Below are 121,896 nucleotides of genomic sequence, written 5' to 3' on the forward strand. Positions count from 1 at the left end.
TCTCTGCCTCTTTTGATATTTCGCCTTCTGTACTCCACGTACCAAAAACCTCAGACCCGATGGTTGTGGTGGATATGTGGAGAATGGGCATACAAGAAACTCCCTTCCAAATGGAGTGGGACTTGTTTCCTGGGATGGGTATTACCACCAATGTGGATATGCCCACTAGTTCAGCTAAGCGAACACGAAGGAATGCTGATATTTCTCGTATAGCAGGAGGAAGTACCCAAAGTTGGAGCGGTACTAATGATTGGCCACCAGAGCGCATTATAGCCTATTATGATCCTGCCTCCTGGAATCCTGGTGAGCTTATACAAGGGGCACGGGATCCTATTTATAATCTAAACAGAATAATTCAATTACAAGCAGTAGTGGAACTTGTAACCAATGCAACGGCCCAGAGTTTGAGACTTATTGCATAACAGCTGGATGAAAGTAGAGCCGCTATTTTGCAGCTGAAAATGGGAATGGATTATGTACTTGCCAAGCAGGGAGGTCTATGTGGAGTCTTGAACTTGACAGGGAATGCCTGTTGCTTTAACATTTCTGATAATGGTGAGGCAATCCGTGTGTTGGCTACAAAGATGGAGAATATAGCACATGTCCCAGTATAAACATGGGAAGGATGGGATATGGGATGGCTCACCAATTGGTTACTTAATGTCACAGGACTCAAAGGGATACTATTGTCTTGCTTGTTTTTCTTGACAGTAGTGGTAATGGTTTTATGTATGATGCCATGTATCATCTCATGTTTTAAGATCAAGCTATCAAGGACGCTTTGTAGCAAGGTCCTTGAGCTTGAAAGGGGGGAATGTGGCATCTGAATATAGACTGCATTTTTAATCAAGGCATATATTGGCTTATATTTGATCAGGTTCCTAAATTAAATGGGCTTAGATTTTCAAATGTTTCATGCCAGGCAAGAAGGCCAGCTGTTTATAGAGAAAACCTTGGCCATTCTCCTAAGACAAGGGGCCCCCCTTTGATTTATAGCAGAAAACAATTCTCAAAGTCATAAAAGCTGGAATTACAGGTTAAAGAGCAAGGTTACGGACCCAACATAATTAAGAGTTAGTAAACAGTAAAATAAAACCATGTGCCTTAAACTTGAGCCAGATCTTCTTTCTAAGGTTAAAAGGCCAAGACCAAATGGAGAAGCATCCAGCTGGCAGAAAGAGAGGCTTTTTGGGAAGTCTTTTTAAAGCATTTTTGGGAAGTCTTTTAAAACTGTTTCTTTCTTAAACTGAGAGAGTTTGAGGAAGAGCTAATGGAAAACGAAACAACTAGCTGGAGTATGAACAGAGGAAGAGGCTTTTTATTTCCTATTTTACTTTGAGGCTGTAAACTGTTCCTTCCTTGTTACTTTTAGGAAGTTTATCCTTCTAAAAAGCTATCTATGATAATGTATGAAATATGCTGGCTTAAATGTAATTATGCAAAGGATCTAGAAAGAAAGAAATGTTAAATTCTTATTTCATAGAGTCATATTGCTGTAGGAGACCAGGGGGGCAGATGAGCCTAGCCCCCCTGCCAGAAATGAGACGCCATCCGAGCAGTTCTGATATATATGGTTGTCAGACATTTGTTTAGAAACCTTCATATGAAGTAGATCTTTCAATGTTGATGTGAAACTCAAGATCCTTGACATATGTTTAAGATAAAAATTTAAGATTAACCATTTGTTTTAGAAGGCAGTAGGGCAAGGAGGGCAGGAGGTGAGCTGGTAATTAAGATTCCTTGTTGAGACACATGTAAAGATATATTAATACTTGTTTGTCAATTATAAATGGAAGGAAATATAGCTCTTTGTCTCCCATAAAAGGCAATAGGAAATGAGTGTATTTTTGTGATTGGTCATACCAATCAGCCAATAGGAATTTCAACCAGGCTGATGGGACAGATGCAGCCACAGGAGGAGCATAGGGGGCTGGATTAAGGAAATATAAGTGCTGGCCATAATGGCAGGAGGCCAGGCCAGAGCTTGGTAACCATATACCACTGTGCCTCACATTTATTTGTCTGACAAATAAATTATTTTAATTTCTCTGTTGCTGCGTTGAATATTTCATTCCAGCTAAGCGTTAACCACAAGCAGGGTGCTACACTTTTTGGGGGGCTGTGATCAACCAGGATCACGTGGTCGACAGGGATCGACCAGGGACACCACGCGATTGACCAGTAGATCATGATCAACCGGTTGGACATGGCTGATATATATCCTAACACCTATTAAAAAACATGCAGATAATTACAATAAAAACAGTGTGGCACCAGGGAGTAGGCCTTACTCCTATGTTAGTGTGCATAGGATTGTACTGTCCACTCAAGTGCTATAGGCACACTCACCAGGAAGTGAGTACTGTGATCAATACTTGATGGCAGCAGGGATGGGGGATAAGATCAAGAGTTCCAAATAAGTGCAGTGCTTCCACTCCTCATGAGCAGTCACAGGTTCAGGACCAGGAAAGCATTCCCACCCAGTTGCACTTTAACCCATATGTGTTCCTATACAACTTGCCACTGAAATAATTTGTTCTATTTTAGTACTGCAAATTTTGTAACATATTAAAAGTCAGTTTAAAACTGTACAATTCTTACTACAAGTTATCTCAAAATTGCTGCGAAACAGTTTCGATTTTTTGCTGTTATTTTACATTTCTCCCCGATACCAAAACTTGTTCTTTAAAAAAAGTTACATTACCTAATAAGTTGTCTTATCACTCTTCCTTCATATAGTTACAAGAATTGTTCACAACCTCTGAATTCTCACTTCAGTAATTTAATTTATTCTGTCTGCACCTGCTGTAGGCATATCTTAGGGTATTTTTCATACACATTTTACTGTTCTACAGATCTCTGTCATTTCTCTAGACCAGTGGTTCCCAATTAGGGGCCCAGGGACAAATGCAATTACACTGGGGCGGCTTCTATCCCCAGGATAACAGGTCTTTTCGCTGCACAATATAGAGGAGAGGAGCAAGGTGTATGTACACTTTTTATCAGCTGTGGTTGTAACAATGGTACTGAGATACATGGTCTGCTTCTTAAACATTTCCCCATTAAAAGTTGTGTTTTATCACCACCCTGGCCACCCACCAATACAGTGCCTTCATGAGACGCTACAATTGAACATTTTCAAAATAATGCACTGTGCAGCTGCACCACAGCACAGGGTGGAGGGTAGTGGGATAAAAATATTAAAAGTACTGTACTCTGTGGTACTTAACAATTGCATGGCAACACAACTAAACATCTTTGCTTCTGCATTTATGCATTTTGCAGTGGGTCATGCTATAAATGCTTGCCTTTTCCACTGCTTGCTGATGGCCACAAAATGGAGAATCAGGAATGAGACTGATGGATCCAAGAAGTCACTTCTATTGGTGAAAGGTTACAGTAAAGGATAGCAAACTTGCCAAAATTTGGACGTTTTATGACAGTGAAGCTACAAGTGAAGCTACAAAATAGTGAATACAGTGAAGCTACAAAATAGTACAAGCAGTAGTACATAGCACAATAACAAAATGTGTATCATCACCTTTTTAAAAAAACATATGAAAAAACACAGAACAAACAGGTACAAAATATGGGGCTGGTGTGGTATGTGGAACATGTGGAACAAATGCTTTCTAGTAATGGCTGCAACATCTCAAGTAGATTTATTCAGACTCCTCTTTACAGTATAACATATTATGAACTGAGAAAAGAATGCACCTGATACAGCGCGAGCAAAGTCCATTTCTTTGCAACTATTCTGAAATTTAATGAGCAGATGAAAGGGTGCGGTTACTTGCTCTCTTGTAAAAACCCCATATAAATATAGTTTTGCTGTGCTGTGTTCAGTTACTGATTTATTTGTGACGACCTGAGACAAAAGCATTCGCATATATCATTTATCATAACCAACCACAAGAAGAATATTTCTCTTTAAACTCAGACAAAACCATTCCCAGTTTCTGTGACAATCTTTTGTATCATGAGGCATGTGTTTTTGTTTCTTTGATTGACTGTTTGTTTGTTTCAAATGTTTGACAACCAATACATGGCAGCACAAAAAGCTGATCATACATTTCTGGCAAATCAAGAAGTTTCCAAGCTTTCTTTTATATTGCTCTGTGTTGACTCTTGGGCAGGGTGCTAAGTGGGCTGAATGCAACCAAGACATTGCGCAAGGAGGACAATTTCTGCTTGCATAATAGAAACTCCCCAGTCGCTGGGCATCACCCACACCCACCAAATCTGCCACAAAGTGGGGATGACCCCAGAGCTGATTTTGGGCGTGATGCACAGGTGGGATAAATACCCTTGCACTAGTGGAAGTTGTTACACTTGCACAGTTACATTGTTGGATACAGCCGAGTCATTATTCCCTTCTTACTTTCCACTAGGGACGCGGGTGGCGCTGTAGGGACGCGGGTGGCGCTGTGGGTAAAAGCCTCAGCGCCTAGGGCTTGCCGATCGAAAGGTCGGCGGTTCGAATCCCCGCGGCGGGGTGCGCTCCTGTTGTTCGGTCCCAGCGCCTGCCAACCTAGCAGTTCGAAAGCACCCCCGGGTGCAAGTAGATAAATAGGGACCGCTTACTGGCGGGAAGGTAAACGGCGTTTCCGTGTGCGGCTCTGGCTCGCCAGATCAGTGATGTCACGCTGGCCACGTGACCCGGAAGTGTCTGCGGACAGCGCTGGCCCCCGGCCTCTTGAGTGAGATGGGCGCACAACCCTAGAGTCTGTCAAGACTGGCCCGTACGGGCAGGGGTACCTTTACCTTTACCTTTTACTTTCCACTACGTACACTTACCAAGCAGTCCTATATGCCAATTATAATGGGAGTGGAGATACATAGCTGCTATGCAGATGGAACAGCTACCATATGTATTTCCCACTCGGCCAAGGTGGGTGGGAGAGAGAGAAGAGAAACACACGACGACAGAAGTAGTAATACTGAAAAACAAACAAGCAAAAAACACAGAATAGTCACAGAGAAAGGGGGAAAGTGTTAATGTTCAAAGATCCCAGGGCCGTTCACAACAACAACAACAACAAAATAGGAGACAAAATACATAATAAAACAACGAAACAAACCAATAACCCCCCCCCCAACACCATTCCAAGTTTTTGGAAACCAATGCTGTATTACCACAACATCTGCACAACATTTGACGTACTTTTGTGCACTTTACTAAAAATTAAAGGTAAAGGTACCCCTGCCCGTACGGGCCAGTCTTGACAGACTCTAGGGTTGTGCGCCCATCTCACTCAAGAGGCCGGGGGCCAGCGCTGTCCGGAGACACTTCCGGGTCACGTGGCCAGCGTGACATCGCTGCTCTGGCGAGCCAGAGCCGCACACGGAAACGCCGTTTACCTTCCCGCTAGTAAGCGGTCCCTGTTTATCTACCGTACTTGCACCCGGAGGTGCTTTTGAACTGCTAGGTTGGCAGGCGCTGGGACCGAGCAACGGGAGCGCACCCCGCCACGGGGATTCGAACTGCCGACCTTTCGATCGGCAAGCCCTAGGCGCTGAGGCTTTTACCCACAGCGCCACCCGCGTCCCTCGCTAAAAATTAACCCTCTCCAAAACATTAGGTGAAATCGGTGTTCTTATGTTAAAGCAGCAACGAAATGGATAGCAGAGCAGTTCACTTTCTGTGAAATGGATGTTATGTTATTTGGGCTTAGCCAGCCTCTGATATTCCGTTTCATGGGGAAATGACTCACCTGTCTCCCTTGTGTGGAATAAAGGCTCTGTCACAGGAATAAATTTTGTGATTGGCCACAGCCCCACAGCAGCCATTTTGTGACTACTGTTGCCTGCATAGAAGCAATGTTGTGGTGCTGCCTGCAATACTTTCTCAAGATTTTAGATGTTTCCACTGTTCAGAAAAGTTTGGGGGGGCCCTATTCTACATGTCACTTTCACAAGGTCACTCAGGTGGTTGGATTCATATAAATCAGGGGTGGTGACCTAAGGGCTGGTGAGTGGGGAATGTGGCCCTTCATGCCTCTACTTGGCCCTCGGGACTCTTCCCAGGCACACCTCTCACCAGTCCTGCTTTACACTCTTCTCAAGTGATTTTCCTCCTGTCTGAAATGGAACTCTTGCTTGCCTAGATGAAAAACTGTGCATACAGAACATGGTAATAAAAAACAAATAAAATTAATATTATGAGGGGCACACTCTTAGTTGGATGGCTTGTGTGCTCTATTTTCCAGTTCTCTCTTTGAAGAACAATTCTCTGTTTGAAGAGCTGTTTAGTTTAAGTTTGGTTTAAAGGTTGTTGTTGTTGTTGTTGTTGTTGTTGTTTAGTCGTTTAGTCGTGTCCGACTCTTCGTGACCCCCTGGACCAGAGCACGCCAGGCACCTCTGTCTTCCACTGCCTCCCGCAGTTAGGTCAAACTCATGCTGGTAACCTCGAAAACACTATCCAACCATCTCGTCCTCTGTCGTCCCCTTCTCCTTGTGCCCTCCATCTTTCCCAGCATCAGTGTCTTCTCCAGGGAGTCTTCTCTTCTCATGAGGTGGCCAAAGTATTAGAGCCTCAGCTTCAGGATCTGTCCTTCCAGGGAGCACTCAGGGCTGATTTCCTTAAGAATGGATGCGTTTGATCTTCTTGCAGTCCATGGGACTCTCAAGAGTCTCCTCCAGCACCAGAATTAAAAAGCATCAATTCTTCGGCAATCAGCCTTCTTTATGGTCCAGCTCTCACTTCCATACATCACTACTGGGAAAACCATGGCTTTAACTATACGGACCTTTGTTGGCAAGGTGACGTCTCTACTTCTCAAAAGGTAAAGAAAAGGTAAAGGTAAAGAAGCTTAAACAAGGAGAGTGGAGGCCTTGAAATTGCTTATCACCAGCAGCTAGATGGCAGACTGAGCAGGCATTTATGTTTGCCATACGTCCTCTTTTTCCAGGACACATCCTCTTTTCATGGGTACATAAAATGAGAGTTGTCATAGCGATCCATAGTTAAAAGTAGAAGTCGACAAATGTGTCCTCTTTCTTGCTGTTCAAAATACAAATCAACTGTTCACATCTCCCTCCCCGTTAGTAAGATGTAGGGTATTTCCATGTAATGCATCAATATGCGTAAATAAGCAAATTTTATTCAAATTGATTGATTGATTCTATTTCTGTGCCGCTTTTCGTGCAAATGAATCACAAATCTGCTTACAAATTTGCATCCTCTTTTGTCACCTTTGAAAGGGCTGGGGCCGTTGTGTTTTCATTGTAATTCTTTGTATGGTTTGTGTAGAAATGGGCAGTGTATAAATAGTAAAATTATTACTACTATTATTATTGATTACGCATATATTTTTAAATATTTAATATAATTGATAAAAATCAATTAACTAACAATATAATTTAATAGATTATATATTATATTGTATGTTTTAAGCGATTATTATTATTATAACAATAAGACACACACACACACATATACTGTACATTCTATTTTTTAGCGGTTCTTATTTTTGTTCCTCTTATTTATATGTTTATATACCACAAATCTTTGCCAATCTAAAGATATCAATCGGGCCTGTTCGTTGTTGTTGTTTGCTGCCACAGGTTCCTACAGACTCGCCTCCGTAGTTATCCACCTCTACCCTCCGAGTTTTCGTATCTCTAGGGGCATTAATGCAGGCGCAGCCAATAACGCTCCGGCGTCAAGGGGCGGGCGCTGCGACGAGTCCAATGAACAGCGTCGGGTCTCTCAGAAACCGAGAACCTTTGTATCTCTATAGGTGGACGTCGGGGTACGTAGAAGGGTTTTTAAAAAACCCCATCCTTTAGCCCCGCCCCTCACAACGCCGCGTCACGTGACAGGCCGCGTTGGCGCGGGGAGAGAGCGGCTCGGTTGCTATGGCGGCGGCGCCGGCCTTGTCTCTGCGCGTGGTGGCGGAATGCGGGCGAAGCAAGGCCCGCGCCTGCGAGCTGCGGCTGCCGCACGGCTCCGTCAACTGCCCGGTCTTCATGCCAGTCGGTACTCAGGGAACCATGAAGGGCCTCACCGCTACGCAGCTGGACGCGCTCGGGTGCCGCCTGTGCTTGGGCAACACCTACCATCTGGGCATGCGCCCCGTGAGTAAGACGACCCCCCCCCCAACATCCCCCTCCCCAAACCTTGACTTGCCATTTATTTCTACTAGAGACGGCGAGGACGTTTCCTACTCTCAGTGGAATTCTCTCCCCCCCCCCAATCCTATTTTCAGGGGGGAAGAAACCCAATATTCAGTTCAATTACAGTGATTGCAATATTTGGGGGTTTTTTTAATTTAAAAAATAGATACTTTTTATTAATATTATTATTAATTATTATTATTTATTGAATTTAGATACCGCCTTATACAGTGGTACCTCGGGTTACAGACGCTTCAGGTTACAGACTCCGCTAACCCAGAAATAGTACCTCGGGTTAAGAACTTTGCTTCAGGATGAGAACAGAAATCGTGCTCTGGCGGCGCGGCGGCAGCAGGAGGCTCCGTTAGCTAAAGTGCTGCTTCAGGTTAAGAACAGTTTCAGGTTAAGAACGGATCTCCGGAACGAATTAAGTACTTAACCCGAAGTACCACTGTACCCAGAGGTCTCAGGGTGGCTCACAGAAAAGATCACAATACATTATACAAAATAAAAATAAAAACAATAACCCAATAACAACCCCCCCCCAAAAAAAGAGCCACATTTTAAAAGGATATAGGATGTCCCATCAGGTCAACCAAAGGCTAGGTTAAAAAGGAACGTTTTTGCCTGGTGCCTAAAGGTGTATAATGAAAGCGTTAGATGAACTTCCCTGGGGAGAGCATCCACAGGCAGGGAGCCACTGCAGAAAAGGCCCCGTTCTCGTGTTGCCACCCTCTGGACCTCTTGAGAAGGAGGCATATGAAGGAGGGCCTCAGAAGATGATCTCAGGTTCTGGGTAGGTTCATATGGAAAGAGGCGGTCCTTGAGATATTGTGGTCCTGAGCCGTTTATTAGAATTAAGAGTTTCAAAACAAATATTTTGTAAGTGCAAAACACAAGGCCGTAACAGTTGCTGATAACAGAGAATCGTGGAATTGTAGAGTTGGAAGAGACCCCAAGGGTCCTCTATTTCAACCCCCTGCAATGCAGGAATCTGAGCTTAATCATACAAGACAGGTGCCAATCCAGTCTCTGCTTAAAAACCTCCAAAGAATGAGAGTCCACTACCCCCTGCAGGAGTCCAATCCACTGTCAAGCAGCTCTTGACTGTCAGAAAGTTCTTTCTGATGTTCATTCAGAATCTCCTTTCTTATAATTTGAAACCATTGGTTTGGATTCTAGCCTCCAGAGCAGAAGAAAATAAGCTTACTCTATCTTCCATAGGACAGCCCTTTAGGCGGTTGAAGGTGATTTTCATAACTCCACTCTGTCTCCGCTAGACATAACCAGCTCCTTCAACCGATGCCCATAAGGCTTGTTTTCCACACCCTATTTATCATCTTGGTTGCCCTCCTTTGCATACATTCCAGCTTGTCAATATCCTTCTTAAACTGTGGCACCCAGAACTGGACTCAGTACTCCAGATGTAGTCTGGCAAAGGCAGAATAGAAAGGTACTATTACTTCCCTTGATCGTGACACTATACTTCTGTTGATGAAACCTTACAATATAGCATTAGCGTTTTTTCTGCGGCGTCACACTGTTGACTCATGTTAAGCTTGTGTTCTACTAAGAGCCCTAGGTCCTTTCAGTACTGGCAAGCCAGGTGTCCCCCATCTTCTATTTGTGCAGCAGCTGGTTCTTGTTGCCTAAGTATAGAACCTTACATTTGTCACCACTGAAATTCATTTTATTAGTTGCTATTCTATGCTGTTATAGAAATGATTGGAATGTTTTAAGTTGAGGGTCAAATGAGGAGGAGGATTTTGGTTGTGTTTCTTTCTGGACCGAGATGAATATTTAAAAAGTTACTTGTCCCAGAGATTCACAGCTGCCAGAGGAAAAGGTGGATGTTTTTAAATCTGCAAATGTTTTTAAGTCTACAAATTCCCACCAGACTGAACAGAGAAGCCTGGAAGTTTTAAGTAGGTTGGCTGTTCCTAAAGCCTGAGAGGTGTTTTTTGTTTGGGAAGTTTTTGGCTTCAAAATCCAAACCAGCCTTGTACATGCCCAGCTTTGATTTGCAATGTTGATATAAACATGGGACCATATTGCAGGGTTGTTGTGAACCATTGAACTTCAGCTCCCCACAGCCTTGCAATAATGCATGAGCATTGGAAATCTGCATAGGTAGGGTTGTTTTTTAGATGTTTAAATTAAAAAGCTTCACACAGAAGAATATTTGGATTAAAAAGAGCATGAATTTCTCTACTGCTGCCTTTTATATGGGGACAGACGTGCTGGTGTCTAGCCACAGCTTTATTGAAGTCTTTTATTTCTATGAGTAGTTATCATTTCTAAGCTATTCCAAATTCAAAAATGGTTTTTATCTGAACCAATAAATCTGGTGAATAGAATCCAACAGGACTGTGAGATACCCTCTCATTTTTTCTTATTTCTTTGACACTCTCTGTTAATCAGCGGACACAATGCTTCGTTCAATACAGGAATAGCTCTGAGCACGTCTTTCTCTTAGTATTAAGCAATCAAGAGCCCTAAAGGACAAGCCTTTTGAGTAAGCTTGGCCACAGTACCGGTTTTTAAGAAATCTAGTACAGAGTACAGGCCTATACTGAGGGATGTTTGCTGAGGTGATTCCTGCTCTCCTTGGAAGCCAGGCAAGTGAGATTCCAGGGTTGGAACAAGCCAAAGGATACCCTTTTCTCAGCTCTCTTTTCAGATACTCCTTTTTCACGCTCCAGCCAAAAGCAAAACGGAGAAGAAGGTCTCGCAGAACAAATGAGAAGGAAGATAATTAATATTTACATGGTATTTTAGGTTTTAAAAATACTTCACACACGTGGTCTTATTGTATTCCTTCGACAGCCACGTTAGGTGATATCTACACATTGCAGATGGGTAGCTACAAAGAGAGAAAGAAAAGCAGGTGTGAGATTCCACCAAGCACTTTCTGATTCATGGTGTAGTCTGATAGCCAATTTATTGCAGCATCTCTCCTGTATTTTGGTTTGTTCTCCCCTATGTGCCCTTTTGTTGGGAGCATCCTGCTCTGAATATTGCTGCAGGCACAGTGTCTGAATGTTAAGGGTCTGACCTTGTGCTGTTGCTGTTTTTAGCTTGGTCATATGCCAGATTATGAGAGGAAAGTTTTGATGCCTGGCATCAGTGGTGGGGGTCTTTGGCACTAGCTATGTTAGGCACTGATTATAACCTTTTATCCTTCTCTAGGGACCAGAGCTTATCCAAAAAGCCAATGGGCTCCATGGCTTTATGAACTGGTCACGAAACCTGCTCACAGTGAGTATTGAAGGGACTAATTAAAGCACTTGCCACTGGAAAATCAACCATCGACTGCTGGCAAAAATAAGAAGCCATGGCTTATGAGAGATGGCAGGAATCTAGGCATTGTGGCAGCTGGGGCACATGTGTTACAGAAACACTTGAAACACATGGGAAATTCTAGCTGCTCAGTTGAATGTTAGTTTAGAACACGCAAAGCAGATACACTTTCATTTTGAATATTTTCCATAGCTGGAGAGATTGAGAGAAAAGGAATGTTCTTCACTTATTCATTCTTCTAGTGAGCAATATATGCTGCTGCCTGAGCTTCTTGTTGGGAGAAAGCAGTGACTCTCTTTCTGCCACAGATTCTCTGTGTGATTTTGCACAAATTGTTTTGAACTGTTCACCTCACCAGGAATAGAAGTGAGTGTACCAGTTGCTGCTGGAGTGTTGAAAGGATGTGTTCAAACCCAGAAGTTCAGAACACTAAATAACTATAGCTGAAGCACAAATGGTTTTTTCTTTAATTCATCCCAGTTCTTCTCAGGCCTTTGTAGTCAAATGAATGCTTCGCTCTTCTGGCAATTATGGGAGCAGAGCACCAGAACAGAATAATTTTGCTTATTTCAGGTCTGTTCATAGTGTCACTGTTTTCCTGCAGGACAGCGGTGGGTTCCAGATGGTCTCTCTGGTGGAGCTGTCTAAGGTGACAGAGGAGGGAGTGTGCTTCCGTTCTCCTTATGATGGCAAGGAGATTCTGCTGACTCCAGAGAAATCCATTGAAATACAAAATGCTCTTGGTAACTATTCTGTCTTGCATAATGCCAACTGCTGAATTGACTGGTGCTTCATACCACGGACATTCTTCTCCTGCCACAGCTGTTTCCCTGCTTTGAAATTCCACATAGACATAGAACTTCAGAGGGAGGCAACCAGTTACTCTGGTGGTGACCCTTCTATTTGAGTTAATGGTGACTCTTCACTGAAGATCTCAAATGAGGCACCAATGAGATGAAAGCATTTTGTGACCTGAGTAACTTTGGGTAATAATCCACAATGGGCTATTAAAATTCACCTAAAGAGCCCAGAAATCAGAAATCCATAAGTAGTAAATAATGAGATGACTCTGAGCGCCTTCTTTAGCTCCATCCTGGCATTTACTACTGGGTGGAGGTCAGAAAGTGGAGCAGGGATCTCAAAAAAACTATTATGGTTAACTTCATCCCAGTTCTATAGAACTGCACCATACCATATAGAGGGTTTTTAAAAATCCTGGTGGGAGAGAGAGAGAGGAAGGCAGGCTTTTCAGTTAGCAAAATGTAGAGCCGCTTGCATTGATTTTCAGAATTTTAACATCTACTTAAGACTTTTCTGAAATAGAAGTAGATGAAAAAAGACCCTAAATTCCTGAATTATTTTTAAATTCATTGAAATTAAAAAAACCAATTTGTATGCAATTGGCTTTCCTAAAAGAAAAGTACCTTAGTTTCTTTGAGTATTAAGAAGTGTTTGAGTTTACAGTATTATGAAATTTTCACTAATATCTTAGAGATGCCTGCCTCTGCCAGTGTTAACTGAGGTGAGCTTGCTTATTATTAGTAAAAGTACAGTGGGACAGCCGGTTGGACAATTGGCTCTATGCTACTTCTGTGTTAAATATTTTAATTGGCCTTTAGGACAAAAATTAGGGATGCGGGTGGCGCTGTGGGTAAAAGCCTCAGCGCCTAGGGCTTGCCGATCGAAAGGTCGGCGGTTCGAATCCCCGCGGCGGGGTGCGCTCCCGTTGTTCAGTCCCAGCGCCTGCCAACCTAGCAGTTCGAAAGCACTCCCGGGTGCAAGTAGATAAATAGGTACCGCTTACTAGCGGGAAGGTAAACGGCGTTTCCGTGTGCGGCTCTGGCTCGCCAGAGCAGCGATGTCACGCTGGCCACGTGACCCGGAAGTGTCTCCGGACAGCGCTGGCCCCCGGCCTCTTGAGTGAGATGGGCGCACAACCCTAGAGTCTGTCAAGACTGGCCCGTACGGGCAGGGGTACCTTTACCTTTACCTTAGGACAAAAATTGCGAGAATATCTTGTTTTAAATAAATAAATTTGAAATTTGTGGTGTGGACTGATCTCATCTGCTTTTGCTGACATACATTGCATTTTTCTTTCTTAGGCTCTGACATCATGATGCAGTTAGATGATGTGGTCAGCAGCACAGTTAGCGGCCCCCGGGTGGAAGAAGCCATGTTCAGGTTTGCTTTGTGTGTTGTGTCGATCTGCCTGTTCATCCCAACTCAGCTTCTCTGCGCCACTGACTTCTGTGGTGCTTACTCACACAGTCTTTTGGCCTGCCTTGCTTGTCTAGGCATGGAATCTTTGTTTACTACCAGTGAAGCATCTCAATTCTGTATGTTAAGCATGAGCAGATGAAATTATACAAATGTCATATGACTGTAAAAGCTCCTTTGATTTGTTTTAAACACAGACTTCATTCTGCGCAGGTAGAAGTCATCTGAGTTAATGTCAAATTTGTGCTAGGTTAAGCCCTGTATCCCCCCCAACCCCCCCCCCCAAATCAGCTACTGCACTTATCCAAGGATAAGACTACAAGTCCAGATTGTGGGATTTCAAGTCAGCATGGCTCATTGCCTCTCTGCTGAGCTGCCAACTTGGAGTGCATGCTTGAGGGGTAGTAAGAAACAATGAGCTGTGGTGCCTCCTCTGGAATGACTAATGCTGGACATTTGATGCACCTACATTTGCAACTCCCTGAGTAACGTAATGTCTGACTGCGGAATGATATGACAAATGCTACCTTTTCTTAACTGACCAGGAGATCTGTCTGTTGCAGGTCCATTCGCTGGCTGGACAGATGTATTGCAGCACATACCAAGCCTGGCCAGCAGAATTTATTTGCTATTATCCAGGGTGGACTGGATCCTTCCCTCCGATCTAAGTGTCTGGAAGGTAAATTCATTTTTTTTTTTTTAATGGGCTTTGTCCACAAACAACTTCTGGTCCCAGTTTGAAGCTATTCATATTTGAGGGCAAGACCAAAGAGAGTTTTGCTGAAATTCATATCCGCAGGGAGTCACATGAGGGCAGTCACCTTCTGTTGATCTCAGTTTCCCAGCCCTGAGGAGTTTCAGTTTCTGGCCACAAGTCTACCAATGCAAGAAAAGCTTCAGTCACTGATTGCTAAAGTTGCAAGCCAGAGTTGCAGACATTAATTGATCGGCTAATTAGGTAAAGTTTCACTCGGTGAAATTTTTACCCAGAGAGATTGTAAATTCATGACAAAATTGCTCTCATTCTTGTTTAAGCTATTTTGGTTCTGGTGTGGGGTTAACAGTAGGAAATGGAAGAGGAAATATTAAAGATGGCTTTTCCTCCTAAGAATGACCAGTTGCTTTGTTTATAAAAGCCTAAAAAGACACTAGGGGCATTGCAGAAGGGTTCTTATGTAGTATTCCTTATTCCTATTATAACTTACGTAGTGTTCTAGGAGCCTTGGGCTAGGATAATTTTCTACAAATACAACAATTCCAAGAACTGCTTGGCAGGGGGTTGGACTCCATGGCCCTTGTGGTCTCTTCCAACTCTATGATTCTATGATTCTATGAACTGCTTTTATACTTTCATCATGCATTTGGAAAAGGAAGAAGATAGTGGATTTGTGGCTTATTTCCTAAGCCAAGAATCTACTATATATTTTGGAAAGTTGTTTGTCTGTCCGCTGTACAATTGGTTACCTCCTCAGACATTGTAACTTTATTTTGCATCATGGTCTTGAGACCAAGGAACAGGTTTTTGTCTATGTTTCGATACAATATGAGACCATTTTGAATCAAGATGGTGGATTGAACTTTTAAAAATGGTACAGAATTCCTGAGCAGCACTGGGTTCGAGGTTGCTAGTAAATAAATAGTACTTCAAACATTCACAGCAACAACTGTGGAGGGGGTGGCCTGTTGGCATTCTTGTCTGAGTTTCCTTAGGATGATGCTTCCCTAGAAGTAGAAGTTCACAGTTCTTACAGCTATCTCCCTTTCCCCTCTCTCTGTCTCTCTGTTTCTCTCTTCCCCTCCCTCTCGGCTAGAAATGACTAAACGAGACGTGCCGGGCTTTGCCATTGGGGGCCTGAGTGGTGGTGAGGCCAAAGATCACTTCTGGAGGATGGTAGATCTCAGTACGAATCATCTCCCCAGGAACAAGCCTCGCTATCTCATGGGAGTGGGGTAGGAGCAAGTCCCACAATTCAGGCAAAGCATATTGGTGCCTGGAACATCATTGTCCTTTAGACTCCAGCAGGAACATGTCAAAATGGATTGCTGTTGGTAATGTCACCAGCTAGAGGAAACGACCAATTAACATGCACCTGAATGATGCACAATTGCATTCATGGCTCCAAACCTGAAAGTGATTCGTAAACATCACTAAACACGTCACTAAAAGGGTGGAACGGGGGTGGGGGCGCTTATATGAGCCAGTGTGGTGTAGTGGTTAAGAGCGGTAGACTCCTAATCTGGGGAACCGGGTTCGCGTCTCCGCTCCTCCACATGCAGCTGCTGGGTGACCTTGGGCCAGTCACACTTCTTTGAAGTCTCTCAGCCTCACTCACCTCACAGAGTGTTTGTTGTGGGGGAGGAAGGGAAAGGAGAATGTTAGCCGCTTTGAGACTCCTTAAAGGGAGTGAAAGGCGGGATATCAAATCCAAACTCTTCTTCTTCTTCTTATATATGCTCTGCCAACACGCTGGGAACTGATCCCCTTTGCAAAATGGTTGTTGCCTGTACTATATTCTCAAACCATTACAACCATTCCTCTTTCTCCTTCAACCAGAATGACTTGACCGTTTCAAGTCAGTCCCCTTGGCAGTTGTGCTCACCCTGACAATTTCTGGGCACAAGCTTACCACGAAAATGTTCCCATCTCTGCCATTAGAAGGCTGCGCATTCTTGATTGGGCCAGGCTGTGTCATAGACGGTGGGTGGGTACACTTGCAGCATCTTCATCACCTGATGTGTCTCTCTCCATTTCTCATGAAGTTATGCTACTGACCTGGTGGTGTGTGTGGCTCTGGGCTGCGATATGTTTGACTGTGTCTTCCCTACGAGGACTGCAGTAAGTAGCTGTGTTGGCTGCAGGGGAAACTGGTAGTGGGCCCACTGGTGAGGGGGTGGGGGAGGAGGAGGGCCACTTCACTACACGGTGGAAGAACATATAACCTGGGATGGGAGCACTATTCAAATCAGTGAAGTGTTTTGAAACCCCCACTAAACCTGGAAAGACTGATGAGTGCTGTTTGTGTTCCCCTGAATCTCCTGACTGCATCTTTGCACTTTCAACTTCCAGCGCTTTGGTTCAGCCTTGGTCCCCTGGGGCTCCCTGCAGCTGAAGAACAAGCAATATGCCAAGGATTTTCGGCCCATTGATAAGAACTGTGATTGTCCCACATGCCAGAGGTTGGTGAGCTTCAGGGATAGTGGCTGTTCTTTAAAAAAACCTCAGATTTGTCCTTTGCAAAGACAGATTCCTTTGTTGGAAGGCAGACCATTTTTCATCTATTGCTGAGGGCCTGAGGTATACTTTTAAAGGTGGAGTCAGGGAAGCAGAGTTGTAGAAAATAGATCTGTGCTGCAGCTGTCTTGCTGAGTTTTGTCAGGGCAACTCTGAGCAGAGCAGTCATCCTCAGGCATTGGGTTGACAGGGATGGGAGGAATGGGTGCGGGAATCACAATATATTGGCCCATGACCAGTTATGTAAGTAAACCAGTACAGCCAATATAAGATTATATCATTTGGGAAGACAGGCGAACTAATGCCAGTGTATTGGAAGAAGCAAAGATCACCAGCGTCAAAACAATGATTCTTCAACATCAACTTCATTGGACTGATTATGTTGTGTGGATGCCTGATTATCATCTTCCAAAGCAACTACTCTATTCCAAACTTAACAGTGGAAAGCGTAATGCTAGTGGTCAGCAAAAGAGGTTTAAAGGTACATCAAGGCACATCTTTAAAAATGTAGTATAAAAACAGACAACTGGGAAACACTGGCCTGTGAGTGCTCCAATTAGAGAACAGCCTTTACCAAAGATGTCATGGGCTTTGAAGACGTTTGAACTCAGGACAAAATGGAGGAAAATGCTAAGAGGAAGGCATGCTTGGCAAACCCTCATTATGATCAACTCCCACCCGGAAACCTATGTCCCCACTGTGGAAGGATGTGTGGATCCAGAATTGACCTCCACGGACTCACTGTTAAAACCCTGCTTATGGAAGACAATCTTGCTCGGCTACAAGTGATCACCAAAGAATAAGAAGATACCTCCTCTGATACATTTTAAGAAGTTTGTGTCAGATCCCTTTCATAGCATATACCCAAGATAATAGCATGGATCAATGACCTCTGGGCACACCTTAACCACCTTTTAGTGCTTTCAAAGAAGAAAATATTTGAGTATGGTATCTTCATCTACTTCAGTGTTACTTAACTATGGAAAGAAAGAGAAGCAGTAGTTTTACTCCATGCTCATTCCTGAACACTTCCTGTATCATAGTACAGTGGTGCCTCGCAAGACGAAATTAATTCGTTCCGCAAGTTTTTTCTTCTTGCGAGTTTTTCGTCTTGCGATGCACGGTTTCCCATAGGAATGCATTGAAAATCAATTAATGCGTTCCTATGGAAACCGACATCAGACCAGGTCCGGGGACAATCTGTCCCCCGACCTCTTCTGAAGGCTGGGGGGGGGGGCGAAAGTCTTTGCCCCCCCCCCACGGCAGCATTTTAAAATCGCCCCGGACAGCGGAGGACTTCTCCGCTGTCCGGGGCGATTTAAAAGCCCTCCCGGGAAGGCAGCCAGGGGGGACAAAGATTTTCGCCCCCCGCCAGCCTTCCCCTCTTTTGAAGCAAGGGGCGGAGGGGAGAAGATCGCTTCTCCCCGTTGCCGCCCCTTGCTTCAAAAGGGGTCCGGGGAGAGAGGGGAAGGCGCGCACCTTTCCCTCTGTCCCCTCTTTTGAAGCAAGGGGCGGCAACGGGGAGAAGATTGCTTCTCCCCGTTGCCTGCCCCGCAATCTCCGGGGACAGAGGGGAAGGCGCGCCTTCCCCTCTGTCCCCTCTTTTGAAGCAAGGGGCGGCAACGGGGAGAAGATCGCTTCTCCCCTTTGCCGCCCCTTGCTTCAAAAGGGGTCCGGGGAGAGAGAGGAAGGCGCGCGCCTTTCCCTCTGTCCCCTCTTTTGAAGCAAGGGGCGGCAACGGGGAGAAGATCGCTTCTCCCCTTTGCCGCCCCTTGCTTCAAAAGGGGTCCGGGGAGAGAGAGGAAGGCGCGCGCCTTTCCCTCTGTCCCCTCTTTTGAAGCAAGGGGCGGCAACGGGGAGAAGATCGCTTCTCCGCGTTGCCGCCCCTTGCTTCAAAAGAGGTCCGGGGAGAAAGGGGAAGACGCCAGGATTTTAAAAAACCTCGGGACAGCGGGGGACTTCTCCGCTGTCCGGGGCGAATTTAAAATGCTGGCGGGCGGCAGCGAAGCCTTCGCTGCCGCCCGCCAGCATTTTAAAAAACCTCGGGACAAAGGAGAAGTCCTCCGCTGTCCCGGGGTTTTTAAAAAACCTCTCCGCCCCCCGCCAGGCTTCGGAGCAGCCTTCCGAAGCCTGGCGGCGGGAGGAGGTCCGAGGACAGTGGGCAAGACGCCCTGTCCAGGAGATTTCCCTATGGGCTTTCGTCTTGCGAAGGAAGCCCATAGGGAAATTTGTTTTGCGAAGCGTCTCCAAAACGGAAAACCCTTTCGTCTAGCGGGTTTTCCGTCTTGCGAGGCGTTCGTCTTGCGGGGTACCACTGTAGTCGGGGGATCAGATTAGATCCAGGGCAACTTAAGTTCAGATCCTCACTCAGCTCGGATACATTAATTGTGTTTCTTAGGCCACCCCACAGGGAGGATAAAATGGCCTGGAGAAAATTGGGTAGACCATTCCTGAAGGAGACTGAATAGATAATTGGGCATAATTTGTCTGTACCGTAGAATGCAGAGGCAGCCTAATTTCTATTAGTTGCTATGTTAGAATTATTGCAGAAGTCTCATGAAGCTCATGAGCTAGATACACTTTCAGGAGACAGGGAGGCTCTGATTGTTCTCAGGGAGGTGAAGGTTGTCGGGAAGTGTGAACTGCTCCCTTACCTCTTAGCAAGGCTGAACTAACATTGTCCTGGAGGTTTCTCACATCAAGGCGCTTGCCCATGAACTTCATGCTGCACGTATTTGTCTGTCTTTAAAGTACTGTAGGACTTTCATGTTCTCTACCTGAGTGTTTCTTTGATTTCTCCCTGGCCTACTCCAATATTTACATGCCCCTACTTCTGATGAACTGCTGAATCCAGAAGCACTGCTCAACAATCTCCTTTGTAGACATCAAGGCTTTTATAGAACAAGGGATTGTGGGACCTAGGAAAACTATCTCCCTAGCACAACAATGCTGGCAGCTATTTCCAAAAGATTGGTGTTCAGAGAGAAATTCCCAGTGCTGCTTTTGTTGTCCTGTGGCAAAGTGGGTAGCTGTTAGCTTTTACTTTGGTAGGAAAGATTTGGTGATTTCCTCTTATTCTTCCTAGCATTGGTGTGTAGATTACCTTCCTTAGGCCTTGGCTCACAAGAGCATTCTCTTGTTCCCTATTTTGTCTCTTGACAGGTACAGCCGAGCGTTCTTGAATGCTCTCTTCCGGAGTGACACAGCTGCCATGCACCATGTTACTGTGCATAATATTGCATACCAGGTTGGTCCATCTTGTGCACCTTTTGTAGCCTCAAGGCTTTCTTCTATTAGGTAGTAAAGCCTGGCACCATTTGTAGGTGGTGGGAAAGATTCTCTAAGACGCTGGGAAAACTAGGCTGTTCGGTAGCTCTTCAGTCTTCAGTCTCGTGAGTTTACAATGTCATCTTTGTTGTATGTTTTCCCCTGTTGATTGTGGTTGGGCCTTCCATGGGACTAGTTGCGCCCACATTTACATGCATGGTGTTTGAAGCGCATCTGCTAAAGAGATGGCGGCTCTGTCTTTCCCCCTCTTTTCAGCTCAACCTGATGCATTCAATCCGGGAGAGTATCATTGAACAGAGGTTCCCACAGTTTGTTCAGGACTTCATGAAGACCATGTATGGCAACATCAGCAGCTACCCACAGTGGGCCATAGATGCCCTGGCCTCTGTTGGAATTATCCTGGAGTGAGAGGGATTCAGTTGTGCTGCCAGCGTCACTGAGCAAGCAAAATCCAACTTGGAGCCCAGCACCTGTGAACCAGCATGTGTCTCCTGGATCCAGGTCTCAATGATTGGTTGCCTTACTTGCATAGCTGTTCCAGTTTTCTTTCCAGAACAGTACTCTAGGTATTTGCAGCACCGAATACCTCTTTCTATTCAATGAGTGCTTGGGAAGAATCAGAGGAGCTGACGGTTTTTATTGCAATGGTCATTCTTGTCTTCATGGTTAAACTGGAGCTACCTTGAAAGTTTCTTATTTTTATATTTTTAGTATGTGAAAAATCCTATTTTTTATTTGCATTTTTACATGATTTCTCTGAACCGAGAAAATATGTTTGTGGAGCTGGCAGACTGAGCAGAGCTGTCCACATTATGCAGATTCTTGGAGAAGCAATTCCTATTCTGTGCCCAAATAAAAGTCTACAACTGAAAACTGTGTGCATCCTTAAAGTTTTTATTCTCTGTAGGTGCTTGTTTGTTTGTTTGACAATGAACAGTACAGAATCAGAGGAAAGGATATGTGGGGCAAAAGAGGAGGAGCATAATTAAGTCAGTATGGTGTAGTGGTTTGAAAGTCAGGCTGGGCCTGGGATACCAGGGTTTATATCCTCACTCAGCCATGAAGATCACTGGGTGACCTTGGGCCAGTCACAATCAAGTCATCGGGGCTGGGATTTCTCATTAGTTCTTCAGATCCAGGTATTATCTCCTCTTCCTAGACTGATGGAGCTGGAACTTGGCAAGGTTGACTAGCCTTGCTTGTGCAGGCACTTCTGAAAGTCCAAGTGTGGCGGTATTAATACCTTGCCCCCAGTGTTTCAAATTTTAATCACAGGTGATTTAGGCCATGCTATTATTTAAAACTGCTTTACCTGGAGACATTCTCTGCCATCAGCTGTGCTTTGGGGCCTTAATTGTGCCAGAAGCTTGATCATTCTTCGTTTGTTTCCTCCATGTTTTTGTACAACCCCAAAATCTGGGTCTCCCTGTTTTGAAAATTGAAGGCAGCTGGATGATTGTGTTAATTTTGTTGTTGTTGTGAGCATCGTGGCCATTTCAACCATAACTAAAAAAAGAAATATACATACTATCCATACTATACAGAGAGGGCATAGATACACCTTTAAAAGACAGTGTTAACCAATTTATACATACACCATAATTTTCCATGTATAAGACAACCTTTATTTCTGAACTTTTCGTGATAAATTCAGGGTCGTCTTATACACGGGTTAATATGCTAAGTAAGTATGAAGGCACATTCTTTCACCTTTGGTGGACATGCCCAAGGATTAAGAATTTCTGGGAGATGATTTATAATGAAATGAAAAAGGTATTTAAATATACCTTCCTGAAGAAACCAGAGGCCTTTTTCCTGGGCATGGTCGGCCAATTGGTGTTAAAGAAGGATAGAACTTTCTTTATGTATGCCACAACAGCAGCAAGAATACTTACTGCAAAGCACTGGAAGACACAAGATCTACCCACCTGGGAAGAATGGCAGATGAAGCTGATGGACTACATGGAATTGGCGGAAATGACTGGCAGAATCCGAGACCAGGGAGAAGAGTCGGTGGAAGAAGACTGGAAAAAATTCAAAGTATATTTACAGAAATATTGCAAAATTAATGAATGTTAGAAGGATGCTGGAATGAAGTTATATGGCTTTAGCAGAAATGTTATAAAGAATTAAGTAAAAATAGATTGTTAATGGGCCAAAGTGGGAAATTTAAGGTTAGATTGTGTTAAGATAAATTATAGAACATAAATTGAGAAAGATGGAAAGGATTTGCTGAAATAGCTAATTGAACTAGAATACAAAAAAGGGAGGTGTGAGGAGGTCGATGAAACAAGTAAATGAAAGGTAAAGATACGGAAATATTGGATGTGTTTTTAAATGTTTTTGTTTTTCTTGTTTTGCTGTATTGTTTTTTGTTTTTGTTTTTTAATTTCTGATGTATTGTAAGGTACTGTTTTGTTTAACTTTTTATTGTTTCTTCTTTCTTTTTTCTGTAACTATTAAACATCTAATAAATATCATCTTAAAAAAATAAAAAAAATGCTAAGTAAGTGGTGCCGGTGCTGCGGTGGAAGCAGGGAAATGTCGGAGAGGAGGCTGCTTGCTCCTCACGGCTTAGGAAGAGTATTTGGTGAGTGCCAGTATGCGGTGTATTATGGCACCAGTTCCGTCAGCCACAGTGGGGGATCCTCAAAAATCTGCTCAACAGCTCAGCGAACTTACAAAAGAAGCTCAATAGCTGTTGACTCCCAAAAATAGGGGTCTTCTTATAAATGGGGTCTTGTTATACATGGAAAAATCTGCTATATCTTAAAAGACAAATGTCGCCGACCATCTCATTACAGTCCACCATATTATCTTTAATGAACATTCTTCTCAGTTTGGGGGCAGCCACCCCAAATCTTGCAATGTTATTTGCCACAAATATATCAAAGTCAAACAGCAGGGCGACTTATGTTCAAATGAGACATTAACAATCAGGTTATCCCCCATTTAATTGTAATGATTAACATCTTGTCTATACCAGGAGGTTGATGCAGTCCCATGACAGCCTGCGTAGTGAAACAGCCTGCATTGGGCAGTATATTTTTGGGGTGCTCTTCTATGATAGGAAATAGCTAATTATTGTCAAGGGGCTAGTATTGGCTTATCACAGGGGTGGGAAGTGAAACACTATTTGCATTTCCTGCTTAGCCACCAAATACTCCTGGATCATCCAGCCAAGCCACCTTTTGGAGCAGCTCTATTGCTTGGCTTGTGGCTCGGCTTATAAGTGAGTGTGGAGATGATCCCAGGGGAAGTGACGGAGTTTATCCTTGGGAGTGCTGCTGGGCATTTGATTCTGGATCCTAAATGTTAGATGAATAGGAATGTCCAAATTGCAATGGAGACGATTCCATGGTCACTGGACTTGGCTGATGCTTTCCTTTGCTTGCCAGCAGAGGTCAGTAGGTGCTGAATTGTGTGTTCACTGAAGCCAAGGGTGGCTATGACATGGTCTGCAACAAATGTTAGATAGGAGGTATCTTAAGGGTTAGAAGAAGAAGAAGAAGAAGAGGAGGAGGAGGAGGAGGAGTTTGGATTTGATATCCTGCCTTTCACTCCCCTTCAGGAGTCTCAAAGCAGCTAACATTCTCCTTTCCCTTCCTCCCCCACCACAAACACTCTGTGAGGTGAGTGGGGCTGAGAGACTTCAAAGAAGTGTGACTGGCCCAAGGTCACCCAGCAGCTGCATGTGGAGGAGCGGAAACGTGAACCCGGTTCCCCAGATTACGAGACTACCGCTCTTAACCACTACACCACACTGGCTCTCATAGTAGTAGTAGCTTTGGTCTGCAGAGTTCATAACAAAAGGGTATATAATCTGAAGCTAGTTTTAAAAAAGAATTGGGTTTATTTATAATAGTATGGGGAGATGTGAAAGGAATCCAAGCTTGGGTAATTCTAATCCTATAAAACATTTAATAGTAACTTTATTTCAACATAAAAGAGTCTTCTTGTGCAACCTTAAAAACCAAAATAACAAGAAACCTACAATTAATAAAAGAAGACAGTATAAACCCCAGAAAACAGGTGGACCAGCAAATTCCCAGTAAATTTGAAAAAGGAAATTGAAAAAGAAGCGAAAAAGAAGAAAATACTTAAAATAAAGGATTGGGTGGAGATAATGAGAAGCCAAGAACAAATAAGGGAAGCTCTAACAGGAAGTGAAATAACTTGGTTTAACTGTACAGTGGTACCTCGGGTTACATATGCTTCAGGTTACATACACTCCACTAACCCAGAAATAGTCCTTCAGGTTAAGAACTTTGCTTCAGGAGAAGAACAGAAATCAGGCTCCGGCGGCACGATGGCAGCAGGAGTTCCCATTAGCTAAAGTGGTGCTTCAGGTTAAGAACAGTTTCAGGTTAAGAACGGACCTCCGGAACGAATTAAGTACTTAACCCGAGGTACCACTGTATACAACTGGAGCAATGGACAAAGAAGTGGTTAAAGGGAAACAAGAACTGCAAAGAATATACAAAATTTGAAAAAAAATGATTATAAAAGGGGGAGATAATGAAAAAAAATAGTTATAAAAGTGGAAACCAGTGAAATTTATAAAATAGTAGAAATGGAGGATCAAGAAGATCAATTAAAAGAGGTGTGGGAAAAGGAGACAATAAGACAGATAGTCAAAGCTGGGGGGAAATATGGGAGTATCATACACTGAAAATGTCTATAAGAAAAAAATAAAATTATTATAAATTAGTTTGGAGATAGTATTTAAAACCAGTCAGATTAAATCAAATGAACAGGAAATATTCCGTGTTACGTTGGAGTGGATGCCAGGAAACCGGGAATTACATTCACGTGGTGGGGTTGTAAATATGTACAATTTTACTGGCAAAGGGTGTTTAAGGAGATAATGGAAATAACTGGATTAAACCTGACTGAAAGTCCCAAGGTAGCATTATTATCAATTTACAATGGGGTGGAAGGTTATGAAGGACTCGCTCGCAAATTTATTGACAGCTGCAGGAGTTCTAGCTAGGAAGTGGAAGTGGCACGGTGAATAAAAAATGGGAGAATGGTATAAAGAGGTGTGAGATATAGCTATTAATGATAAATTGACATGTGCCATTAAAGTAAGATGGGGAATACGCAGGAGAAGTGATTTTGAGGAGATATGGAAGGTGTTTGTACAATTTGTACTTTTAAGACAATGGAATGGTCTCAGTGGGTGGGATGCACATTTTTATTCTTATTTATTTTTGTTACTTGTCAAAACAAAAAATGGAGGGGGGACGACGAAAACAATCATTATGGCATAAGTTTTTGTGACCTTGGCTGGAGTCCAGAACCCCTGCTGTTGTCTGGTGAGGCTTAACAGAGCAGTGGGGCCATTCCTGCATCTGCAGCACTCGTGCGCATGGCACGGAGGCAAATCGCTATGCCAGCCTGAAGCTGCCACAGTGTCCAAATGGTGTCAGTCTGCTGCCCTGCCTTAGGAATCCTCATGCCACGTCTGGTGACGATAACATGCGAGGTGGTCCTGTTTGGATGCTGGGTGCCGTTTTGAATCAAGGCGGCAGACCAAAAGGTCACTTTGGCGTGATGTTGGACGTTTTTTGAGAGATCCGTCCCACACTTTGGATATCACCAAATTTGGCCTGAGGGTGGACGGGGGTGCGGCAGTCTTCATCGCTGCTTGGTCTTCAGACCCCATTTTGAAACAAGATGTCGGACCAAAACGTGACTTTAGTGTGACTTCACCCAGTATTTGGCATGGTGGGTCCAAACTTCCAAATTACATCATCCATTTAAAGAACATGCAATATGCTTTGGTTTCTCTGTTCAGATTGTCAGGAGCCTTTTCCTTTTTGTTTTCAGGACTATGGATAACCAGGCATTTGTTTTATTTCCAATATGGGATGCAGATTGTTGCAAGCCACCCCTAACTCCAAGCGGTGCAAGATACCAGGGGTACAGGCACTTTTCTAGGGTTCGTGTTTCCTTTTGGAAATGAGGCACAGTGGATATTGTGGTGTCTTTATGCTATATGGTTTATATATACCACCTGAACCTACGATAGAGGGCTTCACAGCATTAATACCTCACAAGGGTCTTGCTTCTCCCCTAGCTGCAGCCTTGGATTCCAACAGAAATCGGGCATGGCTCTCTGTCTCTGGCTTCTGAAAAAGTGTGCAAGCACACGAAAGCTTATACCCAGAACAAACTTAGTTGATCTCTAAGGTGCTACTGGACAATTTTTAAATTTATTTTGACTGCGTCAGACCAACACGGCTACCTCCCTGAATCTGGCTTCCCAGACTGCAGCTTTGCTTCCAGCTTCTTGCTCACAGACACACAACTCTCAACTCTATCTTTTGTCTTCCTAAAGGTAAAGGTAAAGGTACCCCTGCCCGTACGGGCCAGTCTTGACAGACTCTGGGGTTGTGCGCCCATCTCACTCAAGAGGCCGGGGGCCAGCGCTGTCCGCAGACACTTCCAGGTCATGTGGCCAGTGTGACGAAGCTACTCTGGCAAGCCAGAGCCACACACGGAAACGCCGTTTACCTTCCCACTGGTAAGCGGTCCCTATTTATCTACTTGCACCCGAGGGTGCTTTCGAACTGCTAGGTTGGCAGGCGCTGGGACCGAACAACGGGAGCGCACCCCGCCGCGGGGATTCGAACCGCCGACCATGCGATCGGCAAGCCCTAGGCACTGAGGCTTTTACCCACAGCGCCACCCGCGTCCCTAACTACCAACAAATTGAGGTGGGGGGGGCACCCATCTGCCTTCTGGCACCAATCCACTTCCTTTATTTACCTTATTTACCTTAACAGCCCATATTTAGATAGCCACTATCACACCAGGAAGCTAGCTTGGTTATTCCAGGAATTTGGATCCTTCCTTAGATTTTCACCCTTGCTGAACCCAAGAGTTATAAGGGTCTTGGCATATAGCCCACTCTCCCCCCCCCCAACTGGTAGAACTATAGTAAGGACTGAAAGTAAGGGGACGGGGAGAGATTTGATGTAAAGTTAACTCAGGGGTCAGCAAACTTTTTCAGGAGGGGGCCTGTCCACTGTCTCTCAGACCTTGTGGGGGGTGGACTATATTGGGGGGGGGGGTGAACAAATTCCTATGCCCCACAAATAACCCAGAGATGCATTTTAAATAAAAGGACACATTCTACTCATGTAAAAACACACTGATTCCTGGACCATCCATGGGCTGGATTGAGAAGGCGATAGGGACGCGGGTGGCGCTGTGGTTTAACTTTAAACCACAGAGCCTAGGACTTGCCGATCAGAAGGTCGGTGGTTCGAATCCCCGCGATGGGGTGAGCTCCCGTTGCTCGGTCCCTGCTCCTGCCAACCTAGCAGTTCAAAAGCACGCCAAAAAGTGCAAGTAGATAAATAGGTACTGCTCCGGCGCGAAGGTAAACGGCGTTACTGTGCGCTGCTCTGGTTCGCCAGAAGTGGCTTAGTCATGCTGGCCACATGACCTTAAAGCTGTACGCCGGCTCCCTTGGCCAATATAGCAAGATGAGCGCCGCAACCCCAGAGTCGGCCACGACTGGACCTAATGGTCAGGGTCCCTTTATCTTTACCTAGGGCTGCATCCGGCCTCCAGGCCTTAGGTTGCCTACCCATGAGTTAACTGTTCTACTGTGGCAGTGTCCCAACTGAGGCAGTGAGTCAAGCTGCTGTGCCAAACTTACTTTTTACAAGAAATCTGTTCCTTGGTTAAGCAATCATTTTGGCCTGGCTTCGTCTCTGAAATAACCTGGCATAGGTTCAGGTTTATTTTAAATCAAACACGGATTTCAGGAACGTCACTCACTTTCCCAACTCTTTCAGCCTGTTCTGTTTCCTTATTAATATCATTGAAGAATATCAGTGGTTTTGAGATACGGGTAAAGTCTACAAAATGATGTTAGCAAATGACGTAGCACTGCTACTACTGGGCAAATATTTGGAATGCTGCAGTACTCATATAAAATACTTTTGTTCAGCAGCACTTCAATTCAAATAAAGTTCAATTAAAGTTCAGCATTTATAAGGTGGGGGACACCTGGCTTACTAGCAGTAAGTAAATATGAAAAGTATCTAGGGGTCTTAGTGGGCTACAAGCTTAGCATGAGTAAACAGTGTGATGCAACAGCAAAAAAAAATAAAACTGAAGCTGCTTCAACAGATGTATAGGGTCCCAATCAAATAAAGTAATAATAGCACTCTATTCTGCCTTGTTCAAACCATGCCTGGAATATTGTGCTCAATTCTGAGCATTACAATTTAAGAAGGATGTTGACAAGCTGGAATGTGTGCAGAGGAGGGTCTAGAAACCAAGCCTTATGTGGGACAGATATAAAAATATATTGGAACAAAAAGTCCCACATTGGTTGTCCCCGCTAGAGGTAATGAGTGTTAAGACGACTAATATGAGAGAAAAATGGGGTACATATGGAGAACTGGTAACCAATGAAGGAGGGAAATGGAAACAAGCCAGTTATGAGGAATGGTTGAAGGAGCTGGGTATGTTTAGTCTGAAAAACAGGAGACTGAGAGGATAGATTATAGGCACCTTCAAATATCTAAAAGGCTGTCACATGGAGGGTGGAACAAGCTTGTTTTCTCCTGCTCTGGAGGGCAGGACCCGAACCCATGGCTTCAAGGTACAAGAAAGGAGATTACACCGGAACATCAGAAATAGCTTTCTGACAGTGAGAGCTGTTTGACAGTGGGAAGGTTGTAGACTCTCTTTCGTTGGAGGTTTTCAAGCAGTGGTTGGCTATCCATCTGTTGAGATCAGTTGAGATTCCAGCATTGCAGGGAGTTAGACTAGAAGACCCTTGGGGTCCCTTTCAACTCTATATTGTTGCATGCCACCCCAGTCTCTGAGCAGTGTGAGAGTCCAGGGATTCCAGGCATGCTTACCTAAGGTTCGTCTTTCCTTGTGGAAAAGAGGCACAGAGGAGACTGTGGTTTCTTTGGGATATATTATTTATTTATACATATATACAACCTCAGCCTGCGATGTTCACAGTATTAATACCGCCAAAAGGTCTTGTTTCTCCCATGGCAGCAGCCTTGCATTCAAACAGAAATCAAACATTGCTCTCACCCTCTCTCTCTAGCTTGCCCAGTCACAGACCCCTCACCCCCTGGAGCCAGGCCCATATAAAACAAGACAAAAACCCAGTAGTTATGGAATTAAAAGTAGGCCACAACTTTATTAAATTTCAGAGGTAGGAAACTTTGGCTTAGGCATTGGGCGTGTATTCCTCCCAGCCCCCAGCTGGGTACTGAGGCTGAGCAGGGGCAGGGGCAGGTAGGCAATATGGGGGACACTGCAAAATGGATGTTTACGCAGCTGCCCCCCTCCCCACTCCTCCAGTTCTGGGAGTTTAGTTGCAGGTAAACACCTGCTCTTCCTGGATCTTGCCAATGAGACACAGGAGACTGAGAGGAGAGTCCATCATTTATTAGTTTGTGCAAACTAACTGATTTAGGGCTTCTCTCTTCACCACAATCACCACGGGAGCCTCTTGACGTTTTTATAGTCTATTTACAGTTTTTACAGTGGGTCATTAGCACATCGTATCATCCATCAGAGTCCCTCAGTTCAGATCTCTGCTGAGGCCTGTGTTTGCCCTTCCAACAACTCATAAAATGATGAATCCCGGCTCACTAGCCCTTTCTGCCTCCTGCTCTTGGCTTATTCCAACTGCTCTCTCCTTACTCTCTCTCTCTCTCCCCCTCAGGCAGCTCATCCACTTCTTGCCCGGGGGACTTGAAACCTCTGGTTCATCCCTGACACTGAACCCCAGTTGTTGTCCATTAAGACTTTTTATAGGGTTTACAAAACAAAGGATACACACACAGTCCAATTGGAAGCCCCAAAACATCTGCAGAGGGTTGTTGGTGAACGCCCATTGGACACAGTCCTTCCGTAGTCCTTCCTAACTGAATCTTACTACAGTGGTACCTCGGGTTACATACGCTTCAGGTTACATACGCTTCAGGTTACAGACTCCGCTAACCCAGAAATAGTACCTCGGGTTAAGAACTTTGCTTCAGGATGAGAACAGAAATCGGGCTCCGGCAGTGCAGCAGCAGCGGGAGGCCCCATTAGCTAAAGTGGTGCTTCAGGTTAAGAACAGTTTCAGGTTAAGTACGGACCTCCGGAACGAATTAAGTACTTAACCTGAGGTACCACTGTATCTTATCTTCGATGTCTCCAGCAACAAAGCAGCAACTTGGCTGTTTGTGTCTTTTATGAACAAAAGGGAGCTTTTGTGAGCCAAGGGTTTTAACAGAACCCCAGTGTCTCATTCAAAGGGGCTCTTACACACACCCAGATCTCCCCAGCGCCTCAGTTTGACCATACGCCGAGCACTCATGGCCAGTGTCTCACAGCAAAACTTCTCTAACGGGGCTATGCTAACATGGCTGCGCGATGGGTGCTTAACCACACTACCCCTCCATTCTGTTGATGGACTAAAGCAGTGTTTCCCAACCTTGGGCCTCCAGCTGTTTTTGAACTACAATTCCCATCATCCCTGACCAATGGTCTGGCTAGCTAGGGATGATGGGAGTTGTAGTCCAAAAACAGCTGGAGGCCCAAGGTTGGGAAACACTGGACTAAAGAATACAGCCCCAGGCCTAAAACCGCCAAAGCTGTGCCAATTGCTGTGGGGAAGGCAAAACCTGCAGAGCAGGGGAATTTCTTCCCGGCTCTAGGAAACAGCAACCATCGTGCGACCGCAGCAACGCCCGCAGACCTGAAAAGCAAAAGATTAACCTGCAACAACCATAAACAATTAGAGCAAGGGTTGGGTGGGTGATGCTCCAAAAATGACTGCAAGGGCTTTGTCGGCAGGAGCATCCTTACCTGGCCTCTGGCTCCACCCCCAGGCTGCCGCCGGTTGGCTGATTCAAACCAGGGCCGGCCGGGAGCCCTGTAGCCTCAGCGGCCATCCCAGGGGACGGAGCAATGGCCAGCCAGTCAAGGCTTGTCTCTGGGCCCGGGAAGCCATTTTTACCATAGTTTTTCATACATCACAAGCATTATTCAAATCCTGCCAAAGTTTTTAGTTGTTTACAGTGTTCTCTTAAATACATTTTAAAAATTTCCCATTATTTCTTAAAGTTCTTCTCTTCCTGGTTTCTGATTTCCCTGGTCATTTTTGCCATTTCGGCGTAGTCCATCATCTTCATCAGCCATTCATCTCTGGTCACCTTTGTCTTTTTCTAACTACCACCCAGTCCCATAAGCCAGCTGAGAGGAGGTGCCCCACTCATTTCTTGTCTCACACGGATCAACTTTCCTTTGTTTCCCTTAATGGTTCATCAACCTCAACACAGAAAGCGAGCCTGGCTTAGATTTTAACACTTGCTGGATCCAGGAGTCAGGAGGGCCTTGCCATGGAGCCGACTTCCCCACCCCAAGCTCACAACAGTTTGAATGCTCTGGAAAGAAGCCACTCAGGGATGTTGCTCTTTAAGAATACAGCAAGAGCAGCAGTCCTATAGAGACTTATGCTGTAACAGGGCAGAGCTGAATGTGTAAAGGCTTTGGTAGTAAAACATAATACGTATTGGTAGGTGGTTTATTGACACAGTTTTTCATCAGGTTTTTTTTTTTTTTTTTTTTGCTAAAGTATGAATGAAAAGGGTGACTAGGAATGAAGCAAGGTTATCCACTGTTATTTGCCCTTTCCATTGAACCCTTAACAGCATAAATAAAACACAATGTAAAGTTTTGGAGTGTTGATATACAGGGTTAAAGTCCACACGATCACTTTGTTCTCACATGAAATTGTGCTTTTATTGTCTAACCCAGAGGAAATGATGCCTGAAGTTTGGGGAGAATTAGACTAATGAAGCAAAATCTGATTGGCAACTTAGCTAGCTTCAACGTTTCCCCTTGATAACTAAAATATTTAGGCATGTGTATCTGTAAAGAAAATAAATTTTGCTCTGTTGCTCTGGGGGAGCAAAAATAATGTCCCATTCCATAACGATAATTTTACTATTTATACCCCACACATCTTACTGGGTTGCACCAGCCACTATGGGCAGCTTCCAATGTATATAAAAACATTTGTTGTTTAGTCGTTTAGTCGTGTCCGACTCTTCTGACCCCATGGACCAGAGCACGCCAGGCACTCCTGTCTTCCACTGCCTCCCGCAGTTTGGTCAGACTCATGTTTGTAGCTTCGAGAACACTGTCCAACCATCTCGTCCTCTGTCGTCCCCTTCTCCTTCTCTTTCCCAACATCAGGGTCTTTTCCAGGGAGTCTTCTCTTCTCATGAGGTGGCCAAAGTATTGGAGCCTCAGCTTCACGATCTGTCCTTCCAGTGAACACTCAGGGCTGATTTCCTTAAGAATGGATACGTTTGATCTTCTTGCAGTCCATGGGACTCTCAAGAGTCTCCTCCAGCACCATAGTTCAAAAGCATCAATTCTTCGGCGATCAGCCTTCTTTATGATCTAGCTCTCACTTCCATACTTCACTACTGGGAAAACCATGGCTTTAACTATACGGACTTTTGTTGGTAAGGTGATGTCTCTACTTTTTAAGATGCTGTCTAGGTTTGCCATTGCCTTTCTCCCAAGGAGCAAGCGTCTTTTAATTTCGTGACTGCTGTCACCATCTGCAGTGATCATGGAGCCCAAGAAAGTAAAATCTCTCACTGCCTCCATTTCTTCCCCTTCTATTTGCCAGGAGGTGATGGGACCAGTGGCCATGATCTTCGTTTTTTTGATGTTGAGCTTCAAACCATATTTTGCGCTCTCCTCTTTCACCCTTATTAAAAGGTTCTTTAATTCCTCCTCACTTTCTGCCATCAATGTTGTGTCATCTGCATATCTGAGGTTGTTGATATTTCTTCCGGCAATCTTAATTCTGGCTTGGGATTCATCCAGCCCAGCCTTTCGCATGATGAATTCAGCATATAAGTTAAATAAGCAGGGGGACAATATACAGCCTTGTCTTACTCCTTTCCCAATTTTGAACCAATCAGTTGTTCCATATCCAGTTCTAACTGTAGCTTCTTGTCCCACATAGAGATTTCTCAGGAGACAGATGAGGTGATCAGGCACTCCCATTTCTTTAAGAACTTGCCATAGTTTGCTGTGGTTGACACAGTCAAAGGCTTTTGCATAGTCAATGAAGCAGAAGTAGATGTCTTTCTGGAACTCTCTAGCTTTCTCCATAATCCAGCGCATGTTTGCAATTTGGTCTCTGGTTCCTCTGCCTCTTCTAAATCCAGCTTGCACTTCTGGGAGTTCTCGGTCCACATACTGTTTAAGCCTTCCTTGTAGAATTTTAAGCATAACCTTGCTAGCGTGTGAAATGAGTGCAATTGTGCGGTAGTTGGAGCATTCTTTATTATAAGTAATGTATTATTATAAAAACATAATAATACATTAAACATTTTTTTAAAAAACCTTCCCTTTACAGGCTTGCCTTCAGGTGGCTTGGGGGTCGGATAACTCCATACCCTCCAACTAGGAACATCCTAAAGAAAAGTTGGACATTCCAGGATGAAATCAGAAACTGGGATGGCTTCTCTAAATCAGGGACGTCCCTGGAAAATAGGGATACTTGGAGGATCTGAGAAACTCTGGGGTTGCACCAGTTTCTCCACTTGATACAGTCTCTCAATATTTAAAAGCTGGGCAGCTCTATGTTACAAAAAGTGGTGGCAAATTGATTTTTAGTGTGCTTCAAGGTAGGATTGGTTCTAGCTGAATCCTCATCCAACCCATTTTTACCAAGTGACCTCTGAGGTGTCAGAGCACTTAGAGGTATAACCTCCAGAGGTCTCAAAGAATACTGCAGTGTTTTGCAGACAAGTACGGATTCAAAAAGTAATTGAGAAAGGTGTGCAAAATAGGCTTGGGGTGTGTGACGGATGAGCCCCAATGGATTTCAAGCCAAAATAAGCCCTAAATGAGGGGGGAGGGATTTGGTTCACAACAACTTCTTATAAAGTAAAGTTCCCCATTATAAAGAACTTATTCTAGCTGGAAGTGGGTGGGCTTGAATTTGTGACATCTGTGTTTGTGGACCAAATAAAATATTGTTTTATAACTGGAATAGTTGAGTGTTACCTTGGAGTGCATGTTTTGAATATTATATATATATATATATATATATAGCTGATAGATGAAGAATCAGAATCCCCTTTTGCTCTCTCTCTCTTTTTTTTCTTTCTTTCTTCTTCCTTTATTTTTGTTTTTATTTAGATTAGGGTTTTTCATGCTTTTTTGCATTGTAAAAAGCGATTTTGCAGTTGATATTAACATTTGTATATGTTCTTTTAAGCTTTAATAAAATCTACTGGGGGGAGGGAATAAATGGCTGGGCTTATTTATCCCTTTGTTGTATTTTGCACATCTGACTCAAGAGTAAGGCCGGCCCTGCCATGAGGAAAGAGTGAGGCAGCTGCCTCGGGCGGGAAATATGGAGGGTCTGTCAGTGGAGAAAGTTCTCTGTGTTTGTACGCTGGGCAGCCTGTCCTGCACCCACTATATTGGGCCACTGACCTCAAGGTGCAATGGAGGATGTTTAAATCAGATTCAGTGGTCTGCTGAGCTTTTATACATGAAGTGGACAAAGGCATGTTCTTGCCCTTTGCTTCAGGCAGAAAAGCCCCTTGATTTTCATTTCTCATGGGCCAAGTACGGGATAACGTCATATTTGTTTTGCTACTGGGTAATGGGCACCTTCAGGTCTGTTACCTATCCTGGTCTTTTCAAGCACAACTTGTTTGGAATGTATATTACATATTATGATTGCTTTGGGATACAGCATTATGCAGACCCTCAGCTATGTCCATATTTTCCAGGGACAGTCCCAGATTTACAGAAGCCATTCTGCTTTCTGATTTGATCCCATAATCTCCCGCTTTTCCTTAAGACATCCCTATTTTCATCAGAGAAATGTTGGAGGGTTATGGAGTTGTGCGACCCCTAAGCCAAGGAGACCGTTAGGTCCAGTCGCGGACAACTCTGGGGTTGTGCGCTCATCTCGCTCTATATGCCAAGGGAGCCGGTGTTTATCTGCAGATAGTTTCTGGGTCATGTGGCTAGCATGACTAAGCCACTTCTGGCGAAACCAGAGCAACGCATGGAAACACTTTACCTTCCCGCTGGAGTGGTACCTATTTATCTACTTGACTTTGATGTGCTTTCAAACTGCTAGGTTGGCAGGAGCTGGAACAGAGCAACGGGAGCTCACCACGTCACGGGGATTCGAACCACCAACCTTCTGATCGGCAAGCCCTAGGCTCTGTGGTTTAGACCACAGTGCCACCCGTGTCCCTTTATATAAAATACATTTACAGTGGTGCCTCGCAAGATGAAATTAATTCGTTCCGCGAGTTTTTTCGTCTTGCGATTTTTTCATCTTGCGAAGCACGGTTTCGGAAAAGTTTTGGAAAAACTTCAAAAATCACCAAAGTCTTCAAAAACCTCAAAAAAGGCTACCACACCGCGTGCTATGAGTTGCTCCTCGAAGTCAAGTCGCAACTGTATCAACGGTTTTAAGAAAAAGGAAACAAACTTGCAAGACGTTTCCGTCTTGCGAAGCAAGCCCATAGGGAAAATCGTCTTGCGAAGCAACTCAAAAAACCAAAAACTCTTTCGTCTTGTGAGTTTTCCGTCTTGCGAGGCATTCGTCTTGCGAGGTACCACTGTATATAAAATAATTTTATCCCTTGCATCTTGTTCTTGTGTTTGGCTTTGAATTCTGAGGGGCATGTTCTTCTTTTCTGGTGTGTGTGTGAGATTCAGCATGGGATTGGCATGCAGGTGGTGAGTCTTTCCAAGTGCCTCAATGGTCCTGGAAAAAAGAGTCTCCTGGAAGCAGAGTCCCTGCTCCCTCCCTTCTGTTTTAGCTGGATGACGTGAGCATTGTCTCTTCCTCTTGTGCCACACCCTCCCCGGGCAAAGGTAAATTGCAGCTGACATGCAGCCGGAGTATTCTGTCAAAGGCAGGTGGCAACCTTGAGTGAACAGCACCTCGGGCAGGTAAGTGCTCACCTGAGAGAAGAGAATGGGAGAGGGGTAGAAAGGCACCACTAAGAGGTCCCTCAAGGAGGGAGAGAAAAAATACCAGGAGCACTGAATGAGATTTCCTTGAAATAGATGATGGCAAAGGTGTTTCATAGAGCAGGCTTGTATTTATTAAACCATTTGCTTGGTCACCAAAGGTGACAAAGAGATGTATGCAGGTGAGTGGGCTGGGGGCTGCTGGGGGCTGAGCACTCTTGTCTCTCATGTGGCAGCCTCTTGTGGGTTTTTTCTTGGTTTTTTCCCTAAAAAATCTTTATTGAATTATTACAGAAATAGAGAGAACAAACAAAGGAAAAAGGAAAAAGACACCCTTTACACCCTTACCATACAGAAAGTAAATAAAGTTATTAGAAAACCAAATGAAAAACACAAATGACTGCTGGGGGCTGAGCACTCTGTCCCTCATATGGCAGCCCCTTGTGTTTTTATACTGACTGTGGAGGAGACCTAGTCTAAGGTTGCCATATTTCAAACAGTGAAAATCAGGACACAAAAGTTGCTGAAGTGGGTTTTTTTTTGGGGGGGGGGGCAGTTGTTGAGTTTTTGGAGGGGAAAGTTGTTTGTTGTGGTTTTTTGGCAAAATTGCAAAAAAATGACATTTTTGAGATATTTTAAAGCAAAATCGCCCAAAATGTCACTGCTGACGTGGGTTGTCATACGTCTGAATTTTAAATTTCTGCCTGGACACTGCTTCCAACTGCAGTATTCTGAGTATGTCTGGGAAATTTCGGATGTATGGCCACACTGTTCTGGTTGCTAACCACATTTTTACCCAGGTTTGGTACAGATGGGATGAAATGCTTCATTTGTCCCGCTCCCCTCCAAGTAAAAAGCCAGCCTAGCAATTTATTTATGTGTTTATTATGTGGCCTAGTAACTTGGGGGGGGGGGGCTGTTAACTAATGCATGGTGAGTTAGAAGCAAATGCAAAGGTACCTGCCCTAAGGAGCTCACAGTGTAAAAGTATGCACAGGGGAAAGCTGCAAATAGATGGAAGCTGGGGACCAAGCCAGTCTTTTTCACTCCCTGAAGTACTGACTGTTGTGTCTTCCTTCTCCCTCTCCTGTGCAAAACACAACAGTGCAAAGTGCAGGACCCAGAAGGAAGGGGTCTTATGGTGCAGTGATGCCACACGATGGAAGCAGTAAGAAGGGTCAGGTGGTGTGTAGGATTTGGGCAAAGAAATATCAATAGCAACTGGCGATGCTGATACCTTTTAAGAACCTGGTCAGCTAAACAGAGGTGTAGTGGGGGGGGAGGCGGGGGGGCATGGCCCTGGCAACACAATTTTGAGGGGGCACAAACCAGGCATCCCCATTCAGGGACCCCTGTCTTGCCCTGCCTGCTGCTGGGGGTCTCTGGGCTCCTAATTCCAGGATGGTCTCACTGTCACATCCCTGGCCCCCTCGCTGAATGGCTGCCTGGCCAGTGCTCACCCACTCCTTGCTTGGACAGTGAGCTGGTTCAGACATAGACAAAGGGAGGTGGGCAAGGGGTGACCCCAGAGTGGCCTGGTCTGGCACTCCTCTCCACGGGCATTAGGGGAATTTGCCCATCAAGGGCTGCATCGACCAGCTGGGCTCCCCCCTGCACAGGCAGGGAGGCAGGCAGTGCAGCACAGTCCCACTTGGTGCTGCTGGTGAGGACTGGGCTGGCACAACAGGCTCCGTTCATCCTCCGTGGCCCCGGGCACCAGCAAACGCTGCTACACCACTGCAGCTAAAGTCCACTTTGGAAGATCAATACAGCCTCTTTTCAAAACACTTGCTCCTGTATCTTCATTGTTAAAAAAAAAACCCCTGCCCTTTCCTTTGTTGAATAGTTTACGAGTCTATTTTATTTTAAAGCAATGTTACTGAACCTTTCTTCCTGTAACCTTTTTCAAATGACCACCCTAGCTTTGAACTCCTAGTATTCAGTTTCTTTCTGCTAATCCCTTCCTCATCCCGTTTAACTGGTTTTTTCAATTTATGATGGAAGGTGCCATAGTTAGTGATCCCTTGAAAGGCAGTGCTAAAAGTAGAGGCCCCGAGTGCTCCTTTTATTGCTAAGCGACACACAGGTGTGTAACCTTTCAGATAATCATGTCATGCCTGTTTATTGAGCCACGGATGCATAGAGGCAAGTTCTGAAAGAACTTGGGTTCCTAATATTAGGGGAGGGGAACCAAGTTGTCAGCTATTAATAGGCTCAACATTTTAGAGGGTGCCATTGCTTTCTTATGCCTTTCATGAGAGGCTCGTCCACAAGGGAGTTTAGTGTGGCGCGGCACATGCCTTGATATTTTGGGTGCCATGCACATGACATTTCCCCCATCCAACTGGCAGCCAATGGATTTTCAACAGGGAAAAATCCAAAAATGGAAAGTAAATCCAATACAAAAATTGCATTGTGGGGTTGGGTTTTGGTGGCATTTCTGTGGTCCCATCTATCCCTACACACACACACACCCTTTCTATTTTGCTTCTGTTGGCCAATAGAAAAGGATGCAGGTTTCTGGAATTTTTAAAATAATTTTTAAAACAGCTCACTTGTGCAGAAGAGATGTTCCACAAGGCAGCTGTATATAATAATAATAATAATAATAATAATAATAATAATAATAATATAATAAAGTTTGCCCTTGCAGGCACACAAAACAGGGAAGGAAAGGGGGGAAAGCGAGTGATTCCACATTGTTCCCTAACTCAGAGGGTGTGAGGTTTGTGCTAGGGAGGGTTTCTGCACATATCAGGGATTCAGCTGTTGGGGACAGCGTCCTGGCGGAAATCCCTGAAATGTCTGGGGAAATCTGGACATATGGCAACCTCTATCAGAAGTGGCTCAAAACTCAACAACTTTTGTGTCCGGATTGTCACTTTCTGAAATACGTGCAGAGATTTCATTGCTGGGCTCCCTGCTCCTACTCTGTTACTAAAATCAGATTTTTCACCATTCTGCTTCAGTGCAAGGTGGGACCACCCAAAACAAGCACAATAGGTGTGCCTGGACCATTTCTCCATATTCAGCAGAAAACTGCAGCAATGGAAGGGAAATACGATGAGGCCTGATGGGGCAGGTGATTGTCGGCTTAGATTTGTTGTCCAGCTGTTGCTTCTTCTGCAGTAAAGGCAAGCCAGCTAGCTCAAGTTGTACTGGAGCCAGGATTGAAGTGTGGAAAAGGTCAAAGGCAGCAAAAAAATCTCAGCAAAATACTCTCAAGTAATTAAGACCTATAAGGAAATCGTTTATCAAAAACTATATTTCACAATAGGGTGAACAAGTTTCTAAAGCAAGAGGAGATCCTTTTAAACAAATAACATGAAGAACAGAACTAGAGAAGGGGAGAGTATGAATCACTGTGAATCAGAGAGCAATACAGGCACACCTATTGCTCCATAGCGGCCCACAGATAAAATCCAAAGAGCGACAGCAGCAAAGTTCCTTTATTAAGTAAGATGGATTGAAAGTAATGAGCAAGCTTCTAAGTTCAGCAGAATTCTTGTTCAGGGTGGACGTTAACCAAAAAGAAAAGGGAAAGGGTGTGTGTGTGTGTTTGAACTGTTACTAGGCCAGCGGCGGATTTAGAGGTTCGGCCACCCTGGGCATGGAGCCTCGAGAAGCAGGGGACACCAAACTGGCATCACACAGGGCACCGCGGAAATTTGAGACCCCCAAATCTACCACTGACTAGGCAATAGTCCTAAAAGGGAACAGAGGATGTTTTCTTCACACTTGATTTGGTTAGACTGTGCACCTTGCAAAATGGCCTCAGAGGTTGCAGTAGAATAATAGTCTCAGAGAACTGTAGAGGTGGAAGGGATCATGACTGCTTTCCCTTTGAAATAATAAAAGCCTACAGTTCCTGAGGTAGGGACGCAGGTGGCGCTGTGGGTTAAACCACAGAGCCTAGGATTTGCCGATCAGAAGGTCGGCGGTTTGAATCCCCGTGAGGGGGTGAGCTCCCGTTGCTCGGTCCCTGCTCCTGCCAACCTAGCAGTTTGAAAGCACGTCAAAGTACAAGTAGATAAATAGGTACCGCTCCGGCGAGAAGGTAAACGGCGTTTCCGTGCGCTGCTCTGGTTCGCCAGAAGAGGCTTAGTCATGCTGGCCACATGACCTGGAAGCTGTACGCCGGCTCCCTCGGCCAAGATGAGCACCGCAACCCCAGAGTCGGTCACGACTGGACCTAATGGTCAGGGGTCCCTTTACCTTTACCGTTCCTGAGATCCAGCTTAAAGGGAAAGAAGAATGGGGCAAGATGGTAACTCTGAGGTACCTCCCAGCCCTATCGTTGGCCAGTCCAGCAATGCGAATTGAACCAGAAGTCAGATACCAGAGAATCTAGGGCTCCTGTTGCCCATATAAACCTCCTGGCTGATTATTCTGGGCAGCCCAAAGTGAAGCATATGGTAGCCAATTTGCCCTCACATGGCCTGAATATGAAGGGCCAGGAGGGTTTACTGAATGCATCTTGGACCAAGACCCCCTTCTCCACATCTTCTCTTCTCTCTCCTCTGCCCAGGTGGGTGGGTGGCAGGCTAGATGATCAATGCCACGGGTCAGATCGCAGGCCACGCCAAACACGTATAGCGCAAAAGGGGCAAATGAAAGGGGGAAAGCTTTGGGCAAGAAGAGAGTGATGAACCACGCCTACATGTCCTTTCCCCCAAAAAGCTACCATCGCCCAGCTGCTTTTTTATGGTGGCTTCTGGGTCCCAACCAGAGCCCAACCAGAGGAAAAGCAGGTCAAGGAAAGGGGTGCTTGGGGAAATGATGTTGACCAGGAAAACCAAGGAGGTGTCAAGTGAGAGGATACAGGCAGTTTCGTGCAGCCAGTGGGTGGGGATGCTGAACCACTCTCAAGGTTGTGGGTTTGAGCCCCACGTTGGGCAAAAAGATTCCTGCATTGCAGGGAGTTGGACTAAGGGACCCTTGTGGTCCCTTCCAGCTCCATGACTCTATTATTTTAACTGGACCGCATGAAAATGCCTGTACCTGTTTGGTTTTACATGCAACCGTTTAAATATCCTCCCCCAAATCTCGGCCAGGGACTCTTTGCTTCCATTTATAGCTGGTGCTCTTAAATAGTGGGATGGATGCATACCCTCCCTCCAGGACGAATATAATTCCAGAGTGAGACTGGATCCTTCCCTTACCAACTAGGACATATGAAGGTTAAAGGCCCTCTAGTGGAGGATCCCCTTTGGTTCATATTGGGTTTGCGAGGGATGGCTACTCTCCTGGCTTGACCAATCTGGGAAGAGCAGTCGCTTGGTTCCAATGGTGTTTCCCTGGGTGAAGTTCTAGGAGGAGTCACAAATGTATGGGAATACTCATTTGCAGCAGTGGAGTCAAGGTTCTTAGTGGGCATCTCTGCCTGCGACATACTTAAACAGAGCTGCAGTGGTTTGGAGAAGCCAAGAAGAAGAAAAAGAAGCCAAGTGTTATTCCCCACCCCCACCCCCTCGCCTATTTTGTTGTTGCCTTGGCTCTTCTTCAAGGTGCCTGTCCACTTGAGTTCCTGTGGGTTCTGAGCCAAAGTGGCATAGCCTCCCCTCTCCCAAGGCCATCAATTCCTGTGTCCCCTGGCTAGTCTTCTACATCCCTGGCGGTGTGCCGTGATTGGTGCTCGCGTTAGTTAGACTCCTGTCCTCCAATGGAGAGGAGAGCAGACCATTGATTTCAAAGGGAATGTTCCAACGGGTACCAGACCTTTTGTAGCTTTACCCCAACAAGGTAGGGGGAGGGAGCACATTCTGAGCAAGCATAACTCGGTGGCCATGCTCTGCTCCAACCCCACCATGTCTCCACCTCCACCCCTTTGAGCCACCAACATAGTGTCTCCGCCAACACAACGATGGTAGAACCACTGCACTAATACATTTTCAGGCTCTGCTGACCCAAGTGGAATTAAGAATGGTCCTATTCCCAATCAGAAGGTGTATGTCAAGAGAACGATTGTACAAGAAGAGATCTTGGGTTACATCCCTCCATCCGCAGATGGCTCTTTCATCAATAATAATAATAATAATAATAATAATAATAATAATAATAATTTATTATTTATACCCCACGCATATTAAAAACATGATAAAACATCAAACATTAAAAACTTCCCTAAACAGGGCTGCCTTCAAATGTTTTCTAAATAAGCCAGATAGTTATTTCCTTGACATCTGATGGGAGGGCATTCCACAGGGCAGGCTCCACTACCAAGAAGGCCCTCTCCCTGGTTCCCTGTAGCTTCACTTATCGAAGTGAGGGAACCGCCAGAAGGCCCTCGGAGCTGGACCTCAGTGTCCGGGCTGAACGATGGGGGTGGCGACGCTCCTTCAGGTATACTGGGCCGAGGCCGTTTAGGGCTTCAAAGGACAGCACCAACACTTTGAATTGTGCTCGGAGGGGGGCATTCCATGTTTGTGCAGAGGGACAGAATCGGATAGGCACCAGTTCCAGTTTGCTTAAAGTCCCCTCTGGGCTTCCTTTCCTCTTGCCCTGCCATGCGTAGACCTATTACGTGGCTCCCGTGACATTGGCAGTGATCCACTGTACACAATTTCTGCGTAACCATGACTGATTTGTGGTTTTCATTCATTCTTAAATTCTTCATCACCAAATTCCAGACCTTTACCCTATAGGTGTCTTTCTTTTCCTTGGGTAAATACCGGTACCTATGACGATGTTAACTTGGGCTGCTCACTTTCCTCCAGGGTCATTCATTTTCCTTGAGGAAATACCAGACTGCTGCTATTGTGATTGCAGCTTGCCATTGGCAGTCAAAGTACTTATTAATGGAGACTGAGTAAGTGATGGGGAAAAGACGAAAAGGATCTGTCCCCACCTGACCTTCTGCTGGAATCTTGGTTTCCTGTAACTGCAGAGCAGGAGAGGTCAAAGATTCTGCAGCTGCTTCAGCTTCCTTAGTTATCTCTGGTGTTCCAGGATCCTGGCTCAGAACTCCAGGATCCTGTGGTTGCTGAGTCAGTCGTTGCACTATGAACATTGCACTTACTGTTTAGCGAAAAGGTGATGGCAGCAGTGCAACAGACCTTTTATATTTATCTTATACTACTGAGATAAAGCTACTGGACATGATAAGAAAACGAAGAGAACAGATATTAATATTGGTGTGCGCACACGCGCGCACACACACTCCTTTTTGTATTCCAGAGTCACCTAGGCCCAGGTTAAATTTGAGATTTGAACTAGTTGTCATGTAAATTAATTTACTTATGCTTGCAAATACAGTGGTACCTCGGGTTAAGTACTTAATTCGTTCCAGAGGTCCGTTCTTAACCTGAAACTGTTCTTAATCTGAAGCACCACTTTAGCTAATGGGGCCTCCCGCTGCTGCCGCGCCGCTGGAGCACAATTTTTGTTCTCATCCTGAAGCAAAGTTCTTAACCCGAGGTACTATTTCTGGGTTAGTGGAGTCAGTAACCTGAAGAGTATGTAACCTGAAGCGTATGTAACCCGAGGTACCACTGTACTCTATATTTTAATTAGCCACTGAAGGGTAAAAGGGCATATTCTTTTGTTATCAGGGCTTTGTAGTTAATAGTTCCCCTCTGCTTTTAAAAAATTTCCCCAGAGACTCCCCAAAATACATTATGGAAACCTGTATTCCCATACATACACCACAGTTGCCGGAAGAAGACATACAAGGCACCATCCAACCACCTTAGGGACTCCACTTGGGATTTGTGTAGGGTTTACTCTTTACCCTTTTTTCTCTCCTGAAGATATCCCACAATGCAGTGGAGGTTTAGGATCAGAGTTTTCCTTCTCCTAGATGGGCTGCCTGCCTTCACATGCAAGGAAAGTACTTAAGTCACCGAGGGTTTGAGTCCCATCAACAACCCTCACCTGGTTTAGCCAGTTACAGATAGGTAGCCGTGTTGGTCTGCCATAGTCAAAACAAAAAAATTCCTTCCAGTAGCACCTTAAAGACCAACTAAGTTAGTTCTTGGTATGAGCTTTTGTGTGCATGCACACTGTGTATCTGAAGAAGTGTGCATGCACACGAAAGCTCATACCAAGAACTAACTTAGTTGGTCTTTAAGGTGCTACTGGAAGGAATTTTTTTGTTCTGGTTTAGCCAGCAAAGTATTTTCCCGGGGTGTGGCTGCTGTCGCATGCTGATAGCTTCTAGGAACCCACCCTGAATGCACGGTGGGGACCAAAGGTGGACAAACTATCCCAGAAGGAGCATAACGTGGTACTACCCCTGCCCTAACAACCCATACATCCAACTTATACACATCTGTAAAACACATTATTATTATTAAGTGATATTATTAAGTTAGTATAAACTTTGGGAATTGATCTTTGGTTTTCTGGAAAACTCTTAAATGAAATGAAGCACCACCAGTCTCCCACAAAGGTATCTTTGTTCTTTGTTCTTCCCAGCCTTCATTTGTGAGTCAAATTTTCCATAAGGGCAATATGCCATACTCTCTTGTACAACTGCGGTTTATAGCTTAACCAACAACAACATACCCAAAACAGAGCTCCTTCTCCCTATAAATTTCAACAACATTATGGTTGTGTTCAACAAAGTTCAACATAGAGTATACCCACTGAAATGAATGGGCCTAAGATAGTTGCGTCCATGAATTTAAATGAGTCTACTCTGAGTATTACTAAGGTTGGATCCAACCCATCCTCTGAGAGAGACACAAAAGCTGTCATAAGATTCTGAGATAGAATTTAGCAATCATTAAACAATTCCACCAAGCGTGTATAAAGTTTGCCATTTTAGCATCACATGTACACCATGTAAGCTATTCCTGTTTCAGAAGAATAACTTAGCGCTCTAAACATGTTGAGACTACCTGTATTTCTCAATTTGCCTTCTGCACCTGCTGAGTTTTTGTTTATGCTGCTGCTCTTTCGGTGCATTCTAACTTTTTTATGGCCTAATTTGGAAATACAGGGAGGAATTCCATATAGCACAATGGCAATTGTCCCATCAGTGCAAGCTTTTCAGCTTACCAGGCACCCTGGCACACACCCAGCTGAGCACTTTACCCAGAGTTTGTGTTTCCTTTTGGAAGTGAGCCACAGTGGAGACTGTGTGGTCTTTATTTGGTTAATTGACACATACTTATATATATATATATATATATACAACCTGAGCCTATGATGGAGTTATTGTTTCTCCCGAAGCCACAGCTTTGGATCCCAGCAGAAAGCAAACATCATGCTCTGCCTCTGTGCCTTTCCAGCCTGCAGCTTTTCCTCTAGTTCACACCACAGTCCCCCAAACTTTGACTTTGTCTTTCTAGCTGGGAGAGGGGGCCCACCCATTTGCTGTCTCAGACAGAGCCCCTTCCCTTTCTTTTCCTTTAATGGCTCATCACCCAGGTGATTACCTTATCAGGAAGCTGGTCTGGCTTATATTTTAACACTTACTGGATCCAGGAATTCAGGAGTCTCGCACCCACAAACTCATATAACACTTTATTCAGATTCCAATGCATCTGTAAATAGATGGGTTGAGCGAATAATGCCAATCCCTGAGAGTGCATATATTCCTTCCAGAAACAGACTGCAAGGGCAAGAAGGCAGGTATTATTAGCAGGTCTTGAGTGTGTCGACAGTTGGCAGACTGATTCTATGTGCGCCCAGCCTTATCCCAAAAGCTCCCCTTGTGTGCGTGCAAGCACACACACACACGAGAGAGAGAGAGAGAGAGAGAGAGAGAGAGAGAACAGAAGTCACCTCCCTTTCACTGGGCTTCTCTTTTGCAGGTTGTCGTTGGAAACAGGACAGAGCTGGCCAGGATCTCTCCCCCACCCGCATACAGTGTGCAAGTGCCTACCTCGTGCCCAACGAAAGTATGGAAGGTGCCAGGAAGATGTTCATGACCCAGCTGCAGAATTTGCCCACTGTGGTGCTCTTCATTTCCTGCTCTGCTTTCCTTTTCCTACTTGTTGCGAAGAACGAATGGGAGTCTCTCGAGACGCTTTCCTCACAACACGACATCAGGATCAAGGGCGGCCCAGATTCCACAGGCCATCATAAAAGTGCCATGGTATTTGAATGGGAATCTGCAGTGGAGAGGACAAAGGAGACCAAGCCCTCTGGTCTGATTTCCCCACCACCACCAGTGGCCAAGCGGCATCCCTTGGAGGTTGTCTATTCCACTGATTATAAGTTCCTCCTCAACGAGCCAAAGAAATGCTGGGAGAGGAGCCCTTTCTTGATCCTGCTGGTGATAACTGAGCCCCAGGATTTTGCCACGAGGCAGGCCATCCGGCAGACATGGGGCAACGAGAGCTCAGTGCCTGGGGTTTCCATTCTTCGTCTCTTTCTGACAGGCGTCCACCCAAAATTTGGATACCCGCTCCAGGCCCTTTTGGAAGAGGAGAGTTCCATCCACAGAGACATTATTCAGCAGGACTTCCTGGATACCTACAACAACCTTACCCTGAAGACTCTAATGGGCATGGAGTGGATAAGCAAGTTCTGCCCCAATGCCACCTACGTGGTGAAGGCAGACAGTGACATCTTTCTCAATGTGAACTACATGGTGTCCCAGCTGCTGCAGCCTCACCTGCCACCCAAGAAGAACTACATGACAGGGTACATCTACTGGAAAACAAAGCCACTGCGTGACAAGGCCTACAAGTGGTATGTGCCACGGGCGGTGTACCCCAATGAGACCTACCCGCCCTACTGCGCAGGCCCAGGGTATGTGTTCTCTGGGGATCTGGCCAAGAAGATCTATCAGGTAGCAAAGACCATCAGGGTCATTAACATGGAAGATTCATTCATGGGAATCTGCCTGCATGAGCTGGGCATCAGTGTGACAGAAAGCCCCTGGGGTCTCTTCAACGTGTACAAAGTCAAGTATGAGAAGTGCAAATTCTCCAAGGTGGTGGTGGTGCATCACTACGGGCCAGAGGAGCTGCTGCAGATTTGGCCTGGCTTTCGGGACCAGAACCAGACTTGCAAGAGTTAAAAGGGAGGGAGGTGAACAGACACACAGCCTCTTGTGGAGAAGTTGGTGTAGAGGACTGGCAACATGCGGGCATGTTCCTGTACAATGGACAAATCCATGCCAACAAATTGCAATGAGGAAAGGGAAGGATGGCTCAGAGAAGAAGGGAGATTCTGTGCTTGTCAAAATCGGTATTTATGCCCTCAGAAGCGAGCTGGCCCCACATAACATGCTCATCGTGCCGTGTGGTTCGTTGCCATTCATACGGCTCTCCTCCCCGTAGAATTTCAGCAGCTGCCCATAGCAACTTGTTTGGTCTGCTCTGAACTGACCACTGTGCTACTAATGTGCCAAATTGACAACCTCAGAGTTTTAAGATCATCACAGCCACCACCTCACCTACTGGAAGAGAGCAACCCTCCGGCCACGCAGGTGTGGCAGTAGGCATAGGGTTGCCATACACCCAGGAATTCCCGGAAATATCCTCTTTTGGGGGTCCTACATGCCCATCCAGGGGGAATTTTATATTTTAAAGCAATTGTTCGGGATTTTGGGTTTTTAAATATATATAAAATTTTTGTGTGCAAGCAGTTCTGTATGTTACCTCTTGAAATATGGCAACTAAAACAATTTTTGTGTCTGTAAACCCTACACTAGGGCAATGCAGAGTTCACCTGTTCCAACATGTTGAAATGCAACCTGGTCATCTTCAGAATAATTTAAAGCAGATCAGTAGACGTTTCCTTCACAGTAGGAAGCCATACTCCACTTTAAGAAATGCCTCTTTGGGTTGTTGCCAGTTGTGCAAAAGACTTATTTGTCATCTTCTGCTGCTTTTTCATATATATAAATATATATGCACACACACATACACTGTCTGTTTTAAAGAGCTTCTCCCAAAACACAACGCAGCATTATTTATACATGAATCACCATAAAGACGTTAACCCAGCCATTCCCTGTTCTCTTTGAAGGATGAGATAAGGTTGAAAAGGAGGGAAAAGGTGAATCCTCAACCAGGGAAGAGCATTCAGAAAAAGTACCGTATTTTCTGCTCTATAAGATGCTCCAGACCATAAGACGCACCTAGTTTTTGGAGGAGGAAGAACTGGGAATGCCCAGAACCCCCCCAACCCTAAAACACCTGCACCCCGCAAAACAAATAAAAAACATTAGAAAGCAGGCAGCACATAGCAGCCAACCCTCCCCTAAGCCAAAAGAGCCTAGTTCATCATTAAAAATTGGTAGGGACAGAGGGGTCTTGATGTGCCTTGTAGTGCCCATGGAGCTACGTTGGGGATCCCAAGAACAGACTTTTTACTGAACGCCTTTTTCACTTGTCTTATAATGTTGGTCGGAGACTTAAATGCCTGTGTAAGAAAAACCCCGTTGTTCCCTATTTAATTCATATAATCTATGTCTTTTGTTTTATTATGATTTTATTAAACTGATTTATTTATATATCTGTATCTTGGTTTTTTTAGTATTGTTTGTGTTTCTTTATTGTAAGTTGCTTTGCAGGCCGCTAAGTGGGAGAAAAGTATAGTCTAAAATAATGCTGTGATTACGATGATACAATCTGAGAAGTGTTTTATTAGCTCGTAATATATAAGAAAGCCACTTGCCAGGTTTCTCGTATACCCTGAGGCCACCCCAGAATAGACTCCGGGTGGAAATATGTTCCAAGTCACGGATATAATGAAATTGTCAGTCTCCAACAACATTTTCACTTACTGAAACTTCTTTTGGTTTCTGTCAGTTATTGGTGTTGCCCAAAAAACCCATAACACACGTTGCTGATTTTTGTTAATAAGAACCCAAATGAACCTTTTGGGAGGAAAATGATGAGAACGCTCATCAGAAACAGCTGTGAACTGCATTTACAGCATGCCATGGCAGCGTGGGTGTCAAGTAGACCTCTATATTTTGGGCCTGTAAAGCGGCAGCCCTGTCTTCTACTGTGCCCCTGGGATCAGTTTCACCAGCCTTTCACCAACGGTTCCTCCATGCAGTCTATTATGCACAAGGAACTCTGGGGTTGGTTGTTCTTGAGAAAGCATGTCTCATAGGCAAGCACAAATCTCTCTGTATCTCAAGCTTCAGGTCCTCATTTAACTGCACAATCTCTCTCCGTTCTGCAGAACAGCACATCTCACGAGAGCTGGACAGGAGGCACCTACATACATCTATATGAGCTACAATTTAGCATCACTTTCCCTCCTCGTGGTAATGGGTTTGCAGTCTGGGCTGGGAATCCTTGCACCTTGAGGCTCCAGAAAAGTGCACTCTTTCTCTTCTGACAGATGCTTGTGTTATAAGCAATTCCCCATCCTTGGAAGATGCCACACTGCCCAAATTGGCCTGGGAAATGTTTGCCCAGCCTGTGCAGCACCGAGAGACGCCAACAAAAGCTTACAGATAAACATAAGGACAGCTGAAAACGTGGGGTGGGGAGAGAACCACAATCATTAAAAGACAATCCAACACTGATAGAATTAAAACATTGTTGTTGATCCTCTTAATTGAAGCATTAAGGCCATCCTAGCAAGGGCCATCCATGCCAACAAAATCATAAAAGAAACGATTATAAAATAATAATAACATTATATAATAATAATTTATTATTTATACCCCGCCCATCTGACTGGGTTTCCCCAGCCACTCTGGGTGGCTCTCAAAGGAATATTAAAAACACAATAAAACATCAGACATTAAGAACTTCCCTAAACAGGGAAATACACAGTAAAAATGTCAGAATTCTCAGTTCAGCAAAACTTTTATTTGGGACAAACCCAAATACTACCCAAGTGGCAAGCGTTTAAGTTCTCCAGGCAAGATTTCAAATAAGGTATTTGGGGCGGGGGGTGGAGAACAAGGAAAATAATAAATACAAAAATTACAGCATCCAGCTACAAGAATTTCTAAATAGGCCAATGTAAATCTGCTGCTACAGAACAATCAGAGCCACCTTTTTGAATATCCTTTTTCTGTTGGCAAGTGAAAATGCAAGGTTTTTGGTGTTGTTGACTGGATTGGTAGCCTGGTGCAAGCAAAATGTGGAGGGAGAGATGGACCAGCATCTTGGCCCCCATAGCTAGAAGGATGTGGATCAGCGGTCAGCAAACCTTTTCAGCAGGGGGCCGGTCCATTGTCCCTCAGACCTTGTGGGGGCCGGACTATATTTTGAGGGGGGGGGGAATGAATGAATTCCTATGCCCCACAAATAATCCAGAGATGCATTTTAAATAAAAGCACACATTCTACTCAAGTAGAAACACGCTGATTCCCGGAGCGTCCGTGGGCCAGATTTAGAAGGCAATTGGGCCGGATCCGGCGCCCGGGCCTTAGTTTGCCTACCCATGATGTGGATGATGTCAGTGGGAAGGGATTTTGAGTTAAGTAAATCCTTGTTATTAGAAAAAGAAGCTTAGAGATACTTTTATGATAATATCTGAATGCCTGCACCGGAGTAGATTTGGAAAGTATTTGGAGCTAATCTTACGGTAAGACTTCCTCTCTTAAACATTTTGGCTTCTTGTTCTTCCTCATTCCTCACGTATTGTCAGAGCATATTGAAATAAAAAATTTAAGGTCTTATATATATAATAAATGTTCATAAATGCAACAACGAAGCACGTACATAGATATGTGGACCTCATGTCTGGAGCAGCACAGGAAGACATCCTGAAACCATTTTGACTTCCAAACTGACCAAATGTTTCCTCTGCAAGGAGGGAGGGGGGTGAGGTAACCTTCCCATTGTCTCAGGAATTGGGTAATCAACATCTTAAAGGAATGGGCAGACTACTGGGAGAGGCAATCAGATAACCTGACAGACACGAAAAACAACAACATCCAAATTTCTGTTGTAGACCACCTTTTCTGTGATGTAGGTATAATGTTTGTTGGGGGTGGTCTTGGGTTACACCCCTTCTGTGATGTAGGTATGATGTATGGAGGGGTGGTCTTGAGCTCCAGGGCAGGGAATTTAAAATGTCTATATAAGGGCAGGCACACCTTGATTCTGGGTCCTCCTCTTTTCCTGCATGTGAGGGGAGCACCCTGTTGCAACAGTTCAATAAAGATCAGGCTTACTAGTTGCTTTGCTTTTCTGGTTGGCCTCTGTTATTTTCTCCTACCGATGGAGAACCTACAAAGGACTCCATAAAGGCTCTTGTGTTCCCCATAAGGGAATAAGGGCAGATTTTGTTTACAACAATTCCTGGGAGGTAAGCTGTTAAATCCAGTGATCAACTCATCAGGGAAGTCATCAATAGGACTAAGCCTGTGTGAAACAGGGAAGGGTGAGGCTCCTCCTTAATCTACCGGTATGTGTGTTAGTTGGCAGGGAAAGAAAAGGTTTAGGGTTTCAGCTTGGGTGACATAGACTGAAGGAAAACTGTTTTTGTTTTTAATTACAAGTGCACAGAGTAAGAGGAGACACACAAAAAAGAAGAAACAAGAAATAATACCCATGTCGAAAGCAAAAGAGATCAACAACAAGAAGATATTGTGTATATTAAAAAAGGGGGGGAATTGTTGTTGTAGTTAACCATACATTACCGGTAATCTAATATGGTATTTGTTATGTACAGTGGTGCCTCGCAAGACGAAAAGAATCCGTTCCGCGATTCTCTTCGTCTAGCGGTTTTTTCGTCTTGCGAAGCAACCGTATTAGTTGCTTAGCGGATTAGCGCTATTAGCGGTTTAGCGGCTTAGCGGCTATTAAAGGCTTAGCGGCTTAGCTGCTAAAAGGCTATTAGCGGCTTAGAAAAAGGGGGGGAAGCGGGGGGGGGGAATCGCAAGACTCGCAAGACATTTTCGTCTTGCGAAGCAAGCCCATAGGGAAATTCGTCTTGCGAAGCAACTCAAAAACGGAAAACCCTTTTGTCTAGCGGGTTTTCTGTCTTGCGAGGCATTCGTCTTGCGGGGCACCACTGTACTGAAGTTCTCACCCTGGGCCAGCAGGGGGATACTGTAGATAGCGCGGATCTTGGATGTGGTTGGGTGGAGTTCCTGGGCTATCTTATCGATGCCTCCAGCCTTCACTCGACCACATCCAAGATCCTGCTGGCCCAGGGTGAGAACTTCAGTACATAACAGTATTTATAAAAAATGAACTTCAAATGTCCTTGAATTGGTCTGTGGGAGGGTTACCTGCCTTGGTTGGGTCCCATGAAACGTTTCAGATAAGTTCAGATAAGGAGAGAGAGGGGGGGGGGTCTAGGCCAACGGACTTGGAAGAAGGTGCCCCCTGCCAGGGACTGGTGGCAGGACTCTGATCTGTGGTTTGGGGCTGTGGATGGACTGGGCCAGGATGTAGAAAGATGGAGAGGACCCCCAGCAGCCCGTCCAAGTGTCCTTATTTTCCAGGGACAGTCCCAGATTTACAGAAGCCGTCCTGGTTTTTGATTTGATCCCGGAATGTCATACTTTTCCTTAGGACGCCCCTATCTTCATCGAAGAAATATTGGAGGGTATGGAGTTATGCGACACCCGAGCCAAGGAAATAAGTAACTATACCGTACAACCTTTAGAAGACATTTGAAGGCAGCCCAGTATGGGGATGTTTTTAAATGTTTGTTTTATTATGTTTTTATATATGCTGGAAGCTGCCCAGAGTGGCTGGGTCAACCCAGTCAGATGGGCAGGGTATAAATAATAAAATGATTATTATGGAATACGACGTCACGTCTCTATTTTCAATAGAGAAATGTTGGAGGGTGTGCTAGTGAGAAAGCAGATTTGATCCTGGAATTGTGTCTTGATGTGGCTGCAGAGATTGTTTCGGGACTGGGGTGCGAGTTCAGAGCTTCTGACCCACAACCAGAGGGGAGGCCAAAGGAAAACAGATGAGGTCCAGGAAAGAATTTACTTGGACCGAGAAATTTGTGATGATACCAAGACAAGGAACTCTGTGGAGGCCCCAGGACAAAAGACCATGCAAGCAGCTGCCCACTGAGGGAGCAGGGCAGGGGTTTGAGTCTGTTATCTGAGACTCTTTACTTTTCCTGCGGGTCTTAGCAATGGATTTTGTAGCACAGTGTTTTTTTGTGTGTTGATGATTTTTTACTATTTAATGTGATTTTTTAAAAAAAGAATATCTCTGGTAACTGTTGGTGTGTTTAAAAGCTACCTTAGAGGTGCAGCTCTGACTGAACTATGCACAAAGAAGGAGGGAGGAGGAAGCCTGGAGAATTCCTGGAGAACTGGAAATTGCCGGGTTGGTCTAAAAGTATTGTATTATGATCTGCTTTGATTTGTTCTAAATGCCTCTACTTACTTTTTCTGTTATTTCATTTTACAGGAAAGTTGTGTACTTTTCCTTTCTGTCGGCACATCTGGGTCAAATGTGTGCCTTGGGAAGAGGTTGATGGTATGGGGTTGTGGGTGCCCTGTTTGATCAGTACTTTTGGGAATTATTTATTTACGTATATATGCCACTTGAGTCTACATTGGAGGGATTTCCAGCATTCACATCTCAGGAGGGGCTTGCTTGCTTGCTACAGAAGCGCAGCACTGGATTCAGCGGCAGCCAAACAGTCCTCTCTGTGTCTCTTCCAAAACAGCTTGAAGAAAACAATTCCGCATCACCCTACATCATCCAAGCTGGAACCCTCAACCTTTTCTTTCCCTGCCCACTAACACGCATAAGCTGGAGAAACCACTCCTCTCTGTCAATTGATGACTTCCCTGATGAGTTGATGACTGGGCTTAAGGGCTTATCTCCCCAGGATGCCCAGGTCCAGAAAAACCAGGTTGGCCCACATTTTTACACTGCTAAATCAAATGTCTGTCAGCTCATCTTAATTGTCCAAAAGGGAGACAGACCCTGTGTACAGCATGCCAAGATCCCTGGACTCGGAGATTGGGGTGGCCTGTTATTTTTCTCTGAACAATAGAATCTTACGATTTACAGTAAGGGATTTTTGTGCTTTTTTAAAAAATAAAGACATTCTGGAATACTTAGATGCAACTGTGAAACAGGAGAATTCCATGTTGTGGATCATTAGGAAAGGGGATGAAAACTAAAATGCGAATATCATAATATTGTTATACGAATTTCTGTTGCAACAACCACTTGGAATACTGCATACGGTACTGGTTGCCTCACCTTATAGAATCATGGAGTTGGAAGGGACCCCAAGAGTCATCTAGTCCAACCCCCTGCAGTGCAGGAATCTCAGTATAAAGCATACTGCAGAGCTGGGGGGTGGGGAGGGAATCAGAAATGGACAACCCAAATGAGCAAGGAATTGGAGCGACTTCCCTATGAGAAAAGGTTACAACACTGGGGGCTTTTTACTTCAGTGTAGATGGGAGGTTGCAGAACCCCTTGGTGGTATCTTTCCTGGAACAAATGTTTGTCCAGATCACCTCCAGCGCTTCATTCTGCAATCACATCCACCCCAAGCGTGATAATCAGACGCCACAAATTTGTGGAGGATACTAGGCATGGGGCTATGTATTGCCCACAACAAGCCTCTAAACCAGCAAGCCTCTACAGCACCCATCATCCCTAGCTAGCAGGACCAGTGGTCAGGGATTGATGGGAGTTGTAGTCCAAAAACAGCTGGAGACCCAAGTTTGGGAAACACTGGTCTAAAACATTACAATTTTGGTGAGGAGCACTCATGTCAAGCATGTGGGGTGATCTAACCTTAGTTAAATCAGATTGTCCTAATGCTTCCTTGGTTGATAAGTAACTTATCCTCTATTATTCCAGCTTGATGCCATAGAGTTTTCCACAGGATAAACAAAAGTTCTCTCACCTTGGCAATGCTGGGCTACAACAAACAGGACCAGTCTAATGTGTGAGAGGAAGGAAGGAGAATGGAGGCGACATTTGGATCTCATATTAGGATGACCAAGGGGGCAGGGATGCCAACTTGAATAAAATATTGGGGGTGGGGGGCGAGGTAAGCCTATCCCTTTGATATACAATGGATAATGGAGCTCATGAGACAGAACAGACATTGGACTGTTCCAATCTATTTGTTGCAGAGGTGTCTAAATCTGTGTGCGACAATACCATCTCCGTTCAATACTGTATTGAGATATGGCAACACAGTCAAGATAAATAAATAAATAAATAAAACCTATAAATATAGGTTTGTTTGTTGTTGTTGATGATGATTTTGCACTGCCTCGGCTCAGTGCCCAGTGCAGGTATACTGCTCATGCTGCCCTAAATCTGGCACTGCAGTTAGCATTACCGTATTGGCCAGTGATTGACCTGGTATGCACTGGCATTGATTGGATCCTCAGTTTAAGTTATGACCACAAAGCTTGGTCTTGCATGTGCCTTTTGCCTCTTCTTCCTCCTGAGAGTGAGGGGAGGCTACTGAAAGCTTCTGCTTTTGTTTATGAATAATTCAAGCTTCCCAATTACAATGGTACCTTGGTTCTCAAACTTAATCCGTTCCAGAAGTCTGTTCAAAAACCAAAGTGTTCCAAAACAAAGGCAAGCTTTTCCATAGAAAGTAATGCAAAATGGATTGATCCATTCCAGACTTTTAAAAACAACCCCTAAAACAGTAATTTACCATGAATTTTGCTATCTAACAAGACCATGAATCCATAAAATGAAAGCAATAAACAATGTACAGTGGTACCTCAGGTTACAGACGCTTCAGGTTACATACGCTTCAGGTTAAAGACTCCGCTAACCCAGAAATAGTACCTCGGGTTAAGAACTTTGCTTCAGGATGAGAACAGAAATCGTGCTCCGGTGGCGCGGCAGCAGCAGGAGGCCCCATTAGCTAAAGTGGTGCTTCAGATTAAGAACAGTTTCAGGTTAAGAATGGACCTCCGGAACGAATTAAGTACTTAACCCGAGGTACCACTCTACTGCACTAGAAAATACCGCATTTTTCGCTCTATAAGATGCACTTTTTCCCTCCTAAAAAGTAAGGGGAAATATGTGTGCGTCTTATGGTCTGGTGCGTCTTATAGAGCGAAAAATACGGTACTTTTTCTAGATGCTCTTCCCTGGTTGAGGATTCACCTTTTCCCTCCTTTTCAACCTTATCTCATCCTTCAAAGAGAACAGGGAATGGCTGGGTTAACGTCTTTATGGTGATTCATGTATAAATAATGCTGCGTTGTGTCTTGGGAGAAGCTCTTTGAAAACAGACAGTGTATGTGTGCGTGCATATATATATATTACATATATGAAAAAGCAACAGAAGATGACAAATAAGTCTTTTGCACAACTGGCAACAACCCAAAGAGGCAGGTCCTATGTGGAGTATGGCTTCCTACTGTGAAGGAAACTTCTACTGATCTGCTTTAATTACTCTAAAGATGACCAGGTTGCATTTCAACACGTTGGAACAGGTGAACTCTGCATTTCCCTAGTGTAGGGTTTGCAGACACAAAAATTGTTGAGCTTTTTTTGGTTGCCATATTTCAAGAGGTAAACATACAGAACTGCTTGCACACAAAAAACCCAAAATCCCGAACAATTGCTTTAAAATGTAAAAGCACTCCGGTAAAATTAGAAAAAATGTATAAAACTGGAGACAAATTATGCTGGAAGTGCAAGATTAAAGAAGGCAATTATTACCACATGTGGTGGTCTTGTGAAGTAATTAGAAAGTTTTGGGAATCTATTTACAATGAATTAAAAAAAAATTAAATATACCTTCACAAAAAAACCCGAGGCCTTCCTTCTGGGGATAATTGGAGAAGAAATTAAAAAGGAAGACCAAACATTTTTCCAATATGCAACAGTGGCTGCTAGAACACTAATAGCACAAAACTGGAAGACATCAAAAATCCCAACTATAAATGAGTGGCAATCAAAATTATTTGACTATATAGAATTGGCAAAAATGACACAGAAAATAAGAAACCAAAAAGGTACAAAGTTTAATAATGAATGAAATAAATTTATGACATATATTGAAACAGATGTAAAAAATCTAAAAATCACAGTAGGCTCGATATAACGCTTGCGACGCAAAGAGTTTTAAGAAAACGAAACTGCAGATAGGAAACCTTTCGTAACATATTCCAAAACCGAGTTGAAGGGAAGTCAACTATTGTTGTGTGATTTAGTTATTTAGTTATTGTAAGTTTAACTTGTTGGTGTTTTATGTTATGTAATGTTTTTCTTCTTTTTTGTTGTTTTCTTGTGTTTTGTTTGTCTTTTTTGTTGCTTTAATGTTTGGTGTTGCATAATGAATTTGAAACTAATAAAATTAAATTTTAAAAAAATAAAATGTAAAATTCCCCCAGATGGGCATTTAGGACCGCCAAAAGAGGAACTCCTGGACGTATGGCAATACTACGTAGTGCCAATCCTATGCATTGCTACGTAATGCCACACCTGCATGGCCTGAGGGTTGCTCTCTTCCAGTAGGTGAGGTGGTGGCTGTGATGATCTCAAAACCCTGAGGTTGTCAATTTGGCACATTAGTAGCACAGTGGTCAGTTCAGAGCAGACCAAACAAGTTGCTATGGGCAGCTGCAGAGATTCTACGGGGAGGAGAGCAGTGTGAATGGCAACGAACCACACAGCACGATGATCATGTGGGACCAGCTCGCTTCTGAGGGCATAAATGCCAATTTCGACAAGCACAGAATTTCCCTTCTTCTCTGAGCCATCCTCTCCTTCCTCATCTCAATTTGTTGGCATGGATTTGTCCATTGTACAGGAAAATGCCCGCATGTTGCCAGTCCTCTACGCCAACTTCTCCACAAGAGGCTGTGTGTCTGTTCACCTCCCTCCCTTTTAACTCTTGCAAGTCTGGTTCTGGTCCTGAAAGCCAGGCCAAATCTGCAGCAGCTCCTCTGGCCCGTAGTGATGCACCACCACCACCTTGGAGAACTTGCACTTCTCATACTTGACTTTGTACACATTGAAGAGATCCAAGGAGCTGTTTGTCATGCTGATGCCCAGCTCATGCAAGCAGATTCCCATGAAGACATCTTCCATGTTAATGACCCTGATGGTCTTTGCTACCTGGTATATCTTCTTGGCCAGATCCCCAGAGAACACATACCCTGGGCCTGCACAGTAGGGCGGGTAGGTCTCATTGGGGTACACCTCCCGTGGCACATACCACTTGTAGGCCTTTTCACGCATAGGCTTTGCATTCCTATAGATGTGACCTGTCATGTAGTTCTTCTTGGGTGGCAGGTGAGGCTGCAGCAGGTGGGACACCATGTAGTTCACATTGAGAAAGATGTCACTGTCTGCCTTCACCACGTAGGTGGCATTGGGGCAGAACTTGCTTATCCATTCCATGCCCATCAGAGTCTTCAGGGTAAGGTTGTTGTAGGTATCCAGGAAGTCCTGCTGAATAATATCTTTGTGGATGGAACTCTCCTCTTCCAAAAGAGCCTGGAGCAGGTATCCAAATTTTGGGTGGACACCCGTCAGAAAGAGACAAAGAATGGAAACCTCAGGCACCGAGCTCTCGTTGCCCCAAGTCTGCCGGATGGCCTGCCTTGTGGCAAAATCCTGGGGCTCAGTTATCACCAGCAGGATCAAGAAAGGGCTCCTCTCCCAGCATTTCTTTGGCTCGTTGAGAAGGAACTTATAATCAGTGGAATAGACAACCTCCAAGGGATGCCGCTTGGCCACTGGTGGTGGTGGGAAAATCAGACCAGAGGGCTTGGTCTCCTTTGTCCTCTCCAGTGCAGATTCCCATTCAAATACCATGGCACTCTTACGATTGCCTGCAGAATTTGGGCTGCCCTTGAGCTTGATGTTGGGCGGCGAGGAAATCATCACAAGAGACTCCCATTTGTTCTTCGCAAAAAGTAGGAAAAGGAAAATAGAGCAGAAGAGGACCACAGTGGGCAAATGCTGCAGCTTGGTCATGAGCATCTTCCTGGCACCTTCACTTGCAGACTGTATGTGGGTGGGGGAGAGATCCTGGCCAGTTCTGTCCCGTTTCCAAAGACAACCTGCAAAAGAGAAGCCCAGTGAAAGGGAGATGAATTCTGTTCTCTCTGTGTGTGTGTGTGCACACACACACAAGGGGAGCTTTGGGGATCAGTCTGCCAACTGCCGACACACTCAAACCCTGCTCATAACACCTGCCTTCTTGCCCTTGCAATCTGTTTCTGGAAGGAAGATATGCACTCTCGGGGATTGGCATTATTCACTCAACCCATCTATTTACAGATCCATTGGAATCCGAATAAAGTGTTATATGAGTTTGTGAAACCAAAGAAGTGCCATGGTCAGATCACTTCCTGGTGCAACTGGACTTCTCCGCGATCCTTCCCCTCTGCAGGGAGGTGGGACCAATTCGGATGGTCCGCCCCCGCCACTTAATGGATCCAAATGGTTTCCAGAGAGTGGTAGGGGATGCTTTATCCCATGTTGATGGCCTTTCAGCTGATTCCCTGGTGGCCGCTGGAATGCGGAGTTAACCAGGGCTATCGACTGTCTGGCTCCGAAGCGCCCTCTCCGATTGCATGGAGCCCCGTGGTTTTCTTCGGAGCTGAGGGCGATGAAACAATCGCTGAGATGGCTAGAGCGTCGGTGGCAGAAAACTCACTCCGAATCTGACTGGACACAGGTTAGAGCTCAACGTCGAGCCTACCAAGTGGCGATAGCGACGGCGAAGAAGACTTTCTTCACCGCGTCTATTGCATCTGCAGAAAATAGTAGCAGGAGACTCTTTCAGGTGGTCTGCAATTTAACGGAACCACCTTTACCACCGGGGCCTTGTAAAGACCCCAAGATCTCCTGCAACGATTTTGCAAAGTTTTTTGCAGATAAAATCACTCATATTCGGAAGGAGCTAGACACCACCGTGGGAGCAGGGCTGGGGCGGGAGAGTGCTAGAGCCCTGTTGCATGGAATCAATTTCAATCCGTTACCCCCGAGGATGTGGACAGGCTGCTTGGACACGTGAAACCAACCACCTGTCTCCTTGATCCTTGCCCATCCTGGCTAATAAAAGCAAGCCGGGAAGGGCTGGGCGATGGGCTCTGTGGGGTGGTGAATGCTTCCCTCTGTGAGAGATCATTCCCAGATCCGCTGAAAGAGGCGATCATTAAACCGCTTCTTAAAAAACCATCTTTAGACCCGGCCAGTATGGCCAACTATCGCCCAGTCTCAAATCTTCCATTCTTGGGCAAGGTGATTGAGCGTGTGGTTGCTGAACAACTCCAGGCACGCCTGGAGGATGCGGACCATTTGGATCCCTTCCAATCAGGGTTCAGGCCTCATCATGGGACTGAAACTGCCTTGGTCGCACTGGTTGATGATCTCCAGCGAGCTAGGGACAAAGGTGAGAGTTGTTTCCTAGTTCTGCTGGATCTCTCAGCGGCCTTTGATACAATCGACCATAACATCCTTCTGGACCGTCTAGAGGGGTTGGGAGCTGGGGGCACTGTTATACAGTGGTTTCGCTCCTTCCTCCTGGGCCGTGTTCAGAAAGTGGTGGTGGGGGATGAGTGTTCAGACCCTTGGGCCCTCACTTGTGGGGTGCCTCAGGGTTCCGTCCTCTCCCCCATGCTTTTTAACATCTATATGAAGCCTCTGGGAGGGATCATCAGGGGGTTTGGACTGGGTGTCCATCAATATGCAGATGATACCCAGCTCTACCTCTCTTTCAAATCAGAACCAGTGAAGGCGGTGAAGGTCCTGTGTGAGTGCCTGGAGGCGGTTGAAGGATGGATGGCGGCTAATGGATTGAAGTTGAATCCTGACAAGACAGAAGTAATGTTTTTGGGGGACAGGGGGCGGGCTGGTGTGGAGGACTCCCTGGTCCTGAATAGGGTAATTGTGCCCCTGAAGGACCAGGTGCGTAGCCTGGGAGTCATTTTGGGCTCACAGCTGTCCATGGAGGCGCAGGTCAATTCTGTATCTAGGGCAGCTGTCTACCAGCTCCACCTGGTACGCAGGCTGAGACCCTGTCTGCTGGCGGACTGTCTTGCCAGAGTGATGCATGCTCTAGTTATCTCCCGCTTGGACTACTGCAATGCGCTCTACGTGGGGCTACCTTTGAAGGTGACTCGGAAACTACAGCTAATCCAGAATGCGGCAGCTAGACTGGTGACTGGGGGCGGCCGCCGAGACCACATAACACCGGTCTTGAAAGACCTACATTGGCTCCCAGTACGTTTCCGAGCACAATTCAAAGTGCTGGTGTTGACCTTTAAAGCCCTAAACGGCCTCGGCCCAGTATACCTGAAGGAGCGTCTCCACCCCCATCGTTCTGCCCGGACGCTGAGGTCCAGCGCCGAGGGCCTTCTGGCGGTTCCCTCATTGCGAGAAGCAAAGCTACAGGGAACCAGGCAGAGGGCCTTTTCGGTAGTGGCGCCCGCCCTGTGGAACGCCCTCCCATCAGATGTCAAAACGATAAACAACTACCTGACATTCAGAAGACATCTTAAGGCAGCCCTCTTCAGGGAAGTTTTTAATGTATGATATTTTAGTGTGTTTTTTTGGTTTCTATGGAAGCCGCCCAGAGTGGCTGGGGAAACCCAGCCAGATGGGCGGGGTACAAATAATAAATTATTATTATTATTATTATTATTGGTGTCAGACTCCTGAATTCCTAGATCCAGTAAGTGTTAAACTATAAGCCAGACCAGCTTCCTGATGAGGTGATCACCTGGGTGATGAGCCATTAAAGGAAAACAAAGGGAAGGGGTTCTGTCTGGGACAGCAAATGGGTGGGGCCCCTCCCCCAGCTAGAAAGACAAAGTTAAAGTTTGGGGGACTGTGGTGTGAACTAGAGGAAAAGTTGCAGGCTGGAAAGGCACAGAGGCAGAGCATGATGTTTGATTTCTGCTGGGATCCAAAGCTGTGGCTACAGGAGAAACAATAACTTCTTTTCTTTTTTTCATAATAATATTTATTATTTTCCATATATGAACATAACAAAAAAGAAAAAAATGAGTGAAACCGGAAAAAGAAAAAGAGTGAAACCGAAAAAAGAAAAAAAGACAAGGAAAAAAGAATATAAAACATACAATACAACAAATTATCACTTGACTAAAACTTAATTAATTAATTAAGATCCATCTTCATAAACATATTATTTGACTTCTTCAAATCTCTTCCATCTGAATTTCTTAGTAATTATATATAGCAGTTTCCAATATCATTATTTCATAAACCATATCACAGTCATAATCATATTTCCTAACTTTTCCTACATTTTCTTATTTATATATTTAATCCCAATTTAATCCTAGGCCTAACTGATTCTTTCAGGTGATTACATATCTGCAGTGATCATGGAGCCCAAGAAAGTAAAATCTCTCACTGCCTTACATGTTCCCAAATACTTTAGTTATCAAAGGGAAACGTTGAAGCTAGCAAAGTTGCAAATCAGATTTTGCTTCATTAGTCTAATTCTCCCCAAACTTCAGGCATCATTTCCTCTGGGTTAGACAATAAAAGCACAATTTCATGTGAGAACAAAGTGATCATCTGGACTTTAACCTTGTATATCAACACTCCAATACTTTACATTGTGTTTTTTTGGTGCTGTTAAGGGTTCAATGGAAAGAAGAAATAATAGTGGATACCCTTATTTATTTATCTAATTTCTATACCGCTTTATATTTTTAATAAAAATCTCAAAGTGGTTTACAGCATATTAAATCAATAAATCAATAAAACAACAGCCGGACGGTGTTGCTCCGGCCTCATGAAGGCAGCCCTGTTTAGGGAAGTTTTTAATGACGGATGTTTCAATGTATTTTTAACCTTCTGTTGGAACCCACTCAGAGTGGCTGGAAAAACCCAACCAGATGGGCGGGGTAGATATAATAAATAACAACAACAACAACAACAACAATTTATTTATACCCCGCCCTCCCCAGCCAAGACCGGGCTCAGGGCGGCTAACAACCAATAATAAAAACAAGTTGATTAAAATACAATTTAAAAGATTAAGATACAACATTAAAACAATTAGGGAGCAATCTCTTCATGGGAGGAGAAAGGAAAAAGAAAGAGGGGGAGGGAATCAAATTGGCTCCAAGCCAAAGGCCAGGTGGAACAATTCTGTCTTACAGGCCCTGCGGAAAGAAATCAGATCCCGCAGGGCCCTGGTCTCATGAGGCAGAGTGTTCCACCAGGCCGGAGCCAGCGTTGAGAAGGCCCTGGCTCTGGTTGAGGCTAATCTGACTTCCTTAGGGCCTGGGACCTCTAGGGTGTTGCTATATATGGACCTTAAGGTCCTCCGTGGGGCATACCAGGAGAGGCGGTCCCGTAGGTACGGGGGTCCTAGGCCATGAAGGGCTTTAAAGGTCAAAAGCAGCACCTTAAATCTGACCCTGTACTCCACCGGGAGCCAGTGCAGCTGGAAAAGCACTGGGTGAATATGCTCCCATGGCAGAGACCCCATGAGGAGCTTCGCTGCAGCATTCTGCACCCGCTGGAGTTTGTGGGACAGCTTCAAGGGCAGCCCCGCGTAGAGCAAATTACAGTAGTCAAGCCTGGAGGTGACCATCGCATGGTTCACTGTGTCCAAATAATAATAATAATAATAATAATAATAATAATAATAATAATAATAATAATTCACCTCTTCAGTATGGCTGGTGAGTCTGGGCCTCACCCCCTAGACCAGGTGGACAGGGCCTTGCAGGGAGCAGCCTTCACGCCTCACAGAGGTGATGTTCCTCCGGCCTCATGAAGGCAGCCCTGTTTAGGGAAGTTTTTAATGACTGATGTTTTAATGTATTTTTAAACTTCTGTTGGAAGCCGCTTAGAGTGGCTGGGGAAACCCAGCCAGATGGGCGGGGTTTAAATTAATAATAATAATAATAATAATAATAATAATAATAATAATAATAATTCACCTCTTCAGTAGGGCTGGTGAGGGCCTTGCAGGGAGCGGCCTTCATGCCTCCCAGCCGGGCGATGTTATTCCGGCCTCATGAAGGCAGCCCAGTTTAGGGAAGTTTTTAATGACGGATATTTTAATAAATTTTTAACCTTCTGTTGGAAGCTGCTCAGAGTGGCTGGGGGAACCCAACCAGATAGGCAGGGTAGATATAATAATAATAATAAAAATTAATAATAATAATTCACCTCTTCAGTAGGGCTGGTGAGTGTGGGCCTCACCCCCTAGGCCAGGTGGAAAGGGCCTTGTGGGGAGCAGCCTTCATGCCTCACAGCCGGGCGATGTTCCTCTGGCCTCATGAGGAGCCTTTTCAGTAGAACAGAGCAACAGGAGCTCACCCCTCCATGTGCATTCAAACTGCCAACCTTCTGACTGGCAAGCCCAAGAGGCTCAGTGGTTTAGACCACAGCGCAACGCACCTTCCTTTTCTAGACCTGATAGGAACCATCAGCCAGGATTGCCAGGCAAATGCCTTCTGTTGTCTCTATCCCAGAGAAGGTGCCTGCCTCAACTGTTACTGCAACGTCCCAAAGATGGCTGTGGCATAGCTTCTCCTTGAAATACCCATGTGGACATCCATGACCATATCTGTCACTGCACTTTTGTTTGAAGTGCTGCAACTCAGCAACCTAAACAGAGGAAGATGGAAACATTTTCTGGATTCCCTGTTTAGCATCATTATTTGCTGCAGAAGATGTTGCACGAAGCTTCTCACACGATGGAATATTGCCGTTGAGCTGTGTACAATGTATTTTTTAAAATCGAAACTATATTTACTATATTTTCAGCCATTTCCAAGGGCATACTGCCAAAAAAGCAGCTTTTTTTGGTTTAACTTTAACTAAATCTCTTAGCTTGCATTTGCACCAGCTCTAGCCAGCATTACCCCTTCCCTTTTTCCAGTAAAAGAAAAGGCAAGTGTGTCAAGGTACTCAAAATGCCTGATTTTGCCACTAGGTGTTGCTATGGCATCAGAAGCTGGACTGCTCTTCTCACCTTTCCCCCCCTTTAGGAAAATGCCCTCCATCAACTCACTTCAGTTTGTCTTGGATGCCTACATTTTTTAGCCTTTGCCCCCTCTGCACCAACAAACGTGGCCAAGTATGGCCAAATAAAACAAGGCACTGTTCTAAAATCAAAGTCCTACATTCCTTTATTGCGAGAGAGAAAAGGTGGGAAGGTGAGGTTGCATTGCATGTATTTAAAGCACAGATGGGGAACTTGTGATCCTACAGGTGCTGGACTCTTCCATCATCCCTGACCATTGGCCATGCTGGCTGGAGATTATGGAAGCTTGAGCCCAGCAACATATTGGAGGGCATGGACATGGTTTCCATCTCTGACTTACAGCTTTGCTACTGTTGCAATGCACATAAGAGAGTCCACAAAGAAATCATAATTTTTAGCAGGGATTTGAAGGAAGAGAGCTGAGAAAAGTAGTTCCAAGTGTAGGAGTTGAAAGATTAGGTGCATATTGATTTATATGAGCAGCAAGTCTTTTGGCCAGAAGGTGGAGCCCAGAAGCCACTATATGGTGGCAATTGTCTTGGCAGGCATGGGGAAAACATCTGTGGAGACAACCATGGAAAAAGATGTGAAACCCAGCAACCCAGACTCAGGAAACCTGATTATTGCAGTTAGTCAGCACACTGTGATGGTAAACCATGGCTTGTTCCTAGGTGTTTGTTTTTAAATAACAAGTCACAATGACCACCATTTCTGAAGTTTCGATGTACAGTGGTACCTCAGTTTTTGAACAACTTAGTTCATGAACAACTTGGAACTCGAATGCTGCAGAATCGGAAGAAGGTGTTCCAGTTTGTTTGGGGTTTTTTTGGAAGCTGAACGTCCTCCGTTTTGAGTCCGTGTTTCTTGTTGCGCTGCTAATTTCCATCCTCCCATTGTAATTCAAGCCTTCTGTTTCTGATTGCAGTGTTCTGGGGTGATATTTGGAGTTATATTTGGTGCTTTTGTTTTTGCTATTTATTTTGCGTTTTTTGTTTTGAGGCTTTTTCAGTTAATTTTTTTGGGTGACTGTGTGGATCCCAGTTCAGCTACTGATTGATTTTTTGTGTGACTACGGAAATGGATAAAATCCACCCATTCATACAATGACTATCATCAGTGCAGGTAAGAAAAAGATTAATTTTAATTTTTATCATCTACAATACTATTTTATTTATTTTATAGTACAGTACATTGTTTATTGCTTTCATTTTATAGATTCATGGTCTTGTTAGATAGTAAAATTCATGTTAAATTGCTGTTTTAGGGGTTGTTTTTAAAAGTCTGGAATGGATCAATCCATTTTGCATTACTTTCTATGGAAAAGCTTGCCTTTGTTTTGGAACACTTTGGTTTTTGAACAGGCTTCCGGAACGGATTAAGTTTGAGAACCAAGGTTCCACTGTAATTGGGAAGCTTGAATTATTCATAAACAAAAGCAGAAGCTTTCAGTAGCCTCCCCTCACTCTCAGGAGGAAGAAGAGGCAAAAGGCACATGCAAGACCAAGCTTTGTGGTCATAACTTAAACTGAGGATCCAATCAATGCCAGTGCATACCAGGTCAATCACTGGCCAATACGGTAATGGTAACTGCAGTGCCGGATTTAGGGCAGCATGAGCAGTATACCTGCACAGGGCACTGAGCCAAGGCAGTGCAAAATCATCATCATCATCAAACAAACCTATATTTATAGGTTTTATTTATTTATTTATCTTGACTGTGTTGCCATCTCTCAATACAGTATTGAACGGAGATGGTATTGTCGCACACAGATTTAGACATGGAAACTCCTCTGCAACAAATAGATTGGAAAAGCCCAATGATTGTCTGTTCTGTCTCACGAGCTCCATTATCGATTGTATATCAAAGGGATAGGCTTACCTCGCTCCCCAACCCAATATTTTATTCAAGTTGGCATCCCCGCCCCCTTGGTCACCCTAATATGAGATCCAAATGTCGCCTCCCCTCTCCTTCCTGCCCTCACACATAAGACTGGTCCTGTTTGTCGTAGCCCAGCGTTGCCTAGGTGAGAGAACTTTTGTTTGTCCTGTGGAAGACTGTATGGCATCAAGCTGGAATAATAGAGGATAAGTTACTTAGCAACCAAGGAAGCATTAGGACAATCTGATTTAATTAAGGTTAACATGAGTGCTCCTCAACAAAATTGTAATGTTTTAGACCAGTGTTTCCCAAACTTGGGTCTCCAGTTGTTTTTGGACTACAACTCCCATCAATCCCTGGCCACTGGTCCTGCTAGCTAGGGATGATGGGTGTTGTAGAGGCTTGCTGGTTTAGAGGCTTGTTTTGGGTCCAAGTAAATTAATCTTCCTCGACCTCATCTGTTTTGCTTTGGCCTCCCCTCTGGTTGTGGGTCAGAAGCTCTAAACTCACACCCCAGTCCTGAAACAATCTCTGCAGCCACATCGAGAAACAATTCCAGGATCAAATATGCTTTCTCACTAGCACACCCTCCAACATTTCTCTGTTGAAAATAGAGACGTGACGTCCTATTCCATAATACAGTGGTATCTCTAGATACGAACGCGATCCATTCTGGAGCCCAGTTCGCATCTAGAGGTAAACGTAACTAGCAGCCGCATATCTGCGCACGCATGGCGCGTGACATCATTTTGAGCGTCTGCGCATGAACAAGCGGCGAAACCCAGAAGTAACGCACTCCGTTACTTCCAGGTTGCCGAGGAGTGCAACTTGAACGCGCTCAACTCGAAGCATATTTAACCCAAGGTATGACTGTAATCATTTTATTATTTATACCCTGTCCATCTAACTGGGTTGTCCCAGCCACTCTGGGCAGCTTCCAACATATATAAAAACATAATAAAACAAACATTTAAAAGCTTCCCCATACTGGGCTGCCTTCAAATGTCTTCTAAAGGTTGTACTGTAAACAGCAGTACCTCAGGTTAAGTACTTAATTCGTTCCCAAGGCCCGTACTTAACCTGAAACTGTTCTTAACCTGAAGCACCACTTTAGCTAATGGGGCATTGCACTGCTGCTGAGTGATTTCTGTTCTCATCCTGAAGCAAAGTTCTTAACACGAGGTACTATTTCTGGGTTAGCAGAGTCTGTAACCTGAAGCGTATGTAACCCGAGGTACCACTGTAGTTACTTATCTCCTTGGCTCGGGGGTCACATAACTCCATACCCTCCAATATTTCTTCGATGAAGATAGGGTCGTCCTAAGGAAAAGCACGACATTCCAGGATCAAATAAAAACCGGGACAGCTTCTGTAAATCTGGGACTGTCCCTGGAAAATTAGGACACTTGGAGGGGCTGCTCGGGGTCCTCTCCATCTTTCTACATCCTGGCCCAGTCCATCCACAGCCCCAAACCACAGATCAAAGTCCTGCCCCCAGTCCCTGTCAGGGGGGCACCTTCTTCCAAGTCCATTGGCCCAGACCCCCCTTCTCTCTCTCTCTCTCTCTCTCTCTCTCTCTCTCTCTCTCTCTCTCTCTCTCTCTCCTTAATCCCAACTTATCTGAAGCGCTTCATGGGACCCAACCAAGGCAGGTAACCCTCCCACGGATCAATTCAATGACATTTGAAGTTCATTTTTTATAAATACCATATTAGATTAATGTCTGGTTAACTACAACAACAATTTCCCACTTTTTTCTAATATACACAATATCTTCTTATTGTTGCTCTCTTTTGCTTTCAACATGGGTATTCTTGTTTCTTCTTTTTTGTGTGTCTTCTCTTACTCTGTGCACTTGTAATTAAAAACAAAACCAGTTTTCCTTCAGTCTATGTCACCCAAGCTGAAACCCTAAACCTTTTCTTTCCCTGCCAACTAACACACATACCGGTAGATTAAGGAGGAGCCTCACCCCTCCCTGTTTCACACAGGCTTAGTCCTATTGATGACTTCCCGGATGAGTTGATCACTGGATTTAACAGCTTGCCTCCCAGGAATTGTTGTAAACAAAATCTGCCCTTATTCCCTTATGGGGAACACAAGAGGCTTTATAGAGTCCTTTGTAGGTTCTCCATCGGTAGGAGAAAATAACAGAGGCCAACCAGAAAAGCAAAGCAGCTAGTAAGCCTGATCTTTATTGAACTGTTGCAACAGGGTGCTCCCCTCACATGCAGGAAAAGAGGAGGACCCATAATCAAGGTGTGCCTGCCCTTATATAGACATTTTAAATTCCCTGCCCTGGAGCTCAAGACCACCCCTCCATACATCATACCTACATCACAGAAGGGGTGTAACCCAAGACCACCCCCAACAAACATTATACCTATATCACAGAAAAGGTGGTCTACAACAGAAATTTGAATGCTGTTGTTTTTCCTGTCTGTCAGGTTATCTGAGAATGCCTTATCTGATTGCCTTTCCTGGTAGTCTGGCCATTCCTTTGAGATGGTGATTACCCAATTCCTGAGACAAGAAGAAGGTTCACTCACCCCCTCCCTCCTTGCAGAGAAAACATTTGGTCAGTTTGGGAGTCAAAATGCTTTCAGGATGTCTTCTTGTGCTACTCCAGACATGTGGTCCACATATCTATGTACGTGCTTGGTTGTTACATTTATGAACATTTATTCTATATATAAGACCTTAATTTTTTTTATTTCAGAATGCTCTGACAATACATGAGGAATGAGGAAGAACAAGAGCCCAAAATGTTTAAGAAAGGAAATCTTACCGTATGATTAGCTCCAAATACTTTCCAAATCTACTCCAATATGCTACTGGTGCAGGCATTCAGATATTATCATAAAAGTATCTCTATGCTTCTTTTTCTAATAGCAAGGATTTGCTTAACTCAAAATGCCTTCCCCTTGTCATCATCCACATCATGGGTAGGCAAACTAAGGCCCAGGGGCCGGATCCAGCCCAATTGCCTTCTAAATCCAGTCTGCGGACGGTCCGAAAATCAGCGTGTTTTTACATGAGTAGAATGTGTCCTTTTATTTCAAATGCATGTCTGAGTTATTTGTGGGGCATAGGACGTTGTTCTTTTTCTCTTTTTTTCAAAATCTACTCCGGTCCCCCACAAGGTCTGAGGGAGGGGGCCAAAATGCTGGTCCATCTCTCCCTCCACAGTAAAAGTGGGGCTGGAGGAGTCCCAAATACCTGGCTTACATTTTGCTCGCACCAGGCTACCAATCCAATCAACAACACCAAAAACCTTGCATTTTCACTTGCCAACAGCAAAAGGATATTTGAAAAGGTGGCTCTGTTTGTTCTGTAGTAGCAAATTTACATTGGCCTATTTAGAAATTCTTGTAGCTGGTTGCTGTAATTTTTGTATTTATTATTTTCCTTGTTCTCCACCCCCCCACTCCAAATAGCTTATGTGAAATCTTGCCTAGAGAACTTAAACACTTGCCACTTGGGTGGTATTTGGGTTTGTCCCAAATAAAAGTTTTGCTGAACTGAGAATTCTGACATTTTTACTGTGTATTTCCCTGTTTAGGGAAGTTTTTAATGTCTGATGTTTTATTGTGTTTTTAATATTCTGTTGAGAACCACCCAGAGTGGCTGGGGAAACCCAGTCAGATGGGCGGGGTAAAAATAATAAATTATTATTATATTATGTTATTATTATTTTATAATTGCGTCTTTCAAAATTTTGTTAGCATGGATGGCCCTTGCTAGGGCTTAAAACATGATGCTTCAATTAAGAGAATCAACAACAATCAGTGTTGGATTGTCTTTTAATTATTGTGGTTCTCTCCCCCCCCCCCCCCCCATGTTTTCAGCTGTTCTTATTTTTATCTGTAAGCTTTTGTTGGCGTCTCTCAGTGCTGCACAGGCTGGGGCAACCTTTCCCAGGCCAATTTGGGCAGTGTGGCATCTTCCTAGGATGGGAAGACCTTCTGGTAGGCAACTCCCGGCAGTGCTGCGACTTACCCCAGGGGGCTGTGTGAGTATGGATGTTGGGGGGGGGGGAGAAAAGTGTTATAAGAACTCTAAGGTCTCAAATATAGAATAAATGTTCATAAATGTACAAGACAAACACATACATGGGTATATAAACCACGTGTCTGAAATAGTACAGGAGAGCAATCCTGAAATCATTTCTCCTGCGTATTCCCCATCTTACCTTAATGGCACATGGCAATTTATAATTAATAGCTATATCCCACGCCTCTTTATACCATTCTCCCATTTTGTATTCTGCTTGCCCCTTCCACTTCTTAGCTATCATAATTCGTGCAGCTGTCAATAAATTTGTGATCAAGTATTGCATAGCCCGCGAACATTCCACTCCATCATAAATTGATAATAATGCTACCTCTGAACTTTTGGTGAGCTTTAATTCAGTGATTTCTGTTATCTCCTTAAACACCCTTTGCCAGATAAATTGTACATATTTACACTCCTACCACATGTGAAAATAATTCCCGGTTTCCTGTGTTATAGGAATTCTAAGATCTTACATAAAGGTAAAGGACCCCTGACAGTTAGGTCCAGTCGTGGTGACTCTGGGGTTGCGGCGCTCATCTCGCTTTACTGGCTGGGGGAGCTGGTGTACAGCTTCCGGGTCATGTGGTCAGCATGACTAAGCCGCTTCTGGCGAACCAGAGCAGCACACGGAAATGCCGTTTACCTTCCCGGCAGAGCAGTACCTATTTATCTACTTGTACTGCGTGCTTTCAAACTGCTAGGTTGGCAGGAGCTGGGACCGAACAACAGGAGCTCACCCCGTCACGGGGATTCAAACCGCCAACCTTCTGATTGGCAAGCTCTATGCTCTGTGGTTTAATCCACAGCGCCACCCGCGCTGTTCATAAATGTACAAGGCAAACACATACATGAATATATAAACCATGTGGCTGAAATAGTACTGGAGAGCAATCCTAAGGCCATTTTGACTCTCCCAAATTGACCACAAATATTTCTCTGCAAGGAGGAAGGCAATAGGAAAATATTTCCAGTTGTCTTGGACTGTAAGGGCTTACACCTCCCTTTTTGAAAACAGTCTGGCAAGTATCTGTTAAGCTGAGCAAACTATCAATATGTAAGAATTTCAGGAAATGAAGCATTCTCAAAGGAATAGCCAGGCTACCCAGAAAATGCAACCAAGTAAGGCATTATCAGGTACCCCAGCAGGCAGGAGAGAAGCAACACTTTCAAATTTCTTTGGAGACCACCTCCTTCTGTGGTGTACATATGGTGTTTGGGGGGGGGTCTTGGGCTACAGGGTGGGCAATTTCAAAAGTTTTTATAGGAACTTGCACACCATGGTTCAGAGTTCTCCTCCCTCCTGCATGTGGTGAGTGGGGACCCTGTTACAACAGTTTATTTCCTTTAATAAAGAGCAGACTTACTAGCATCTTTGCTTCTCGATATACTCTGTTTGGCCTGTGTTATTTTCTCCTACCAATAGGGAACCCGCTTAAGGACTCTATACAGGCTCTGGAATACCCTATAAGGGAAAGGGAGCAATTTTTTTGCTTATAACACAAGCATCTGTCAGAAGAAAGAAAGTGCACTTTTCTGGAGCCTCAAGGTGCAAGGATTCCCAGCCCAGACTGCAAACCCATTACCACGAGGAGGTAAAGTGATGCTAAATTGTAGCTCATATAGATGTATGTAGGTTCCTCCTGTCCAGCTCTCGTGAGACGTACTGTTCTGCAGAACGGAGAGAGATTGTGCAGTTAAATGAGGACCTGAAGCTTGAGATACAGAGAGATTTGTGCTTGCCTATGAGACATGCTTTCTCAAGAACAACCAACCCCAGAGTTCCTTGTGCATAATAGACCGCATGGAGGAACTGTCGGTGAAAGGCTGGTGAAATTGCTCCCAGGGGCACAGTAGAAGACAGGGCTGCCGCTTTACAGGCCCAAAATATAGAGGTCTACTTGACACCCACGCTGCCATGGCATGCTGCAAATGCAGTTCACAGCTGTTTCTGATGAGCTTTCTCATCATTTTCCTCCCAAAAGGTTCATTTGGGTTCTTATTAACAAAAATCAGCAACGTGTGTTATGGGTTTTTGGGCAACACCAATAACTGGCAGAAGCCGAAAGAAGTTTCAGTACGTGAAAATGTTGTTGGAGACTGACGATTTCATTATATCCGTGGCCTGGAACATATTCCCACCCGGAGTCTATTTTGGGGTGGCCTCAGGGTATACACCCCTTCATGGATCACTGCCTTGCCATGGTGAAGGGGCTTGAATAACTCAGAGAAGCTATGAGCTATGCCGTGCAGGGCCACCCAAGATGGACAGGTCATAGTGGAGAGTTTTGACCAAACGTGATCCACCTGGAGCAGGAACCGGCAAACCCCTCCAGTATCCCTGCCAAGAAAACTCCATGGACAAAGACAACAGGCATATAAAAGTTATGACGCTGGAAGATGAGCCCCTCAGGTTGGAAGGCGTCCAACATGCTACTGAGGAAGAGCGGAGGACAAGTACAAGTAGATGCAGAGCTGATGAAACGGCTGGGCCAAAGCCGAAAGGACGCTCAGTTGTGGATATGCCTGGAAGCAAAAGGAAAGTCCAATGCTGTAAAGAAAAATATTGCATAGGAACCTGGAATGTAAGAACCATGAACCTTGGTAAGTTGGAGGTGGTCAAAAATGAGATGGCAAGAATAAATATTGACATCCTGGGCATCAGTGAACTAAAATGGACGGGAATGGGCGGATTCAGTTTGGAAGACCATCACATCTACTACTGTGGGCAAGAATCCCGTAAAAGAAATGGAGTGGCCCTCATAGTCAACAAAAGAGTGGCAAAAGCTGTTGTCAGGGGCTCAGGAGCAGAGGCGCAGAGGAGAGAGGAAATGGAGAGCGAAGGGGAAGAATCTGAGGGCAGCGGAGGGCAGAATGACAGTGACCCGAGAGATTCCATGAGCCTCTCCAGTGAATCAGAAGATTCCCAGAAGGGAGCGCCGGGGGCCAGGGCAAGGGGGGTCCCAGGGGGGACACACCAGAAGCAGGGGGCCAGCGGAGACTCCCAGAGCAGTAGCTGGAAATCAGGGCCAGTTTCCCCACCGGAGCGTAGTGGGGGGGGAAGAGTCTCATAGGTCAGAGTCAGCGTCTCCTCCGGCAAGCAGGGAGGCGGAGTCAAGCCCAGCTGGCATCCCTGAAGGGGGAAGCAGTGACAGGAGCAGTGTAGCCGTTAGGAGGAAAGTGGGAGGCTGGGCGCGCGCGCCAAGTTCAAATGTGCAGGCGCGCGGGACAGCAGAAAATCCGGATTGGGAACCAGGTCCCAAAGCCCGCCGGAAGCAGGGGGAGGAGTCAGAGGAATCCGCGTCCGAAGAGTCGAGGAAGGGTGAGACCTCGGCGGGCAGGAGGACCCAGAGGAGAAAGGAACAGAGGAGGAGGTGGAGCAAGGCGAGGGTCTTGAACTGGTGTACGGGGGGAGGAGATTCAGATGGAGCTTCGACGGTCTAGAGTTTCAGACGTAGGGCTGCGCGCCACGGCTGTAAAACCAGTAATGAACTTCAATAAAGACTTTTGTGTATAAAGAGATACTGGCGTTGGTCCTCTGTGAGCTGGGACCTGAGGCGGCTCTGACAGCTGTACTATGATGCAATCTCAAAAATGATAGAATGATCTCGATACGAATCCAAGGCAGACCTTTTAACATCACAGTAATCCAAGTTTATGCACCAACCACTGATGCTGAAGAAACTGAAATTGAGCAATTCTATGAAGACTTACAACACCTTATAGAAATGACACCAAAGAAGGATGTTCTTCTTATTATGGGGGATTGGAATGCTAAAGTAGGGAGTCAAGAGATAAAAGGAATAACTGGCAAGTTTGGCCTTGGAGTTCAAAATGAAGCAGGGCAAAGGCTAATAGAGTTCTTCCAAGAGAACAAGCTGGTCATCACAAACACTCTTTTCCAACAACACAAGAGACGACTCTACACATGGACATCACCAGATGGGCAGCATCGAAATCAGATTGATTATATTCTCTGCAGCCAAAGATGGAGAAGCTCTATACAGTCAGCAAAAACAAGACCTGGAGCTGACTGTGGCTCAGATCATCAGCTTCTTATAGCAAAATTCAAGCTTAAACTGAAGAAAGTAGGAAAAACCACTGGGCCGGCAAGATACAATCTAAGTCAAATCCCTTATGAATACACAGTGGAAGTGAGGAACAGGTTTAAGGATTTAGATTTGGTGGACAGAGTGCCTGAAGAACTATGGATGGAGGCTCGTAACATTATACAGGAGGCAGCAATGAAAACCATCCCAATGAAAAGGAAATGCAAGAAAGCAAAGTGGCTGTCCAACGAGGCCTTACAAATAGCGGGGGAGAGAAGGCAAGCAAAATGCGAGGGAGATAGTGAAAGATACAGGAAATTGAATGCAGATTTCCAAAAAACAGCAAGGAGAGACAAGAAGGCCTTCTTAAACGAGCAATGCAAAGAAATAAGAGGAAAACAATAGAATGGGAAAAACCAGAGATTTGTTCAAGAAAATTGGAGATATGAAAGGAACATTTCATACAAAGATTACCATAATAAAAGACAAAAGTGGAAAGGACCTAACAGAAGCAGAAGACATCAAGAAGAGGTGGCAAGAATACACAGAGGAACTATACCAGAAAGATATGGATGTCTCATACACCCCAGGTAGTGTGGTTGCTGACCTTGAGCCAGACATCCTGGAGAGTGAAGTCAAATGGGCCTTAGAAAGCACTGCAAATAACAAGGCCAGTGGAAGTGATGGTATTCCAGCTGAACTATTTAAAATTTTAAAAGATGATGCTGTTAAGGTGCTACACTCAATATGCCAACAAATTTGGAAAACTCAGCAGTGGCCAGAGGATTGGAGAAGATCAGTTTACATCCCAATCCCAAAGAAGGGCAGTGCCAACGAATGCTCCAACTACCGCACAATTGCACTCATTTCACACGCTAGCAAGGTTATGCTTAAAATTCTATAAGGCAGGCTTAAGCAGAATGTGGACCGAGAACTCCCAGAAGTGCAAGCTGGATTTAGAAGAGGCAGAGGAACCAGAGACCAAATTGCAAACATGCGCTGGATTATGGAGAAAGTTAGAGAGTTCCAGAAAGACATCTACTTCTGCTTCGTTGACTATGCAAAAGCCTTTGACTGTGTCGACCACAGCAGACTATGGCAAGTTCTTAAAGAAATGGGAGTGCCTGATCACCTCATCTGTCTCCTGAGAAATCTCTATGTGGGACAAGAAGCTACAGTTAGAACAGGATATGGAACAACTGATTGGTTCAAAATTAGGAAAGGGGTACTGCAAGGCTGTATATTGTCTCCCTGCTTATTTAACATATATGCAGAATTCATCATGCGAAAGGCTGGGCTGGATGAATCCCAAGCCGGAATTAAGATCGCCGGAAGAAATATCAACAACCTCAGATATGCAGATGACACAACATTGATGGCAGAAAGTGAGGAGGAATTAAGGAACCTTTTATTGAGGGTGAAAGAGGAGAGCGCAAAATATGGTCTGAAGCTCAACATCAAAAAAACGAAGATCATGGCCACTGGTCCCATCACCTCCTGGCAAATTTAAGGGGAAGAAATGGAGGCAGTGAGTGATTTTACTTTCTTAGGCTCCATGATCACTGCAGATGGTGACAGCAGTCACGAAATTAAAAGACACCTGCTTCTTGGGAGAAAGGCAATGGCAAACCTAGACAGCATCTTAAAAAGCAGAGACATCACCTTACCAGCAAAGGTCCGTATAGTTAAAGCCATGGTTTTCCCAGTAGTGATGTATGGAAGTGAGAGCTGGACCATAAAGAAGGCTGATCACCGAAGAATTGATGCTTTTGAATTATGCTGCTGGAGGAGACTCCTGAGAGTCCCATGGACTGCAAGAAGATCAAACGTATCAATTCTTAAGGAAATCAGCCCTGAGTGCTCACTGGAAGGACAGATCGTGAAGCTGAGGCTCCAATACTTTGGCCACCTCATGAGAAGACTCCCTGGAAAAGACCCTGATATTGGGAAAGATTGAGGGCACAAGGAGAAGGGGACGACAGAGGACGAGATGGTTGGACAGTGTTCTCGAAGCTACAAACATGAGTCTGACCAAACTGCGGGAGGCAGTGGAGGACAGAAGTGCCTGGCGTGCTGTGGTCCATGGGGTCACGAAGAGTCGGACACGACTAAACGACTAAACAACAACAACAGGGTATCCGAGAAACCTGGCAAGTGGCATTCTTATATATTAAGCGCTAATAAAACACTTCTCAGATTGTATCATCGTAACCACAGCATTATTTTAGACAATACTTTTCTCCCACTTAGCGGCCCGCAAAGCAACTTACAATAAAGAAACACAAACAATACTAAAAAACAAACAATACTAAAAAAATAAGATTTGTTGTTGTTTAGTCGTTTAGTCATGTCCGACTCTTCGTGACCCCATGGACCAGAGCACGCCAGGCACCTCTGTCCTCCACTACCTCCTGCAGTTTGGTCAAACTCATGCTGGTAACCTCGAAAACACTATCCAACCATCTCGTCCTCTGTCGCCCCCTTCTCCTTGTGCCCTCCATCTTTCCCAGAAAAAAATAAGATACAGATATATAAATAAATCAGTTTAATAAAATCATAATAAAACAAAAGACATAGATTATATGAATTAAATAGGGAACAACGGGGTTTTCTTACACAGGCATTTAAGTCTCCGGCCAAAATTATAAGACAAGTGAAAAAGGCATTCAGTCAAAAAAATTAAGTCTGTTATTGGGCTCCCCAGCGTAGCTCCAAGGTCACTACAAGGCCCATCAAGACCCATCTGCCCCTACCAATTTTTAATGATGAACTAGGCTCTTTTGGCTTAGGGGAGGGTTGGCTGCTATGTGCTGCCTGCTTTCTAATGTTTTTTATTTGTTTTGCGGGGTGCAGGTGTTTTAGGGTTGGGGGGGTTCTGGGCATTCCCAGTTCTTCCTCCTCCAAAAACTAGGTGCGTCTTATGGTCTGGTGTGTCTTTTATAGTGAAAAATACGGTGCTTCTTCTGAATGCTCTTCCCTGGTTGAGGATTCACCTTTTTAACCTTATCTCATCCTTCAAAGAGAACAGGGAATGGCTGGGTTAACATCTTTATGGTGATTCATGTATAAATAATGCTGCATTGTGTGTTGGGAGAAGCTCTTTGAAAACAGAGTGTGCATATATGTTTATAAATATGAAAAAGCAACAGAAGATGACAAATGCGTCTTTTGCACAACTGGCAACAACCCAAAGAGGCAGGTCCTTGCAAGTCTGGTTCTGGTCCTGAAAGCCAGGCCAAATCTGCAGCAGCTCCTCTGGCCCATAGTGATGCACCACCACCACCTTGGAGAACTTGCACTTCTCATACTTGACTTTGAACACGTTGAAGAGACCCCTGGGGCTGTTTGTCACGCTGATGCCCAGCTCATACAGGCAGATTCCCATGAAGACATCTTCCATGTTAATGACCCTGATGGTCTTTGCTACCTGGTAGATTTTCTTGGCCAGATCCCCAGAGAACACATACCCTGGGCCTGCGCAGTAGGGCGGGTAGGTCTCATTGGGGTACACCTCCTGTGGCACATACCACTTGCAGGCCTTTTCACGCACTGGCTTTGTTTTCCAGTAGATGTACCCTGTCATGTAGTTCTTCTTGGGTGGCAGGTGAGGCTGCAGCAGGTGGGACACCATGTAGTTCACATTGAGAAAGATGTCACTGTCTGCCTTCACCACGTAGGTGGCATTGGGGCAGAACTTGCTTATCCACTCCATGCCCATCAGAGTCTTCAGGGTAAGGTTGTTGTAGGTATCCAGGAAGTCCTGCTGAATAATGTCTCTGTGGATGGAACTCTCCTCTTCCAAAAGGGCCTGGAGCGGGTATCCAAATTTTGGTTGGACACCCGTCAGAAAGAGACGAAGAATGGAAACCCCAGGCACTGAGCTCTCGTTGCCCCATGTCTGCCGGATGGCCTGCCTCGTGGCAAAATCCTGGGGCTCAGTTATCACCAGCAGGATCAAGAAAGGGCTCCTCTCCCAGCATTTCTTTGGCTCGTTGAGAAGGAACTTATAATCAGTGGAATAGACAACCTCCAAGGGATGCCGCTTGGCCACTGGTGGTGGTGGGGAAAGCGTCTCGAGAGACTCCCATTCGTTCTTCGCAACAAGTAGGAAAAGGAAAGCAGAGCAGGAAATGAAGAGCACTACAGTGGGCAAATTCTGCAGCTTGGTCATGAGCATCTTCCTGGCACTTTCACTTGCCGACTGTACGTGGGTGGGGGAGAGATCCTGGCCACCTCTATCCTGTTTCCAAAGGCAACCTGCAAAAGAGAAGCCCAGTGAAAGGGAGGTGAATTCTGTTCTCTCTCTCTCTCTCTCTCTCTCTCTCTCTCTGTGTGTGTGTGTGTGTGTGTGCACGCACACAAGGGGAGTTTTTGGCATAAGGCTGGGCGCACGGAGAATGAGTCTGCCAACTGCTGACACACTCAAACCTTGCTCATAACACCTGCCTTCTTGCCCTTGCAATCTGTTTCTGGAAGGAAGATATGCACTCTCGGGGATTGGCATTATTCACTCAACCCATCTATTTACAGATCCATTGAAATCCGAATAAAGTGTTATATGAGTTTATGGGTGCCAGACTCCTGAACTCCTGGATACAGTAAGTGTTAAAATATAAGCCAGACCAGCTTCCTGATGAGGTAATCACCTGGGTGATGAGCCATTAAAGGAAAACAAAGGGAAGGGGCTCTATCTGAGACAGCAAATGGGTGGGGCCCCTCCCCCAGCTAGAAAGGCAAAGTCAAAGTTTGGGGGACTGTGGTGTGAACTAGAGGAAAAGCTGCAGGCTGAAAAGCCACAGAGGCAGAGCATGATGTTTGATTTCTGCTGGGATCCACAGCTGTGGCTACGGGAGAAACAATAACTTCTTGGGGTGATTATGCTCCGGCCCTCTCCATCATAGGCTCAGGTTGTATTTATGTATGTGTCAATTAACCATATAAAGACCACACAGTCTCCACTGTGCCTCACTTCCAAAAAGTAACACAAACTCTGGGTGTGTGCCAGGGTGTCTGGTAAGTGAAAAGCTTGCACTGATGGAACAATTGCCATTGTGCTACATGGAATTCCTCCCTGTATTTCCCAATTAGGCCATAAAATTTGGAATGCATGCACTGAAAGAGCATCAGCATAAACAAAAATTCAGCAGGTGCAGGAGGCAAATTGAGCAATACAGGTAGTCTAAATCTCAACATGTTTAGAGCGCTACGTTATTCATCTGAAACAGGAATAGCTTACACATTGTACATGTGATGCTAAAATGGCAAACTTTATACACGTTGGGTGGAATTATTGAATTACTGCTAAATTATCTGTCTCCTGAGAAATCTCTATGTGGGACAAGACGCTACAGGTAGAACTGAATATGGAACAACTGATGGGTTCAAAACTGGGAAAGGAGTACAACAAGCCTGTACTGTGTAATGTCTCCCTGCTTATTTAACTTATATGCAGAATTCATCATGCGAAAGGCTGGACTGGATGAATCCCAAACTGGAATTAAGATTGCTGGAAAAAATGTCAACAACCTCCTGTACTTGCCCTAATTGGCAGGTTACATAGGCTATATTTGGCCACAGAATACCTTTAACGAAAAGGAAGCAATTACGAGTCCTGCCTCATAATGGGGTGAGAGTTTCATAGTTTGAAGTGAAGAAGTACTTTCTTTTATCTGTCCTAAATCTTCCAGCTTCACTGAACGTCCACAAGTTCGAGCGTTATTAGAGAGGGAGAAAAGGCTTTCTAAATCTGCCTTCTCTATGCTATGCATAATGCTGGAAGGAGCAGGTCTACAGCTGGAGGGTACTTCTGAATTGGACCCTGTCACTCAGGAGCAATCACAATTGGTAAAACTTGGAATAAAAAGGAAGAAACCTTGCAAGAATTGACATCTTCACTGTGGTGATGCATCCAAGACATGAGAGATTTGGATTCCCCCTAGTTTTCATTTTCTGTTTGCTCTGCCAGAGCAAGAGAGCAAAATTTATTTTCCTCATAGATACATGTTCCCAAACACTTTATCAAAGGGAAACGTTGAAGCTAGCTAAGTTGCCAATCAGATTTTCCTTCATTAGTCTAATTCTCCCCAAACTTCAGGCATCATTTCCTCTGAGTTAGACAATAAAAGCACAATTTCATGTGGGAACAAATTGATCGTGTGGACTTTAACCTTGTATATCAACACTCCAAAACTTTACATTGTGTTTTATTGATGCTGTTCGGTGGAAAGAGCAAACAATAAAACAATAGCTGGGCGATGTTCCTCCAGCATCATGAGGAGCCTCTTCAGTGGGGCTGGTGAGTCTGGGTCTCACCCCCTAGGCCAGATGGACAGGGCCTTGCAGGGAGCGACTTTCACTCCTCACAGCTGGGCGATGTTATTCCGGCCTCATGAAGGCAGTGTTAGGATATTTCCTTTTTTTAAAAAATGATATTTATTAAGAAATTTTAAAATTACAAAGAAGTAGAGAGAAAAAGAAGGCAAGAGAAAAAAAAATAAAAAAATAGAAAGACAAACGGCAGTCAAACAAGACAAATCAAAAGCAAAAACAAACACATAACACATCAAAATCACAAAACAAAAATAAACCACAAAAATTTAAAAACAGATCCAATATTCCCAAATCCTTAACTGTCATAACCTTGTTTCATCGACCTCCTCACACCTCCCTTTTTTGTATTCTAGTTATTAATTATAACAGCAAATCCTTTCCATTTTTCATAATATCCTGTCATTAAATTACCTTGATCTATTTTAACCTATATTACATAAAAAACCCTGAAATTTAAAACTTAAATCTTATTTATACCAATTTCTCCTAACCTTAACATATTCTTGCAAAGCCAAATAATTTCATTCCAACATTTTTCTAATATTCATTAATTTTTCAAAACAGTCCTAAATAAATTTCCCCCCAATCTTCATCCAACGTCTCTTCCTCCTGATCCCGGGTTTAGTCAGTCCTTTCTATCCCATCCATCTAGTGGCAGTGTTAGGATATTTCCATTCCACCTTAAAAGGGAGCAGGCTTTGTGAGTCACAGAGTCTGCGTATTTCCTGTTCACAGGAAGTTTATGTTTTGTCTATTGCTTTCGTTTCTCTCTCTGTGCCTGAGACATCGAAGCAGGCAGTCATGTTTTCTCTTTGTTGTGAGCAACGCTGAATAAAGTTGTAAATATGCTCTCTTGAGTGCGTCTTTCGCTGTACGAACTCTGCTGATAGAGCGTGCTCAAGTCCTTGGAATGTGGAAAGCTATTTCTGAGGCTTCATGTCGCTAATTAACTGATACTGCGTTTCTACGAGAGATCGATGGATCGTCCGGAGACGGCATGGGGCATGATGGCCTTTGTCTCCCGGGCAGTATCCCAACAGGCAGCCCTGTTTAGGGAAGTTTTTAATGATGGATATTTTAATATATCTTTAGCCTTCTGTTGGAAGCCGCTCAGAGTGGCTGGGGAAACCCAGCCAGATGGGCGTGGTAGAAATAAATTATTGTTATTATTATTATTATTATTAGTAGTAGTAGTAGTAGTAGTATCCTCTTCAGTAGGGCTGGTGAGTGTGGGCCCTGCTCTGCTCTCCATCTCAGGACAGGAGTCCAAATAGTAATAGCTCAATCAACACCCCCCTTTCCCTTTTCTTTTTGGTTAATATCCATCCTGAAGAGAAGAACTGATGCACTTGGAAGCTTGCTCATTACTTTCAATCCATCTTAATAAAGGAGCTTTGCTGCTGTCGCTCCTTGGGTTTTATCTCATGGGCTGCCATGGACCAATAGGTGTGCCTGTATTGCTTTCAGATTCACAGTGATTCATATGTTTCCCTTCTCTAGTTCATGTTATTTGTTTATAAGGTTGGTTTCTTTGCAGCTCAATAAACTGGAGGCTCTCCTCTTGCTTCAAGAACTTGTTAACCCTATTGTTAAATATAGTTTTTGATAAACTACTTATAGGTCTTAATTACTTGCGAGCATTTTGCTGAGATCCATTGCTGCCCTTGCCCTTCTCTAGACTTCAGTCTTGGCTCCAGTACAGATTGAGCTGACTTGCCTTTTCTGCTTCTGCACCAGAAGAAGCAACAGCTTTCTGATGAATATGGAGAAATGGTCCAGGCACACCTGTGCTTTCTTTCGGGGGGGTTCCATGTCTTTTTTCTTTCTTTTTTGCAATTTTGCCAAAAAGCTCAACAAACAACTTCCCCTCAACAAAAACTCAACAAATTTTCCCTCCCCCAAAAATTCAACAACTGCCCCCCCCAAGTCACTTCAGCAACTTTTGTGTCCTGATTTTCACTGTTTGAAATATGGCAACTGTTATGTACTGAGTTGAATAGGATCCAAAATGCAGCAGTCTGGTTGGTCCTAGAACAATGCAGCAGTATGATTGGTCTGCAGGAGCCACCCAATCCAGCTCCAGATGGAAGTGAATCCACAACCTGATTGGCCTACAGGAAAATTCCGGAATTAGCCAATCACGTGCAGCCCATTGTGTAAATAATGTATATAAAGCAAATACTTTGGGGAAACTTTCATTCCTCCTCACCACTATGAGCTGAATAAAGAGCATGAAATCCACTCTAGACTCTGAGTATATTTCACTGGCGACGAAGGTGGGATCCCGCTGAGCTGACTGCCACACACAGCACCGCAGCACCGCCAACTGCCACACCGCTGCCTTGCACCGTGTATCCAGCCTTCAGCTCTGGGACCCAAGGAACTCAGAATGGCAACCGACAGCAGCTTCTCACTGATCAACCCAGCATCCGGAGACTGGGAAGCGTATGCCTCCCGTTTCACCTTCCTCCTAGAAGCCAAAGGGGTCACCGACGAAGAAGACGCCAAGAAGAGGGCGATATTCTTCAGCGTCTGTGGAGAGGAGATTTTTGAAATCGCCCGGGCTCTCCTTGCACCTGAAGACGTTGCTACTGTTCCATACAAAACAATAATGGAACGGCTGAAGGGGCACTTTTCGCCGCAGCCCTCAGTGGTGGCCCGTCGAAATGCCTTCTATGCAAAGCGGCAAGCCCCTGGGGAAACCATAACTGGCTTTGTGACCTCTCTCCGCCAAGCCACCCAGTTCTGCAAGTTCTCAGAGTTGGAGAACATGCTTCGTGACCACCTCGTTGGTGGCCTGAAGGATGAGAAGATGCAATGACGCCTCTACGCTAAGAAGGACCTAACGTTCCAGGTTGCTCTGGAGGAGGCCCTGGCAACGGAAGCTGCCGAGAGGTCGATGCAAGAGACACAGCCGAGCCTGCCGTCCCAACCGAGGGTCCATCACGAAGACCTCACCGACGACTCAGGATCTGACAGGGAGGAGGTGCACTGAGTACAGCAGTGCACAGACCACAGCTGCCTTGACGAGAAGGAGGGAACTGCGCAAGCTGCGGGGAGAGTCACGAGAAGAGGACCTGCCGTTTCCACAACGCAGAGTGCAGGCAGTGCAGAAAATCGGGACACATTGCCCGGGTGTGTCGGGGTCAGCCCACCCTACACCAGCCATCAGATGACCGATCCAAGAGCCCCAGGTCCCGGGGCCCAACGCACCAAGGCAACTTGACGGAGCTCATGGACTTCCAGGTATACCAGTTGCCCCACCCCAACATAGAGAAAATTTATGTAGAGGTAAAGATAGAGGGGGCCCTGTGCCGCATGGAGCTTGACACGGGTTCAACTCTATCCATAATCTCGGCAAGGACCTTAAGGAAACTGTGTCCTAGTGGGGGTCCCAAATTCAGGCCGGCCCCATTTACCCTACGGGACTTCCAGAAACATAAGGTCCCCGCAATGGGGGTGGGGACCTTCAGGGTGTAATATCGAGGGCGGACATGGCAACTGGACTTGCTTGTGGTCAAGGGCCCCTACATTAGCTTACTGGGATTGGCATGGTTTGGATCACTGGGGCTAGCCGTCACCGGAGTGAACCACATTAGCTTACAAGTGGACGTGGACGCCATATGCAAGGTATTTCCGGGGGTTTTCGATGGGAAATTGGGACAGTATACTGGCCCCGCCCCATTGCTCTACAGCTTGACCCCGCAGTACGACCTGTCAGGCTCAAGGCCCGCCGGGTCCCGTTCACCCTGAAACCCCGTATAGACAAGTAATTGGACCGGCTCGTGGAGCAAGGAGTGCTGGAGCCGGTGCCTAATGCCCCCTGGGAAACCCCGATCATCACACCCGTCAAGCCTAATGGTTTGGTCTGCATCTGCGCAGACTACAAATGTACCATAAACAAGGCCCTCACGGCCCACGCATACCCAGTGCCAGTGGTCAGCCATGTCCTTGCCACCCTGGCTGGGTCAAAAATTTTTGGCAAGCTGGACTTGGCCCAAGCATATCAACAGCTGCCAGTAGATGAGGCCACAGCAGAGGCACAGACAATTGTGACGCACAGAGGAGCGTTCAGGATAAAGCGGCTGCAATTCGGTGTCAGTGTGGCACCAGGCATATTCCAGAATCTAATGGACTCGCTCCTTAAAGGGATTTCTGGCGTCACCCCCTTCTTCGATGATGTGTTGATTGCTGGGCCCACACCAGAGGAGTTTGAGGACCGCCTCCGCACCGTTCTGCACCGTTTCCAGGCGGCGGGTCTCAAGGTGAAGCGGGGAAAATGTCTACTAGGAGTGCCTCAGGTGGACTTTCTGGGATTTATGGTGGACGCAGAAGGGGTCCACCTGACTGGGGACAAGGTACGGGCCATTTGTGATGCCCCAGCGCCCAAGAGCAAGACTGAACTTCAGGCCTTCTTGGGACTATTGAACTTTTACCATTCCTTCCTTCCCCACAAGGCAGCGGTAGCGGAGCCCCTACACAGACTCCTGGACAAGTGGACCCCTTGGGTGTGGGGTCAGCTCCAGGAGACCGCATTTCAGGCAGTCAAGGACTTGCTCGTCTCTAACTCGGTCTTGGCACACTTCGACGAGAGGCTAACGGTGGTGCTAGCATGCAACACCTCGCCCTACGGCTGTCCTGGGACAGCAACTCCCGGATGGAAGAGAGGTGCCGGTGGCATACTTTCCCCAGACACTCAATGCAACCGAGCAGAACTACTCGCAAATCGACAAGGAGGGTCTGGCAATCGTGAAGAAATCATTCCATGATTTCTTGTACGGGCGGCTCTTTACTGTGGTGACTGACCACAAGCTGTTGCTTGGCTTGTTTGCCCCCGAAAAGCAGACCCCCCAAGTGCTGTCTCTTCACGTCCTCAGGTGGTCAATTTTCCTTGCCAGCTACCAGTATGCACTGATTTACCGCCCTGGGAAGGCGATGGGCCACATGGACGCCTTCAGCAGGCTACCACTACCGGAAACAGGCCCCGACCCAGCACCTGCGCAAGAGGTTATGAGCCTGGAGCTGCTTCCCGACCGCCCCATTCAGGCACAAGAAGTTGCACACCATTCCAAGAAAGATAGGGTCATCTCCCGGGTCCTGGACTGGGTGTGGAGGGGATGGCCCAGCAGCAGCCCCAGGCCAGAATTCGTGGTCTACACAACCCGCAAACACGAACTGTTGGCCCACAAGGGGTGTCTGTTATGGGGAAGCAGGGTCGTTGTTCCCCAGCCCCTCTGCAAAAAGGTCCTCACAGCCCTACAGGGGACACACCCAGGGGTAGTGAGAATGAAGGCCCTTGCCAGGAGTTATGTGCGGTGCCCGGGGATCAATGGAGAGATAGAGGCCTGGGTCAAACACTGCCAGGCCTGCCAAGAATCCCGCCCAGATCCCCCAAGGGCCCCAGTCCAGTCCTGGGAGTCCGCCCGAGTACCATGGTCATGCCTGCATGTGGACTTCGCTGGCCCCTTTCAGGGGAAAACATTCTTCATAGTGGTGGACTCCTACACCAAATGGCTGGAAGTCGCACTGGTACCATCCACTTCCACGTCCGCAGCCATCCGGGTACTACGCAGGCTGTTTGCAACCCACGGGCTCCCTGACACTCTTGTCTCAGGCAACGGAACCACATTTACGTCAGGAGAATTCCAAACCTTCACAGCGCAGAACGCCATCCGCCACATCCGCTCGGCGCCATTCCACCCTGCAACCAATGGCCAAGCAGAACGCATGGTGCGAACCACCAAGGACACCCTCCGCCGCATGACGCAAGGGGATTGGGAGTACCACCTCGCTACATTCCTTCTAGCACAGCACAGCACCCCCAGCTCAACGACTGGCCCTGCTGAACTTTGTGTAAATAATGTATATAAATAATGTATAAATAATGTGTAAATAATGTATATAAAGCAGATACTTTGGGGAAACTTTCATTCCTCCTCACCACTATGAGCTGAATAAAGAGCATGAAATCCACTCTAGACTCTGAGTATATTTCAGCAACCTTAGACTAGGTCTCCTCCAGAGACAGTATAAAAACACAAGGGGCTGCCATATGAGAGACGGAGTGCTCAGCCCCCAGCAGCCCCCAGCTCACTCACCTGCATAAATCACCTTGTCACCTTTGGTGACCAAGCAAATGGTTAAATAAATACAAGCCTGATCTATGAAACACCTTTGCCATCACCAATTTCAAGGAAATCTCATTCAGTGCTCCAGGTATTTGTTCTCTCCCTCCTTGAAGGACCTCTTAGTTGTGCCTTTCTACCCCTCTCCCATTCTCTTCTCTGAGGTGCCTTTTGCCACATCTCAGGTGAGCACTTACCTGCCTGAGGTGCTGTTCACTCAAGGTTGCAACCTGCCTTTGAAAGAATACTCCAGCTGCATGTCAGCTGCAATTTACCTTTCCCCGGGGAGGGTGTGGCACAAGAGGAACGGACAACGCCTACGTAATCCAGCTAATACAGAGGGGAGGGAGCAGGGACTCTGCTTCCAGGAGAGTCTTTTTTCCAGGACCATTGAGGCACCTGGAAGGACTCACCACCTGCATGCCAATCCCATGCTGAATCTCACACACACACCAAAAAAGAAGAACATGCCCCTCAGAACCCAAAGCCAAATACAAGAACAAGATGAAAGGGATAAATTTATTTTCTATAAATGTATTTTATTTAAATGATTATTTTATATAAATTATATACATGTGCCAATGGGTGTTATCATAATGCATACCCTCCATCATTTCTCCAAATAGGGATGCCCTGTTTGTTTGTTTGCTTGCTTATTATTATTATTATTATTATTATTATTATTATTACTACTACTACTACTACTACTACTACTACTACTACTATTCTATTTATACCCTGCTCTGGGTGGTTTCCAACATATAATAATAAAACATTAAACATTAAACTTCCTACTTCTGGGTCTCAGCAACATGGCAGGCGGACCGTGAATCGGACAGCTATGTCAGATTCGGCTTTGTGGAGTGAAGGGGAAGAGTGTGAGAGTGATGCGCCTCCCCCCAAAAACCCATGAGGAGCATTGGGGTGTCCTGGGATCCTGCGGCTCACTGATGGCGCTGCAGCGAAAGGAATGGAGTGGGGGGGGGGAGCCAAAGGCACTGGTGAGCTTGGCACCAGCACAACTCCACAGAATCAAAGCCTCTGATCCAGTCACGAGTGGTTTCCTTTCCAGCATACTGTGTCAATTGGAAGGTGAGGAAATATTAAGGAATTAATTAGTTTGGCTAATTTCGGCAAGAAAATGGAAGTGAAAAAAGGAAGTCCACTCCCACTACTGGTGCTATAGGCACAAAATATATGTGTGGATGAAATTTACTTTGGAAGAGAAGTTAACTAATGAACAATTAGGATTAAAAGACAAGGTGATACTTAGAGTCTTTGTTCTGCCTCTAATGCATATGCAATTAGAGTTACCCAGTATAAGGATATCATTAGGAGAATGTGTAATTCTAGGACTGGACAGAAGCTTATGCATATTCATTCCTTAAGAACTGTATATCAGAGAGTACCCGCTCTGTAAGCACTGCTCAGAATTTGGAGCTGATTCCTCTGAGTCAACTTTACTGGCCAATAAAAAATAGTGACGCGGGTGGCGCTGTGGGTAAAAGCCTCAGCACCTAGGGCTTGCCGATCGAAAGGTCGGCAGTTCGAATCCCCACGGCGGGGTGCACTCCCGTTGTTCGGTCCCAGCGCCTGCCAACCTAGCAGTTCGAAAGCACCCCCGGGTGCAAGTAGATAAATAGGGACCGCTTACTAGCGGGAAGGTAAACGGCGTTTCCGTGTGCGGCTCTGGCTCGCCAGAGCAGCGATGTCACGCTGGCCACGTGACCCGGAAGTGTCTCCGGACAGCACTGGCCCCCGGCCTCTTGAGTGAGATGGGCGCACAACCCTAGAGTCTGTCAAGACTGGCCCGTACGGGCAGGGGCAGTGGCGTAGCGTGGGTTGTCAGCACCCGGGGCAAGGCAAGTAATTTGCGCCCACTAACCCGTGGATTTGTGCCCCCTAACCCATGGATTTGCCCTAACCCCAGATGTTGCGCCCGGTGCGGCTGGCCCCCCCTGCACCCCCCACGCTACTCCACCTTTACCTTTTAAAAACAATAAACCCTCACTCTTTCCTCATGGCAGGGCCGGCCTTGATTACTGTTGAGTTAGATGTGCAAAATACAACAAAGGGGTAAATAAGCCCACCCATTTATCCCCCCCCAGTAGATTTTATTAAAGCTTAAAAGAACATGTACAAATGTTAATATCAACCACAAAATAACTTTCTACAATGCAAAAAAAATGAAAAACCCTAATCTAAATAAAAAGAAAAAAGAAAAAGAGAGAGTGAGTGAGTGAAGGGAAGAGATTCTGATTCTACTGGCGGTTCCCTCGCTGCGAGAAGCCAAGTTACAGGGAACCAGGCAGAGGACCTTCTCAGTAGTGGCACCCACCCTGTGTAACGCCCTCCCACCAGATGTCAAAGAGCAAATAACTGCCAAACTTTTAGAAGACATCTGAAGGCAGCTCTGCTTAGGGAAGCTTTTAATGTTTAATAAAAAAGGTAAAGGTACCCCTGCCCGTACGGGCCAGTCTTGACAGACTCTGGGGTTGTGTGCCCATCTCACTTAAGAGGCCAGGGGCCAGCGCTGTCCGGAGACACTTCCGGGTCACGTGGCCAGCGTGACAAGCTGCATCTGGCAAGCCAGCGCAGCACACGGAAACGCCGTTTACCTTCCTGCCAGTAAGCGGTCCCTATTTATCTACTTGCACCCGGGGGTGCTTTCGAAGTGCTAGGTTGGCAGACGCTGGGACCGAACGACGAGAGCGCACCCCGCCGCGGGGATTCGAACCGCTGACCTTTCGATCAGCAAGCCCTAGGCGCTGAGGCTTTTACCCACAGCGCCACCCGCGTCCAATGTTTAATAGGTTATTGTATTTTAGTGTTTTGTTGGAAGCCGCCCTGAGTGGCTGGGGAAACCCAGCCAGATGCGCGGTGTATAAATAATAAATTGTTATTGTTATTATTATTCACCTGTCAGCTATATAAAAAAAAATTCAAAACATGTGCTCCAAGGTAACCCCCAACTATTCCACTTATAAAACAATATTTTATTTGGTCCACAAACCCAGATATCACAAATTCAAGTCCACCAACTTCCGGCTAGAATAAGCTCTTTATAATGGGGAACTTTACTTCATAAGCTATCCATTCTGAAGGAAATCAGCCCTGAGTGCTCACTAGAAGGACAGATCGTGAAGCTGAGGCTCCAAGACTTTGGCCACCTCATGAGAAGAAAAGACTCCCTTGAAAAGACCCTAATGTTGGGAAAGATGGAGGGCACAAGGAGAAGGGGACGACGGAGGACGAGATGGTTGGACAATGTTCTCGAAGCTACCAGCATGAGTTTGACCAAACCGAGGGAAGCAGTGGAAGACAGGAGTGCCTGGCATGCTCTGGTCCATGGGGTCACGAAGAGCCGGACATGACTAAACAACAAATTACTTCATAAGAAGTTTGTTGTGAACCAAATCCCTCCCCCCCCCCCCATTTAGGGCTTATTCTGGCTTGAAATCCATTGGGGCTCATCCATCACACATCCCAGGCCTATTTTGCACACCTTTCTCAATTATTTTTTGAATCTGTACTTGTCTGCAAAACACTGCAGCATTCTTACAGTCCTTTGGAGGGTATTCCTCTAAGTGCTCTGGCACCTCAGAAGTCACTTGGTAAAAATGGGTTGGATGAGGATTCAGCTGGAACCAATCTTACCTTGAAGCACACTAAAAATAAATTAACCACCACTTTCCTAAAAAATGTGGGCATCCAAGACAAACTGAAGTGAGTTGATGGAGGGCATTTTCCTTAAGGGGGAAAGAGGGGAGAAGAGCAGTCCAGCTTCTGGTGCCATAGCAACACCTAGTGGCAAAATCAGGCATTTTGAGTACTTTGACACTTTTGCCTTTTCTTTTACTGGAAAAAGGGAAGGGGTAATGCTGACTAGAGCTGGTGCAAATGCAAGTTAAGGGATTTAGTTAAAGTTAAACCAGTATGCCCTTTAAAATGGCTGAAAATATAGTAAATATACTTTCGATTTAAAAAAATACATTGCACACAGCTCAACAGCAGTATTCCATCGTGTTTACAAAGAAAAAGGTGGAACAGAAAATCTAAAATTTCAGTGGAGAACCTGTGGCCCTCCAGATGTTGAATAATTGCATGTGTGACCATTGACTCTGCAACCTCCTCCCCCAAATCTAAAGCAATGGCTTGGATCAGAGAAACCTCTTCTTAGGATCAACAAAATTCACGAATAGGGTGGTATGTGGCAGTAACGGCTAGGGTGGAATAGCTGAAAAACAAGTGGGAGCACGTTTACTTCTCTTCCATGACTGCCAATGTTTCTTTTCCTCAAGGAGCTTTCGAGTCTGTCACAATGTGGGAGAAGCTTCATGCAACATCTTCAGCGGCAAATAATGATGCTAAACGGAATCTAGAAAATGTTTCCATCTTCCTCTGTTTAGGTTGCTGAGTTGCAGCACTTCAAATGAAAGTGCAGTGACAGATATGCTCATGGATGTCCACATGGGTATTTCAAGGAGAAGCTATGCCACAGCCATCTTTGGGACGTTGCAGGAACAGTTGAGGCAGGCACCTTCTCTGGGATAGAGACAACAGAAGGCAATCCTGGCTGATGGTTCCTATCAGGTCTAGAAAAGGAACGTGCGTAGCACTGTCGTCTAAACCACTGGGCCTCTTGGGCTTGCCCCTCAGAAGGTTGGCAGTTTGAACGCACATGAAGGGGTGAGCTCCTGTTGCTCTGTTCTACTGAAGAGGCTCCTCATGAGGCCAGAGGAACATCGCCCGGTTGTGAGGCATGAAGGCTGCTCCCCACAAGGCCCTTTTCACCTGGCCTAGGGGGTGAGGCCCACACTCACCCAGCCCTACTGAAGAGGTGAATTATTAATTAATTAATTAATTAATTAATTAATTAATTAATTAATTATATTTACCCTGCCCATCCGGCTGGGTTTCCCCAGCCACTCTGAGCGGCTTCCAACAGAAGGTTAAAAATTTATTAAAATATCTGTCATTAAAAATTTCCCTAGACAGGGCTGCCTTCATGAGGCCGGAATAACATCGCCTGGCTGTGAGGCGTGGAAGCCACTCCCTGCAAGGCCCCTTCCACCTGGCCTAGGGGGTGAGGCCCAGACTCACCAGCCCTACAAAAGAGGCTCCTCATGAGGCCGGAGGAACATCGCCCACCTGTTGTTTTATTGATTTAATATGCTGTAAACCACTTTGAGATATTTATTAAAAATATAAAGCGGTATAGAAATTAAATAAATCAATAAGGTTATCCACTATTATTTGCTCTTTCCATTGAACCCTTAACAGCACCATTAAAACACAATGTAAAGTTTTGGAGTGTTGATATAAAAGGTTAAGTGCAGATGATCACTTTGTTCTCACATGAAATTGTGCTTTTATTGTCTAACCCAGAGGAAATGATGCCTGAAGCTTGGGGAGAATTAGACTAATGAAGCAAAATCTGATTTGCAACTTAGCTAGCTTCAACGTTTCCCCTTGATAACTAAAATATTTCGGAACATGTAACTGTAAGGAAATAAATTTTGCTCTCTTGCTCTGGCAGAGCAAAAAGAAAATGAAAACTAGGGAGAATCTAAATCTCTCATGCCTTGGATGCATCACCAGAGTGAAGATGTCAATTCTTGCAAGGTTTCTTCCTTTTTATTCCAAGTTTTACCAATTGTGATTGTTCCTGAGTGACAGGGTCCAATTCAGAAGTACCCTCAAGCTGTAGACCTGCTCCTTCCAGCAGTTTATGAACATTTTGCATAGCATAGAGAAAGCAGATTCAGTAAGCCTTTTCTCCCTCTCTAACAACACTTGAACTTGTGGACGTTCAGTGAAGCTGAATGTTGGAAGATTTAGGAGAGATAAAAGAAAGTACTTCTTCACTTCAAACTATGGAACTCTCACCCCATTATGAGGCAGGACTCGTAATTGCTTCCTTTTCGTTAAAGGTATTCTGTGGCCAGATATAGCCTATGTAACCTGCCAATTAGGGCAAGTACAGGAGGTTGTTGACATTTCTTCCAGCAATCTTAATTCCAGTTTGGGATTCATCCAGTCCAGCCTTTCGCATGATGAATTCTGCATATAAGTTAAATAAGCAGGGAGACATTACACAGTACAGGCTTGTTGTACTGCTTTCCCAGTTTTGAACCCATCAGTTGTTCCATATCCAGTTCTAAGCTATTCCTGTTTCAGATGAATAATGTAGCGCTCTAAAGATGTTGAGATTTAGACTACCTGTATCAGTGGCGTAGCGTGGGGGGGTGCAGGGGGGGCCGGCCGCACCGGGCGCAACATCTGGGGGGGGGGCGCACTCGCAGCTCTCTGCCCCTCCCGAGGTACTATTTCTGGGTTAGCGGAGTCTGTAACCTGAAGCGTATGTAACCCGAGGTACCACTGTACTTCCAAGTCAGCGTGCAAGGGATTGCAGGACCGGCGGACTTGGCGGTGGGGGTGGTTGCTGGAGCCTCGTCTGTCCTTTCAGCCCTGCACCCACCGCACACCCCTTCCTATGCCACTGGTAGCTAGGCGAGGCGGGGGGCACTGGGCGCCACACCTCGGCGCCTGCAGTGTGCCTGAGCCATGCGTCTGCGGGCGAACTGCCCGCAAGCTCCGCTCTGGCCTCTGCCCACCGCCTCAGCCTCCCTACAGCTGAGGGGGAGGCTGCAGCAAGGCTCCACGCAGCGCGCCCTGCCATGGCTCGCCCCCATGGCACTCGCCCCTGGCTGCAGGACGCGCGCGCCGCTGCTCGTAAGGAGTCCCCCTTCCTCCACCTTTGGGAAAGAGCTGGCGGGGGCAGTTTGCTTTCTAGCGATGATTGATTCCTACAAAGCTGGATCTTCTCCGGCCAGGCGACGTGGGGTCTGCGGGCGAGCTGGAGCCCTCAACCCGAGACTCAAAGGACTGAACCGCTATGTGGGTCCACTGCTCCTGCTGCCTTAGCTCGTTCGCTCCTCTCTCCCCCTGTTCATCCTCCACCCCCCACTCTATTCTCCTTTTATTCCACCCCCAAACCTCGATTTTCTTTGTGTGTTATAAACCCATTCAGGCAGATGCATGGCCCCATTGTTAATAACTATTAATTTCATTTATTTAAATCCCCAGATTACACAAGTGCTAAATAAGCAACATGAGCATAGCCATGATTTATGTTATAAGCAGGAGAGGCTTTACGTTGGCGGGCGGAGGCAGAACAGAGTTATCTGCGACGCAATTGGTCAGTTTGTTAAGTATTCTTTTACTGGATTTGGGGGGGGGGCTGCCCCTCCCGCCTTCGCCCATGATAAGGACCGGGGACCGGAGGGCTTTCCTTTTTCCATTTAAAACCTGCATATCCCAGAGGCCGGACACAGCTACAGACCCAGCAGCGGCTAGAGGACGCAGAAAGACTTCTCGGAAGCAGACATGACCCCAGCTCCTTCGTTTCTCCTCTTTTATCTTTGGTAGCTGCTGATAAACCGAGAACCCCTCCCCACTTCCACAACCCTCCTCCTGTAAAGGTGGCTTGGAGAGGTGTGGCCTCGCTTTTTTGTTGGTTTCTGTTTTGCCTGTTGCACCAACTGTGCTTGCTTTGTGCCAGCTCCTCGCCCTTCAGAAGGTTTGCTCTGCCTGGTGTGGGGGCATGATATTTTAAAGCAGCGAGGTGAAGAGACATAAACACTTCAACAAGACGCACTACCTGTGACCTGGAAGCATCCCCCCTTAACCCAAATATGTATTAAGATGGGTGTGACGCTGCACTATTCAGTGCTTGGGTGAACAGGCGCTTTGTACATGTTCAAGGGCATTCTCATTCCATCATCACCATTATTTCCAAAGCACTCCCTCCCCCCCCCCAAAAAAAATAGGGAGGGGGAATTTCCAAGGAAGATAGAGGGTCTCCAGTGTAGGTGCCAGCAGCATGCTCCCAAAGTTGGAAATCAAGGTTGATGAGTCATTGAGTAAAAACAAATAGGAACCTTCAGGTACATGAGAAGGCAATTTTGCCCTGTCACTGAAATACAGCCCCACTCTCTAACTCACCCATTTGAAAGTGCTTATCTGAAAATATTCTGATATTCTTCCGCCACTCCTATCTTAACTGATATGAACGCAGACTTTATGGCTTCAAAACCAATCCAACTTTTTCTCCCTCCTGCTTCACACTTTGCTTGGCTTGTTGAAGAGTTGTGGCATGCTGGATTTCGACTTGGGCTTTGCTCATGCTGCACTGGGGAGCCAAGGAACCTGCCGATGCCACCAGGGAGGTGAGGGTTACCCAGTGGCATAGCGTGGGGGGGGTCAGGGGGGGCCGGCCGCACCGGGCACAACATCTGGGGGGGGGGCACGCTCGCACTCGCAGCGCTAAAATCCACGGGTTAGGGGGCGCAAATTACTTGCCTTGCCCCAGGTGCTGACAACCCACGCTACGCCACTGACCTGTATTGCTTAATTTGCCTCCTGCACCTGCTGAATTTTTGTTTATGCTGCTGCTCTTTCAGTGCATTCCAAATTTTATGGCCTAATTGGGAAATACAGGGAGGAATTCCATGTAGCACAATGGCAATTGTTACATCAGTGGGCCCCACCCATTTGCTGTCTCAGATAGAGCCCCTTCCCTTTGTTTTCCTTTAATGGCTCATCACCCAAGTGATTACCTCATCACGAAGCTGGTCTGGCTGATATTTTAACACTTACTGGATGCAGGAATTCAGGAGTCTGGCACCCACAAACTCATATAACACTTTATTCGGAGTCCAATGGATCTGTAAATAGGTGGGTTGAGTGAATAATGCCAATCCCCAAGCACACTTTTTCCTTCCAGAAACAGATTGCAAGGGCAAGAAGGAGGTATTATGAGCAGGTCTTGAGCGTGTCGGCAGTTGGCAGACTGATTATCTGTGCACCCAGCCTGATCCCCAAAGCTTCCTTTGTGCACACACACACACACACACAGAGAGAGAGAACAGAATTCATCTCCCTTTCACTGGGCTTCTCTTTTGCAGGTTGCCTTTGGAAACAGGATAGAGGTGGCCAGGATCTCTCCCCACCCACGTACAGTCGGCAAGTGAAAGTGCCAGGAAGATGCTCATGACCAAGCTGCAGAATTTGCCCACTGTGGTCCTCTTCTGCTCTATTTTCCTTTTCCTACTTTTTGCGAAGAACAAATGGGAGTCTCTTGAGACGCTTTTCTCACCGCACAACCTCAAGGTGAAGGGTGGCCCAGATTTTGCATACAAAAGTGCCATAGGATTTGAATGGGAATGTGCAATTGAGAGGACAAAGGAGACCAAGCCCTCTGGTCTGATTTCCCCACCACCACCAGTGGCCAAGCGGCATCCCTTGGAGGTTGTCTATTCCACTGAATATAATTTCCTTCTCAACGAGCCAAAGAAATGCTGGGAGAGGAGCCCTTTCTTGATCCTGCTGGTGATAACTGAGCCCCAGAATTTTGCCACGAGGCAGGCCATCCGGCAGACATGGGGCAACGAGAGCTCGGTGCCTGGGGTTTCCATTCTTCATCTCTTTCTGACGGGTGTCCACCCAAAATTTGGATACCTGCTCCAGGCTCTTTTGGAAGAGGAGAGTTCCATCCACAGAGACATTATTCAGCAGGACTTCCTGGATACCTACAACAACCTTACCCTGAAGACTCTGATGGGCATGGAATGGATAAGCAAGTTCTGCCCCAATGCCACCTACGTGGTGAAGGCAGACAGTGACATCTTTCTCAATGTGAACTACATGGTGTCCCACCTGCTGCAGCCTCACCTGCCACCCAAGAAGAACTACATGACAGGGTACATCTACTGGAAAACAAAGCCAGTGCGTGAAAAGGCCTACAAGTGGTATGTGCCACGGGAGGTGTACCCCAATGAGACCTACCCGCCCTACTGTGCAGGCCCAGGGTATGTGTTCTCTGGGGATCTGGCCAAGAAGATCTACCAGGTAGCAAAGACCATCAAGGTCATTAACATGGAAGATGTCTTCATGGGAATCTGCCTGCATGAGCTGGGCATCAGCGTGACAAACAGCCCCTCGGGTCTCTTCAAGACGTTCCATGCCAAGTATGAGAAGTGCAAGCTCTCCAAGGTGGTGGTGGTGCATCCTCTGGTGGTGCCAGAGAAGCTGCTACAGATTTGGCCTGGCTTTCGGGACCAGAATCAGACTTGCAAGAGTTAAAAGTGAGGGAGGTGAACAGACACACAGCCTCTTGTGGAGAAGTTGGCGTAGAGGACTGGCAACATGCGGGCATTTTCCTGTACAATGGACAAATCCATGCCAACAAATTGAGATGAGGAAGGAGAGGATGGCTCAGAGAAGAAGGGAGATTCTGAGCTTGTCAAAATTGGCATTTATGCCCTCAGAAGCGAGCTGGTCCCACATAACATGCTCATCGTGCCGTGTGGTTCGTTGCCATTCACACTGCTCTCCTCCCCGTAGAATCTCTGCAGCTGCCCATAGCAACTTGTTTGGTCTGCTCTGAACTGACCACTGTGCTACTAATGTGCCAGATTGACAACCTCAGAGTTTTGAGATCATCACAGCCACCACCTCACCTACTGGAAGAGAGCAACCCTCAGGCCATGCAGGTGTGGCACTACGTAGGATTGCCATACGTCCAGGAATTCCCGGAAATATCCTCTTTTTGGGGTCCTAAATGCCCATCCAGGGGAATTTTACATTTTAAATCAATCGTTCGGGATTTTGGGTTTTTTAATATATATACTTTTTTGGGTGCAAGCAGTTCTGTATGTTTACCTCTTGAAATATGGCAACCAAAAAAAGCTCAACAATTTTTGTGTCTGTAAACCCTACACTAGGGCAATGCAGAATTCACCTATTCCAACATGTTGAAATGCAGCCTGGTCATCTTTAGAGTAATTTAAAGCTGATCAATAGAAGTTTCCTTCACAGTAGGAAGCCATACTCCACTTTAAGACATGCCTCTTTGGGTTGTTGCCAGTTGTTCAAAATACTTATTTGTCACCTTCTTTTGCTTTTTCATATATATAAATATAAATGCACACTCACATACACTGTCTGTTTTCAAAGAGCTTCTCCCAACACACAACGCAGCATTATTTATACATGAATCACCATAAAGACGTTAACCCAGCCATTCCCTGTTCTCTTTGAAGGATGAGATAAGGTTGAAAAGGAAGGAAAGGGTGAATCCTCAACCAGGGAAGAGCATTCAGAAAAAGTAATGTCTTTTTCGCTCTATAAGACGCACCAGACCATAAGACGCACCTAATTTTTGGAGGAGGAAAACAAGAAGAAAAATACAGTGGTGCCCCGCAAGACGAATGCCTCGCAAGACGGAAAACCCGCTAGACGAAAGGGTTTTCCGTTTTGGAGGTGCTTTGCAAAACGAATTTCCTATGGGCTTGCTTCGCAAGATGAAAATGTCTTGCGAGTTCCTGCAGGGTTCCCCCCCCCTTTTCCCAAGCCGCTAAGCCGCTTATCAGCTGATCCGCTAAGCCGCTTAACAGCTGATCCGATAAGCCGATAAGCCGCTTAACAGCTGATCGCTAAGCCGCTTAACAGCTGATCCGCTAAGCTGCTAAGCCGCCTAACAGCTGATCCGCTAAGCTGCTTATCAGCTGATCCGCTAAGCCGCTAATAGCGCTAATCCGCTAATCCGCTAATGGGCTTGCTTCGCAAGACGAAAAAACCGCAAGACGAAGAGACTCGCGGAACGGATTCTTTTTGTCTTGCGAGGCACCACTGTATACTGAATGCCAGAAGCCAGAACAGCAAGAGGGATTGCTGTTTTCACTGCACAATCCCTCTTGCTTCTCTGGCTTCTGCGAAAGCAACACAAAGCCTCTTCAGGGCAGGGGGAATGTTCCTCCAGCTGCTCTGAGGAGGCTTCGTGTGGCTATCCCAGAAGCCAGAACAGCAAGAGGGATCTCTGCACAGCGAAAGCAACAATCCCTCTTACTGTTCTGGCTTCTGGGATAACTGTGCAGCCTGCATTTGCTCCATAAGAGACACACATATTCCCCCTTACCTTTTAGGAGGGAAAAGTGTGTCTTATAGAGCGAAAAATTCGGTATTTTCTAGTATAGTACAGTGATACCTCGGGTTAAGTACTTAATTCCTTCTGGAGGTCCGTTCTTAACCTGAAGCACCACTTAGCTAATGGGGCCTCCTGCTGCTGCCGCGCCCCCGGAGCACGATTTCTGTTCTCATCCTGAAGCAAAGTTCTTAACCCGAGGTACTATTTCTGGGTTAGTGGAGTCTGTAACCTGAAGTGTATGTACTTGAAGCGTCTGTAACCCGAGGTACCACTGTACATTGTTTATTGCTTTCATTTTATGGATTCATGGTCTTGTTAGATAGCAAAATTCATGCTAAATTGCTGTTTTAGGTGTTGTTTTTAAAAGTCTGGAATGGATCAATCTATTTTGCATTACTTTCTATGGGAAAGCTTGCCTTGGTTTTGGAACACTTTGGTTTTTGAACAGACTTCTGGAACGGATTAAGTTTGAGAACCAAGGTACCATTGTAATTGGGAAGCTTGAATTATTCATAAACAAAAGCAGCAGCTTTCAGTAGCCTCCCCTCACTCTCAGGAGGGAGAAGAGGCAAAAGGCACATGCAAGACCAAGCTTTGTGCTCATAACTTAAACTGAGGATCCAATCAATGCCAGTGCATACCAGGTCAATCACTGGCCAATACGGTAATGGTAACTGCAGTGCCGGATTTAGGGCAGCATGAGCAGTATCCCTGCACAGCACTGAGACGAGGCAGTGCAAAATCATCATTATCATCATCAAACAAACCTATATTTATAGGCTTTATTTATTTATTTATTTATTTATTTATTTATTTATTTATTTATCTTGACTGTGTTGCCATCTCTCAATACAGTATTGAACGAAGATGGTATTGTCGCACACAGATTTAGACATGGAGACTCCTCTGCAACAAATAAATTGGAAAAGCCCAATGATTGTCTGTTCTGTCTCATGAGCTCCATTATCCGTTTTATATCAAAGGGATAGGCTTACCTCGCTCCCCACCCCCAATACTTTATTCAAGTTGGCATCCCCGCCCCCTTGGTCACCCTAATATGAGATCCAAATGTTCGCCTCCATCCTCCTTCCTGCCCTCACACAGAAGACTGGTCCTGTTTGCCGTAGCCCAGCGTTGCCAAGGTAAGAGAACTTTTGTTTGTCCTGTGGAAGACTCTATGGCATCACGCTGGAATAATAGAGGATAAGTTACTTATCAACCAAGGAAGCATTAGGACAATCTGATTTAACTAAGGTTAGATCACCCCACATGCTTGACATGAGTGCTCCTCACCAAAATTGTAATGTTTTAGACCAGTGTTTCCCAAACCTTCCAGCTGTTTTTGGACTACAACTCCCATCAATCCCTGGCCACTGGTCCTGCTAGCTAGGGATGATGGGTGCTGTAGAGGCTTGCTGGTTTAGAGGCTTGTTGTGGGCAATACATAGCCCCATGCCTAGTATCCTCCACAAATTTGTGGCGTCTGATTATCGCGCTTGGGGTGGATGTGATTGCAGAATGAAGTGCTGGAGGTGATCTGGACAAACATTTGTTCCAGGAAAGATGCCACCAAGGGGTTCTGCAACCTCCCATCTACACTGAAGTAAAAAGCCCCCAGTGTTGTAACCTTTTCTCATAGGGAAGTCACTCCAATTCCTTGCTCATTTGGGTTGTCCATTTCTGATTCCCTCCCCACCCCCCAGCTCTGCAGTACAGTGGTACCTCGGGTTAAGTGCTTAATTTGTTCCGGAGGTCTGTTCTTAACCTGAAACTGTTCTTAACCTGAAGCACCACTTTAGCTAATGGGGTCTCCTGCTGCTGCCGCACCGCCTGATCCCAATTTCTGTTCTTATCCTGAAACAAAGTTCTTAACCTGAAGCACTATTTCTGGGTTAGTGGAGTGTGTAACCTGAAGCGTATGTAACCTGAAGCATATGTAACCCAAGGTACCACTGTATGCTTTATACTGAGATTCCTGCACTGCAGGGGGTTGGACTAGATGACTCTTGGGGTCCCTTCCAACTCCATGATTCTATAAGGTGAGGCAACCAGTACTGTATGCAGTATTCCAAGTGGTTGTTGCAACAGAAATTTGTGTAACAATATTATGATATTCACATTTTAGTTTTTATCCCCTTTCCTAATAATGATCCACAACATTGAATTATTCTGTCTCACAGCTGTATCTAAGTATTCCGGTTTGTCTTTATTTTTTAAAAAACACAAAAATCCCTTCCTGCAAACCGCAAGATTCTATTGTTCAGAGAAAAATAACAGGCCACCCCAATCTCTGAGTCCAGGGATCTTGGCATGCTTTACACAGGGTCTGTGCTCCCTTTTGGACAATTATTTATTTACGTATATATGCCACTTGAGTCTACATTGGAGGGATTCCCAGCATTCACATCTCAGTAGAGGCTTGCTTGCTTGCTACAGAAGCGCAGCACTGGATTCAGCGGCAACCAAACAGTCCTCTCTGTGTCTCTTCGAAAACAGCTTGAAGAAAACAATTCCGCATCACCCTACATCATCCAAGCTGGAACCCTCAACCTTTTCTTTCCCTGCCCACTAACACGCATAAGCTGGAGAAACCACTCCTCTCTGTCATTTGATGACTTCCCTGATGAGTTGATGACTGGGCTTAAGGGCTTATCTCCCCAGGATGCCCAGGTCCAGAAAAACCAGGTTGGCCCACATTTTTACACGCTTGAATAAAATGTCTGTCAGCTCATCTTAATTCTCAAAAGTACTGATCAAACACTGAAATATACTCCGAGTCGAGAGTGGATTTCATGCTCTTTATTCAGCTCATAGTGGTGAGGAGAAATGAAAGTTTCCCCAAAGTATCTGCTTTATATACATTATTTACACAATGGGCTGCACGTGATTGGCTAATTCCTGAATTCTCCTGTAGGCCAATCAGGTTGTGAATTCACTTCCATCTGGAGCTGGATTGGGTGGCTCCTGCAGACCAATCATACTGCTGCATTGTTCTAGGACCAATCAGACTGCTTCATTTTGTATCCTATTGTTCTAGGACCAATCAGACTGCTGCATTTTGGATCCTATTCAACTCAGTACATAACAAACACCATCACTAAAGAATCTAGAGGAGATCAGGGCACCACAACCCCATAACATCAACCTCTTCCCGAAGCACACATCTGACCCAGATGTGCCGACGAAAAGGAAATGTACTGTTGTAAACAAAAAATGCCCTTTTTCTTTTATGTGGTATCCAAAAGCCCACAGAGAGTCCTTACATAGGTTCCCTATTGGTAGGAGAAAATAACAGAGGCCAATGAGAGAATATTGAGAAGGAAAGCAGCTAGTAAGCCTGATCTTTATTAAAGCTGTTGCAACAGGGTCCTCACTCACTCCACACAGGAGGGAGGAGGAACCCACAACAATGGCTCACAAGGCCTTATATAGACATTTTGAAATTGCCACCCTGTAGATCAAGACCACCCCCAGAAACATCATACGTACATCACAGAAGGGGTGTAACCTAAGACTACCCCCAGATACATCATACCTACATCACAGAAAAGGCGGTCTAAAACAGAAATTTGAATGATGTTTTTCTCCTGTCCTTGTTTATCTCCTGTCTGGCAGGTTACTTGGTTGGATACCCTGGGGAGCCTGGCCAGTCTTTTGTAGTGATAAATACTTAGTAATGATAAATACTTTATTCCTAAGTCAGGTCACAGGTTCACCCTATTCAAACACAGACATACCCTTAAGACAGGATTTGTGAAGGAAACGACAATGGGGAGGCTTTTCCATTTTCCTTTGACCTTGCAGAGAAAACATTTGGTCAGTTTGGGACAGTCTGGGAATAAAAAATAGTTCCAGGTCGGTCTTCCTGTGCTGATCTATGTACTTGCTTGGTTGGTACACTCATGAACATTTCACATATATCTAAGACCTCAAAATTCCTATCACAAGAAGGTCCTGCTGTGGTCGTAAGATGGTTGCTGTATTCAGAACCGGGAAGGGATTTTCCCTGCATTGGCAGGTTTCACCTTCCATGTAGCATTTTGTCACAACTATGGAGGTTTTAGGCCTTGGCAAGGTATCCTTTAGTCTAACATCAAGTTGGGGGGGGGTGCATCTGTAGATGTGCCGACAGAAAGGAAAAGTACACAACTTTCCTGTAAAAAGAAAATGTAAGTAGAGGCATTTAGAACAAATCAAAGCAGATCATAATACGGTACTTTTAGCCCAACGCAGCAATTTCCAGTTCCTCGTGAATTCCCCAGGCTTCCTCCTTCCTCCTTCTTTGTGCATAGTTCAGTCAGAGCTGCATCTCAAAGGTGGATTTCAAACACACTAACAGTTACCAGAGCAATTCTTTTTTAAAAATCACAATAGTGTTTTAAAAAATAGTAAAAAAATATAAACATGCAAAAAAAGCACTGTGCTACAAAGTCCATTGCTAAGACCAGCGGGAAAAGTAAAAGAGTCTCAGATAACAGACTCAAACCTCTGCCCTGCTCCCCCAGTGGGCAGCTGCTTGCATGGCCTTCTGTCTTGTGGCCTCCACAGAGTTCCTTGTCTTGGTATCGTCACAAATTTCTCGGTCCAAGTAAATTAATCATCTTGGACCTCATCTGTTTAGCTTTGGCCTCCCCTCTGGTTGTGGGTCAGAAGCTCTAAACTTGCACCCCAGTCCCGAAACAATCTCTGCAGCCACATCAAGACACAATTCCAGGATCAAATCTGCTTTCTCACTAGCACACCCTCCAACATTTCTGTATTGAAAATAGAGACGTGACGTCGTATTCCATAATAATCATTTTATTATTTATACCCTGCCCATCTGACTGGGTTGACCCAGCCACTCTGGGCAGCTTCCAGCATATATAAAAACATAATAAAACAAACATTCATAAACTTCCGCATACTGGGCTGCCTTCAAATGTCTTCTAAAGGTTGTACTGTATAGTTACTTATCTCCTTGGCTTGGGGGTCGCATAACTCCATACCCTCCAATATTTCTTCGATGAAGATAGGGACGTCCTAAGGAAAAGCACAAAATTCCGGGATCAAATCAGAAACTGGGACAACTTCTGTAAATTTGGGACTGTCCCTGGAAAATAAGGACACTTGGAGGGGCTGCTGGGGGTCCTCTCCATCTTTCTACATCCTGGCCCAGTCCATCCACAGCCCCAAACCACAGATCAGAGTCCTGCCCCCAGTCCCTGTCAGGGGCATCTTCTTCCAAGTCCATTGGCCTAGACCCCCCTTCTCTCTCTCTCTCTCTCCTTAATCACAACTTATCTGAAGCGCTTCATGGGACCCAACCAAGGCAGGTAACCCTCCCACGGACCAATTCAAGGACATTTGAAGTTCATTTTTTATAAATACCATATTAGATTAATGTCTGGTTAACTAAAACAACAATTTCCGCCTTTTTAAAATATACACAATATCTTCTTGTTGTTGATCTCTTTTGCTTTCAACATGGGTATTCTTGTTTCTTCTTTTTTGTGTGTCTCCTCTTACTCTGTGCACTTGTAATTAAAAACAAATACAGTTTTCCATCAGACTATGTCACCCAAGCTGAAACCCCTAAACCTTTTCTTTCCCTGCCGAATAACGCACATATATTGAGGAGGAGCCTTACCCTCCCCTTTCACACAGGCTTAGCGCTATTGATGACTTCTCGGATGAGTTGATCACTGGATTTAACAGCTTGCCTCCCTGGAATGCGCTGACAATATCTGGGGAACAAGGAAGAACAAGAGCCAAAATGTTTGAGAAAGGAAATCTTACTGCCCGTATGATTAGCTACAAATGCTTTCCAAATCTACTCCAATATGCTACTGGTGCAGGCATTCAGATATTATCATAAAAGTATCTCTATGCTTCTTTTTCTAATAGCAAGGATTTGCTTAACTCCAAATCCCTTCCCCTTGTCATCATCCACATCATGGGTAGGCAAACTAAGGCCCAGGGACCAGATGCAGCCCAATTGCCTTCTAAATCCAGTCTGCGGACGGTCCGAAAATCAGCGTGTTTTTACATGAGTAGAATGTGTCCTTTTATTTCAAATGCATCTCTGGGTTATTTGTGGGGCATAGGAAGTTGTTCTATTTCTCTTTTTTCAAAATATAGTCTGGCCCTCCACACGGTCTGAGGAACGTGGACCGGCCCCCTGCTGAAAAAGTTTGCTGACCCCTGATCCACATCCTCCTAGCTATGGGGGCCAAGATGCTGGTCCATCTCTCCCTCCACAGTAAAAGTGGGGCTGAAGGAGTCCCAAACACCAGGCTACCGATCTAATCAACAACACCAAAAACCTTGCATTTTCACTTGCCAACAGCAAAAGGATATTCGAAAAGGTGGCTCTGTTTGTTCTATAGCAGCAAATTTACATCGGCCTATTTAGAAATTATTGTAGCTGGTTGCTGTAATCTTTGTATTTATTATTTTCCTTGTTCTCCACCCCACCCCCCAAATACCTTATGTGAAATCTTGCCTGGAGAACTTAAACACTTGCCACTTGGGTGGTATTTGGGTTTGTCCCAAATAAAAGTTTTGCTGAACTGAGGATTTTTTACTGTGTATTTCCCTGTTTAGGGAAGTTTTTAATGTCTGATGTTTTATTGTGTTTTTAATATTCTGTTGAGAGCCGCCCAGAGTGGCTGGGGAAACCCAGTCAGATGGGCGGGGTATAAATAATAAATTATTATTATATAATGTTATTATTATTTTATAATCGTTTCTTTTAGAATTTTGTTGGCATGGATGGCCCTTGCTAGGGCCTAAAACATGATGCTTCAGTTAAGAGGATCAACAACAATCAGTGTTGGATTGTCTTTTAATCATTGTGGTTCTCTCCCCCCCCCCTCATGTTTTCAGCTGTTCTTATTTTTATCTGTAAGCTTTTGTTGGCGTCTCTCGGTGCTGCACAGGCTGGGGCAACCTTTCCCAGGCCAATTTGGGCAGTGTGGCATCTTCCAAGGATGGGGAATTGCTTATAACACAAGCATCTGTCAGAAGAGAAAGAGTGCACTTTTCTGGAGCCTCAAGGTACAAGGATTCCCAGCCCAGACTGCAAAACCATTACCAGGAGGAGGGAAAGTGATGCTAAATTGTAGCTCATATAGATGTATGTAGGTGCCTCCTGTCCAGCTCTCGTGAGATGTGCTGTTCTGCAGAACGGAGAGAGATTGTGCAGTTAAATGAGGACCTGAAGCTTGAGATACAGAGAGATTTGTGCTTGCCTATGAGACATGCTTTCTCAAGAACAACCAACCCCAGAGTTCCTTGTGCATAATAGACTGCATGGAGGAACCGTCGGTTAAAGGCTGGTGAAACTGATCCCAGGGGCACAGTAGAAGACAGGGCTGCTGCTTTACAGGCTCAAACTATAGAGGTCTACTTGACACCCACGCTGCCATGGCATGCTGTAAATGCAGTTCACAGCTGTTTCTGATGAGCGTTCTCAGAATTTTCCTCCCAAAAGGTTCATTTAGGTTCTTATTAACAAAAATCAGCAACGTGTGTTATGGGTTTTTGGGCAACACCAATAACTGACAGAAGCCAAAAGAAGTTTCAGTAAGTGAAAATGTTGTTGGAGACTGACGAATTCATTATATCCGTGACCTGGAACATATTCCCACCCGGAGTCTATTCTGGGATGGCCTCAGGGTATATGAGAAACCTGGCAAGTGGCTTTCTTATATATTACGAGCTAATAAAACACTTCTCAGATTGTATCATCGTAATCGCAGCATTATTTTAGACTCTACTTTTCTCCCACTTAGCGGCCCGCAAAGCAACTTACAATAAAGAAACACAAACAATACTAAAAAAACAAGATACAGATATATAAATAAATCAGTTTAATAAAATCATAATAAAACAAAAGACATAGTTTATATGAATAAAATAGGGAACAACGGAGTTTTTCCTACACAGGCATTTAAGTCTCCGGCCAACATTATAAGACAAGTGAAAAGGGCGTTCAGTAAAAAAATATCAAGTCTGTTCTTGGGATCCCCAGCGTAGCTCCAAGGGCACTACAAGGCCCATTAGGACCCCCCAGCTCCTACCAATTTTTAACAACGAACTAGGGTCTTTTGGCTTAGGGGAGGGTTGGCTGATACATGCTGCCTGCTTTTTAATGTTTTTTATTTGTTTTGCCAGATGTAGGTGTTTTAGGGTTGGGGAGGTTCTGGGCATACCCAGTTTCTCTTCTGTGAAGTGGGTTCAGTGGAGCATGAAAAAATTTCGGACTTGTATAATGATACTTCAGTTACTTTTTCTGAATTCTATTCCCTGGTTTAGAATTCACCTTTTCCTTCCTTTTCATCCTTATCTCCCTCCTCCCTCCTCGTTCATTCCCCTTGAATGAGTGCAATCCAAACTCCTCAGGGCCTTCTACAAGTTCCTAGATGCATTTCAAATGCATGGGTCAGACTAGAAACAGGGATGATGAAAGTCGAAGCTCATATTAGTCTAACATCAATATATAAGTGGCTAACTCTGAAACTGCTTCCCGGAGGAATAGCCCCATTGATTCTGAGTGACCAGTTTCAGTCTGGCTGAAGTTTAAGCAGTCTTAAACACTCTTCAGAAACTGGGTCTTGCTCCCCAAACCCTCATAACTATGGGCCTGGGCCAAGCTAGATCTGTGGTTAGGCAAAGAATCATGGACATAGAGAGACAACGGGACTGTACAAGGGTCCCCAATTATAAAATCATAGAAAACAGGAGATACGTAGCCACTCCAGCAACATATCTCTATTGCATCACATCCAGAAACGCAAGAAGGGCTTTCACTCTTGCTAGAAGCTCGGCCTTGCCCTCACTGGTTCTGGAAGGCTCCTATAGAAGAGTCCCATTTGCATAGAGACTTTGCGCCTGCCCATTAGGGGAAATAGGAAGCCCCGAACATATATTTTTTAGATGTCCTTTTTATGCTGAGATTCGTAGAGACACCATTGAGCTTTTGCTGAAGAGGCCCGCCGATCTTTCAGACAAATCTAAACTTAATTCTCTCCTCTAAGGCAAAGATCACAAGACGACCTGGCTGGTAGCCAGATTCTGAGCCCAGATTTGTAGGCACAGATCATCCTCTAGAATAACATAGCTTACTAGGGAAAAGCTGAAGCCGCCCTTTGGGGCGCCTCAGGGTCAGTTTTTATGGTAGCCCAAATCTCCGTTGTACATGTGTATGTATATAGCTCAATTTTAACTCATGAGCTATTGCTGCAATCTGCTCTAATTGTATATTTTATCTTTATGAATGCTGTTTTTATTGTTTTTATTTATTATAAATTTTCTATCTATCAACATCTCATCCTTCAAAGAGAACAGGGGATGGTTGTGTTAACGTCTTTATGGTAATTCATGTATAAATAATGCTGTGTTGTGTGCTGGGAAAAGCTTTCTGAAAAGTGTGTGTGTGTGTGTGTGTGTGTGTGTGTGTGTGTATTTATATATATGAAAAAGCAACAGAAGATGGCAAATAAGTTTTTTGCACAACTGGCAACAACCTAAAGAGGCAGATGCTATGTGGAGTATGGCTTCCTACTGTGGAGGAAACTTCTAATGATCTGCTTTAAATTATTCTGAAGATGACCAGCCTGCATTTCAATATGTTGGAGCAGGTGAACTCTGCATTGGGTTTTGCAGACACAAAAATTGTTGAGCTTTTTTTGGGTTGCCATTTTTCAAGAGGTAAACATGCAGAACATGTATATATATTTAAAAACCCCAAATCCCGAACAATTGCTTTAAAATGTATAATTCCCCCTGGATGGGCATGTAGGACCCCAAAAAGAGGATATTTCTGGGAAATCCTGGATATATGGCAACCCTATGCCTAGTGCCACACCTGCATGGCCGCAGGGTTGCTCTCTTCCAGTAGGTGAGGTGGTGGCTGTGATGATCTCAAAACCCTGAGGTTGTCAATTTGGCACATTAGTAGCACAGTGGTCAGTTCAGAGCAGACCAAACAAGTTGCTATGGGCAGCTGCAGAGATTCTACGGGGAGGAGAGCAGTGTGAATGGCAACGAACCACACGCATGATGAGCATGTTATGTGGGGCCAGCTCGCTTCTGAGGGCATAAATACCAATTTCGACAAGCACAGAATCTCCCTTCTTCTCTGAGCCATCCTTCCCTTTCCTCACTGCAATTTGTTGGCATGGATTTGTCCATTGTACAGGAACATGCCCATGTGTTGCCAGTCCTCTACGCCAACTTCTCCACAAGAGGCTGTGTGTCTGTTCACCTCCCTCCCTTTTAACTCTTGCAAGTCTGGTTCTGGTCCCGAAAGCCAGGCCAAATCTGCAGCAGCTCCTCTGGCCCGTAGTGATGCACCACCACCACCTTGGAGAACTTGCACTTCTCATACTTGACTTTGTTCACATTGAAGAGACCCGAGGGGCTGTTTGTCACACTGATGCCCAGCTCATACAGGCAGATTCCCATGAAGACATCTTCCATGTTAATGACCCTGATGGTCTTTGCTACCTGATAGATCTTCTTGGCCAGATCCCCAGAGAACACATACCCTGGGCCTGCGCAGAAGGGCGGGTAGGTCTCATTGGGATACACCTCCCGTGGCACATACCACTTGTAGGCCTTGTTACGTACTGGTTTTGAATTCCTGTAGATGTGACCTGTCATGTAGTTCTTCTTGGCTGGCAAGTGAGGCTGCAGCAGGTGGGACACCATGTAGTTCACATTGAGAAAGATGTCACTGTCTGCCTTCACCACGTAGGTGGCATTGGGGCAGAACTTGCTTATCCACTCCATGCCCATCAGAGTCTTCAGGGTAAGGTTGTTGTAGGTATCCAGGAAGTCCTGCTGAATAATGTCTCTGTGGATGGAACTCTCCTCTTCCAATAGGGCTTGGAGCAGGTATCCAAATTTTGGGTGGACACCCGTCAGAAAGAGACGAAGAATGGAAACCCCAGGCACCGAGCTCTCGTTGCCCCATGTCTGCCGGATGGCCTGCCTTGTGGCAAAATCCTGGGGCTCAGTTATCACCAGCAGGATCAAGAAAGGGCTCCTCTCCCAGCATTTCTTTGGCTCGTTGAGAAGGAACTTATAATCAGTGGAATAGACAACCTCCAAGGGATGCCGCTTGGCCACTGGTGGTGGTGGGGAAATCAGACCAGAGGGCTTGGTCTCCTTTGTCCTCTCCAGTGCAGATTCCCATTCAAATACCATGGCACTTTTACGATCGCCTGCGGAATTTGGGCTGCCCTTGAGCTTGATGTTGGGCAGCGAGGAAATCATCACAAGAGACTCCCATTTGTTCTTCACAACAATTAGGAAAAGTAAAAAAGAGCAGAAGAGGACCACAGTGGGCAAATGCTGCAGCTTGGTCATGAGCATCTTCCTGGCACCTTCACCTGCAGACTATGTGGGTGGGGGAGAGATCCTGGCCAGCTCTGTCCCGTTTCCAAAGGCAACCTGCAAAAGAGAAGCCCAGTGAAAGGGAGATGAATTCTGTTCTCTCTTTCTGTGTGTGTGTGTGTGTGTGTGTGTGTGTGTGCGCGCGTGTGTGCACACAAGGGGAGCTTTGGGGATCAGGCTGGGCGCACATAGAATCAGTCTGCCAACTGTCGACACACTCAAGACCTGCTAATAACACCTGCCTTCTTGCCCTTGCAATCTGTTTCTGGAAGGAAAATATGCACTCTCAGGGTTTTGCTGTGATGGCCTGGGAATCCGATTCAGAGGATGAACCGGAGGAATCCCAGCCTGCACAGGAGTCCCCGCCTCCAGGGCTGGCTGAACTGGGGCAGGGCCTTGATTCTGAGGCGCCTGCACCTGTGCCGGATCCTCAGGAGCAGGCACCAGGTGAATCCATTTTGGCTCCAGAGGTAGTTGAGGACTCAGTGCCTACAGGTGAGTCTCCCCCTGGGCCCAGTAACCCTTCAGCCTCTCCTGAACTGCAGAGGCGAAGGGAACTGGTTTCTCCCAGGAAGAGTGCTCGCCTTAAGGCCAGGAGAGGCGGGTCTCCTGGGGGCCGGGGCCGCCCCTGGCCTCAGAGAAGATAAAGGCCAGTCAGCCCGGTCCCAGGTTGCGGGAGCAACGTCGTCGCTGAGTACCTGCTCCTGTCCGGACCCAGACCTGACCCTCCATTGTTCCTGTCCCCGCTCGGCTTCCTGCTTCAGGCCCCGCCCCGCTCCTCGCGAACTGTTTCCAGGCTAGTGACCCAGGACCGGACTTCGACTAGGTTAACGGGACCAGCACATTGGCATTATTCACTCAACCCATCTATTTACAGATCCATTGGAATCCGAATAAAGTGTTATATGAGTTTGTGGGTGCCAGACTCCTGAACTCCTGGATCCAGTAAGTGTTAAAGGAAAACAAAGGGAAGGGGCTCTGTCTGGGACAGCAAATGGGTGGGGCCCCTCCCCCAGTCTCCCCCAGCTAGAAAGACAAAGTTAAAGTTTTGGGGAACTGTGATGTGAACTAGAGGGAAAGCTGCAGGCTGGAAAGGCACAGAGGCAGAGCATGTTTGATTTCTGCTGAGATCCACAGCTGTGGCTACGGGAGAAACAATAACTTATTGAGGTGATTATGCTGGGACCCTCTCCATCATAGGCTCAGGTTGTATATATGTATGTGTCAATTAACCAAATAAAGACCACATTGTCTCCACTGTGCCTCACTTCCAAAAGGAAACACAAACTCTGGGTAAAGTGCCCAGCTGGGTGTGTGCCAGGGTGTCTGGTAAGCTGAAAAGCTTGCACTGATGGAACAATTGCCAATGTGCTACATGGAATTCCCCCCTGTATTTCCAAATTAGGCCAAATTATTATTACTATTACTATTACTATTATTATTCATGTACAATTGTTATCCTGGCATACACCTTCTTGGTGGGAAAAGGACCATTCTTAATTTTACTCGCACTGGCAAAGCCTGAAAGCGTATTAACATAGTGGTTCTACCATCCTTGTGCTGGTGGAGCCCCTATGTTGGTGGCTCAAAGGGGTGGAGGTGGAGACATGGTGGAGTTGGCGCAAAGCTCAGTCATGGAGTTACACTTGCTCAGAGCTTTCTCCCTCCCCCTGCCTTGTTGGCATAAATCTACAAAAGGTCGGGTACCCGTTAGAACATTAACTTTAAAATCAATCGGCTGCTCTCCTCTCCATCTCAGGACAGGAGTCCAAATAGTAATAGTTCAATCAAAACCCCACCCCTTTCCCTTTTCTTTTTGGTTAATATCCACCCTGAAGAGAAGAATTCTGATGAACTAAGAAGCTTGCTCATTACTTTCAATCCATATTAATAAAGGAGCTATGCTGCTGTCGCTCTTTGGGTTTTATCTTGTGGGCCGCCATGGACCAATGTCCATGTCTGTATTGCTTTCAGATTCACAGTGATTAATATGTTCCCTTCTCTAGTTCTGTTATTCATGTTATTTGTTTAAAAGGTTGGTTTATTTGCAGCTCGATAAACTGGAGACTCTCCTCTTGGTTCAAGAACTTGTTAACCCTCTTGTTAAATATAGTTTTTGATAAACTACTTATAGGTCTTAATTACTTGCGAGCATTTTGCTGAGATCCTTTGCTGCCCTTGCCCTTCTCCAGACTTCAGTCTTGGCTCCAGTACAGATTGAGCTGGTTTGCCTTTTCTGCTTCTGCACCAGAAGAAGCAACAGCTTTCTGCTGAATATGGAGAAATGGTTCAGGCACACCTGTGCTTGTTTTGGGTGGTTCCACGTCTTTTTTCTTTCTTGCAATTTTGCCAAAAAGCTCAACAAACAACTTCCCCTCAACAAAAACTCAACAACGTTTCCCTCCCCCAAAAATTCAACAACTGCCGTCCCCCAAAGCCACTTCAGCAACTTTTGTGTCCCGATATTCACTGTTTGAAATATGGCAACCTTAGACTAGGTCTCCTCCAGAGACAGTATAAAACCACAAGGGGCTGCCATATGAGAGACAGAGTGCTCAGCCACCAGCAGCCCCCAGCTCACTCACCTGCATAAATCTCCTTGTCACCTTTGGTGACCAAGCAAATGGTTAAATAAATACATGACCTTTGCCATCATCAATTTCAAAGGAAATCTCATCCAGTGCTCCAGGTATTTGTTCTCTCCCTCCTTGAGGGCCTTTCTACCCCTCTCCCATTCTCTTCTCTCAGGTGAGCACTTACCTGCCTGAGGTGCTGTTCACTCAAGGTTGCAACCTGCCTTTGAAAGAATACTCCAGCTGCATGTCAGCTGCAATTTACCTTTCCCCGGGGAGGGTGTGGCACAAGAGGAAGGGACAACGCCTATGTCATCCAGCTAAAACAGAAGGGAGGGAGCAGGGATTCTGCTTCCAGGAGAGTCTTTATTCCAGGACCATTGTGGCACCTGGAAAGACTCACCACCTGCATGCCAATCCCATGCTGAATCACACACACACACACCAGAAAAGAAGAACATGCCCCTCAGAACCCAAAGTGTTAATATAATGCATACCCTCCGTCATTTCTCCAAATAGGGATGCCCTGTTCATTCATTCATTCATTTATTATTATTATTATTATTATTATTATTATTATTATTATTATTACTACTACTACTACTATTCTATTTATACCCTGCTCTGGGTGGTTTCCAACATATAATAATAAAATATTAAACATTTAAAAACTTCCTACTTCCGGGTCTCAGCAACATGGCAGGCGGACTGAATCTGACAGCTATGTCAGATTTGGCTTTGTGGAGTGAAGGGGAAGAGTGCGAGGGTGATGTGCCTCCCCCCAAAAAACCATGAGGAGCATTGGGGTGTCCCGGGGTCCTGCGGCTCACTGATGGCGCTGCAGCGAAAGGAACTGTTAAGCTGTGGGTGTGCATATCAGACGACACAGCGATTCTTCAAACAGCTCTTTTTTATTCCCAGGCCAGAACAGAACTGAACTGAAAGGTTTAGTCAGCCTGCTTATACAGAGCTCCAGTACAACGTAACTGTAACAATTTTCTAAAACTATCCAATCACTGAACGTCACTTTCGATCCCTTATTTGCATAACTATCTACAGTATCCCTCTGCTGGCCCAGGGTGAGAACTTCAGTACATAACAGGAACAGAGTAGCGGGGAGCCAAAGGCGCTGGTGAGCTTGGCACCAGCACAGCTCCACAGAAGCAAAGCCTCTGATTTAGTCACGAGTGGTTACCTTTCCAGCATACTGTGCCAATTGGAAGGTGAGGAAATATTAAGGAATTAATTAATTTGGCTTATTTCAGCAAGAAAATGGGAGTGAAAAAAGGAAGTCCGCTCCCATTACTGGTGCTATAGGCACAAAATATATGTGTGGATGAAATTTACTTTGGAAGAGAAGTTAACTAATGAACAATTAGGATTAAAAGACTGCACCCAGCTTCCGTTTATGCCAATCTCAAGTTTTAAAAAAAATAATGATGTTGACCTGAACTCTAGTTGAACTTGGACATAGCACACGGTGAGATTGAACTTGACTTAAAATGGAGGTTAAACCTGAGAAGATTATAAGGTTAAGAGTACCGGTAGTTTAAATTTTCCTTCTGGGGAAAAAGACTGGACTGACTCTCTGGAAACTATCTCACTTCTGTGAAAGAGTTTCAGGATCTATTTGACTGTTGTAGACGTTCAACTTAATGTGTGGCAACCATGCTCAGGGAAAATATATATTTCTTTGCCTTATTGTCTTATTACTGTGCTACATGTGTCCTGTTGCTAAGAAAGCATGTTGCTATGTGCCTTTTCGCTATGCGTCTTAAGAAAATACAATTACTGCTGTGTTTGCATTCTGAGGTTGGAAATGGCAGAAGCAAAAAATCTCATTGTTAAAGCAAACCAGCCAGGCCACGATGCAATTGAATATAAGATATGAGTTGTATGATTTGTTGTTAGATTTTAAAAGAGAACTGTTTGATCAGTTGAAGGAAGGTGTTAACAAAGCAGCTGTTAAAATTCGGGAAAATGCGAATTTAATGTCAGAAGCTGTGGGACAATTAATAGAAGCAAATGCACAAAATACCAAGGCAGGAAGGGTAGAGTGACGAAGCTTGAGGAAAATACAAGGGAAGGTAAGAGTGGTCCAAAATAAAAATGGTACCTCATGTGAAATGATCTGGGAGGCTCTGACTGTGATAGAGCAGAAACAGGAAGGGAGGGCAAAAAGGATAAAAGGTTTATGTAGCTGCAATGTAAAATAATTACCGTAAGTAGGCCTGGAAAAAGATATATAAAGATTGGAAAGGAATGTGGAAAATGATTGTTGTTAAAAAAAACCCTGAAGTTATGATATTGAGATGTACAGGTTTTGATGGACTTATTCAATGAAAGTCTTTGTTCCTATACTTAAGAGTGGACGCCAGGCCAAGACCAGCCAGTTCCTACAGAAGGAAAAAGCCTCTGCCTAAGAAGATACAGTGGTACCTCGCAAGACGAATGCCTCGCAAGACAAAAAACTCGCTAGACGAAAGGTTTTTCCGTTTTCGATTTGCCTCGCAAGACGAATTTCCCCTATGGGCTTGCTTCGCAAGACGAAAACGTCTCGCGACTTTGTTTTCTTTGTCTAAAAACAAAGACATGTTTTGTTTATAAAGTTAATTTATTTTCCCTTCAATTTTTGAACTGCTCTTTACAGTATGTGTGACTTTAAAGAGCAGTTAAAAACTGTTGTTGTACCAAATTTGGCTTTGTTTGGACTTTTTTTGACCATAGGAACGCATTAATTGATTTTCAATGCATTCCTATGGGATTTCGTGCTTCGCAAGACGAAGAATTCGCTAGACGACAAAAATTGCGAAACGAATTAATTTCGTCTTGCGGGGCACCACTGTAAAGAAGATTGGCAAAATAAACTACTGAACTACGCAGGACAAATCAGTTAGCTTGAAACCCTAGAAAGAAAAGAAGACTTTGAATTAAATGTTTAATGCATATTTTTTAAGCTTGGTGTATAGATTTTTGGAGGGATGCGGGTGGCACTGTAGGTTAAACTACAGAGCCTAGGACTTGCTGATCAGAAGGTCGGCGGTTCGAATCCCTGTGACAGGGTGAGCTCCCGTTGCTCGGTCCCTGCTCCTGCCAACCTAGCAGTTCGAAAGCACGTCAAAGTGCAAATAGATAAATAGGTACCACTCCGGCAGGAGGGTAAACGGTGTTTCCGTGCGCTACTCTGGTTTGCCAGAAGCGGCTTAGTCATGCTGGCCACATGACCCGGAAGCTGTACGCCAGCTCCCTCGGCCAATAAAGCGAGATGAGTGCCGCAACCCCAGAGTCGGCCATGACTGGACCTAATGGTCAGGGGTCCCTTTACCTTTACCTATAGATTTTTACGTTAGCATAACTTCTAAAAGTCACTTGTAACAAGATGAAGAAGGTTTAAAATTGGATTATTAAGAATATAAGGTTTTTAAGGACGTGCGTGAACGAGTACTAAACAAAGGAAGCGAGAGGGGGAGTGGAGGGAAGTCAGGCAAAATCATGGTTTAAAAATCTGTTTATTGTTGTTATTTTTATTTTTGTTGTTATTTTTGGAAAATTAATAAAATGTTACCCCCCCCCAAAAAAAACTTCCTTATACTGGGCTGCCTTCAGATGTCTTCTAAAGGTTGTGAGTTACAGTGGTATCTTGGTTTTTGAGTGTCTTGGAAGCGGAACGTTTCGGTTTTCGAACGCCGAAAACTCAGAAGTAAATGCTTCCGTTTTCGAATGTGCCTCGGAAGTTAAACGGCTTCCACTGTGTTTTTTAAATTTTCTCCATTGACTTTGCAGACTGCAAAGTCTGCAACCTTTGCGCCTCAGTTGTCAAACGTTTCGGAAGTTGAACGGTCTTCCGAATGGATTGCGTTCAACAACTGAACTACCACTGTACTTATCTCCTTGGCTCAAGGGTCTCATAACTCCATACCCTCCTACATTTCTCTGATGAAAATAGGGATGTCTTAAGGTAAAGCGGGACATTCGAAGATCAAATCAGATGGCTTCTGTAAATCCGGGACTGTGCCTGGAAAATATAGACTTGGCTGAGGGTCTGCATAATGCTGTATCCCAAAGCAATATACATTCCAAACAAGTTGTGCTTGAAAAGACCAGATAGGTAACAGAACTGGAGGTGCCCATTATGCAGCAGCAAAACAAATATGACGTTATCCAAGCAATGAAAATTTCCCATGAAAATCAAGGGGCTTTTCTGCCTGAAGCAAAGGGCAAGAAGATGCCTTTGTCCACTTCATGTATAAAAGCTCAGCAGACCACTGAATCTGATTTAAACATCCTCCATTGCACCTTGAGGTCAGTGGCCTAGTTTAGTGGGTGCAGGACAGGCTGCCCAGCGTACAAACACAGAGAACTTTCTCCACTGACAGACCCTCCATATTTCCCGCCAAAGGCAGCTGCCTCACTCTTTCCTCATGGCAGGCCCGGCCTTGATTACTCTTGGGTCAGATGTGCAAAATACAACAAAGGGATAAATAAGCCCACCCATTTATTCCCTCCCCCCCAGTAGATTTTATTAAAGCTTAAAAGAACATATACAAATGTTAATATCAACTGCAAAATAACTTTTTACAATGCAAAAAAGCATGAAAAGCACTCTAAATAAAAACAAAAATAAAGGAAGAATAAAGAAAAAGAGAGAGCGTGTGAAGGGGAAGGATTCTGATTCTTCATCTGTAAGGTATATATATATAAAATATTCAAAACATGCGCTCCAAGGTAACCCCCAACTATTCCACTTATAAAACAATATTTTATTTGGTCCACAAACCCAGATACACAAATCCAAGCCCACCAGCTTCCGGCTAGAATAAGTTCTTAATAATGGGGAACTTTACTTCATAAGCTATCCATTCTTAAGGAAATCAGCCCTGAGTGCTCACTGGAAGGACAGGTCCTGAAGCTGAGGCTCCAATACTTTGGCCACCTCATGAGAAGAGAAGACTCCCTGATGTTGGGAAAGATGGAGGGCGCAAGGAGAAGGGGACAACAGAGGCCAAGATGGTTGGACAATGTTCTTGAAGCTAGCAACATGAGTTTGACCAAACTGTGGGAGGCAGTGGAAGACAGGAGTGCCTGGCGTGTTCTGGTCCATGGTGTCATGAAGAGTCGGACACAACTAAACAACAAATTACTTCATAATAAGTTTGTTGTGAACCAAATCCCTCCCCCCTCATTTAGGCTTGAAATCCATTGGGCTCATCCGTCACAGACCCCAGGTGTGATGGCCTGGGATTCCGATTCTGAGAGTGAACCGGAGGAATCCCAGCCGGCACAGGAGTCCCCGCCTCCAGGGCCGGCTGAACTGGGGCAAGGCCTAGATTCTGAGGAGCCTGCACCTGTGCCAGATCCCCAGGAGGCACCAGGTGAAACCATTCTGGCCCCAGAGGTGCTTGAGGACTCAGTGGCTACCGGTGAGTCTCCCCCGGGGCCCAGTAACCCTTTGGCCTCTCCTGAACTGCAGAGGCTTAGGGCAGAGAGGCGAAGGGAACTGGTTTCTCCCAGGAGGAGTGCTCGCCTTAAGGCCAGGAGAGGCGGGGCTTCTGGGGGCCGGGACCGCCCCTGGCCTTAGAAGAAGATAAAGGTCAGTCAGCCCGGTCCCAGGTTGCGGGAGCAACGTCGTTGTTGAGTACCTGTGCTTACCCGGACCCAGACCTGATCTTCCAGTGTTCCTGTTCCCCGCCCGGCTTTCTGCTTCTGACCTTCCAGCGTTCCTGTTCCCCGCCCGGCTTCCTGCTTCTGACCTTCGAGTGTTCCTGTCCCCGCCCGGCTTCCTGCTTCGGACCTCGCCTTGCACCTTGCAAACTATTTCCAGGCAAGTGAATTTCGGCCTACGCCACAGAATTTCGGCTGTTGGCACAAGACTTGTCTTGGAATGACTCTGCACTTCGGGACCAGTATCTTGAGGGACTGTCAGACGAGAAACTGGACCAGTTGGCCACGATGGATCGTCCCACCACGCTGGATGCCCTCATTCAGCGGAGCCTGCAGATAGACGATCGGTTGGAGGACCGTCGCCAGGCCCGGGACCGCCAGCACTCCCGGCTCCTGGCGCCAGTCCTTCCCAGCAGGTCCACGCCCAAAGCCGAGTTGCCAGATGAGCCAACGCAGCTCGGGGCTGCGCGACCTCGCCTCTCCCCCTCGGAGAGGACGTGGCATCGGGAGGGGAACCTGTGTCTTTACTGCAGTGGGAGTGGACATTACGCCCGATCCTGTCCCGAGAAGATGCCAGTCGCAGGGAGACCGCCAACCTCGGTAGCTGAAGGCCCTAGCAACCTGGGGTCCCAAACCATGCAAGAGGGGCTCTCACCCGTGGAATTGCGACATCTCATCGTACCGGTGCGTCTCTACCCTCCAGGTGGGCCCTGGATTCTTACCCACGCTCTGGTAGATTCGGGGGCAACCCGCTCCTATATGGACGCTGCTTTTGCCACTCATCATCAGGTGCCACTTCAGAACAAGCCAGAACCGGTACAGGTGGAGGCAATTGACTGACGGCTCCTGCGTTCGGGTGCCGTCACTCGGGAGACCCAGCCCTTGGTCCTGTGTCTCCAGCAGCACCGGGAGGTGCGAACTTTGGACATTGCCTCCATGCCCCGGTTCCCCCTGGTGCTTGGAATGGACTGGCTGGAGGCTCACAATGTTCAGATTGACTGGGTCAATCGGACTGTGCACTTCCCAGACCCATGTCCCCATGCTCGGTCCAAGATGCTAGCAGCTGCACCCACTGAGGAGGATGCATCCACGCTCCCCGCCGAGTACCAGGACTACCAAGATGTGTTCGAGGAGCGGGGGGCAGACCAGCTGCCGCCGCATCGGTCTTTTGACTGCGGCATAGACCTCCAGCCCGGAGCACCCCTGCCGGTGAGTCGCTTATACTCTCTAACAGAGCCAGGGCGCGAAGCTTTGCAAGACTTCCTGCGCAAGAACCTGGAGCGTGGGTTCATTAGGCCGTCTACTTCACCCACCGCTGCGCCAGTGCTCTTCGTTAAGAAGAAATGTGGGGAGCTTCGCCTTTGCCATGATTACCGGGCCCTGAACAAAATTACTATCCCAGACCGGTACCCCTTGCCCCTTATTTCGGAGTTGCTGGAGCGGGTGCAAGGGGCGCAGGTGTTCACCAAGCTTGACCTCCGGGGGGCCTACAATTTGATTCGGATCAGAGCTGGGGATGAGTGGAAGACAGCATTTGGGACCCTGTACAGGCAGTTCAAATACCTGGTTATGCCCTTTGGTTTGTGCAACGCGCCTGCTGTGTTCTAACGGTACATCAACCACGTGTTCCAGGACTTGCTAGACAAGTACGTGGTGGTGTACTTGGATGACATTCTGGTTTACTCCCGTGACCCGGCTCGCCACGAGGGTCATGTCCGGACCGTGCTGCAGTGCTTGCGCGAGCACCGTCTGTATGCAAATCTCAGCAAGTGCGAGTTCCATCAGCGGTCAGTGGACTTCCTGGGTCACCGACTCTCACCAGGTGGGGTGCAGATGGATCCTGGGAAGGTGGCAGCGGTTCGGGAATGGGCGGCACCTCGGAACCGCAAGGACCTACAGTGTTTCCTGGGGTTCGCCAACTATTACCGGACCTTCATTGCGGATTATGCTCATCGCACCACCCCGTTGACCCGGCTACTGTGCCCCAAGATGCCGTTTTCCTGGGACAAGGAGGCAGAGGAGGCGTTTTAGGGGTTGAAGGCCTGTTTCCAGAGAGCGCCGATCTTGCAACATCCTGATCCCTCTCGACCCTTTGTGGTAGAGACCGACGCCTCTAGTACGGCTCTCGGTGCCATCTTGTCTCAGCAGTATGGACCTGATGCGCCACTCTTACCCTGCGCCTTCTATTCCCACCAGCTCCTTCCAGCGGAGTGTAACTATACTGTATGGGAGTGGGAACTACTGGCCATCAAGGTGGCCTTTGAGGTCTGGCGCCACCATCTTGAGGGGGCACGACACCCGGTGGAGGTGAGAACCGACCACCAGAACCTGGAGTACCTCCAGACCACCCGCAAGCTGAACCAAAGGCAGATCCAGTGGGCGTTGTTCTTTTCTCGGTTCCAGTTCCGAATCCACTACATCCCTAGCTCCCAAAACCAGAAGGCGGATGCCCTGTCCTGGAAACCTGAAGACAACGCAGACACGGTACAGCAGGCAGTACCCACCACGATCCTACCACCGGCTGCATTCCTGGCTACCCAGGAGGCTGAGCCACTGCAGGCTCGGGTGCAGAAACAGCAGCGGGTCGACGCTTGGGCCCAGGAACGACTCCGGGAACTGGCCGAAGGGTCATGCCCTCAGTATCCGGGGCTGGTCTTGCATCAGGGCCTTCTGCTGCACCATGGTCGCCTGTACATCCCGCCAGGGCTACTGCAGGCTGAGGTTCTCTGGATGACCCATGATGCTCCAGCAGTGGGGCACTTTGGGCGGTATCGGACCACCCATCTGGTAAGCCGTGAGTTTTGGTGGCCCCGTCTGAAGGCTGACGTGGCTCGCTACGTTGCTGGTTGTGATGTCTGCCGGCGGGCCTAAGGCCCTACCGGTCGACCCCCCGGC

General features: G+C 45.6%; 5 protein-coding genes across 10 annotated transcripts; 2 read left to right on the plus strand and 3 right to left on the minus strand.

Annotated features, from left to right (window-relative positions):
- Positions 1–7,805: 7,805 nt before the first annotated feature.
- QTRT1 (queuine tRNA-ribosyltransferase catalytic subunit 1) lies at positions 7,806–21,028 on the plus strand. Of its 3 annotated transcripts, XM_028712380.2 has the most exons (10): positions 7,809–8,079; positions 11,308–11,376; positions 12,023–12,161; positions 13,521–13,599; positions 14,199–14,314; positions 15,447–15,585; positions 16,396–16,471; positions 16,703–16,812; positions 20,030–20,114; positions 20,411–21,028. In XM_028712380.2, the coding sequence occupies exons 1-10, from the start codon at positions 7,861–7,863 to the stop codon at positions 20,561–20,563; spliced, it is 1,185 nt and encodes a 394-aa protein (XP_028568213.2). In that variant the 5' UTR covers positions 7,809–7,860; the 3' UTR covers positions 20,564–21,028. The 3 variants fall into 3 exon arrangements, with proteins under 3 accessions (XP_077777136.1, XP_028568214.2, XP_028568213.2); XM_077921010.1 differs by lacking the exon at positions 16,703–16,812 and having other exon boundaries at positions 7,806–8,079; positions 15,447–15,536; XM_028712381.2 differs by lacking the exons at positions 16,396–16,471; positions 16,703–16,812 and having other exon boundaries at positions 7,807–8,079.
- Positions 21,029–36,082: 15,054 nt separating this feature from the next.
- LOC114588147 (beta-1,3-galactosyltransferase 1-like) lies at positions 36,083–98,353 on the plus strand. Of its 2 annotated transcripts, none has more exons than XM_028713104.2 (2): positions 36,083–36,148; positions 45,928–48,581. In XM_028713104.2, exon 2 carries the CDS (start codon positions 46,017–46,019, stop codon positions 47,139–47,141), a length of 1,125 nt encoding a protein of 374 aa, XP_028568937.2. In that variant the 5' UTR covers positions 36,083–36,148; positions 45,928–46,016; the 3' UTR covers positions 47,142–48,581. The 2 variants fall into 2 exon arrangements, with proteins under 2 accessions (XP_028568937.2, XP_077777842.1); XM_077921716.1 differs by lacking the exon at positions 45,928–48,581 and adding an exon at positions 96,366–98,353 and having other exon boundaries at positions 36,124–36,148.
- LOC144326035 (beta-1,3-galactosyltransferase 1-like) lies at positions 56,970–65,301 on the minus strand. Of its 2 annotated transcripts, none has more exons than XM_077921719.1 (2): positions 64,141–65,301; positions 56,970–59,039 (listed from the first exon to the last, which is right to left on the minus strand). In XM_077921719.1, the coding sequence occupies exon 2, from the start codon at positions 58,957–58,959 to the stop codon at positions 57,859–57,861; it is 1,101 nt and encodes a 366-aa protein (XP_077777845.1). In that variant the 5' UTR covers positions 58,960–59,039; positions 64,141–65,301; the 3' UTR covers positions 56,970–57,858. The 2 variants fall into 2 exon arrangements, with proteins under 2 accessions (XP_077777845.1, XP_077777846.1); XM_077921720.1 differs by lacking the exon at positions 64,141–65,301 and adding an exon at positions 63,909–64,102.
- LOC114588105 (beta-1,3-galactosyltransferase 1-like) lies at positions 77,472–87,682 on the minus strand. Its single transcript, XM_077921715.1, has 2 exons — positions 87,594–87,682; positions 77,472–79,198 (listed from the first exon to the last, which is right to left on the minus strand). The coding sequence occupies exon 2, from the start codon at positions 79,116–79,118 to the stop codon at positions 77,991–77,993; it is 1,128 nt and encodes a 375-aa protein (XP_077777841.1). The 5' UTR covers positions 79,119–79,198; positions 87,594–87,682; the 3' UTR covers positions 77,472–77,990.
- Positions 98,354–104,169: 5,816 nt separating the features above from the next.
- Positions 104,170–113,616, minus strand: LOC114588121 (beta-1,3-galactosyltransferase 2-like). 2 transcript variants are annotated; one of them, XM_077921717.1, is made up of 4 exons: positions 113,528–113,602; positions 106,461–110,824; positions 105,015–105,111; positions 104,170–104,407 (listed from the first exon to the last, which is right to left on the minus strand). In XM_077921717.1, exon 2 carries the CDS (start codon positions 110,744–110,746, stop codon positions 109,646–109,648), a length of 1,101 nt encoding a protein of 366 aa, XP_077777843.1. In that variant the 5' UTR covers positions 110,747–110,824; positions 113,528–113,602; the 3' UTR covers positions 104,170–104,407; positions 105,015–105,111; positions 106,461–109,645. The 2 variants fall into 2 exon arrangements, 1 of the variants encoding a protein (XP_077777843.1); XR_013391192.1 differs by lacking the exon at positions 106,461–110,824 and having other exon boundaries at positions 113,528–113,616.
- Positions 113,617–121,896: the final 8,280 nt, after the last annotated feature.

Source organism: Podarcis muralis, chromosome 17, assembly GCF_964188315.1.
Source record: "Podarcis muralis chromosome 17, rPodMur119.hap1.1, whole genome shotgun sequence".
Lineage (NCBI taxonomy): Eukaryota > Metazoa > Chordata > Lepidosauria > Squamata > Lacertidae > Podarcis > Podarcis muralis.

Bases quoted from the DNA above. Each gene is read 5' to 3' on its own strand.
- LOC114588147 (XM_028713104.2), top strand. From the start codon at position 46,017: ATGGAAGGTGCCAGGAAGATGTTCATGACCCAGCTGCAGAATTTGCCC.
- LOC144326035 (XM_077921719.1), bottom strand. From the start codon at position 58,959: ATGCTCATGACCAAGCTGCAGCATTTGCCCACTGTGGTCCTCTTCTGC.
- QTRT1 (XM_028712380.2), top strand. From the start codon at position 7,861: ATGGCGGCGGCGCCGGCCTTGTCTCTGCGCGTGGTGGCGGAATGCGGG. The intron at 15,586-16,395 runs GTAGGAGCAAGT...TTTCTCATGAAG, and splicing joins CGCTATCTCATGGGAGTGGG to TTATGCTACTGACCTGGTGG. The intron at 20,115-20,410 runs GTTGGTCCATCT...CCCTCTTTTCAG, and splicing joins TGCATAATATTGCATACCAG to CTCAACCTGATGCATTCAAT.
- LOC114588105 (XM_077921715.1), bottom strand. From the start codon at position 79,118: ATGCTCATGACCAAGCTGCAGAATTTGCCCACTGTAGTGCTCTTCATT.
- LOC114588121 (XM_077921717.1), bottom strand. From the start codon at position 110,746: ATGCTCATGACCAAGCTGCAGCATTTGCCCACTGTGGTCCTCTTCTGC.